The sequence below is a fragment of the Pinus tabuliformis genome, chromosome 3_1 (assembly GCF_031772625.1).
Source record: "Pinus tabuliformis cultivar Carrire ecotype Pingquan chromosome 3_1, CPIR1, whole genome shotgun sequence".
NCBI classification, from domain to species: Eukaryota; Viridiplantae; Streptophyta; class Pinopsida; order Pinales; family Pinaceae; genus Pinus; species Pinus tabuliformis.
The window spans coordinates 377,107,355-377,251,533 of record NC_142301.1 but is presented as its reverse complement, the minus strand read 5'-3'; the positions used below and the strand labels follow the sequence as shown (position 1 = coordinate 377,251,533).

Below are 144,179 nucleotides of genomic sequence, written 5' to 3'. Positions count from 1 at the left end.
TCACTCAATTTGACTCAGTTACCTCACACTCTAAATTTGGACTTCACTTAACTCAACTTATCTCTTCATGCATCACTCGACTTGAATCTTGCTATATCTTCATGTGGGAGTAATTTCTATTTCCAACATGGGTTGTGTACCTTTCGACATAGTGTGGGATGTGTTTGTGAGGAGTGCACTTGATAGATGGAGATGGAAACAAATTTGTGTGATGGTTGCAACAATGAAGATTCCTTAGTGCAAGGTGATGAGCCCCAATTTTTGGTATAATTTGGGCTCATTTGGCCTACTTGCTTTGCTCAAACCATTCACTTTTTACTGCTTATGCATGCATTTCTTAGTTTATTCGTGTTGTTTGTAGGAAGAAGGGTAGACATTTTATCTACGTGACTAATGCATGATGCTTTCAGGTTTTTGGCATTAAAAGGGAGAAAAAGACAACAAAAAAGGAGATAAGGAGACAATGAGGTGGCACTGCTGGTTTTTAGGAGACGATGTCCACGGTCTTGGGGACCTTCCTCGTGGTTCCCACCAAGAAATCCGAGATCCAATCCATCTCCCCACCGAGCTTAGAAGCAGCCAACTGTTCTACAGGAACAGCAGTTATAACTATTCTACAGGAACAGTAGTTATGACTGTCCTACAGGATCAGCAGTTAAACTTCAGTTGGACAGCCGAGCTCCTAAAATCAAGGACACCTGTTGGATGAGCGTTTTTGCATAAATATTGAGGCCGTAGCCTTGGATAGAAGCTTTTTGAACCTTGGCATTACTCTTGTAATTGAAAAGTACGAGCTAGAGCTCAGTCTTTGTTCCTTTTTGTAAGCCAATTTGGCATGACATCAGATTATGAATAAAGAAGGCAGATTTTGATCTAGTTCTGAGTTTTCTCAAGGAGCTATAGCTCTCAGGTTAGGGCCCAACCTGAGAGCAATAGATCTCCTCAGTGTTGTAATGTGTTTGCATTTCGTTCCAGCACTTTGAGTTTGTTTATTTTCACATGCAATTCGAATTCATAGTTTGGTAATTTAGTCGTTTTCATGAGCATAGGTAGGACTAGTTTATGGTGATTTGCTTTCAGTTGCCTAAGTTTGATAGAGGATAGATATAATCTCTTGGAGCTCCAGCAAAAAGGTTGAGGAAGTCTCCACTGCCATCTCTGTTTGGAGATTGGAGTGCAGCCTATACCAGCCACAAAAATACGAAGTTCTTCACTTTATACATGCTGCAACATAGTCTCGTTTATGATAGATCTTTCCATGCACTTCACTCTTGCACCATACACCTTCATCACCGCTTCATGCACATTCCTCTACATGCTTTATATTACTGTTCATTGAGTTCAGGTAGCTTAGGTTAATGAATTTTCATCTTGGTGACAGTCATAGGCCATTTGTTTTATTTACACTGCTTTTCATCGTTCTATTAGCTCCTTCTTCGTCTTGATCACGCATACAACCACACCCTTGACCTCTGCTCCGCTCTGTTATCTTCCAAACTCCTCCACTCCTCACGTAACTTCATTCTTTAGACATTTCGTTGTTATAACCTTCCATCCATCAACCCACTTCATACACTCTTTCTCCATCCTACTTCTCCACTCCTGAGCCATCACCAGCTTTATTCCTACCTTGCACATCTCCCCCTACCATTCCATCACTCCACCATCACTTCAAACACCCACGGTAGGTCATCCTGTAGCAATTTGTAGACTTCCTATAGAAACCCCTGCGTTTCCTGTAGAATCCCCTGCAGACATCCTGTAGGAGGCCACTCACTCGGTTGCTGAGCCTCTGAACATGAGGAACCTCTGTGGATTGATGCTAAGGATCTCTGGGGACCTCTCCTAGCCTCCCCAACCTTTCCCAAGCTTTCCTTCCTTCCGCATCACATCTGCACAACCAAACCCTACTAAGCACAAAATCACAATCACTCCATCCACTTAAAGAAAAAATACAAAAACATGTCTTTTAAGATGCAAGTAGATTAGATTCATGCATTTTCACTTATCAGAAGTAATGGCATCATTGGTAGAAGTTTCCTTCACATTCTTTGCATCATAGAGGTTAGACTAGTTAAATTAGGGTTTCCTAGGGTTTCCATGTTTTGATTTGCTTTCAGTTCATTTTTGCCAAGTAGATTAGTCTTCTTTGAGCTAGCTTTCGTCCATCATTTAACAAGCTTCTTCTGAGAGCCTATAGAAGTTGGCTTGAGCCCTAGCGGACTTGTGCCAGCTGACCAAGTGACAGCTGCGACAAGAGCTAGTACTTGTGCATACAGCACCGTCGCTTCCAAGTTTGTACGAACTACCGGGTTGATAAAATTAAGAGACAGGAAGCCCTAGGAGTTGTAGCATTATTGCTACAATACTGGAGCTCACCACCTTTTTGGCGCCGTTGCTGGGGAAGCGTCAGAGTATTGGTGATTGTCGCTTTTCTTCTATTTTCCACTACAATCTTCTTCTAAGTAGTTTATTTCGTTTCCATTATGCAATTTCGTTTATGCAAAAGTAGATTAGCATTTCCCGCTTTCATAGATTAGCATTTCCCGCTTTCATAGATTAGCATTTCCTGCTTTCCTAGATTAGCCTTTCACTTCCGCAATTTCAATTTTGCAAGCGTAGATTAGTATTTCAATTCTGCAAGCGTAGACTAGCCTTTCCATTCCTGCAATTTCATTTGAGCAAAATAGATTAATCCTTTCTTGCTTTCATTTCAATTCCGCTTTTTCATTTTCGCAAGATAGTTAGTTGTAGTTCCATTTATTTCAGTTTTGCAAGTAGAAGTAGAAAAAAGCAAAAATCAACCAAAAAGATTTCATTTCATGCTTTGTAGGAGTAGAGATAAGTTAGAAAAATGATTGCACAACACCCCCACTGCTTCACATAGCCAACGTTCTTCTTCGATGGCTGTGATGAAAGAACCCCTGGGTGGACATCAAGACATATCTGAAGAACCTCTAGGGGAGAAGAAGAAGAAACATTCCTCTGAAGCAAATGGCTACAAGCAGAAATGTTGGGAGCAGTCCCTTGTCCAAAGATGAATTTGCAAATCAGATCGAAGATTTCAAGAGTGATATGAGGCAGTTTCTTGCCATGCAACTGGATACCTTGCGGATCCAAAAGAAGCAAGAAGAAGCCAAGAGGGCTTTGGTCATTTTTTGTCCTAGGTGCCTTAAAAAGCATCCTAGGAACGAATTTCCAATGCACTCCCTAGAAGTGTGTTTTGTATGTGAAGAATACCATCCTACAAATCAGTGCCCTTCCTTGCCCAGAATCAAAGCTGCATATCAGAGAGCCAAGGGAGCCACTGAATCACTCTATTATATGAACCAAAGGAGGCCACATGGACCTAGATATTACCAGCAGGAACTGCAAGGGATACCCGAGACCTATTATGACCCTTATCAAGCCACTTTCATGCCTTCTTGGGATCCCCCTGCTCATCCTTCCTAGTCTACACCTCCTCCTTGGTCATATTCTCCTTGTTCCTTCACAGATCCATATTATGCCCAACCAGTTGCTCATTCATTTCACTCTTATGCTCAGCCACAGCCGCAGTGCAATGCACCTTATTAGGAGTGGAGGCCCCAGTACAACTCTCATCCCGCTCATTTTCCTCCACCACCTACTCATCCACAACCATCGCCTCCTCCTCCACCAAGGCAACCCCAAATGCCTACCCAACCACAATGCCATCCATCTCCATCTCAATTTCACACCTCCACTCAGCTACCCGTACCTCCATTTCCAAAACAATGCAATGGAGTAGCTCAACCCAATTGCAAAGCTGAGGCACAACATGTGCAAATGACTCCTTTTGAGCTCAATGATGTTCACCAAAGCTCAGGAAGAGTGTTGCAAAAGAGAGAATCTATTGGAAACATTGAAGGACCAAAAGCAAAAGAAGATTCCAAAGAGGAGATCAAAGAACCATGGGCTGCACTTAATGAAGAGGAGAGATCAGAATCAGAGATCGAGAGAGTTCCTTCATGGTTACCATCAAATCTTCCATGTATTCAAGAGAAAGATCAGCAAAAGGAGGAAGATGAGAAAGTCATGATAGAAAGTGACATGAAGAATGATCCAGATCAGAAAAAGGACCAAGGATATCAAAGCTATATTGAGACATGATTCCAGACAGTCACTAAGTTGTAGCAGTACTCTCTTCCTCAGCTATGTTTGATCCCTTCAACGCCAGATCATTTGGTCTCTGAGATCTGGATACTTGTCCAAGCATGCATTTCGAGCCTTCACATCGTTTTTTCTCTAATCTCGATGTGCACATGGCTCCATTGGAAGTATTCTTATACTTGAAAATGATTTTTTTTTTCAAGTAGGGTAGGGTAAAAAAAAAAAAAAAAAAAAAAAAAAGAAAAAGAAAAAAGAAAAAGAAAAAAAAATGAAAAAAGAGGAAAATAGAAATCTAAGGTGAAAACCTCCTTGGAGGCGCCTTAGATTGGCTCATTGATTGAAAAACTCCATGAGGCGGTCAATGGGTTGAAAAAAAAAAAAGAGAAAAGAGAACAAGATCTTTGGGTGAAAACCTCCCTTGGAGGCGCCCAAGGCAGGCAATTAGGGTGAAAACCTCCATGAGGCGCCCTAGTTGTTTTTCGAAAAAAAAGAGAAAAAAAGAAAAAGAAAAATAAAGCTAATCTCCATTGAATAAGTTCATGTTGCAGCAATGACATTGCAGGTTAAAGAAGGACGTTTCATGACAGGAGGAGCACTCAAATCAAGGTCAAAGGACTCTTTCTTGTGCCTTCTACAAGAAGCTCTGTATTTCTACAGGAAACATCCTGTAGAACCTTTGGACGAGCCAAATCCAATTTCAAAAGTGAATCTGATGGTGGGAATCTGTTGATTAGGCCTACAAGCACTTGTGTGTCCATCCCTTGCCTTCATCCATCATTTTTTTTCACCTCCTTGTGCTTCTCATTGTGCTTCTACATGAACTTCCTGTAGAAATTGTGGGAAACTAGGCATGCATTTCAAAAATTGGTTTGGTGAACATGGTAGCTTCCTCAAGGGTTCAGAAGTCCTCATGCAGTCTTCCAACTCCTCCTCCATCATCTCTATACCTGCATCACAACCAAAATTCATTTTGTCATCCCATGCAACCAAAATGCAAAGTGCCTTGAAGCAAAAACACATAGAGCAGAATTTGGTTTTTCCATAACTTGAAAACCATGCATCCATTTGACAAACCGTTTTATGGGGAATTTTACAAGGTTGATGGCAACATGCCTGAGCAGTTTCATGCAATTCCGATGCACGGTTTCCAAGAAATCAGCCCCCATCACCATCAGCCATTTTTGCATTTACTCCATAACCGTGCATCCGTTTCAAAACCTGTTTCATGGGGAGATGCACATGGGTGATAGTAGCCTACCCAAGCAGTTTCAGCCGATTCCGATGCACGGTTTTCAAGAAATCGACCTCTGAAATCTTCAGCCATTTTCCATTTTTATCGAAATCCGTGCATCCATTGATCACGAATTTGCTATGGGAGATGCATAATGATGGTAGTAACATGCTCACCGAGTTTCAGATCAAACCGATCTACCGTTTGGGAGAAATGGCAAAAAGAAGTTCTGGTTTTGTGACCAGGCAGCAGCAGCAGCTTGAACGGGCAGAGTTGAACGTGGAAATGAACTCTTGTTGCATGCATCTGGCCAGAGGACACCTGCACAAGGAAACCAACTATGAATCATCAGCCACGCCCTCATGCTGTCAAGGAACCTCATCAGTACCTCCTCCAAGAGCACCCATGTTTTTCAAGGTATGTGCAATTTTATCATGGTTTGAATCTTCTACAGGAAGCTGCTGTCTTTTTACAGGAAGGCGCAGTCTTTCTACAAGAGGGCGCAGTATTTCTACAGGAAGGCGCAGTCTTTCTACAGGAGGGCGCAATCTTTCTACAGGAAGGCGTGGATTTTCTACAGGAAAGTGCAGACTTTCTACAGGAAGGCCGAACTTTCTACAGGAAGCTCTGTGTCTACAGGAAACTTCCTGTAGGAGTTTTGGACGGCCAGAATTCATCTTAAAAAGAGATTTCGCGACCATGGATTGGTTTGGATGCATGCAAGCCTCTGTTGGCATCCTTACACGTTGCTGTCACCATGCTCCACCACCCGTGTCGACATGCGGCCAAGTCCCTGCACAAACAAAGAAAATCGATGAGTTCTCGCGGGAAAAGCCATTTCCAAAGTTAACAAATGATGGAATCTCATACCACATGCATCAAGAGCTCCGGGATTGTGATCGAGAAGCCAGAACCGCCATCGTGCAGCATGCACCCAAGGAGAAAGGACTGTTACGAGACCCCTCGATGGGATCCTGTAACAGTTCAACCTGCTCGAGTGGATTTTCTACAGAATCGCCATCCGAAATGAAACGCGGGCGCATGCAAGCAAAACCACCCACTCCAGCATTGGCAGCCTGTAACCACGAGCTTCCGGGTCTGTGTAAGTCGCACGCAACAGGTAGATCCGCTCACCATCGTCCGAGAACTGGAAAAATCGTGTGCAGCCGCGCAGGTAAGTGTCTCCACCCTTCCTTCCATCAAATCGCATGAATCTAACTTTGAAATTGTTTGCAAAGCGTAAAATTGAATGGTTGAGCGGCCGTATGGCCAGTCGACTGGCCACGTCGGCTAGTTAAAGTGTAACTGGATGTTTGGGTGGCAGCCACGACAAAGAGAATGAATGGCATGCACGTGGGAACACTCTCGTCAGAAGCATAAGTTTAACAGGAAAGGCGGCGGCAAATCTGTGGGAATGAATGCAGCAGCAAGTGTATACGCAGGCGGAGGATGGATGACGTCGCCCAACGGTCCGGCGGGGACAGCTCATCCCCCGCGCCACGGATTGCGCCGATTCAAAATCCAATCGGCTAAATCATGTGCATGCATTTATCATCCAACACTTCAACTCGGATAGCTATTCTGATCTCCTCTACACTTTGATACGCCGAGTTGTTGGCTACCAGAACGCTGGTCAAGCACACTGCGAGCGCGGCCAACTACAGTCCTCCCAGAGAATTGCGCACGGCTTCTACAGGAACGCAGTTCTACAGGAACGCAGTTCTACAGGAACGCAGTTCTACAGGAGCACAGTTCTACAGGAACGCAGTCTACAGGAATGCATTCATCTACAGGAAAGCGGGTGCCTCGCGAAAAAAGGTGGCCAATTAAGGAGGTAACCCTGAACTCTTAATGTAACTGGTTATTAGAAATGGCAAGACCATCGTCCACGGTCGGGTTATAAAAATATTGGTGGAATTGTTGTTTGCTGTGCCGTTGCTACCATTCTATAGGATGTTGGTATGAGTAGTCTGTGTTGAAATTTTGTATGTGCATGCTCTGTCTTCATAGACCAAATCCCTTTTGCATCTGCCACCTTTTGTTAAAACAACCGTGTTCATCATGCCGGGTGGGTTTATAAGACGAGAGCCCACTAATTCAACTAACTTAAGGAGAAACCCGGCTGTGGTAGAGCTCTTCACCAGAGCACAATGGATGCCTTTTTGTGATAAGCTGCAGGGCTACGATGATGAAGTAGCCGAGGAATTCTTGCAGGCTTTGAAGCCTAAAATCCTAGACACTGGCCACAGTAAACTTCAGAGGTCTAAGCCTCACACTCACCCCAGAACATATCAGTCGGATCACAGAACTTCCTATGGGTCTGCCGTGGGATAAAGAGGAGAGAAAGCTGAGTCAGCAGGCAAAGAAGGAATTCTTTCCACCCGAGGAAGAATTCTCGGAGGATAAAAACGGGGTGAGAAGAACGAGTTTATCACCACCTTGGAATGAAGTCAGTTTGCAAATCATGAAATATATTACTTGTGAAGGCCGGTTCAGCATCGTGTATGCATATCACTTTCGGCTACTCACTGAGTTGAGGCACCGAATTGACCTTGCTGTAGAGCAAAAACTGAGCATCCCTTATTATCTCCTGCAATCCCTAATGGGGTGTGCTACAAAGCTAAGAGAGGGCATACCTGATCAGATAGCCCACCATGGGTTAATAAAGCTACTTGTGGAAGATGCATTGCACTCATATAAGGTCCCCCTCTCATGGGAATCCTTCCGCAATTTGACCAAAGATGGGGATATTAAAATGTTGATCGAAGAAACGAGTTCCTCCAGCAGTGAGGAACACGAAGCAGTGGCCGAAGAACAAAGGAAGAAGCATGAGGAAAAGAAGGACCAAGAAAAAGGTGGCACACCTATCCTGTCAGCAAGGGAAAAGAGGATGAAGAGCAGAATGGACAAAGCAGAGGTGGCCCACGTCAGCCCAAGTACCTCAACAGCACCTGCACCCAAAGCGAAAAGAAAAACTCAAGCAGGCAAGCAAGCGGAAGTGGAGAGACCTGTATCTACAGGAAAGCAAAAACAGGCTTCTACAAGAAGCCCGAAAACCCAAACTCAGGCTTCTACAGGAAGCCCAAAAGTCATTGAAAAATAGGCTTCTACAGGAAGCCCGAAAACAAAGACAAAGACTGCTACAGGAAGCCCGAAGATTAGTGAGAAACAGGTTTCTACAGGAAGCCCAAAAGCAAAGACCAAGGCTTCTACAGGAAGCCCACAAACCATTAAGACACAGGCTTCTACAGGAAGCCCGAAATTGCAAAAACAGGCTTCTACAGGAAGCCCCAAAAAGGTAAAACCCAAAGAGAAGAAGGTGGATATTCTGGCACGGGAAGCAGCAGCGGTATTAGCTGGCCTCAGCACGCCACCTAAGCAAAAAGACAAGAGGAAGAGGGAGACCCCTCTGTACTTTAAAGCTCGGAGAAGCGTTAGGATAAAAACGGGCAAGCCACCACCTCAATCCAGCAGCCCGATTGTCATCGAAGATACACCTGCTTCTCCCAAGGAAAAATCACCCTCCAGGATCATAGTTACCTACGAGAAGGGGAGTCCAAAGAAGAATACATGGCAAGAGAAGTTAGAACAAACTCAGCTACAGGAAGCTGAAAATGTTCTACAGGATACTCTGGCCCGGCTACAGGAAACAGAAAAGAGGGAAGGAGAAGGGCCCTCATCACCAAGGGAGGATGAGGCAGAACCGCCTGAAGAAACAGCAAGAGAACATATACCAGAACCTAGCCCTTCGCCCAATCTGAATTCATATTACACCTTTTTAGAGGTAGGCAAAATCATACCACAGAAATTTACTGTACCTCTATTTTTTGAACTAGAGAAAGAAAGAGTCTGTTCCCACACATGGATGCAAATTGCCAGATCAAAGGGGGTGGCGGACATAGGCCCTCTACAGGATCAACTCAGGGAGATCAGGAGTGAATTCACCATGGCTAAACATGTGGCTAGCTGCCAGCAGGCGCTTCTACAGGAAGAAAATCAGAAGTTATGGTTGCAGCTACAAGAACTAAAGGCAGGGGCAGGAACATCCTCCAAGGACATCACAAATGAACAAGAAGGCAAAAAGGAGTTGACCACCAGTCTTGAAGAGTCAATGACACTTCTACAGGAAGCAGAACAACATACAAGAATTGAAGTGCAAGCCTTAAAGGAACAGCTGCAACAAAAGGAAGCACAATTGGCCTGCATGGCCAGTTGGGCCATGGAAGCAATTCAGTGCAGAACGCTCGCAAAATCCTATGAATTGTTTTTAAAGGATCAATGGCTTCAGTTCTAAATAAACACCTTGGCCCAACGAGGTATTGCACACATCCAAAACCCACAACAATTTTCTGAATTATGCACTGCTAGTTCGGCAGAAGACAAAGCCAAATTGGCAGAGTTTTACCTCCACAACTTGGCTTTGCCTAATGAAGTCTCATGGGATCCCAACATTGCCTTGGGTGATATGCAATTGATGGCCCTCGCCTCATGGTTAAACCATGAAGATCAAAGAGCAGCTGAAGCAAAATCGGTCATGAACCGAGAAGTGAGTGAACCACTGTTCATTAGGCCGGAACTAGAGGACCCGGTGGCACTCATCTCAACCCACCAACAGTTGGCTACGGATCCCATAGCTTCCTTGAGGTTTATGGACCAACAGGCCCAGGCCATAGCTCACTTTGAAGACATGGAAAGGTTGTTGGGAGAAAGTGCTGCCTAGGCTTGTGCACGCAGATGGAATACCATGGCCCACAGCTTGAAAATCCGAGAGTACCATACCCCCATCCGGATGAGAGAAGCTTTGGCAAGGGTTGACCTTTACAAGAAGTCCATGCAAAGCCTCCAGGCCAGCTGGATTGGCCTTAAACTCAGCCCACCGCTATTGCTAGGATTGACTGAAGGAAATACAAAGGAAGATGACAGTCAACAATGGGAAGAGGTAAACAGAAAAGCAGGGTTTCACATCTACAGAGAGGACCCTACCACAGAGCCTTGGGATGCAAGAGAAGCAGTGAAAGCAATGAAAGATGAGGACTTGGACTAAGTTGCTCAAGGATGAGCAAATAGTTTAGCTGGGGGGTGATGATGAGCCCCAATTTTTGGTATAATTTGGGCTCATTTGGCCTACTTGCTTTGCTCAAACCATTCACTTTTTACTGCTTATGCATGCATTTCTTAGTTTATTCGTGTTGTTTGTAGGAAGAAGGGTAGACATTTTATCTACGTGACTAATGCATGATGCTTTCAGGTTTTTGGCATTAAAAGGGAGAAAAAGACAACGAAAAAGGAGACAAGGAGACAATGAGGTGGCACTGCTGGTTTTTAGGAGAGGATGTCCACGGTCTTGGGGACCTTCCTCGTGGTTCCCACCAAGAACTCCGAGCTCCAATCCATCTCCCCACCGAGCTTAGAAGCAGCCAGCTGTTCTACATGAACAGCAGTTATAACTGTTCTACAGGAACAGTAGTTATGACTGTCCTACAGGATCAGCAGTTAAACTTCAGTTGGACAGCCGAGCTCCTAAAATCAAGGACACCTGTTGGATGAGCGTTTTTGCATAAATACTGAGGCCGTAGCCTTGGATAGAAGCTTTTTGAACCTTGGCATTACTCTTGTAATTGAAAAGTACGAGCTAGAGCTCAGTCTTTGTTCCTTTTTGTAAGCCAATTTGGCATGACATCAGATTATGAATAAAGAAGGCAGATTTTGATCTAGTTCTGAGTTTTCTCAAGGAGCTATAGCTCTCAGGTTAGGGCCCAACCTGAGAGCAATAGATCTCCTCAGTGTTGTAATGTGTTTGCATTTCGTTCCAGCACTTTGAGTTTTTTTTATTTTCACATGCAATTCGAATTCACAGTTTGGTAATTTAGTCGTTTTCATGAGCATAGGTAGGACTAGTTTATGGTGATTTGCTTTCAGTTGCCTAAGTTTGATAGAGGATAGATATAATCTCTTGGAGCTCCAGCAAAAAGGTTGAGGAAGTCTCCACTGCCATCTCTGTTTGGAGATTGGAGTGCAGCCTATACCAGCCACAAAAATACGCAGTTCTTCACTTTATACATGCTGCAACATAGTCTTGTTTATGATAGATCTTTCCATGCACTTCACTCTTGCACCATACACCTTCATCACCACTTCATGCACATTCCTCTACACGCTTTATATTGTTGTTCATTGAGTTCAGGTAGCTTAGGTTAATGAATTTTCATCTTGGTGACAGTCATAGGCCATTTGTTTTATTTACACTGCTTTTCATCGTTCTATTACCTCCTTCTTCGTCTTGATCACGCATACAACCACACCCTTGACCTCTGCTCCGCTCTGTTATCTTCCAAACTCCTCCACTCCTCACGTAACTTCATTCTTTAGACATTTCGTTGTTATAACCTTCCATCCATCAACCCACTTCATACACTCTTTCTCCATCCTACTTCTCCACTCCTGAGCCATCACCAGCTTTATTCCTACCTTGCACATCTCCCCCTACCATTCCATCACTCCACCATCACTTCAAACACCCACGGTAGGTCATCCTGTAGCAATTTGTAGACTTCCTGTAGAAACCCCTGCGTTTCCTGTAGAATCCCCTGCAGACATCCTGTAGGAGGCCACTCACTCGGTTGCTGAGCCTCTGAACGTGAGGAACCTCTGTGGACTGATGCTAAGGATCTCTCGGGACCTCTCCTAGCCTCCCCTACCTTTCCCAAGCTTTCCTTCCTTCCGCATCACATCTGCACAACCAAACCCTAATAAGCACAAAATCGCAATCACTCCATCCACTTAAAGAAAAAATACAAAAACATGTCTTTTAAGATGCAAGTAGATTAGATTCATGCATTTTCACTTATTAGAAGTAATGGCATCATTGGTAGAAGTTTCCTTCACATTCTTTGCATCATAGATGTTAGACTAGTTAAATTAGGGTTTCCTAGGGTTTCCATGTTTTGATTTGCTTTCAGTTCATTTTTTCCAAGTAGATTAGTCTTCTTTGAGCTAGCTTTCGTCCATCATTTAACAAGCTTCTTCTGAGAGCCTATAGAAGTTGGCTTGAGCCCTAGCGGACTTGTGCTAGCTGACCAAGTGACAGCTGTGACAAGAGCTAGTACTTGTGCATACAACACCGTCGCTTCCAAGTTTGTACGAACTACCGGGTTGATAAAATTAAGAGATAGGAACCCCCAGGAGTTGTAGCATTATTGCTACAATACTGGAGCTCACCACAAGGCACTTGAGGCATGGATTGAGTATGAAGAGACTTAGCTATGGCAATATGATTTGGGACAAATGCAAGTTGATCACTTTGTGGAGATCTTTTTTGAAGGAGGACTCAAGCATCTATGGAGACCGATTGGTACAGAAACCTAGATTAGTACATAGGTGTGATAATGAGACAAGTGAAGACTTGCCTCCTTCATAGAGATGTAAGTAGCATATTCGAGAGGTGATGGGAAGATTTATTCATGGGCCTAGATATGGAGAAGAAGATTGGACTTCGTTTGGAGGTATTTTACATGACAAAGGGCATGGAGTGCCTTTGTTCGAGGTGTGTACATAGATGTGCAGCACTTGGACATCGTGGATGATTTCTAGATAATAGTATTAATGGATGTGATGATAGTTGTAGAGAAACAACTAATAACAATGTGAGGAGGTGGATTCTCATGAGTTGAATGGGATGGTTGGAATGATCACCTAATCGGTTGATGCATGGGGGATATTAGTGCACAGAGACATGTTAGATTTGAGCTGGAGTATGGCAACAAATTTCACAGCTGTATGGAGATGGAGTGGTTGACATGGTGGTAGTTGCAACCTGATATACATTGCAACTAGTAGATTAAAGGAGTGGCCTTACATGAGGAGATTGGGCATTGTGGATACTTGTGATAATTGTGATTGATGACTCTGGGAGTTTGAGACATTCTACATGGAGACTTATTTTCTGATTATGAGAGAAAGGAGGAGTCATGAAGTCTTGGAGCCTGGGTGAAGAAGTTTGACGAAAAATGTTCTTGAGGACGACAACCATTTTAGAGTGGGGGAAGATGTGAAGCCCTCAAGCTTGAATGTGCCAAGTAGATAATTCATGATATGGCTAAGTGCATGAAGGTTCCCAACCAAGAATTCATGATATGGATGAGTACATCAAGGCACCCAGTTAAGAACTGATATGGCTGAGCACACAAAGGAAATATTTTGAGAATGCATGATCAGGTTGAGCACATGAAGATGCCTAGTCGAAGTGTAATGATGTGGCAGAGTGAATGCACGAAGAGGCACAATCAAGGGTGTGGGCACCCACACAATGCAAAGGTGCCCTCTTTCATTATGGAGTGACGTTATCCACCCAAGGTGATGGTTCTTGCTCAGCCGAGATGAGTGTGCTTGAGTTTTCAATAGGCAAGGGAAAGTCGATGGAACGAAGATGTGCAATGGGGGCTTCCTGTGACAAAAGTGGAAGTTGGATCAATTGTTGTAAGGACAACTACATGAATGGTGGGTTAGTCCGATGTCCATGAAGAGACGTGACAGTTCCACTGAGAAGGGGCGACGGATATACATAAAGTGGAGACAAGATAATTCAGGGACACATCCAACCAATGGAAGACGCAAAACAAATGAACATTAGAAGATGGGCTGAATCCAATAAGAACTCACACCTCGTGGGTTGAGGAAGGAAGAGATGGAGGTATGGTTTTTGATGTCACAAAGAAGGAAAGAAACATGTGATTTTTCTAGGTGAAATACAACCATAGGTCTACGAAATTGTGCGGAATTCATGTAGGTTGAAGGGTCAAGTTTTGGTTTGGTTGTGGGATGCTAGTTGGAGGGCTGCTACTTGGTTGTAGTCCTTTGCACAAAAGAGTTGTGAAGGTCATGGAAATGAGTTATTTTGAACTTGACCCAACTGAACTAGTAAACCAAGTATTGTTGCCTCGAAAACAGTGAGTCATTTGGGGCTTGGTCCAAGGAAAGCATTTGTATTATTGAAGTTGTAATATAAAAGAAGTTTCAAGGAATTATTTTGGAGTTTCCCCTCTCATTTTATGAAGCGTTTTTTGTCTATATTTGTGGTGGATTTTATATTGTTGAAGTTAACTACACATATTGTAATTGAAGTGAAAAATTGTTGAAGAAAGTTGTAATTAAGTTGAAGTTAAGTTAAATATTGAAGGGCTATTGTACTAAGGTTAGATAAACTAATAATTCCATAAGTAAGAAATCGGTCTTTCTACAAGGTACATAGGCTAGAGGTGTAGTCCAAGTATTATTAAACCCAATTCGGTTTTTCCATTGGGAAGAATCCATGTTGGTGCCGCATGTCTTGATGGCTTGATGGGCTTAATCACATGTGTCCATAGTGGAGGGTGACACAAGTGAACACGCAACATGCAAGATGGAATAGGAAGGAAAAGTTGCAAAGGATTAAGGTTCAATTATGTTTGTTGTAGCACATACCATCTATCGAACCACCCAAAGTATACACGATGGTGAAACAAGATGCAGTTAGAGAGGGAACCATCCTGAATGAGCCAATATTTGGTGGAAGGATTTGGTAAAGTAAAAGTTTGTGTTTTGCATGCTTTGAAGGAAGGAACCAACTTGACGTGTTGTGGTTTCTTGTCTTATGACTTTATTTTTATAATATGAATTAAGGCTAGAGAGTCGCTCCATTTTGTTTCTTGTGTACATGTGATTGGATAATTTGTGTGCTATTGTTATATTGCATTTATGATTAAAGTGTTGTGTGGAAGTTAAAGCAATATGCTTCTTTGTTCTATATATTTGAAGTTTTGATAATTCCACTAAATAATTGGTCTATAACAATATATAAGAAGTATCACATTCTGAGGCGTAGCATGTGTGTAATAATATTATGCTACATTAGGTAGTAACATGCTAGTGCCACATACTCAAGTGGCCATGATGCACCAAAAGTGCCTTGTAAACGTGAGGAGCCACTGGGTTTGTAAAAAGTGGTATCAGAGTATTTAAATAACTTAATAATACAACCCTATGGAAATGTGCAAGTAAATAGGTATCTCAACTTGTTGTGGTTCTTGTTCACATGATGATTATTGTATGAGAATTGGTGTCTTGTAGAAGGAACATGACAATCACAGGCACATGTTGTGCTTTGTGAACATAGATTTAGAAGAAGGACAATACTTACATTTTTTTTATATAGGTGCCTCACACAACTTCATGAAGGAAAGTTTTGTAGAGTAGCCTCATTTGCAAGTAGCTGCTAGTAGGACTATGATGAAGGAAATAATATCTGAGGCTAGAATAGTGACATGATTATCAGTAAATATCTTAGTTCATATTAATGGATAGAGGGGATTGTTGGATTTCATGTGATGCCTATAGATGATTTTGAGGTGATATTGGGATAGGATTTCTTGATATGGAATTAGGTGGTTTCAATACCATAGATGGATTAACTTATCATCTTGGGTGATGGTAAGACGTGGGTTGTGCGCACAATTGCATAGAAGCATATTGGAGGTGTGCAGATTATCTCTGCACTAAGTATGAAGAGAGGAGCACATAGGCCAGGTGCTCAATTATAAGCAACAATGATCAAGGAAGTAAGAGACGATGGGATGGAGATCCCTATTCCACTAGAGCCTTTTGGGTTGCTGAGGTAATATGTAGATAGGATGCCTAATGAACTACAGAAAGTAATCCCACGAAAGCGAGCAATTGACCATCTCATTGAACTTGAGCATATTACTCCACCACTAACACAAGATCCTTATAGGTTCTTAGGTCATAAGTTGGATGAGTTTAGGCATCAATTGGCTGAGATGATTGATGCAAGGTTTAATCATCCTTTTCATTCTCTTTATGGCACTCTAGTACTCTTTCAGAAGAAGAAGGATACTAATGAGTTGACGATGTGTCTTTACTACTGAGCATTTCATAAGTAGAGAGTGATGAATAGGTACCCCCTTCCACTAGAAATAGATTGCTTCAACAAGTTGGCTAAGGCCAAAGTGTTCAAAAAGATTGATTTGAGACAAAGTTACTATCAGGTTCAAATAGTAGAAGATGACGAATTGAAGAGGGTTATGGTAGCAAAGTATGGAGGTTATGAATTCCTAGTTATTCCTTTTAGTCTATGTAATGCTCCTACTACATTTTTGACCTTGATGAATGAGGTATTTCATCCATTCTTGGACAAGTTTGTTGTAGTATAATTTAATGATATTATAGTGTTTATGAATGAAACAAACAAGCATAAGAAGCACTTGGCCTAGGTATTTGAGGCATTAAGGCATAATTAATTGTACTTGAAGAAGTTAAAGTGCATGTTCGCTCAGAGGGAGATACCATTTATGGGCCACTGGGTTGGACATGGATATTTACACATGGACCTTGAGAAGATAGAGGTGATAGTATAATGGGAGGAACCTTGCAATGTGTTTGATATGAGGGTCTTTACTAGGATGAAAAATTACTATTGGAAGTTCATGGATGACTATTCGAAGATAGCCTCCAACTTAATAGACTTGTTGAAGAAGGATAGACCATGGAAGTGGAAAAATAAGAGCACACTTGTGTTTGGAGAACCTAAGTGTAAGATTATGTTAGCTCTTATGTTGAAACTACTAGATTATGAGCAATCATTTGAGGTGTAGAAAGATGCATTAGATTTTTCCATTGGAGGAGTTTTGATGCATGATGGTTACCCATAGATTTGAGAGAAGAAATCTACAGGATCGAGAGGGGAGATATCCCATGCATGAGAAGGAAATGACAATAATGGTGCATTGTCTATAGGTATGGAGGCACTACCTATTGGGAAAGTCATTCATGTTGAAGACAGATAACATTGTGATGAGTTACTTTGTGGCACAACCAAAGTTGTAACCAAAGCATGATTGATGCTACGGATTCTTGGATGATTTTGACATGACCATTTAGTACAGGCCATAGAAACGCAATGTGATTGTAGATTCCTTAAGCAAAAAGGTACACTTGGAAACATTTGAGGATGAAGAAGACTTTCATACACCATGAGATAGTCAAACTCAATTCATTGAGGAGTTGTAGAGAAGAATTCATGAAGGGTTGCAAAATGACACTATAGTGAAAAACATAATGAAGCAAGTGAAGGAAGGCAAGAAGAGGAATTTTTTGGTGTAGGGTGATCTCTTGTTCTATGGATTGCACATCTATGTTCCTAAAATAGGCAGAATCGAGAAGGAACTCTTGGAGGAGTGTCATGACTTTCCTTGGGTTAGCCACCCAAGAGAGTGGAGAGCATTGCATTGTTGGAGAGAGGATACTTTTGGGGAAACATGTGGTGAGAAGTGGAGGAGTATGTTTAGACTTGAATTATTTCCAGTAAGATAAGTTTGATACTAGAGGATACGTAGGATTATTGCAACCTTTAAAAATTCTAGATAGACCTTAGGTGAGTGTCTTGATGGCCTTCATCTCACAATTGCTAATGATGCAAGGGTATAATGGGGTTTTGGTTTTTGTGGATCAATTCTCCAAGTATGCCATATTCATGCTAATGAAGATATTATGCAATGTAGAGGAGATTACAAGTAAGTTATTTCAGAATGTGGTGAAGTATTAGGGTCTTCCATTGAGTATTGTATTAGACATGTGACACAAGGTTTACAAGGAAGTTTTGGACCTGATTTTTCAAACTTGTGGGAACATAGTTATTACATAGTTCTATTTTTCATCTACAGATAGATGGAAATATGGAGCATATCAAATATTTGTTGGAGGACTACTTAAGACATTATGCGAAAGTAGATCAGGAGAATTGGATGACTTGTTGGATGCAACACAACTTCATTACAACTTGCAGAAGAGTGATTCTAGGAGATATAGCCATTAGGGATTTTTGAGGTCTAAAATGGGCCTCCTAAGGAAATTATACAATAATAGTGGAAAAAATAAAATAAGATTAGATGACATCATCAAGTTTTAGAGGGAAAAGAGAAAAAACTATTTTTCAACTCGTATTTTCAACTTATCTCCCTATGGGTTTACTCAAATTTCGAGGGGAAACACTCGTTGGATGCATAATTTAATTCCTCATCGAAAGAATATCCATGTTGCATACTTTTGATGGACCATACTACACGAAAATTGAGAAATACATGAAAAATGTGATTGCAATCACGTTTTTTCATGTATTTATCATTTTTCGTGTAGCAGAGTCCATTGAAATTATGCAACATGGGTACTCCTTGGATGTGGAATCTAATTATGCATCTAACGAGTTTTTTCGGTCGAAAATTGAGTAAACTAATAGGGAGATAAGTTGAAAATACAAGTTAAAAAAGTAGTTTTACTATTTTATTATTTTTTAATCTTTTTGCTTTTTTACTCCAAAAATGGTGAATCATGCCTCATGGTTGACATCATCATCTTGAATCCTATTGGTTCTTATAAAGTTTATTTTGGTTGTACATTTTTCTTAGGAGGCTCATTTTAGACCTCAAAAGTCCCCTAATGCAATTTGAGTTAGTTAATGGCAAAATTCCTAGTACCTCACATGTATTGGTCATGAAGGGCTATTATGGGGGGAAACCCACATCTCTAAAATTCATGAATTGGTGGTAGGATATGTTGGAGATGGTTTGAGTGCACTTGGAAATGGTAAGTATAGAGAATGGTCAAAAGACCCAATTATAACAATGAAATAGATAAACTGCACATAATTATAGGCAGACCATAGAAACACTCCACATTACCTTGTTCTCAAATTGAGGATCCAAAAGGGGGTTGAGCAGACGATCCCCAAAATTCACCCTCCTTGCTCCTGATTGCGAGCGAGGCAACAAAATAGCCACAATGCAGGGGCCTTGTATGATATACAACTTACCAGTTTTACCTTTACTACGTGAAAACTCTACAAGAACATTTTCCTCGTTAGTGTTGATTTTTCCACTTCCATATTTCTCCCCATCCCTCGAATTCATTCCACATTCTGATGAGGCCAACCAAACTCTATAATCATAAAATCCATAATCACTTACAAGGACACAGGACCAAAGTCCCTGCACCCAAAGTAGCCATAGACCCACTCTTATTCACCTGCCCTCCCACGAACACTAGAATAACACCTTATCAGGCTTACCCATTGAGAAACATTTAATTCACACACATATGTGCATGGTGGAGGTGTGCCATGCAACCCCCGCCTTAATCACCGTTAGGTGTAGTGGGGTGGAAGGAAACCTCCCTAAAACCCCTTGTTGTCATTCATCCACCCTCCTGGGGGAACAATAATAATAATTTTAAATAAAACTCTAAATTAGTTAATTTTTATGATTTTCTTTTTTTGGGCAATGTAAATCACGGGGTAAGTGTTTTAGTGCTTATCACAGGTTGATTCCTATTGACGTTTACCAACCATTTAATTTATATGATTGTCATAGTTTTAATATTCATTCCATTTCCTTAAGATAAATATATTTTTATTAATCTATATTACTATAATTACCTTTCAACAATTATTTTTCGTTTAATCAATTTGTTTTAATAGTCATTCTCTCTTCATTATATGTTTAATTAGAATACTCATTTTATCATTATTATAATTGTCACCTTTGTTCCCCTTATGGATGGAGAGTTTTTTCAAAACTGTTTTAGTTGCTACAACACCACCTAAAAATTTGTCTATTACCAAATTTTTTGGTCCCCTCATCTACTTGTCCAAGGTCCTATGAATTATGCTTATGTTTCAAATGAATCAAGATTTTGAACCCTACCAATACTCATGCTTTTATGATGCATGTTTTTCATGCTCGGTTTCCTCCTTTTCGATTCTCATCCTATCATATGCATGTGGGTTGTCGAGTTTCCGTCATTATGATATATTTTCAAGTGTCATCTTTATATGAATGCACATTTCAAATGCCATGTAGAAGTTTGTGTCATTAGTCACAAACCACCTTGGTCCACATTTCAAATGACATGTAGAAATTTGTGTCATTAGTCACAAACCACCTTGGTCCTCACATTTTCAAATGTATTAGGGTTCAGGCCACTACCGCTTAGCTCATCCATTCTTAAAACCCTAGCTTATCATGGCTAAGAGAGGACCCAATCTATGTTGCCTTCATTCTCATCTTTTGAATTTTCCTCTTTAACATTTTTGGTTTTAGGAACGTTTCATCGCATGTGAAAGTCATATAGGTTGCATTGTCATATTGAGAGTTAAACTCAACATTAATCCCATCGGGCCAGCTTATACACTACGACATTGAATTGGTTCCAACCCTGTACTTATTGGAAAATGACACAACTCTCAACATCTTATTTTATCTTTTGGATGTCACATTGCAAATGAATTAATGATAAATACAAAATTTGTGGCGATGCTAAGGAAGATAATACATTAAATATTTTCCATTGAAACATATAGTTGCATACGTCCCTATGGATAATAAGCCACAAATTTTATTATCTTAAAGCACATGATAATTTCTTACATTAAAGGTATCTTCGGAAAAATTGAGTTAATAAATGGTCCCATGTGTCTTGTTTGACGGACCACCTGTAATTGTACATGGAAGATCAGTTGTAAGGATTGTTTCGTACCATTTCACAAAAGGCACAATGGCACCTCATAAAGATACAAAACCAAGGGCGAATGATTGAAGGCATAGAGCCATGTGCAATGAGCAAAGGGATCCCAAGAGGGTTGAAGTGTTGGGTGATGATCGACGCACTTGAAGTAGCCACGAGGGTACATTCAAATAGACAATGTACATGTGAGAGTGGTTGCACTAGATACGTGACAATATATATATGTAAACATATCACCCATGCACCCATTGCACACATTTAGGGATAGGAATGGAGCTACAATGTGAGGGATTTGGAGATTATACATGCCGTCCATACCAGATTTTGATGCAGTGTCAAAAAGCATACATGATGCCTTCGAATCTAGTTTGGCTTGTGAAATTGCAAAACACTAGAGAAAAATCCCTGTAGAGATATACAAAATGCAATGGATGGTATTCAAAGGTAGGGTGAAAGCCACAACCCACAAGTCACATTTTCCCCTGGCGATCCCTTAAGTCATAGTTATTTTCTGCAATGCCATACGTCACATTTCCATTGGGAGGTCACAATTCCATCTACTGGTAGTGTGGTTGCATAATCACACCAGAGACATCAATGATGCAAGCAACATACCGTGCTTTGCAACCTAGCGACCTAACGATTTTTCAAACCTCAAGTCATTAGTCACAAAATCGTAGTTTTATGAATCAACGATTTATGCAATCCACTCAAACTTGTGACCTTGCGACCTCCTTTCTTCCTACGACTTGTGACCTACGACTTGTGACCTCATTAGGATGATGACACGTGATGAAAACATCACAAAATTCCTTAATGCGACCTACACTAGAGTTGGAGGACGCGATTAGTGAGAGCTTGAAAATGCGACTTACCTTACAGACCATGCTTGTAAATCACACATTCATCCTTGAGCATTGAAACTAGCAGCTAGGATCTACATCATTTTATCAACTTGCGACCTGCTCCCTAGAATGAAAATTTGACATTTCATGAAATGGATGTGGATGTTGATCTTGGGAAAGGGTTGTATGAAGTCGATATAAAAAATAGATATGTTTTCATTTCTCCAATTTGTGGAACAAGATTCACAACCAATGAGAAGGAAAAATATTCACGCACCAACAACATTGATGGTAAACTCTAGTGGAAGATCAAATTGTCCTATTGTGGGTAACCTCTAAAAACTTGTTTGGTACCTAGATGACAACAACTTTGGAATGCATAGGTATCCCAACCTATGCATTGGGAATTTCTCATGCAGTAACTACAATCATTGGCATATGTGCAACACTTTTGTACCCCATAGTTCATTCTCATCTTCATTCAATTCATACACGACTTTGGTCCATTTGGATTCAGGTATCATGCTTTTATTGAAACCAATGATGAGAATCAAGTTATTCAATCCTCATATTAAGATAAGAATGTGTGAATTGTGGGGATTAGAAAGTATAGATTTAAGTAAAAAATTCTAGAATTAGTGTGCAAAGAAAGGATAAATCTCATAAAAAGGAACACAAGAAAAATAAATCTAAGAAACGAATTTGAAAAGGCTTTAAGTGGTGCACTTTTTTTTGCCATGTGTGGCTTCAATTTGGGTTCAAAATCAACAATTGTCATCTTGGATGTTAATGGGAGGAGTGGCTGCATCACTTGGGATTATGGATGTTTGATCCTGATGTGATGCAAGAAATATAGGATTCTATCACTAAATCAAATCATGTGGTTGTAGGAGGTGTTCAAAACTCTCTTTAATCATGCATGGAGTTATTGGGTTATGTCATGGGAATTATTTTCTCAAAGCCTATGGATTTTGGAGTGTTAAGCCTTTCCTCCTTCCTATCAGTTTCATGTGCAACGCTTCTCTATTCTCTTCATACATATTGTATGAGAAGACATCTTTTTCACTTTTGATCGATTTTGTTTAGTTTGACTTGCAAACTTGAAGATAATGGGAAATTTGGTTGTGGAATGAGAAATCATAGATTTGTGGGTTTCACAAAAGCATTGTCATTTTATATCACTAAATGCAATTACTCGCTGGTACCATGAAAGTAGTCAAAGCTATAAAATTGCCTAAGGATGATGTTAAAAGAATTCTTAATGCACAAACAATGACAATGGCACCACCTATGACCCCTACTGGTGGTATGTATCTTGCAATAGTTAAGAATGAATTCATTTGAGCCAGGCGAAAGATGACGGTGAGTAGCATAAATGAACCTTTGTTCAGTGCCCATTTCATAGTGACTTATGCAAAGTATTCCATGATTCCCTCACGATCTAGTTCATTTTGTAAGTAATTCATTATCATTGAAAGCTACGAGCATGGTTTTCACCTTCAGTAGAAGTGATATAAGGCTATGTATTGTAGGTTTGAAGGAGAGTTTACTCCTAACATTTAAGACTGAAACACATGTAATTTAGAAAATCACGCCGACTCATGGGAAATGATTGCAGCCCAAGATGATCAAGTTGCTAGTGTTACCAACAGCAAGGTGCACTCTTTACAACTCAAAACCATTATTTCTCCACTTGGAAGATGCCTTTGGTAGAAAAGGACAAAAATCATTTAAAGACATGACGAAGAATAAATATCTTGCAACTATATGAAGATCAAGATCTTGCAAACTATCGTGGGGCCATTATAAAAAATTGAACAAAGGGGGATATTATTTCGAGATTTATTGTGAACATTTTGAAGCATAGAAAAACTAAATGAGGCCACTTGCATTAACAACATTGTGGCAAAGAAAGGGAGTCACTATACATGGGTCCAAATTAATGTATTTATTTCAATCAATTGTTTGTGCTTTTAATATCATTCTCTATAAATATGTATGATCTATGTCATTTGTTTGTAGGTAGAAGGAAGGGAACAAAAACATTGACCATATGAAGAAATCTAGGGTTTCTCACAATGATCTAGGTGGGTATTGGTGGCCACCCACCTATTCCACTTGGACCCCAACATTGTTCTGTCAGTTTCCTCAATTATAGCACAATTTACTATTTTTTGCAGTTTTTCAGGTCCTGAACTTCTGGAGCCATTTTGTGGCCCTAAACGACATTTTTTTGGCAATATTCGTTTTTGGTGATTTCATTGTAATCATGTTTTCAGTTGTATTCCTTGGAGATATCTTTCCAACGAGGTATCATGCGCGTCAAATGAAGATAATATGACCAAGTTACGACCCCCGGAAGTTGGCTACCCAACTAACCCCAACGGGGCCCATAAACTCTTGGTGTTACATCTCCTCTGGTTAGGGTTTTGTTTGTTTAGGGTTTTCTCTTATTGTTCAATAATAAAAAGGCAGTTGAGCCTCATTGTAACTCATTTCAGAGGCATGTAGCCGCCACATCTCTTCTCGGAGATAAGCTACCATCTCCCGAGCTAGTCTCATTTCCATTATGTTTGTAAGCATATTTCATTGTTTGATATTAATGAAAGGAAGTCTTATTTCTGTTGCATCTCTGTATTTATAGTTATATCTTTAATTTGTTGTGTTCTTGTTTAAATTTAGATCAGTGGTATAAGAGCGGTATGCTCTTTCTTGGTTTTTCTTTTCATGTCCCCAATGAGCTCAGGATATAAGGAGTTAGGGATCGAACTGGTTGAACCTTTACAAGACTAGCCTCATAAATCACGAGGGCCTCCCATGGGTGAAGAAAAGAAAGATGAGGGAGTAGGAGATCCTATCAAAATATTGCTCGAGGAGACCCTTGAGAAACAAATAAATGTGATGATGGATAACTTTGCCCAGATCCTTCAACGGTTGCCCACCGACGGTGCATCAACATCCAACAGCCACTCTGGAGGATCCACACCTTTTAAGATACAAGTAAACTTTGACATTCCCTTTTTGTTCATGATTTTTCTAGCCAGGAAAAGATTACTTTTTCTCTTCTCAAAGCCACCCCCTGCGAAAAGGACTAGTGGGAAAACTATTGTGAGCAGAAGGATGAAAGTCCGACCTTGCTGTTTTCAACTTCTCCCACTTGGAATTCATTACATGATGCCATCAAGGAGAAGTACTACCTTGTTAGGAGCTATGAGGACAAATATATAAAGTGGACCACACTGCGGTAGGGGAGGGACCAAGATGTGCTAGAGTTTACCAATGTTTTTCATACCCTTCGCATGAAATTGGGTATTAGAGATTCTAAGAAACATTTGGTACTCAAGTACCGTGGCTCCCTACATAAATACATGCCGGACGAGATGGAGTTCCTGGACATCTCCTCGCTCGACATGATGTACTGATACGTTGTCAAGATTGAGCATAAGTTTAAACAGAACAAGCGAGACTTTAGATCTCCAAATTCGAAGCAAGGGAAAGGTGCCCCCAAACCACAGAACAAAGGAAAAAGCCAAGGCGAGATGACCTAGGATGACCCTCCAAGGCCATAAGTAAAGGAAAACATTGTAAAGCCAAAGAAGGACATGGGAAAGTGGTGTGAGTTCCATAAGAGCTCCACCCACAACACAAGTGAGTGTCAGGCCAAGCAGTCACTGGTGGCCGATCTGAGGGCTTCATAATCATATGCATGTTTTACCTCTGAGTCAGAACCCAACAAGGGGAGTGACAAAGGAAAGAAAATTATTAATGTAGAGCCCAATGCCACTGTTGCCACTACAAAGATCCAGAAGGAGGAGCTCGAAGATCCAGAGGAGGAGGAGCGTCTCTTCCACTCCCAGATGTAGGTAAAGGGTTCCCCGCTACAGTTCATTATTGATAACGGGAGACAAAATAACCTCATTTCAACAAAGGTTGTGAACTGGCTGGGCTTACTGAGCACAACACACTCACAACCGTACACCATTGAATGGCTTCACCAAGGGTAGGATTTGGGCATGAGCCAACAATTTTGCCTTCCATACAACATCAAACCCTTCATGGACGAGGTATTTTGTGACGTTGCTCCCCTTGATGTTTGTGATGTATTATTAGGCCAACCATACTTATGCAAGTAACATGTTGTGTATGAGTCAAGGCCTCACACTATTATTATTACATTGGGAAATAAGTTGTACGGGATACCAGAGGTAGAACCACCTACTTCCATTTCTCTAGTTACTGCAAAACAATGCAGTAATCTCATTCCCAAAACGGGGAAATTTGTTTTCCTGATGATACACCCTCAATGAAAGAAGAAGATGGTGGCCACGACCTCCAGACATGGCCCCTCCATGTAGGTTTTAACCCTGTACAGAAATTACCTGCATACGAATTCTAAAACACATAAAATAAACAATGTGAAAGCATAACGCATAAAACACATATACACAGAGATTTTCCCCTGGATCCCAAAACTGGGACTACTAGCCTGATTTTTCATTATGTTCTTTTCAATGTTATAATACATATTTATACATGTCGAAGCATCCAATACCATGGACTAAAAACCATCGCGTCCAAAACCATGTTTGAAAATCATGCACAAAACCATAGGTGGGTCCGCCCAACCTAACATAGGTTCCAAAACCCAAATTTTCTGGGGCACTGCCCCAGACCCCATAAAGTGGGGTTACCTGCACCCCTCAAACCCCTTGTGACTCCCCTCGCAACACAATCGGCGCAACGAAGGGGGGGCTCCGCCCCCGTTCTAACCCCCTAGTTAACTACGTGGGTTAGTCGTGGAAAGAATATAACATAGCCCAACATTCTCCCACTTGTTGTTTTCTTTCCACAGGGGGCCACAAGAGAGCTTAGTAATTTATTCAGCCCTACAATGCCCATTGTTTCTATGCACCAAGAGAACTTCTCAGAGCCCACAGATTTTGTCAATGCATCTGCAATATTCTTCAAAGTGTCCACCTTTACCAGCAACACCTTTTTGTCTTCTATCATATCCCTCACAAAGTGATACTGAACATCAATGTGCTTTGTCTTTGAATGATATGCAGGGTTCTTTGCCAAGAAAATTGCACTTTGGCTATCAAAGTCTATCCTTATAGCTCCCTGTACTAACCCCATACTTGAACACAATCTCTGCAACCAAACTACTTCCTTGCTTGCATGAGTAGCTGCCATGTATTCTGCCTCTGTAGTTGATAGTGCCACTACAGATTGTTTCTTACTCATCCAACTAACTGCACCTCCAAATATATTAAACACATACCCACTTTTAGATCTTCTCTAATCCAGATCTCCAACCCAGTCTGCATCAACAAAGCCACGAATATCCAACACTCTGTCCAATCCTAGTCTTCCTTGGTAGCACAAACCATAATCACTAGTGCCACGCAAATACCTGAAAACCCGCTTCATTGCTGTCTAGTGCTCCTTCCCTGGTTTTGACATAAACCTGCTCAATACTCCCACTGCATGTGCAATGTCTAGTCTAGAATAGATGATTGCATACATCAGGCTACTAACTGCACTTGCATATGGAACATGGGACATGTTCTCTTCCTCTTCTTGTGTCTTGGGACACTGTTCAGCAGATAAATTTACACCTACAGGAATAGGAACCTTCACCGGTTTACTATCCTGCATATTAAATCTCTGCAATATTGTCTCAACATACTTCCTCTGGTTTAACCAGAGCTTCCTCTTTGCTCGATCTCTTTTAATTTCCATGCCCAAAATATAGTTTGCAGCACCAAGATCTTTCATGTCGAATTTGGAGGACAATTGGGTCTTCAAATCTTGGATAATTTCTTTTTCATTTCCAACCAGCAACATATCATCCACATACAAGACCAAATAAATAACATGGTCACCAATTAATTTAAAATACACACAGTGATATGCTTTGCTTTTGGTGAAGCCAAGTCCTCGTATAAAAGTATCAAATTTCTGATACCACATCCTTGGTGACTGTTTTAACCCATATCGAGACTTCTTTAACTTGCATACCAGTTCTTTCTTACCCTTCATCGTAAAGCCTTCAGGTTGCTTCATGTGGATTTCCTCTTCGAGATCCCCGTGAAGAAATGTTGTCTTGACATCTATCTATTCTACCTCAAAATAAAAAGCAGCAACAATAGATAAAAGTAATCTAATAGAAGTTACCTTGTCAACAAGAGAAAAAATATCACCAAAATCAATTCCTGGCACATGGGAATAACCTTTTGCTACCAATCGAGCTTTGTATTTCTCCACCTTTCCTTCTGCATTTGTCTTCTTCTTGAACACCCATTTGCTGCCAATGGGTTTCCTTCTAGCCGGCAACTCCACCAGATCCCAAGCCTCATTTTTGTGCAAAGATGCCATTTCATCAACCATGGCATCTTTCCAGAGTTTTCCATACTCTGAATCTACTACTTCCTTCACAGTTCTGGGATCATCATTAGTAATAGATAAAGCAAATTTGAACAGAAAGTAGATGGACTATACCTTTCTGGCTGCCTTCTTTCTCGAACTGATCTTCTCACACCCGGAGTTTGTGGCTCTTCATCTTCTGATTCCTCCTTTTCTGTAGAGTCTGATTCTTCCTCCTTTAGCTCAAACTCCATCTTCTCAAGTTCCTTTTGTTGACTTCATATTTAATAGCATCTTTCACCTATTTGAACACCACATCTCGGCTATACACAACCTTCCTTGTTACTGGGTTCCAAAGCTTATAACCCTTTAAACCATCCTTATACCCAATAAAGATGCACTTTTCAGATTTACTATCCAACCTGGTTCGTTTCTCCTTTGGAACATGTACATATGCATCACATCCAAATACCCTTAGATGTGAAAGAGAAGGTTTCTTACCAGTCCATACCTCTTGTGGAGTTTTATTCTCCAACGCTGATGAAGGTGATCTGTTGACCAGGTAACATGCTGTCTCCACTGCCTCTGCCCAGAATTCCTATCCTAACCTGGCACCACTGAGCATGCTTTTTTCCCTTTCCATCAACGTCTTGTTCATTATTTCTGCAACTCCATTTTGCTGAGGTGTATATGGAGTAGACTTCTACCGTGCTATGCCACACTTCTTACAAAATTCTTCAAATTCCTTACTGCAAAACTCTCCACCATTATTTGTCCTCAACACCTTTATCTTCTTCTTTGTCTGGTTTTCCACCAGAGCCTTGAATTCTTTAAACTTGTCAAAGACTTCAGATTTCTTCTTAAGGAAATATATCCATGTATTCCTTGAGAAATAATCTATAAATGATACATAGTCCACAGACTTACCTAGTGATGGAACCTTCACAGGTCCAAACATGTCACTATGCACAAGCTCTAATATATGTTTCGCCCTCTTACCACCAGAGGGGAAACTCACCCGATTCTACTTCCCATATACACAATTTTCACAGAAATCAAAATCCAGAGAGCTATTACTCATACCTTCTACCATACCTTTACCATGAAGTATTCGAAGGCATTTCTCTCCAATATGTCTAAGCCTTTGATGCAACAGCATGGTCTTCTCTCCAGAGACCACTAGATTTTCTTCTCCACTTTAAGGAACCACAAAACTGTTGCACCCATCAAAAACTATGCTACCTTACTGCTTGTACAGAGTTCCAATCCGAACTCTTCGTATCAATACCAGTGCTCCTCGAACCATCCTGCAGGTATCCTTCTCGAACACTGATTTTACACCTGCATCATCCAACTTTCTTACAGAAATCAGATTTCTAGCCAATGTAGGAATATGCAGAACACCCGGAAGTATTCTAACCCTTCCACCTTGCAACTTCAACTTTAATTTTCCACGACCAACAATTCTAGCCTTCCTATCATCCCCTAAGAAGACATCACCACCATCGTATTTCTCATACTCGTAGAACCACTCTCTATGGGGAGTGAAGTGAAAGGTTGCACCTGAGTCAATCAACCATGGCTCATGATCTACATGTGTACTTGAAGAAGCCAAGTACACATCCACACCTTCATCTAAAGTGGTTTTTGCCTCTACAGAAGGAGCATCATCAGATCCCTTTCCTTTATCAGGAGCTTTAGATTTACAGTCCCTTTTGTAGTGCCCTTCCTTTCTGCATTTCTAGCACACCACCTTTACAGGTTTTCTTGGAGATTTAGATCTCCCTCTAGATTTAGATCCCCCACTCGATGACTTATTTTTGTTTCTGTTCTAGGACCATCCTCATACAGACAAAGAATCACTATTCTGGCTCTCCATATTTTTCTGTCTCATCTCCTTCGTCAGCAAGGATGAGACTATTTCATCAAACTGCAAGGTAGTTGCATTGCTACCTATTGCAATAACCAGAATATCCCACGAATCTAGTAGAGAACACAACAAATTGATGCACTTATATTCATATGAAATTTTAATATCAACAGATGCTAACTGACTTCCCACAGTATTAAATGCATTCAGATGCTCTGTCACTGAGTCTCCATCTTTCATCCTCAGGTTATACAACTTTTTCTGCAGAAACCGTTTATTCACCAGAGACTTACATTGGTACAAAGTTCCTAACTTGTCCCACAAAGACTTCATTGTAGCTTCCCCTGATACATTCAGCAATACTGAATCTGAGACACATAATCATATTGTGCTCTTTGCCTTCTGATCCAACATCTTCCATTCTTCATCGATCACTCCTATTGGTTTAGTACTAAGATCTACCACGATCCACTGATCTTTATCCACCAACAAATCCTCCATCTTGAGTTTCCACAGCTCAAAACTCTGACCATTAAATTTCTCAATCTCTATCTTTCCACCACTCGCCATCTTCTTTCACCACCAGAATCGATCTCGCAGATCTCCCACTGAACAAGGTCTACCACAGGCCTGAGCGAAATCCCTCAGCAACAAAGGCGTCCCCTTGAAGCCAAATCTGCTCCAATACCAAATGTAATTTTTAACCCTGTACAGAAATTACCCGCGTACAAATTCTAAAACACATAAAATAAACAATGCGAGAGTATAACATATAAAACACATATACATAGAGATTTTCCCCTGGATCCCAAAACTAGGACTACCAGCTTGATTTTTCATTATGTTCCTTTCAATGTTATAATACATATTTATACATGCCAAAGCATCCAATACCATGGACTAAAAACCATCGCATCCAAAACCATGTGCAAAAATCATGTACAAAACCATAGGTGGGTCCGCCTAACCTAACATAGGTTCCAAAACCAAAATTTTCCGCGGTGCTACCCTGGACCCCATAGAGTGGGGTTACCTACACCCCTCAAACCCCCTATGACTCCCCTCGCTACGCAATCGGTGCAACGAAGGGGGGGGATCCACCCCCCTTCTAACCCCCTTGTTAACTACGTGGGCTAGTCGTGGAAAGAATAGAACACAACCCAACACTCTGCATGACAACAACATATGGACAAGGTCATGGAGGAGTACGAGGACATCTTCACCTCCCCCACAGGGGTGCCTCTCCACTGTCAGGTCAATCACTTCATTGATATGACCCTAGGTGCGTCGTTACCTAATGGACCAATCTATCTGCGCTCCATTCTAGAGAATGGTGAAATCAAGAGGCAAATTCAGGAGCTGATACAGAAAGTTTGGCTGAGTTCATCACCTTGTGGGAGCTCGATCGTGTTGGTACAAAGGAAGGATGGGACTTGGAGACTCTATATTGACTATCAAGCGCTGAACAAGATCACTATCCATAATAGGTACCCAATCCCACGGATTTATGACCTTCTGGACCAACTCAAGGGGGAAAAATATTTCAGCAAGATTGACTTGAAGTCCAGATATCACCAGGTACCAATCAAACCCTCCGATATGTGGAAGAATGCCTTCAAAGCCAAGGAGGGCCTCTTCAAATGATTGGTTATGCCTTTCGGGTTGACGAATTCTCTTGCTACCTTCATGAGGCTAATGGATGAGATCTTGCAGCCATTCACCAACTCATTTGTAGTGGTATACTTGGATGACATCTTGATCTTCAGCCAAATTTGGGAAGAGAACCTCCACCACATCCGACAGGTTCTCCAAACACTGCGGCAACACAAGCTGTGTGCCAATTTGGAGAAATTCACTTTTGGCATGACCCAGGTTTAGTATTTGGGATACATTATTGATGAATGGGTGGTGCATGTGGATCTAGCCAAGATCCAAGTCATTCGGGATTGGCTAGCCCCAACCACTCTGACAGAGCTCCGCAACTTTCTGGCTCTTGCCAATTTCTACCGCAGGTTCGTGTTGGGGTTCTCTCATATCACTTGGCCCTTGAGGAAAATCACCAAAGGAGGAGTGAAAAAAAAATCTTTTGGTCTAAATCTCAACAGAATACATTCACATAGTTGAAACATCGCCCCTTCTCTGCACTAGTGCTCACATTACCAGACTTGCAACAACCATTTGAGATCGAGACAGATGCCTCTGACTATGCTATTGGGGCAGTACTTACTCAACAGGGGCATCCAATCACATTTCAGAGTGAGACACTTTCAGAAAAAGTCTAGAAGTATCCCACTTATGAAAAAGAGATGTATTCCATTGTGTAGGCCTGCCGACAATGGAAGCATTACATTTTGGGGAAGGAAAAGATCATCCACATAGACCACCAACCCTTGTAGTTCATATAGAAGCAAGGGAAGTTGTAGAATGATAGCCATGAGGAGTGGTCCGCATAACTACAACAATTCCATTTGAATATCAAGAAAAAGAAGGGCAACACAAATAATGTTGCAGATTGCCTTCTCCGACCACCGATCATGGTGTTAACCACCATGCTCAACTCTTATGGGCACGAGACTTCTGATTGGCCACTTCTCTACAAAAGCAACCCAAAATTCGTCCACACATACCATACGCTCTTGGAGGGTTAGCAAGTTCTAGATTTGCACCTCCAGGATGCCCTGTTATGCCACCTAGGACACCTTTGTGTTCCGGCAAGCGAGCATGTGAATATGATTTGGGAAGCAAACTAGTATCGAGCCGTTGGGCATTTTGGGGTCGAGAAGATGGTGGCAGTATTGCATAAGTATTTCTATCGGCCGAATCTTCGACACGATGTCGGGAAGTACATAGGGGGGAGGAATGATCCAAGTGGATATTGGTGGCAATCCGCCTATTCCACTTGGACCCCCACCGTTGTTCTGTTAGTTTCTTTTTCAGTTTCCTTAATTGTAGCACAATTTACTATTTTTGGTAGTTTTTCGGTTTGTGAACTTCCAGAGCCATTTTGAGGCCCTAAACAATGTTTTTTTTGGCAATATTTGTTTAGGTCATTTCATTGAAATCGTGGTTTCAGTTTTAGTCCTTGGAGATATATTTCCAACGAGGTATCATGCACGTCAAACGGAGATAATATGACCAAGTTACAACCTCAAGAAGTTGGCTTCCGAACTAACCCTAATGGGGCCCATAAAATCTTGGTGTTACATCTCCTCAGGTTATGGTTTTGGTTGTTTAGGGTTTTCTCTTATTTTTCAATAATAAAAAGGCCCTTGAGCCTCATTGTAACTTAGTTTAGAGGCATGTAGCTACCACATCTCTTCTCAGAGATAAGCTACGATTGCCCAAGCTAGTCTCATTTCCATTCTGTTTGTAAGCATATTTCATTATTTGATATTAATGAAGGGAAGTATTATTTCTGCTGCATCTTTGTATTTATGCTTATATATGTAATTTGTTGTGTTCCTTTTTAAATTCAAATCACACAAAGGCTATGCAACTGGGGTTTCGATAAGCCGAAAAGTCAGATCCAAATAGGCTTCTTGAACTAGTTAATAATACCAAGAGCACAAGATAGTGGTTGGTTGGGTGCATGTGAGGTGTAGTAGTAGGAAAATAGGCTTGCCTTGTGACCTAGAAACAACATTGGCAATGAGTACTCTAGGGTTTCCAAGAACCCTCTGTACTCTCCTCATAACTTCCCCTCTGACATAATCTAAATATTTCTCATCATGATGCTAGTAATTATGTCGATATCAATTGGGCATTCATTAGTCATTAGATATAAGAGAGAAGTGAGGAAATTCAAGAGTCATGAGGGTAGGTGAGAAGTCACGGTAGGGGAAGAGCTACCTCACCTTTATAAATATACCCTCATAACTCCTTTAAAAGGGACTTTTAACACTTGAGCTAGGACTAGCATTAGATAGTTGACCTGTCTTTGAAGAGATGGAGGCACTTAGCTCTTGGCGGATTGTAGGGTGAGTTGAGGTGAGACTAAGGTGTTCCTTTCGATGATGGTATGGTTAGTCCATGTTCCACTATTGGGATTGATTGTTTGTAGGACTTGTACTTGTATTTGTAGCAACATTAATAAGAAGTTATTTTCTTTCAGTATGGATTCCCATGCATCTTTATGATGGTTGTACTGGATTTCTTGTATTTCCATCATGTTTGTATGTGTGCTTCGATGTGGGCATATGTTAGTGAACTCATTCTTAGCTTATGGATTTCATGTCTGCTTTGAATTTGTGCTTACTTATTCCACGCCATGCCGGTAACTTATTGTGAAATAATTTGCAATTGACCTCCGACATGTTCCTGCGCATGTATGTCTGAGATGGTTTTAACTCATTGATCCTTCTCATGGCATACTTCTTGTTGTTGTTGTTATTACTTTCCTGTATCTCGTTCTGCAGTTTTTCAATCTTGGGTTGACCTTGTTCCCATTGTTTGAGCATTTCATTCTTTCTCTTGTTTTAATGTCTCCTCATTTGATATCTAGGGGAAAAAAAACAAGATGGTTGTTAGGCATACATATCGGATGAGGCTCCTATCCAAAATGGTGTGAGGTCTAATTTGGACTTTACACTACGGAGACACCCTAGTTGTTGGTGGTACATTCCAGCCCGTCAATAGATTTTTGGCGCTAGAAGGAGGGAAAAATGAAAAGTTGAGCCCATAGATCCTTTATTCTAACTTCATATCTTTAAGTGGCTTAGTCCCAAATATTTATCCCATGTTTTTTTTTCTAAAAGTCTTAATCTTTTTTTCCTCGAGGAAAGAGTTCATCACTTGTCGCAGAAAAATTTCGATGGAAAGGTGGAATATCTGTGTTTGAACATACACGTCAATTTCTTCAGTTTTTTGTTTCTAATGAAGTACATTGTGAAGCTGCATATTGTGGAATTTTCACCCTTATGCTTGAATTTCACGTTAAGGAATGGTGAAAAACATTTCTAGTTGCGTCCATCCATTCTTTTGAGCAGTTTTTTAAGGAACTTTATCATGCTTTTGACAAGCATGATTTTCAGTGTTTTTTTAAACAAATCAATGAGCTTAGATGGAAACCACATGAATCTTTCGAAGATTTTTTGATAGGTTTATCGACCTTTGTTATCAATTTCCTAAGAGAGATGTGGATTGGATGTACTTAAATGAAAAATTGTAGAAATTGGTTTGCGTCTCTCTGCAACGATTTGAATCTGAACCAAATCCTATTTTTAGTGGCAATTCTGGTAATATACAAGTTGTAAATCAGCCCGGTCTTATCCATACTTTTGTCTTGCCAACTTTTGTAAGGTGGGAAAAGTCTCAAGCCTCCGAGGAGACCATTACCACATGTGAAATTCCACATCCTCCTTTAGTTTCATTATCGAATGAATTCTTTTCATTAATGATATAGGTGATGAAGAGTCTTTGCAGGGTAAAGAACCAAGTTTTCTTACTTTGAAGCTCTCATGCATCCTAGTGAAATTAGAAAACCTAAGAATCAAGATGATAAAACACCTCTCCTGACAACTCTACATGATCTTGTTAAGTATCTTCCTGAATCTATTCTTGAGTCCCTTCATATTATGCTCCATCCTTCATTTTTTTTCCATGACCTAGGTCATCTCTCAAATAATATTGAAGCTATAATCAACTCCATGGAGCATAACGTGCAGGTTGATCTCTTGATTTCTCAAATTGATATTAATGTGTAGGATTTGAGTTTTAAACCAGGCTTGGTTGAAATTGATGTCGCTTGACCTGATTCTTTTCATCCATTGTACCCTAATTTATTTCATGAGTCTGCTAAACCAACGATGTCTCCATATTCTCTAGATATTAATCTTGTTGGTTTTGATTGCAATCAAGTTCATAACAATATGGTCTGACCATTAGAAGATGAAAATATTGAATCTCTCATCCATAACCTTTTCAATCTATGATCTTCAATAGGTGAAGAAGAAGATTCTACATATCTAAAGATTCAAGAAAGTCCTTGAATCAATTTTCCCTCACTTTTAATCCTTGAACGGTCTCATGGGTTAGATGTTAAAACTAATCAAATTAGTGGCTTTGATGATTGTCACCCTATCAATAAAATGTTCATTGATGTTGTGGATGATAGTTTCTCTTATTCACTTGCTGATCTTACAAAGCCACTAAAATATGATGATTTACCTTTGGAGTATTAGGTTCTTGTTAGGATGTTGAGGAACTTCATCTTTCATTAATAGTCATGTCAAGTTCTCACGATCTCGATGAGACCCTTGAACCAAGTCATTTTACAGTTTTTGCAAATGACTCCCCTTTCAACACCATCTCACTCAATGAAGCCTCACTTTCGAAAAATCCTGATATGCATCACTACTTGTAGATTTATTTTTTTGATTTAGAGAATACATCGACCATTGTGTTATATTCCTCAACTTCTCTTCTTATTGGTTCAAATTGTGAGAGAGTGCAAGCTGGTGTTGTCTTAAAATACACTATATGCGAGGAAACACATCACCTAACTGCTCTCGTTTGTGAGACTCGTCCATATGATTCATCTTCATCTTGGAAATCATAAGAATTTGATCTTTTGAACTGGTAGTCTGTGATTATTAAAAAACTAATGAAATCAACAGTTTATTCAGTAATGATTTTTCTATCACAATTGATGATGATCGTGTGCATTCATCTATCGATTTTATGAAACCTCCAATATTCAATGATCTAGCATTTGAGGTTTTATAGGTTTGTCAAGATGGTGAGGAACTTTGGCTGTCACTGATGGTTATGCCCCTGACAATATCCATGAACAAGCTCAAATTAGGGTTTCTGAAATTAGGGTTTTTGTGCTAGAGTCCTCTCATATCTTAGTTGCACTTGATGGAGGCCCATATTTGGTAAATTTTTAGGGTCTTCAAGTTGATCATATTGAATTTCATGATAGAATTGTTGAATCGCTAAAAGAGTCTTATTTGAAAAATTCCTCTCCATGCTAGCAACATCTCGTCTCTCTTATGCTTGATTTATGGTTAAACCTAAATGAATGCATATCATGGATGGATACTTAGGGTTTTCAAGTTTTTAACATTTTTTCTACTAGGATAGAGTTGCAGTTTAGCTAGAATAATAATTTCTGGCACGTTTTCTTTCCAATAGGAATTCCCTTCTTTCTCTTGTGCATGTTTTACAGGTAAACACTTTTATTTTTGCACAATACCTCATACTAGTTCTAAATGTTGACACCTTTGTTTTTGGAGGTTGGGAAATTCTATGATAGTTGCATTAGAAGTTTTATTGTGCTTGACCCGATCTCCTCTCTAGTTAAATTTGGGTTTTAGGTTTTGGCTAGTTTACGGTTTTCTTATTAGTATTTTCTTGCTAGGATTTGAAGTTTAGGTTAATTAAGTTTTAGAATTGTTGTTACATTTTCTTTATTGTAGGTAACTTAGACTGTTTCATCAAATGATCCTTTTAACTTGCATTCATATTCATATGCTTCTCTTTGCTACATTGCATTTATGAACTCTCTGCATATGCATTGCATGGCTCTTTTATTGCAATTAGATGATCTTTCCCTACATTACATTGCATTCACACTATATTTTTTTTCCCGTAGTTTTGCTTGATGCATTACATCATGAATTCGTATTGAACTCAACACTCTTTGCTCCTTGTATTACATTTTCTTGCCTAACATTGCATATGTCCTCTATGATGCATGAGCTTCACACTTTCATCCAAGCCTTGTTCTATTCATGCTCTTTAAAAACCTTATAAGTCGTGATGTTCTCATCATATGCTTCTTTGCACCTACCGAAACCCTAGAAGAGATTCTCTGGTCAAATTTCCTCAATGTTGAAACCCTAATTCCAATGGTTACTTCTAACTATGGTGGCTACTCTAAGAGGCAACCCCTCATAGAACCAATAATAAAAAATTTGTCCCAAAAAATATTCCTATGAGTCTCACCCATTAACAGGGAAAATACGAACATGTGCTCGTGGGGAATCGTAATCAATACATATGACCTATACCTGTTATTTGAACCTTGTGTCCAACTTGGTTTTGAATGTCTCAATGGTATATTTCACTGCTCACCTATCATTCAGAGATGAGATGTAGAAATGTGGCACGAGTGCAAACCAAAATCCTAAAATATTTCATTTTCTGTCAAATAAGAAACAACCTCTCTTGCTCGTAAAATAAATCGGGATCCCTCACCCTCCCTAATGTAATAAACACCTAATAAATGATGACAATGTTCATTAAAGAGAACATAAATTAAATAAAGGGTATATGATTGAGAAAGACTTACTGTGCAGAGAGGCGATGCAGGCAACTTCATCAGGGTACTAAATTGGCCTGCTGGCAGCCAAGCAATGCCTGTGAGTTCTTGAGTGACTTTATCGAGGTACTGAACACGCCTACTAGAAATGTAGCAACACCTGAAACTCACTTTAAATTTTTGAATATAATATCCATATGTCATTGTTAAAGCCTTACATGTGTGAGATTTTGTTTTAGCGTGTAATGAATGACAAGATCTATATGGGACATAGGGAAAGGGCATATTTGTGAATGATTAGGTAACTGAAGCAGTACCCATAATGTATGTTCAATGCTTCCTTTCACTATTCTTAATACGCAATCTGATATAGGGACATGAGTATAGATTCTAGATTCTACCAATGGTTCACCATTTTTTCTAGCTGCTACAACACCACCCAAAATTCTCTTATTACCAAATATTTTGGTCCTCCCCTCTACTCATCGAAGGTCCTATGAATTATGCTTATGTTTCGAATGAATCAAGCTTTTGATGCCCAACACTATCAGGCCTTCTTGGGAAGAAATTCGAATGTGTCTCGTTTCAAAATTTCTGGAGCCTTTTTTGACATCCATGTCTCCAAATATTTGAGGAATAAACTTGACCTAACAATAGAGTTGGGAGTTTTTGTGGGTTACACTGAAACTTGAAAGAATTGTTGGGTGTACTTACCTTCCCTTAGAATGATAGTTGTGTGAAGGGATTTAAATTTTGATGAGGAGAAATAAATGAGATGCTCTCTTGAGAGGGAGCTTCAAACCCCACTAGAAGAGAAGCTTTTAGCTCCAAAGGAGGAGACTTAGGAAGTTGTGGAGAAACCACAAATGGAGGAGCAGAGAGGAGGAAGAGTGGAGACATCCACTCAAGTAGAACCATCTAAAGAAGGTAGAAAAAGAACCATAGAAGCTGAAATACTGGTGCAACATGTGAGGGAGAATTTCAGAGCTCCTTCAAATTTCTGCAAGAAAAGGAGGTCACCTAAGAGGTACATTGGCTACATGGATGTAATGATTGAGCTTTTAGAGACTGAGCCATCCTCTTTTAAGGAAGTAGTTGAGAAACCAGTTTGGGTTGATGCAATGGTGGAAGAATACGAGTCCAATATAAAGAACAATGTTTGGGAAGTGGTCCCAAGACCAATAGAAAAACCAAATATGGGTTCAAAACGGATCTTCAAAGTTAAGCATGCATCAAACATAACCATAGAGAGGTATAAGGCCAGATTTGTGGCGAAGGGATTCACTCAAGTTAAGGGAATTTACTATGAGGAAACCTTTTCTTATGTAGCATGGTAATCATCCATTAGATCAATTCTTGCATTGGTTACACAGATGGGATGGAAGATCCACTAGATGGATGTAAAAACAACATTTATCAATGTTGTTATTAAGGAGGGAGTGTACATAGAGAAACTATAATATTTTGAGACATTTCATTGGGAGTCTCATGTGTGCAGACTCAAGAGAGAATCGTACAATCTCAAACAAGCACCCCGAGCTTGGTACACTTAGATTGATAGTTATCTCACTGGATTGGGCTTCACCAAAAGTGAAGCAGATGTGAACCTCTATCATATTTTGGTAGAAGGTAAATTTCTTATCATTGTTTTATATGTTGATGATTTAATATTCATAAGTGATGAGCATCTGAATCAACTCTTGCAAGGAGGACCTTGAAAAGGAATTTGAGATGAAAGACATGGGTCTCATGCATTACTTCCTTAGGCTGGAAGTATGGCAAGGTGATTGGGAATTGTTTGTGTCTCAAGGCTAGTATACCACCAAGATACTATAGATATTTCACATGGAGAGTTGTAAGCCCATGGAGATAGCTCTAGTGACCAAATAGAGGAAGGATAATGCCACTTCAGGTGACGAGGTTGATGCTACCATTTACCAACAACTAGTGGGTTCACTAATGTATCTTGTGAACACAGAACCAGATATGTGCTATGATTTCAACCAGCTCAGCCAAGCTATGGTTAGGCCAATCAAATTGCATTGGAAGGTAGCACAACATGTATTATAGTACCTTAGAGGCACTACCCAGTATGGATTATGGTACAAATGGACAGAGGGGGTGAACTTTCATGGATTCACAGATGCAGATTAGGCAAGGAGTCCATCCAACCGAAAGAGTACATCAGGTGCAATTTCCAGTGTTTGGTCCACAACAATTTCCTGGTACAATAGGAAGCAAAGATCTGTGGTGCTCAGCTCAGCAGAAGTTGAATACATCACTGCAAGTTAAGCAACATGTGAGGTGATCTGGATGAGAAAGGTACTTGTGGGACTGTTTGGTCAAGTGATGGATCCAACTATGATCTATTGTGATAATGAGAGTTACATTAAGGTTTCCAAGAATCCAGTATTTCACGATCGATCCAAGCATATAGATATATGGTATCGTCATTTACAAGACTGTGTGCATAGATGGATAATGTTACTATAATACATTCTGAATGAGGAATAAGATGTTTACATATTGACAAAGGATTTGTCAAGAGGGAAGTTTGAATTCTACAAGTGCAGGATAGGGGTGGTTGATAATCCATTTCTTGCTAAGAGGGAGTCTTGAGAAGTGTAGAAAGAAATACTAAATTTGGCTTAGCATAAGATACATCATCTTGTGCAAAAAGTCCCTATACAAATCTACAAACCTAGGATCTATGCTAATATCTCGAGCCCTCTCAGGACAGACTCCCGCATCAACCAAATTTTTTTCCAATCTGTCGCAGTAGACCATTTAGAATTGCAAACCAACCCTATGGCCCTGGATGCCCATGCCGTTAGGATGTGGCTCACCATCTTGGGCCTCTCCCATCTCCTCATCTTCTCCATCTAGTAGGGGAGGAGGCATGGCCCCATCAAATGTTCCAATGTTTACAAAATATATAGTACACAACAATAATTAGACAATTTCATTAAAAAACTTAATAAAACAAATTAAATAACGTTCTAGAATAAATTTTATTCTAATTAATTAAAACAATAAAATGAAACTCGATTAATTTAAAGAAAACATTAATATTAACTCTATCATCTGGAGGCTTAGCCACTATGAAGAGGATGTTGGGACATTGTCTCCAATCAATCCCCACATACAGAAACACCAACATGAAAAACACATGGACATCCTCACTGGCCAGGAGCACCAATTTCTCGGTAGAAATCCTAGCTAGATACTCCGACAAGCTGCGCTTGGGCATCATATGCCCCAACAAGAGCATTCGGACATCGATGATCAACCTATGAGTGCGGCGGTCAAATGTAGGCCTTGTCTTTGGAAACCTCCCAAAAAATAAACAAAAAATCTTTGAAGCGAAAGGGAAGGTCACCCTCCCATGTCTCAATGCACAATAATACAAAAGAGGGAAACTAATGTGCTGCCCATCACTACTAGAGTGTGCAATGTTGGTGACTAATAATGAGAGGCACCTAACCTCCTCTGTAGGAAAAGAAGAAATATGTAGTTTTCCACCACGCACCTGAAAATATATTGGATGCACTGCATGAGGCCCTACATATCTCTGAGTGTAGGAAAGTTGAGTCTCAGTTGCAACCCCATGGGGGACATCAGGGAACTAGGAAAAATCCTCCCCTCTCCTGGATAGGGCAATGATAAATTATATGTCCTCTTGAGAGGGCTTATATTACGCCCTAGGAATGACATGGAAAGCCTGCTCCTGGTAACTCCATCGACGAATCAGATGTGCCAATAAGACATAGTGCTCCTTCAGGGATGTAGCCTCCTCATAGTTGAGGAGGCCCACATTCCTTAAGAGCACTCAAGTCACTACAGTAATATCATGAGGGTATAAATCCCTCTTGTCCTCTCTAACCTTCCATTGTCGAACCATATTCTATGGGTCTGCCTGCTGCTCCTTCTGCCTTTGGTGACATCTTTACTACATGATAGACATATAAACTACATCATCCTCATACATAAAACACATTTTTTTTATTAATTGAAACATGTATTTATAAATATGGAAACATAACTTTTAATTGAAAACAAAAAAAAATCATTGGTGAGCTCAAAACACAGTCATGCACTGACTCTCATGCACTGTCAAACACAACCACACCAATCTCGATGCACACATAAGTATGATGCACCATTTTTGTTTACAAATTTAATTTTTCATCGCTGTGTGTCACACTTATCTATTGATGTGCATGTATAACCTTTTCTCACTAGTACATAATGTTCAGGTTATCGAACGTACTGATCTATAGCTATATTTTTAAATATTATTTTTGTGGTATGTTTGGTAAATATAAACGCACCGGAAGTAACGCACTGATGTAAAATTTATCGTTTCTTCGGTGCATTTTAAATTACGAAATGCACTATAACAATCGTAGTGTATTATTTTCACGCATTGAAATGCGGTGCACCCTGTAAATTTAAAAGGTGCACTACTATTGGTGCGAGCAGAACATATCAAGCACATTGTGCGGGGAATTTTTTTTAATTAAAAAGAGAAAAAGAAAATTTAAGCCTATTTGCAACTCTAATCCACTAAAAAATTAAATTAGAAAGAAACATAGACATTAAATAGAAATTTGATCATCGAGGAGGCTGTTGGGTCCCTATAATACTAGTGATTACCCCATTACTATTGTAGTTATACCCCTTATTTATATTGTTGTGCCCCTATTACCCCCATATTGTTATTTATGTGCCCCATAGAATCCCTCTATTGTTATTTTTGTGGCTTTATATTATTATTGTTAGGTCGGCTGGATTATATTGTGACTCCTTAGACTCCTATATATAGAAAGGAGGTTTTGTCATTTGTATCATCCAAGAATTGTTCATTTATGTAATGTAAAGGAGGTTTCCCCCTCGAAGAGGCTGAATTCTAAGGCGTTGATCTATCTTTTCTATCTTTTATTGAGCTGGTTTCATAACATTTGGTATCAGAACTTTGGATTCTAGGGTTTCGCTGCTCCAAACAGGTCATCGTGGCATTTTCGCTATAACTTTTTTTCTGTGATGTTTCAAAAGTCGCAAACAAAACCCATTTGAGAAGAAATCTCGCTGAACCTTGGGTCCGAATTTCAGATCTTTTCGCGTGATATTTGCGGAGATATGCTCTGAGGAAGTTGGCCTTTTTGCAAACTCCTAAAACAATTGAGTTCAGCACTATTCCTTCATAGTTGATAGAATAGGTTTCCTTTTGTACTTAGAGAATTAGGAGTTGCAACAAAGATATTTAAAATAAAAAACCCAACAACCTAACATACGTAAAATCACCCTCACATCATCTACAAACTAATTGGATAGAGATCAATTCCTAGGAAACTTAGTCAACATCCTTAAGAATTACAACACTAATACAGTCCACAAACACCAACGCCATCTTGAGTTTAGATCCTAACAAATACATAATGACCTAATGAATAACTTCTAAGCACATATTGTGCCCTTGTACTTCATCAGTCTACGCACCCTGGTTGAGAATTTATGATTGCCAATTCAAGGGCATTGAATTGACCAAAAATTTTGGTGCCGTTGCCGAGGAAGTATAATTAGAAGTAAAAAAAAACAAAACCGTCATTAATTTAAAACAGGACATGCATAGGGATATAGACTCTAGGGTAGAGTTGTAGGATGAGGAAGAAGTTTAATTCCCACAAATCCACTCACTCCACCATGATTTCGATATTCCACACCACCTACTCAAACTCAAATTCCATTTAGGGGTCGACAAAGACTTCCTGAAGTCTCAAGATCATAAATTCAATCCATAAATTCACCTACTTCTTCTAATGAAGTTGTAATTGAAGAAAATCCTACATCCCCAACCACAGGAGTAATCTTTCTATCCCCCACTGGTGAACAAATCGTGGGAGAAGAATTAGAAATTCATAGTGAAGAGGAGGAATTGGAAACTTATTCTGAACAACCATTGATAGAGGAGCCATAAATATTAGAAGAACACTATCTTAGCTCCGAAGAATCTATCATGGCTGAAGAAGAAGGAGAAGTAGACAATGTCCATGGTGAAGAATATAGGATTGGAGGCAGAGGACGAGGAAGAGGTAGAGGTAGAGGAGGGGGTAGAGGTAGACGAAATCAAGATCCTTCGGGATTCCCTATTCTTGATGAAGATACAACCCTCACAATGAAAAATATATCACCCTCAATTCTTCCTAATTTCCATGGTAAAAGAAACAAAGATACGGAGACATTTGTCTTCGAATTTGAAGTATTATGCAAATCATATGACTATCTGCATGATGCTCAAAATTTGATACTGTTCCCTGCCACAATAAATGACTCAACATTAAAGTGGTTCATGAGTTTAGGAGTGCATTCCATAACAACATGGGCATATAGGAAAGAGGCTTTCTTAGGCAAGTATAGAGATTATTGTATGCCTAGTAACCTTAAAGATGAAGTCTTCAAAATCACACAAAAGGAAGATGAGAATATTGAAGACTTGGTAGAAAGGTTTGTTTGTAATGTTAAAAGAGAAAAAATGGATAATTTGGATGAAGAAACCTTAAAATCTCTTTTACTCAGAGCCGTTAAAGATGAATGGATCAACCTCCTTAACCTAACTAGAAAAGGAGATATTTCCCAACTACTGTTTGCAGATATTTGTGATTTATGTGTACATATCTCAAGGGGCAAAGAAAGAGTTGGAAAAGGTCCTAGGGACCCTCTCTTATCAAGGATAAACAAGTCTGCAGCTGGGACAGTTAGTAGGGTGGAAATAGGAAATCTGCTTGACACCTTTAAAAAAGATATTTTAGGGAGCCTAATTGAAAAAATAGACACCCTTAAAATACAAAACAAGCAAAATTTTGAAAATGTTGCATTATCCATCTTCTGTCCCAAATGTCGGAAGAAACATGCTCTAAGAGAGTGTCCCTTAGACTCAAAAGCCATAGAAACCTGTGCCATATGTGTAGATAATAATGATACAAAAGAATTTCCACCCTTACCAGGTCCTAAGGCTGTATTCAATGAGGAAGGAATTTCAGAACCAATAGACCCTCTCTACTTTATAGCCAAAATACCGTGGAGAAAACCCCAACGAAATCAAACACAAGGATTTAGACCACAACAATTGGCCCAATCTTCACAAAGTAATTGGAATTCAGCCTGGCAGCCTTGGGCTCTGCCACAATCACAACCTTGGAATCAAGGATGGAAAAATCCTTATGGATCTTATGCTCAAGATCAACAATACTCGCCATCCTACCTTCAACCACAATTTTTAACCTCGTTAAATAAAATTCCTCAAGCTAATCAATTGCCATAAGTCCCAGTACAGAATCAAAACCCACAACTTTCCTGACCATTTCCATAAAAATCAAATCAATTACCCGCTCAACCACTTCCAAATCCTAATAATAAGATACCATAACAACCAGTATACAACATGGAGGGTCAGAATCCTCAAACTTATGTGATAACCCCTCTAGACCTAAACAATGTCCAATTAAGGTCTGGAAGATTATTATCAAAAAAAGTTCTTGTTGTCATTCAAAAAACAAAATCTGATCCTCAAAAACATAAGAATCAATCAGAAGAAGGGGAGACTTCTCTCCCTCAAAAAGAAACTAAACAAACAGAAGAAATTCCAATAGATACTCCTATCATATAACAACCTTCAATATCAGTTAAACCACCTTTTTGAGAAAGGATGAAAATCAATGAAGGAGTAGAGAAACAAATTATCTTTCCGGATTACAATATGATGGATGAATTGAGAAATGTTTGTATCAAAATTCCTTTATTGCAAGCCATAAAAGAAATACCAATTTTTGCAAAAACAATTAAGGAGTTAAGTACACAACGTTCAGGGAGAAGAATAAAATATATAAAAAGAATTCAATTAGTCGAAAAAATTGCAGACATTATGATTTGGAAGACAATAATTCAAAAATATTTAGACCCAGGAAGCCCCATTGTAAAAATTCACATCAATGGAACTGAAATACCAAACGCACTAATTGACCTAGGAGCAACTATAAACATAATGAGCAAACAAGTTATGGACACACTTAGGCTTCCTAACCTTCAAAACACACCAACCTTGTTGCAATTAGCAGATAGGTTTGTTATTAAACTAGATGGTGTGTTAGAAGATGTTTGTGTATCTTTAGATTCTTGGGAATATCCTGTTGATTTCATGGTCATAACACCCAAGAAAAATCTAGGAGGACATCCATTAATTTTAGGAAGGCCTTGGTTGGCTACAACAGATGCTTTTATCGGCTGTAGGTCAGGTGATATGTTTATCTCAGATGGACATTCTACAAAGAAATTTACATTATACCCCCCTGAAAGAACAACAATAGATACAGAAATTGAAGAATGAAGAGAATATGGAGAAGATATACAACCTATTTTTGTCACTGAACAAGTAAAAGAGGAAGACAAACTTTTGAATTTACTAGAAAATAATGAATCTTCCTCACATTATGAGCGTAGTCGAAATGAATATCTCTCCTCTAAACAAGTATCATTGTTGTCCATGGAAAAATTTTGGAATTCCTCGATAGAAATCTTTCCAGGAAAAACCTTAAATGTCAATGAAAATTTGGAAGACATGCAAAAGAAACAATTGATAGAAATTTTACAGAAACATTCTTCTTCTTTTGCATGGGAATACACTGACATGAGAAGGGTTGATCCTAAAACTTTCACACATCATATCTACATTGAAAAAAATTCAAGACCAGTTAGACAACCTCAGTGAAGAATGAACCCAAATCTAAAAGGAATTGTTAAGGAAGAATTGCAAAAATTATTAAATGTAAATTTCATCTATCCAATATATGACAGCCAATGGGTTTCACCCCTAGTAATTGTCCCTAAAAGGAACGAAAAATGGAGAGTATGCATCGATTACCGGGAGTTGAATAAAGCAACATTAAAAGACCACTTTCTGTTACCTTTCATATACCAGGGTTTAGATACTTTAGCAGGGAAAAAATATTTCTCCTTCTTGGATGGGTTCAGTGGATACAACCAGATTCAAGTGGCCCCTGAAGATCAGGATAAAACCACATTCACTTGTCCATGGGGAACTTATGCTTACTAGGTACTTCCCTTTGGGTTATGTAATGCTCCAGCAACATTCCAAAGGGCAGTCCTTGGCATTTTCTCTGACCTTATCCATGATTGTGTGGAAGTGTATATGGATGATTTCACAGTCTATGGGGATTCTTTCAATGAAGCACTAGAAAACCTAGAGAAATTCTTAGTAAGATGTCAAGAAACAAACCTCTCATTAAGCCATGAAAAACGTTTCATGATCTTTAATGAGGCAATTGTTTTAGGTCACCATATTTTCGGAGATGGAATTAAGGTAGACTCATCTAAGGTGGAAGTCATTTCCAAGCTATCAGTGCCAAGTTGTCAAAAGGATGTTAGAAGTTTTCTCGGCTTTACCAGATACTATAGAATATTTATAGAAAACTTCACAAAAATTGCATCCCCACTCTTTAAATTACTTACCAAAGACTGTGAATTCAGTTGGGATTCTGAATGTTAATTTGCCTTTGAAACATTGAAAAGGAGAATTTTTGAAGCACCCATCTTAAAAGGACCTAACCGGAAATTTTCTTTCCATATCTCAACAAATGCTTCAGATTCAACCTTAGGAGCTATTTAGGACAAAAAGACCTCACTCCTTATGCCATTTATTATACTAGTAAAAATTTAACCCCTGCAAAGTTAAATTATACTATAACTGAAAAGGAGTTCTTAGTTGTAATTCATGCCATTAATAAATTCAGACATTATATAACTGGCTATGAAACCTTTGTCCACATAGACCATTCCTCCATTAGATACCTAATGAATAAACCAGACACTAATAGAAGAATAACTAGATGGCTCCTACTTTTACAAGAATTCAACATAAACATTCTAGATAGACCAGGAAAATAGAACACAATTGTTGATTTTCTATCTAGAATACAAAATGAAAACAATGATTGACCTGTAGAAGATAAATTTCCTGATGAATATCTCTTTGCAGTATCTACTAAATCACCTTGGTATGCAGATATTGCTAACTATTTGCCCACAGGAAAAATGACATTTCATTTATCTCCTATAGAAAAAAGAAGAATAGTCCACAATAGCACAACCTACTCATGGATAAATGAGGAATTATATAAGACAAGACTAGACCTCATCATCAGAAGATGTGTTCGAGAGGACAAAATACCAGAGATACTAAAAGCTTGTCATGATGAGCCATGTGGAGGACATCTTTTTGACAAGAGAACTGCTTACAAAATCATGCTTTTAGGATATTATTGCTCTTCCATTTTCAGAGACACTAAGGAATATGTTAAAATATGTGACACTTGTCAGAGAATGGGCAAACCAACTCTTTCAAATGAGATGCCACTACATCCACAGGTACTTATCGAACCATTTGAAAAATGGGCATTGGATTTTGTTGGATCAATCAGCCCACCTTCAAAGCAAAAGAAGTATATTTTGGTATGTACTGATTATGTCACTAAATGGGTGTTAAGGGAATAATTCCCCTAGGGCTTTGGGTCAGAACCCTATCAGAGCAGGAGTAATCTACAGCAAGAAACACGCATACAACTCAGGAAACATGCTTAAATAAACTAACTATGTGAGGATGAACATACCTAGATGTCCTTCATTTGGGTAGTTCCAACCAGGGTTCAAACCCTTTGCAACTCCTGATGATCTTCGAATCTCCAAATCAACCAATTCGAATACACATAGTAGTATATAGATAAAGCGTTTTAGTGAAATCAACTTTATATCATATAAGTAAATGGTTATTTATACATCGAAATAGTCATTCATATATAAACCATAACAATAACATCAGATGCATAAAAAAAGTCGATATCAGGAACAAGACAACATTTATTTTTATTGTAGAAAACTATAATAAACATGGAAAGAGTTAACCTAAGTCTTCCTCTTCCGGCTCCAAGTGGAACCATCCTCCAAGTTCGTCCAGTCCCAGTCTTCAACAAACTCCTTCCATAACCAATACCATGATATCTCAAGCAAGTAGGAGAATATCAACACTCAAGGAAAAAAGTGTTTCTTGAAATTGGAGAAGTGCTTGAAGCATAGGGATACTTCAGACTTGATCAGGGGATAATCTCAATATATTAATTCTATAATTTCTCTCCTCCTTAAGGCCTTCCCATAGCAGTATTTTTATACTTCACCCAATTATTTTTTTAGTTGGGGAAACATTTGCGAACAATTGGGCCACAAGCACTAGGAGGTAATCAACATGTAAAACCCATGAACTCGGCCCATAGTTAAGGATATTTAACTTTTTAAAGTGTTTTAACACATATACGCGGGTTGGGTATTGACTAACCCACGTGCACACGCTTTTAACACAGGGCAAAGTAGCGTACACGGAGTAAAACACTGTTTTTAAAATATTTGGACCAAGTCTGGAAGGAGCGGTTGCCCTAGGCCATAAACCAAGCATCACAAATACCAAGGGTGATATGTGGAGCTATAAAAATGGGTAGAAGCTAAAGCACTTCCTTTTTCTACTGAAAATACTATAGTTTCATTTCTTTTTGAGGATATTTTTACTTGTTTTGGTGTTCCAAGAGAAATTGTAATAGATCAAGGGACATAGTTCACATCTAGACTAGTGTAGAAGCTTGTGGCCCAATACAAGATAAAACATCGAAAGTCAACTCCATATCATCCACAAGCCAATTGACAAGTCGAGTCCACAAATAAGGTGATTGAGGCTATCCTTACAAAGACTATACATCTACACAGGAAATTCTGGGTGGAAAAGCTTCCAGAAGCCTTATGGGCCTATACGACTACATGGAAGAATACTACAGGACATACACCTTACGAACTTGTTTATGGGAAGCAAGTATTACTTCCAATAGAATTCCAGATCCAAACCTATAAGACAATAGCCCAGTTAGATCTTGACTTGTCAGAAGCCCAGAAGCAAAGGATGACACAATTAAATGAGCTCGATGAAATTAGACAAGAGGCCTTCCAGAGGACCATCTTAGTGCAACAACAGAGGTCAATATGGCATGATAAGTACATTAAAGAAAGGAAGTTTCATCCGAGAGATTGGGCATTTCTATTTGATTCAAAATTCAAAAATTTTCAAGGAAAATTCCAAACCCATTGGCTTGGACCTTATGAGGTTGAGAATATCTTTGACAATGGTGCAGTTAGAATCAGAACTATTGACGAAGAAAGAACTCCTCTATTAGTAAATGGACATCGACTGAAGCTTTATCAGAAACCATTAACAACAGAGGAATTTGTTAAAATATTTCAGGATAATTCAGGACTGTGGATGGTCAAGAAGAATTCCTCTTCTTTTCCACCTTAGAATTTTTCATTCAGTTTGTTCTTCAAATAAAATAATATATATATATATATATATATATATATATATATATACATATACATATATATATATATATATATACACATATATATATATATATATACATATACATATATATATATATATATATACACACATATATATATATATACATATATATATATATATATAGATATATATATATCTATATATATATATATATATACATATATATATATGAAAAAAAAATAAAAAAAAATAATAAATAAATAAACTTGTATAAACATGAAAACCAACTTGTTGGCACTTCAAATTTTCTTTTTAAAAGAAAAAAATAATAAAGTTCATCTACTAAATCTTTCTTTCTCTTAAGTTGCAGAAACAACAACTTTCCATAGCTTGGACAAGTTTCTGCAACTTGGACAAGTTTCCACAACTAAACAAATTTATGCAACCTAAAATTTTTTGAAGTCTACAAGAATACTTGGTGATCTAGATTAAAGGATAGTTGACAACAAGGCACCTGCAGGATATTAAAGGACAACAAATGATGTTAGCAACAGAAAATTAAAAGGTACGTGCTACTTTAATTTAACAATAGGGAAGGTTATATAGCATGTATGAGTAACAAAATATAGTACTAAAGTGCAATCATCATAACCTAAGGGTAATGGCTGCCTAACAAAATATCATATGCAACAACTCTCAAAGTCATATCATGACCTTGTGCCAAATCTGCCAAATTAGATACCAAATCATAAGTTTGAATGCGCCTAACAGTCGAATTCATTTCGATAATCCTTTTTATACTCCATCTGTTCTTCCCTATTCTTACACTCCTCTGTTCTTTCACAGTGATTCCATCTTTCCACCATCTAGCAGACCCTACCAGTCCCATTTTCCTTTCAAGGTAGCCAATCTTCAAGGCAAAGTATCCTTTGGCATGGGGGTAATTGTTTGAACTGAGCTAGTAGGGAAGCAATTCCTAGAGGGGTACCCACAAACTAGGGAGTTGTTGCAAGGAAGACAATGGTTGCAATTCATTGAGAAATTTAATGACTTCCACAAAGAGGTAACCAAGACATTTGCACGCTCATTCGATGGAATGGGGGCTGAAATTGGGGACATAAAACTCACAGTAACAAAATGTATGATCATTGAGGCCATCGAGTTGCTAAGACATGAGGAAAAATGGTTTAAAAATAGAGGGATTGACAGCGAGGACGGGAATGTTTTCCTCAGGAACCCGAACATGGACACCACAGTCTACAAAAAAGGTATTCCAAGCTCTGCTCTTAAAAACAAATGGAGAAACTTATTACTTTTTCTTCAAAAGTTTATCACTTGTGAGGGTAGGTTCGGGCAGATGTATTTTTATCATGTTAGAATGATGATGCACTTTCTCGAGGATCATCAGATGAACCTCCCCTATTTCCTCTTGAACAACCTTAGAAAAATGGTTACAAATGTTTAGAATAAAATTCAATGCATATAAAAACACCATATATCATCATGGTTTGGTAAAAATATTGGTCGAATTTCATCTCCGAAGCATAGGGGATGACTGGGAGAGTTTGCTAATAAGAAACCATTTTGAGGAAAAATCCCCAGAAAAACCAAGTAGCAGCAGGGCCCTCAGAGGGAGAATTAAAACCATAGAGATGATAAAAGCACCTCAAACTTAGACAGAGGTAACAGAAGAAGAGTTGCCTATAGTAAACATTTTGTAGAGAATGAAGAGGGGAAACCCTAGAAGAAAGAAAGCTAGCCCAGGTAAAGAAGAATTCTCACAAACTAAAACCTCTCCTCTAGAAGTAAAATTAGAGAATAAGAGGAGGAAAGTGCATAAAACACAAACCCCAGGGTTGAGAAGGAGCACGAGGTTGAGCATGATTCCAAAACCAACCTCAAAGACTATAGACTACATTAAACTTGAGGAAAATGAGCCAAATGGAAAGGAGCCAACTGAGGAAGAGCCAATAGAGAACACTCCAACATATATTGAGCCAACAAAGAACACTCCAAAAGAGATTGAGCCAATAGAGGACGAGTCAATTGAAAGCCCTGCGAATTCTCCAAAAGGGTCACTAAGATCACCACCACAACCTTACAGCTCAACTCTAGCTAGCCTGACACATAGTCCAAGAATTGACCCCACACAATAGGAAATCTATGACTACATAAAGTCGCTAGAAAGGAAGGTGACAACAACAAAGGAAACAATACAGAGCCCTAGAGAAGGAAGCAACCAGGTGAATGAACAATCGGCCTCAAACATCTTGAAGTAGGAAATCTTTGAACTTGAAACATTGAATCAGTATCTTAAAAATGAAAATCAATCCCTGAAGACACAGAGTGAGATACAGATTGCCAAGAGTGACAATCTGATCCTACACCTAAGCTTGTGGTATAAGAAAAACAAGAAGCTGAAGAAAGAGAACATAATTATGCAGAGAGAGATAATCAGTTTAAAATACAAAATTCTAATAAGGAAGCTTAGAATGCCAATCACTGCCAAAAAGAAGAAAGTTATGAAGCAGGGAGATGACAAACAAGAGGCACAAGCAAAAGAAAAGGAAGAAATGTATGAGGACATACAACATCTCCAGCCCGGGAGAATGTAGAGTCTGAAGATTTTCCTACCATGACATCCTTTTTGCCTAAAGATCCTCTCTTTTTCATATATATATTTACCACTTAAATAAAGCCATATCTACCAAGTTTTGATGAACGTATGCATTAGTATGTTTTCTTGTTCATATTCTACTGTATAACCTATTGTTTTAATTAAAGTTACAATTGGCTACCGAATCAGTCTGTTTTCGTAGCTAGTCGAGGATTCCGTAGCTGTCTTCATTCTTTGCGAGGTTCTAGAGCTCCAGGTTAGCAGTGAATGGTGTGAATGGATAGAAGTTGACTCCCTCATGGATACCTTCCTATCCAGTTGAAACTATTTGCCAAAAGAAGCACAGGAGATTGCGGTCAAACTCCAAGTCAACTGCTGGATTAACACAAAACAAAACCCGAGATCCGCTGAAATCTTATCATTTTGATTTTTGAATAGCAAAACGATGGTTTAACGATACAAGTTTAGATAGGATAAAGAGATATTAGGCTTAAAATCTTGATACAGTTATGCCAAGAAACCTGCTATAAAGCTGATGGTCGCAATGTTATTTGGGTGTGTGCTAAATGATATGTTTATCAATAGTTTGTGAATTTCGTGTGAATGAAATTGATTTTCATGTGCAAGCGTTGTATTGATTTGAAGCTTTGAACTACTATGTGGATGCCCCCTACAAACAGTGGTAGGTTTTAATCAAATGCAATATGATTTCCTTTAATTATTCAATTGCTTTGTTTTGTGTGATAATGTTGTATAATGATCTCGAATTGTTATCTGCATAAGAAATTTAATTTGCTTTATACCTAGCTTAGACTGTTAACTAATTTTATTTATACCTGGTACTGCACATTTATTTCCTTTGCGTATTATCCAACATAATTGAAGTGTGTTCAATTCATAGATGTTGCTTGGATTACTTTGTTTGAGCAAAAATTGAACAAGCGAGAAGACCTCTCCTAAAACAATTGAGTTCAGCAGTATTCCTTCATAGCTGATAAAATAGGTTTCTTTTTGTACTTAGAGAATTGGGAGCTACAACAAAGTGATTTAAAATAAAAAAATCCCAACAATCTAACATACGTAAAATCACCCTCACATCATCAACAAACTAATTGGATAGAGATCAATTCCTAGGAAATTTAATCAACATCCTTAAGACTTACAACACTAATACAGTCCACAAACACCACCCCCATCTTGAGCTTAGAACCTAACAAATACATAACGACCTAATGAATAACTTCTAATAACATATTTTTCACCCGTACTTCATTAGTCTATGCACCCTAGTTGAGAATTTATGATTGCCAATTCAAGGACATTGAATTGACCAAACAACAACTTTGAAAGTTAATAATAAATAAGTATGTTAAAAACAAATTTACAACTTATTGCACTACATATAGCATCCATATGCAACACACTATTGTTGATATTTGGTAGCTTGGGAGGTAATCCCAACCCTAGGCTAGAGGGTTTTGGAGGAATGGGCACACAAAGTGGTATGGTGGGCTAAGAAACCATGCGTGTGGGATTTGCACCCAAGCTTATGGGTGTGAAACCATGGTGATAATTTGTCACATGGAACTTGGAGGTTGGAGGGAATCCTTAAAGGAACAAGGTGCAACTCGAAGCACTGAGAAAGGCCTTGTAGAAATGAAGAAATGAATTTTTATGTGTTCATGTGGGTAAACTGGCTAGAAGTCTCTAGTCAGCCTTAGTCAAAGGACCCTCGTAGAAGGGCTAGCCATCTACCTTAAGGAGCATATAAATAGAAGTTGTTTGTGACTCATTTTTCACCCATCCAAGTGTAATCACATCAATGAGAGATCTGAAATAACCTCATAAGTATTGGTCTCCAACGAATGTGAGAAGAAGCAAGGTGTGGGCATATTTTCTAGACTGATTGGAGAACCGAGTTGTTAGGAAAGAGGGTGAGGCTAGAAGAAGTAGATTTGGGTTGATCTTATGAAACAATTAAGTATATTTATCTGATGTTTTGGTTGTAGGGATTATTTGTTGTTGTATAGGAGAGTTGAACCCTATTTGGAGGGTCGAGAAGCCTAATAAAGGGCTATTCTCTAATCCGCAACCACATAAAGAATTTTACAGGAGAAAAGAGGGTGGTATCTCTTGGAAACAAGTCTAAATTCCTTGTTGTAACTCAGTCTCTAACCACATTTCTGTAGGGTCCCAAGACTAAACATGTGTATTGGAAGGGCTAGAAGAAGCAGCGAGTTAGGGAGGTTGGTCAGAAATGGTAACCATAGTTATTTGAAGCATAATTTGGGTTGTTGTTGTGCCCTAACTAGACTTCAAAAGTTTCACAAGTTCATAGGACAAAAGGAGCAGATAAAATGTAGGTTTGGTATCTTCTTGTTGATGTTGATTTGATAGAGGACGTTTTCCTATATTAGGACAAATATGGAGTAGCCAAAAGTTAAGGAGTTAGGATGGATGCAGTGGCTTACTCCAAGACCTAAGTGAATTCTTAAGAAGGACCTTCGGTCTACTAGAAGAGGTAGAATCATGTGAGCTTAGGGTTGGTTCTTGAAGGACGAAGAAAGGAGGTCAAGGGAGAAGATCACATTAGCCCTAAATTGTTGGATAGAGAAGGACATCTATGGTATAAGTGGGCACATCCCTCCATGCCCTAAGTGTGACTTCATCGGGCAACACAAGAAGGCACTAGTGGGAAGAAGTCCCTAAGAGTTGTGTCATTGAAGGGCTAAGGAGTAGCTAGTGGGAAATAATTCCAAGGAGGTGAGGAGCAACAACAGCCAGTCTAGAGTTTCTAACAAACAAAGTTGTGAACAACTCGCAAGAAGACCCTATGTGTTCATGCATTGATGGACGAATGATCAACTAGAGGGAAGATTGGAGTAGTGTTTAGTGACCTAAAGGAGTAAGTTCATTGATAGAGGTAGGTTAGTGTTGTTGTAGATTGGGAGCCAAAAGGACTGGAAGGTGTGTTCATGATACAACTAAGAGGAGCTGAGAAAGCATGCTACATCAGCCAGATCGTCGGTGTATCTTGTTCGGGAAGTTGTTTTTCATGGTTTTTGACACCAATTCCTAGTTGTAATCTTGTATTGGTGGATGTATGATGGCCATTATTCCTGGTACAAGAACCCTGGACAATTGTATTACAATTTGGTAATATAACGAAGTTCAGCTGTTGAAAATAGTAAAAATTTGTCTATATTTTTACACATGTCAATTTACTGCTATTTAGTTCCATTATGGAAAGTAGTTTGTTGTGGTATTTGGATTGGTAGTGTTAATGATTCTAAGACCCTAACCTAGATTCCAGGATTATGGAAAAACAACATGGTATTAGAGCTACCTTGAAGGGCCAGTGAATAAGAGTGTGCACAAGGAAGCAACTCAAAGCGAGTTGAGATTGTCTAGATCATGGAGTAGAGGGTTCAGCTGAAGACATGGAGATGAGGTCTTGACTAGCTTGGTAGCAAGGTTTAATGGGAGTTCTAGTGGATTGGTATTGAACCCGTTGAAAAATGTTGTCGTAGGGAATATTGTTGATCATGGACTCCCTATGAATTACCATGAATCATTGGGACAACTCATGGATTGCTTTAGCATGGAAGACATTGGTATGATCGATGTTGCTTCATGTGATGGACTACAGATTAGTAGGCTAGTTTCTTCATTGGATCATTATGCTTCATATATGAGATTAGAGGGATGTGCTAAATTTTTATTTGATCAAGGAGGATGAGTGCTTGCAGGACTAGGTTGCGGTGATGATGGCCCGTGTTCAACTGAAACTTAGACTAACCTTGTAGGACATGAGATTAGTAGTATGTTGAGCCAGTGGAGATCATGTAGAATCAGAGGGAGCAACCCTATGAAAATTTTTATGTCCTCAAATTTAAATGAAACAAGGTAGAGGCACTACCATGAAAGCGGGGTTCATTCTACAGAGTATGTTGCAGTGATGGGCACCAGATGAGCTAGTGTTGCCAATATTATTGGTGGATACTTCCTAGTGTTAGAAGTACCTCCCTTCCTAATAGGGAATTTTGAGATTTTCTATCTTGGGAGGTGCTCCAAACCCTAGGCTAGAGCTTTTTGGAGGATTTGACACACAAAGTGGTCTTCTGGTCTAAGAACCCATGTGTGTGGGATTTTCACACAAACTTGTGGGTGTGAAACCATGATGAGAATTGGTCACTTCGAATTTTAAGGTTGGAGGGAATCCTTAAAGGAACAAGGAGCAACTCGAAGCACCGAAAAATGCCTTGTATAAATTGAGAAATGAATTTTTATGTGTTCATGTGGATAAAAGGGATAGAAGACTCAAGTTGGCCTTAGCTAAAGGAGCCTCTTGGAAGGGCTAGCCATCTAACCTAAGGACCATATAAATAGAAATGTTTTTGACTCATTTGTCACCCATCCATGTGTACATCACATCAAGGACATATTTGCAATTGCCGTAGAAGTATTGGTCTCCAATGAAGGTGAGAAGAAGCAAGGTTTAGGCATATTTTCTAGATTGATTGGAGAACCGAGTTGCTAGGAAGGAGGCTGAGGCTAGATGAAGTAGATATGGACTAATCTTGTGCAAAAATGAAGTGTCTTTGTCTTATGTTCTAGCCAAAAAGATTATTTTTTGTTGCAGAGGAGAGTTGACCCCTGTTTGGAGGGCTGAGGGGCCTAGTAAAGGGCTAATCTTTAAGTTGCAGCCATAGAAAACACATTGCAGAAGAGCAATGGGTGGTCTCTCTTGCAAGCAGGTATGAATTTCTTTTTGTACCTCACTCTAAGAATTATTGAACTATAGGGTGTTTTGTGGAGGGTCCAAAGACAAAATAGGTCTGTTGGAAGGGCTAAAAGAAGCCATGAGTAAGGGAGGTTGGTTGGAAAAGGGAACCATAGTTATTTGAAGCAGAATTAGGGTTGTTGTTGTGCCCTAACCAGACTTCAGAATTTGCACAATTTCCTAGGACAAGAGGAGTAGAGAAAAGGTATGTTTGGTCTCTTCTTGTTGATGTTGATTTGCTAGAGGATGTTTTCTTAGATTAGGAAAAAGGTGGAGTAGCTAAAAGAGTAGGAGTTAGGAGGGATGCACTGGCTTCCTACAAGCCCTAAGTGTAGACTTAAGAAGGACCTTGGGTTTGCTAGAAGAGGTAGAATTAGGTGAGCTCAGGACTGATTCTTGAAGGATGAAGAAAGGAGGTCAAGGGAGTAAATCACATCAGTCCTAGATTGTTGGATAGAGAAGGACATCTACAATAGAAGTGGGTAGCCCTCCATGCCCTAAGTATGTCTTCATTGGGAAACACAAGAAATAACTAGTGGCAAGAAGTCCCTAAGAGTTGTGTCCTTTAATGACTAAGGAGTAGCAGTGGGAAAGAAATCCCAAAGGAGATGAGGATCAAAAATGGGTAGTCTAGAGTTGTTCACAAGTGAAGTTGTGAACAACTCACAAGAATACCCTATGTGTTGATGCATTGATAGGCGAATGGTCTGCTAGAGGGTAGATTGTAGACATGTTTATTTACCTAAAGGAGTTGGTTCATTGATAGAGGTAGGTTGTTGTTGTTGTAGATAATAAGCCAAAAGATTGGGTAGGTTTGTTCAGGATATGACCAAGAGGATTTGAGAGAGCATGCTACATCATCTAGACGGTCAATGTATCTTGTTCAGGAACTTGGTTGTCATATGTAGGTTTTAAACGCGTACAGAAATTACCTGCATACGAATTCTAAAACACATAAAATAAACAATGCGAGTGCATAACACATAAAACACATATACACAAAGATTTTCCCTTGGATCCCAAAACCAGGACTACCAGTTTGATTTTTCATTATATTCCTTTCAATGTTATAATACATATTTATACATGTCGAGACTACCAAGTGCCGGGAACAACCTTTTGCTACCAACCGAGCTTTGTATTTCTCCACCTTTCCTTCTGCATTTGTCTTCTTCTTGAACACCCATTTTCTTCCAATGGGTTTCCTTCCAGACAGCAACTCCACCAGATACCAAGCCTCATTTTTGTGCAAAGATGCCATTTCATCAACCGTGGCCTCTTTCTATAGTTTTCCATCCTCTGAATCTACTGCTTCCTTCAAAGTTCTGGGATCATCATCAATAATAGATAAAGTGAAATTTGAACATAAAGCAGATGGACTATACCTTTCTGGTTTCCTTCTTTCTTGAACTGATCTTCTCACACCCAGAGTTTGTGGCTCTTCATCTTCTGATTCCTCCTCTGCTGTAGAGTCTGATTCTTCCTCCTTTAGCTCAAACTCTATCTTCTCAGCTTCCTTTGGTTGGACTTCATGTTTAATAACATCTTTCACCCCTCTGAACACCACATCTCGGCTGTACACAACCTTCCTTGTTACCAGGTTCCAAATCTTATAACCCTTTAAACCATCCTTATACCCAATAAATATGCACTTTTTAGATTTACTATCCAACTTGGTTTGTTTCTCCTTTGGAACATGTACATAGGCATCACATCCAAATACCCTCAGATGTGAAAGAGAGGGTTTCTTACCAGTCCATACCTCTTGTGGAGTTTTATCCTCCAAAGCTGATGAAGGTGATCTATTGACCAGGTAACATGCTGTCTCCACCGCCTCTGCCCAGAATTCCTGTCCTAACCCGACACCACTGAGCATGCTTCTTTCCCTTTCCATCAACGTCTTGTTCATTCTTTCTGCAACTCCATTTTTCTGAGGTGTATATGGAGTAGTCTTCTGTCGTGATATACCACACTTCTTATATAATTCTTCGAATTCCTTACTGCAAAACTCTCCACCGTTCTCTGTCCTCAGCACCTTTATCTTCTTCTCTATCTAGTTTTCCACCAAAGCCTTGAATTATTTAAACCTGTCAAAGACTTTAGATTTCTTCTTAAGGAAATATATCCATGTATTCCTTGAGAAGTCATCTATAAATAATACATAGTACATAGACTTACCCAGTGATGGAACCTTCACAGGTCCAAACACATCACCATGCACAATATCTAATAAATGTTTTGCCCTCTTACCACCAAATGGGAAACTCACCCGATTCTGCTTCCCATATACACAATTTTCACAAAAATCAAAATCCAGAGAGCTATTACTCATACCTTCTCCCATACCTTTACCATGAAGTATTTGAAGGCCCTTCTCTCCAATATGTCCACGCCTTTGATGCCACAACGTGGTCTTCTCTCTAGAGACCACTAGATTTTCTGCTTCAATTTCAAGAACCACAAAACTGTTGCACCCATCAACAACCATGCTACCTTGCAGCTTGTATAGAGTTCCATTCTGAACTCCTCGCATCAATACCAATGCTCCCCGAACCATCTTGCAGGTATCCTTCTCAAACACTATGTTTACACTTGCATCATCCAACTTGCTTACAGAGATCAGATTTTTGGCCAATGCAAGAATATGTAGAACACCCCGAAGTGTTCTAACCCTTCCACCTTGCAACTTCAACTTTACCTTTCCGCAACCAACAATTCTTACCTTCCTATCGTCCCCTAAGAGGACATCACCAACGTCGTATTTCTCATACTCGCAGAACCACTCTCTATGGGGAGTGAAGTGAAAGGATGCACCTGAGTCAATCAACCATGCCTCATGATCTACATGTGTACTTGAAGAAGCCAAGTACACATCCCCACCTTCATCTGAGGTGGTTTTCACCTCTACAAAAGGAGCATCACTAGATCCCTTTCCTTTATAAGGAGCTTTAGATTTACAGTCCCTTTTGTAGTGCCCTTCCTTTCTGCATTTCCAGCACACCACCTTTACAGGTTTTCCTGGAGATTTAGATCTCCCTCTATATTTAGATCTCCCACTCGATGACTTATTTTTGTTTTTGTTCTGGGACCATCCTCGTACAAATAAGGCATCACCATTCTGGCTCTCCATATTTTTCCATCTCATCTCCTCTGTCAGCAAGGATGAGACTATTTCATCAAACTGCATGGTAGTTGCATTGCTACCTATTGCAATAACCAGACTATCCCACGAATCTAGTAGAGAAGACAACAAACTGATGCACTTATCTTCATCTGAAATTTTAATATCAAAAAATGCTAACTGACTTACCATAGTATTAAATGCATTCAGATGCTCTGTCACCAAGTCTCCATCTTTCATCCTCAGGTTATACAGCTTTTTCCGAAGGAACAGTTTATTCACCAGAGACTTAGATTGGTACAATGTCCCTAACTTGTCCCACAAAGCCTTCGCCATAGCTTCCCCTGATACATTCAACAATACTGAATCTGAGACACACAATCATATTGTGCTCTTTGCCTTCCGATCCAACTTCTTCCATTCTTCATCAGACACTCCCGTTGGTTTAGTACCCGGATCTAGAGCGAAACACTGATCTTTATCCACCAAGAGATCCTCCATCATGAGTTTCCACAACTCAAAACTCTGACCATTAAATTTCTCGGTCTCTATCTTTCCACTACTCGTCATCTTCTTTCACCACCAGAATCGATCTCATAGATCTCCCACTAAATAGGGTCTACCATAGGCTCGAGCAAAACCCCTCAGTAACAAAGGCATCCCCTTGAAGCCAAAATAGCTCTGATACCAAATGTAGGTTTTAACCCCATACAAAAATTACCTGCATACGAATTCTAAAACACATAAAATAAACAATGCGAGAGCATAACACATAAAACACATATACACAAAGATTTTCCCCTGGATCCCAAAACCGGGACTACCAACTTGATTTTTCATTATATTCCTTTCAATGTTATAATACATATTTATATGTCGAAGCATCCAATACCATGGACTGAAAAATCATTGCGTCCAAAACCATGGACCAAAAACCATTGCGTCCAAAAACATGTGCGAAAATCATGCACAAAACCATAGGTGGGTCCGCCCAACCTAACATAGGTTCCAAAACCAAAATTTTCTCGGGTGCTGCCCTAGACCCCATAGAGTGGGGTTAATTGCACCCCTCAAACCCCCTGTGAAACCCCCACTATGCAATTGGTGCAACAAAAGGGGGGCTCCGCCCCCCCTCTAACTCCCCTGGTTAACTACATGGGCTAGTCGTGGAAAGAATATAACAAAATCCAACATCATAGTTGTTGACACCAAGTCGCAATTGTAGTCTTGTATTAGTGGATGTATGAGGTACATTATTCCTGGTACAAGAGCCCTGAACAATTGTATTAGAATTTGGTAATACAACGAAGTTGGGTTGTTGAAAATAGAAAAAAGTTGTCTATATTTGTGAACATGTTGATTTACTATTATTTAGTTCCATTGTGAAAAGTAGATTGTTGTGGTATTTGGATTGATAGTGTCAGTGATTTTAATACCCTAACCTTGATTCCACTACTGTAGAAAAAAACAACTATTCCATATACACCAAAACAAATTGGTGTGATTGAGAGAGAGTCACACATTAAAGGCAAAAGAAATATTGTTTGATCCAAATTAAAGAACTAAGTCACTATTTTTAGGCAAAATCCATTAAATGTTCCCATCACATATTAAAATCACACATCAATAAAAGATTTTAAAAGTATAACCCAGAAAAAATATGGAGTAAAATTAAACTAGATGTAAATAACTTTTGTGTGTTTAGTAGCGAATTATGGGCCCACACTTTTTATGAGAAAAGAAATGAATTATAGCCTAAGAGTGATAAATGCATTTATGTTGGATATTGTGAAAATGTAAAAGGTTATAGACTCCTTGAACCTCATTCCAATGAAATTAAGTACTAAGAGAGATGAAATTCAAGGATTGTTCCATCTTTGGATTGCAAGCCATCTTCAATGATTGTTCTATATCTATTCCTAAATTTTATGCTAATGCTCCTCTTATAGATTCTTCTTTATATTATGAAAATGATGATGGAAATACACCTTCACTTGCTCACCTTCCATTATATGGGTTTGTTGAAGATGAACATGCACTAGTGCCATAAATTTCTAGATGGATTCATGCAACATGAGACGAAACTAATGATGTTGTTGATAATCCTTCAAATAAAAATTGTAAATGTTAAACTCTAATGAGATTAATTTCATTTGGATCAAGTTTCAGAAAGATAATCTAGAAACATTTGTAAAACCTTCTATTCATATATATTGGGGCACAACAATAAATGAAGAATACCATTCTTTAATGGAAAATACTTGGAATCTTGTACTTATTTTAGAAGGAAGAAAAATTAAAAAATGTAAATGGGTTTATGAATCTAAGTATACATCAATGGAAGTGTTAAAAAACATAAGCCCTAGTTAGTTTTCAAAGGATTTTCTCAAATAGAGGGAATTTATTATAATGAAACCTTTACTCTTATAGCAAAAATGAATTATATATGCCTTATTCTATCCCTTGTTGCTACATGTAAATCAGAAGTCCATCAAATGGATGTTAAGCTACTTTCTTGCATGGGGATTTGCAAGAAGAAATTTATGTTGAATAACCTTCTGTCTATATTCAAAATGACTCCAATTTTGTTTATTTCCTTAATACATCTCTCTATGGACTCAAGAAAGCTTTTTAGGATTGGCATTCTAAAATGGAAAGCTTTCTTCTTGACACCGACTTTCTTATATGTCATTCTAACTAGAATGTATATACCATGAGTGTAGGTAACCATTGCATAATAATTATACTCATGTTGACAGACTTATACTCATTTATAATGACCTCAAAATGTCAACCCATATAAAATCCAACCTTAAGAAAAAAATTGAAATCATAGCCCTATAACATGTCAATTATTTTCTTGGCCTTTAAATCTATAAAACCAAGGAATGAATTTTTCTTTTCTCAACCTAAGCATGCATGTGACTTCACCACTTTCACATGAAATATTGTAAACCAAACCCACCTCTGTTCTAGTATAGAGTCAAACTTCCTACCACCTACAATACACTCAAAGTAGATGCCACTTTGTACCATTAATTAGTTGGCAGCCTTTTGTATTTGACTAATAGCCATCTTGATATATCATTTTTTATTAATATTTTTGCCTCACATATCCAAACATCACATGAGATCTCTTGGAAAGAAGCAAAGAGGATACTACAATGTTTTCAAGGCAAAATTTATCTTGAGATACATTATAGTTCAAAGGGGACTCCTTTGTTGGTTGGTTTAATTAATTCCAATTGTGTTGGCGACCTTCACAATTAGAAATCTACTATAGTATATGTTCCTAGTGTTAGTTCCAAATATCTCACTTGGGCTTGTAAAAATTAATGTTCCCATTTTGGTTTTTCAATAGAAGTAGAGTATCAAACAAAGGTCAGTGTAAGTCAAGAATCCATTTTTTTATTATAGATCCTTTAGTGTTTGAATACCAACAAAAACATTCAACCACACTCTAGTGTGATAGTTAGAGTGCCCTCAATCTTGTCAAATATATAGTTCAAAATAGAAGAAACACATTGAAATACATATGCACTTCATCAGAAAGTCTCTTCATTATTGTGTTCTTAAAGTGCATCATTTCCCTATAGATGATCAAGTTGCATAATTTTTCACAAAGTCTCTTATGTAAGTGAAGTTATACAAACTTCAATTATGTTAGGAGTTAAACAATATGTTATTAAAGGATGATACACTTGAATTCCTCCTTCCTTCTGCTATTTTTCCACCTTTGTGACTCCTTTAATCCTATCCCAAGTTGTTCTTAAGTGGGGATGTTAGAGTATTTAGATACTTAAGAGTTAGTTAAGATCAACTTAGTCTGACGTTCCTTTAGGTAAAGTGCATATCATTAGTGTGCTTTCTTAGTAAGCATTGTAATTATATAGCATGATGGTCATGATTGTGTTTTATACATAAAGTGACCCAACACTTCATCCTCTCCTTGATGCTAATGACTATATTGATCTTTGTTTTAACACCTGATTGGCCCATGCTCTCTATTTAAAGAGCATGGAGGTCCATGTAATTTTCTAGTTATTGTTTTTGAGAAACCTTATGTGTATATTCCCTCAAGTGGCCATGTTCACTGAGAAAATGGACTATCTCCCTTTTGATGGTTTTAACCACTTAATACATTAGTATATTGATCATTGATTTGTTTATATGATAAATTTATTTGATATGTTTTAATTTTGTGGAAAAGCCCTTTTTATTGAATAGACAATAACTCCATTCACTCCATTTGCAAGCTCAATGTTCTTACTTTAATATTGAAAACAAAATGTATGAGAGTTAGACAAACTTGGTTTCACATCCTCAATTGTGAATGACATAACACACTTGAAATATTGCTCTAATAACCACAAATATTGAAATTGATTTATAAATAATTATGGTAATTTTGAAGCCTTTGGGGATGCTTAACACATTAAAGGATGATACAACACTTTATTACTTGTTGCCATCCCCCTAGATATGTACAACCCTACGAAACTCAAAGAGAACAAGTGAGGTGAAAAATGAATGCTACAATAGAAAATTGATAAAATGAAGAAGTAAAGGCAATGTCTTCCCCTTTAAATATTTCATATTTTATCCATCAAGTAGCCTAATTGTCAAATAAAAGCATTATATTTGTTTCCTAAAGGTTCAATCACTAAATATAGAGGGAAACCCATGTCGAAGGTGATTGGTTTTCCCAAGAGAATTTAATTATTGAGTAAAATGGTTAAGAGGCTCATTTTCTTAGTATGAGAAGCATGATGCACTCTAAGGTGAGATATTTTCCTTTAGGAGGAAATGTTTTTCCTTAAAAAATAAGATCATTGAATTTTTAGCATCAAAGGGTTGTTGGCCTCCTAAGCCAATAATTTTCCTTTTCTTATCCTTTTCATCTAAAAATAGTAATGTTTGGAATTTTTATTTTTCTTGGATTGGAAAATTTTTCCCATCTCAAGTAGCAAGGGGAAATCTCTCATCATTGATGTCTCTAAATTGCTTAATGATTTTCCATCAATAGGAAAATTTTTGGCGTGGGATGTGTAACACACCATCCCCACCCCCTTGGATTATTCTGGGGAAATGGAAGGTGTTATGTCAAGCTAACCCAATCTCCAAAGTCTCATTAAGGAAATGGGGTCTCAAAATTCCTATTTTCCCAAAGTTAGAAAAATTGACATTTGATAGCTTCATTGACTTTAGCTCATCAAGAGCTTTCCGGTGATACAAATTTCATCAAAATCTGATTCCCTAGATAAAAAAAGTATTAGCAAATAAAATTTTATACATTAAAACCTTGCCACATAGGCAAGGTCCTGCCATGTGGCACCCAAGTAGCACTCGTGTTGTTCCCATGTGGCACCCATGTCACATCGGTATAGCTTCCACATGGTGTCTTACATGTCTCCAGACTCCCAGACTAGTTTGGACCCCCTATTTATCTCACCCTCACATTCGAGGCTTCACTGTATTTACAAAAGTAAATGGTTTTGAATTCCTAGACACTAGGTCCGGGTAGACCCCACCATCTGACATATCCTTTATTCATTAAAAAATTATTTTTCTTAATAAAAAAATTTAACCACAAAGGGCCATACACTCATGAAACTTAATTAAAATCATATAAATATAATAACCTTAGGGCTTTCCCCGTTTTGGCCGAAGTTTGGATTATGTAAATGAATAAAGAATTCAAGGGATTCAACTTGATTGGAACAACCTTTGAAATTATGTAAATAAACAAAAAACTATAGGGCTTCATCGCAATCCGACCTGACATGATAATTTTATTAATAGATAAGGAGTTCCATGGATTCAACTCTATCTTAAGTCACATTTTAACAAGCACATGAAATACCTACAATTCCAAGAATTATTTTGAGATTCATTACCAAATTTAAGACATTACATTCTTCTAGAATGAAACAACAAGATTAAGGATACTCTCACAGACTTAAAATGGCTTGGTCCCTTAACCCTTTTTTAGCATCTATTATGAAACAAAGTGCACAATGAAAAAAAAATCCTTCAAAGCATGTATATATATATTCAAAAAACATTTGACCATGACTATAGCTACTCAGTGATTTTAAAACACATTTATTCTCTGCATGTTCATCACTTTTTCATAGTATTGATTGAGACCAATAATCTTTAAATTTAATAAGAAGACAAAGAATCAAAGTAATTGTAATCATAGAGCCCTGCATGTCCAAATGCAACATCTTATATTGCATATAAAAATCAAGACATATTTCTTACAACCTCAAGGTAGAATTCCAATTTAATCCATAGAGCAATCAAGGCATCTGGCCTATTCATTTCATATTGTAATTTCCTATAGCCATGCAAGGTTATAATAGAGATATACATCAATTCAATAAAGAAATAATAATCACATCCATAACTCATAATTAATAGCACTTATCTTAAATATAGCAATGGTCGAAATCGAAGGTGGGACTTCGATTTTTCCACCTAACAATAGACTAGTTGCAGCCTATGATTCTTATAGAAGTCACCCTCGAGCTAGATCCATGATCCAAAGGGATCCTTCAAGCAAACTCGACTGGAAATCATGCTCAAATCTAGGAGTATGGAAATTTTATTTACAAGCGGTTTATTAATTGTGGCAAGCACTGAAGGAATTCTCATTTCTAGGTGGTTTATTAGCTATGGAAAGCACTCTGAGAGTGGTTTATCAACTCAATAGCAAGCACCCAGGGTGGTTTATTAGCTTACTTGACAAGCACTGTGTGGTTTATCATCCCTCTTGGAAAGCACCCAATGGTTTATCATCCCCAGAACAAGCACCTATCACTCAACCCCTCTGAGCTTTCCACTAAATTTCTCCAAGTGCAGGCACATTCACAATCCACAACTTCACAAAATTAACACAGGGAAATCACGTTCTCTCAACCTTATCAGGCTATGCCAACGCTCAATATGCATTATATTTGGAATAATTTTTTACTTTCCAAGATCCTTAATTCTAGCTCCAAATTTGTTTAAGTAGTGGTTCCAACTAACACCAATCAGGTTGTTCTTCCTTTTTAACCTTAGATCATGGATATGTGGTCCCACTCTTCAGGCCATTTAAATATATTTATATTAACTTATAATTAAAGTACAATTACATTACAAAAATTAGGAGGAGTATACCAGGTGCATTACAAACCCCACCCCCTTAAGGGGGGCATCATCCTTGGTGTTCTTAATAGGAAAATACTAAAACAAAATTAATATTTATAAGCGGCTCCTATATCCACTTATTTAATAAACAAAACATGGGTATAGTTCCCCTATTTTTTCAGCTATCTCCCAGGTAGATTCATCGGGTCCAAAGTGCTTCCATTACACCTTGACCTACTCTATTACTTGATTATGGAGTGTGATTTTATTACAATCCAATATGCACAATGGTTTTGGTTGGAACTCACCCTCGAGTTCCACCTGTATCACAAACTAGTCAACAACATTATTAGCATCATGAACATACAAGTCTTAATCAAGGAAACATGAAAAACATTCTCTGCATTCACTATGATTGGTAAGGACAACTTGTAAGCCACTGGCCCCACTATTTCCAAGATCAAATGGTTTGTAATATCTTTGTGACAACGTGGTACATGAGCCCACTTTCAATGAAATTTTCCTTCTCCTAATGCAAATATTGACATGCCCTCATGCTTGGAACTCTTTATGCATTCTTTGCTAGTCTTCCTATTCTTCTGCCTAATCTAAGCTTCCTTTAGCTTTTGTTTGATATTGACCATCTCCTACTCCATTTATTTTAGAATATATGGTCCAAGGACTATTTTATTCACTAGATCATCCTGGTTAATAGGAGTGTTGTGTTTCCTTCCATATAATAACTTAACTAGACTCATTCCTAATGACTCTCGATAACCATTGTTATATGCAAATTCCACTAGTGGTAGGTAGTCTTACCACTTCCTTAGATGATGCATGACATTCATCCTCAACATGTCTTGCAATATTATATTCACTCTCTTTGTTTGACCATGTGTCTGAGGGTGATAAGAAGCGCTAAAAGCTATCTCGGTTCCAAAACTAGCAAACAATGACTTCCAAAAGTTTGAAGTTTCCAAAAGTATATTTAACAGTTATAAAGTGAGCTTCCTTGCTCAACTTATCCACTACCACCATGATAGTATCACATTTCCTAGTTTTCTTGGGCATTCCTATGTTGAATTCTATGGATATGACTCTCCATTTGCACTCTGGGATTGGAATTGGTTTTAACAATCCAGATAAATGTCTACATTATACCTTCACTTGTTGGCATTCCAAACACTTGGCAATGTATTCTACAATATCCTTCTTCATTCCTGGCTAATAATATGCCTTCTTCATGGATTTTATCATTTTGTGGTAACAAGGATGACCTAAGTAAGGTCTCTTATGGAACTCACCCAAAATAAGCTTCCTTAAATCAACTGCATCAAGCACATTATTTTCCTCCTAAACAATAGTATGCTATCATCAATGAGTTGATAATTTGTCTTCATCAATCCTTTCGGTTCTTTCTGCCAACACTTTTTCACACATTGATAATGCTCATCATGAATAAAAACCCCTTTAATTCTTTCTTTGATGTCAATTGAGAATTTTCTCAAAGATACCAGGTGAATCTCATGCAAAGTCCTACTATGTTCATCTTCCACCTTATTCTTTTTTCCTTCGATGTGCTTAATCTCAAAGTCAAACTCTTTGATCAAATCAAACCACCTAGCTTGTCTGAAATTTAGCTTGGGCTAGTTACATTGTTTTTTTAGTCCATCATGATTTGTTATCAACACAAATATTTTCCCAATAATTAATGTCTCCACATTTTTAAGGCATGAACTATAACTACCAACTCCAAGTCTTGGTTGACATAATTCTTCTCATGATTATTCAACTTCCTAGATTCATAGAAAACTACATGTCTTTCTTTCTTCAGGACTCCACCAAGTCTCTCCTTACAAGCATCAGTGAAAACCACAAAATATTTTTCTAGGTCATTATTCTCAAGATAGGTGCACAAGTGAGTAACTTCTTGAGTTGTTAAAAACTAGTTGTACATTCAAGTGTCCATTGAAATTTTACTCCTTTTCTTTGTAAAGAAGTAATGGGATGCCCAATATTTGAGAAGTTACAAATGAACCTTTGATAATAAGTATTCCCATAAAGGGTCTGACCTCTATTACATTCTAGGGAGCAGGCCATTCATTTTTGTCTTGATCTTCTCTGGATCAACAATCACTACTTCCTTTGAAATTACATGGCCTAAGTAGTGAACCTAGCTTTGGAAAAAATCAACTCGCTAAGTTTTGCATACAAATTATGCTCCCTTAATAGTTGTAGAATGCAAGTACCAGGTGGTCCTCATGCTCTTTTTCATCCTTTGAATATACCAAGATATTATCCACAAATACGAGCACAAATTTATCCAATTACGATTTGAGCAGATTATTCATCAGGCACATGAAAGTAGCTAGAACATTTTTCATCCCCAAAGGTACCACTACAAACTCAAAATGGACATGCCATGTTTTGAAGGTGGTTTTTTCAATGTCTTCTTCTTTGATCCTCATCTAATGGTATCCATATCTCAAATATATTTTTGTGAATATGGCGACCCCTTTCAGTTGATCAAATAGATCATAAATTATGGGTAGTGGATTCTTATTTTTCACTATTTCGTTATTTAATTGTCGATAGTCTATGCATAAACACAACATTCCATCTTCATATTTTGTGAACATAATTGAGGCTCCCTGCAGTGAAACACTAGGTTGTATGTACCCTTTTTCCATTGTTTCTTTTAGCTACAATTTTAATTCAAATAGTTTTAGTGTACTCATCCAGTGATGTTCCTTGACTATTGGCACTATTCCCAGGATCAACTCAATAGTGAAGTCGATATCTTTGTTGAGTGATAATTGTAACAATTCATCCAGGAACACATCATTGTATTACTTCAACATTGGGTATGTTGTAAAAGGTTTTGCATTGCCTTCTTTTTCTTCTGATATGTGAATAGTGTAAAGGGTAGAACCCTTTTTACTACAAAATTTTACCTTTACCATTGATATCATTAGGAGTGAAACCAACCTTTTAATTCCTTGTAGTGTTTTCAGTTCACCTTCATCATTGAGACATTCCAATGCTTTATCATAAAATTTTACTTTGCTTCAGTGGGATACCAACCAATCCATTCTAATGAGAATGTCATAATACCCTAATGGCAGAAAATTCAACTTGATTTTATTGGTCATGCCATCAATTTCCACAAGGAAAGATTCAACCACGCCAATTATCTTCCTCCTTATTCCTATAGTTAACTGAACTAGCCATGATTCCTTATGTATTTTCCTTGGCGATTCACAATTCTTTGTAATCTTCAGACTAATGTAGCTGAAATTAGACCTTGGGTCAATTAAAATGTAGACAAGTGAATTTTTAACCATACATTCCATTTAAATAATCGCGGATTGCTTGTCTGCCTACCTATTTTTCAATGCAACATAAATCTTGGGTATGCTTGGGGACACATCATTGATAATGTTTGCTTCTTGTACGATATATATCTTCTTTCCAATATGTTATTCTTGAGGGAAATTTCTCTGCATGTGATTTTCTCCGCAAGTCCAACATTGCACATGCCCTTTTCTAGACCCATCACCTTCTTTATTTACTAACTTAGAGGGTTTTTTTACGCTGATGATTGTGGAATATTTATAATCTTGAAGTCAGATCTCAGATCTCAGATCCGCGGATCAGATCTCAGAAGTCTCAGAAGTCTCGGTTCTCCTCTTATGCGGATCAGATCTCAGAAGTCTTCGGTGGCTCAGATCTCAGAGGTCTCGGTTCTCCTCTCCCTCTTCTATGGATCTCAGAAGTCTCGGTGGCTTAGATCTCAGCATTTGAGACAGGTATATATTCCTGACTCCTCTCCAGCAGCGCTCCTTTTCTCCTCTCTTGAGAAGTCTCGGTTCTCCTGAGCAAGTAAAATATGGCTCCGAGCTTCGCAAAAATAACTGGTGGCTCATCCGCCTCTAAAGGGCAATCTCCTGCCCATATCATGAGTGAAGCCCCAGCTCCCACTATCCAAGTGGTCCAGGACTCACTCGATGAAGCTTTGATCCGAAAGTGCCCTAATTTGCCGGTTCAATGGTTTTTGGCCGCGGCTGATAGCACTCCACAATTGGATCTCGGAGGTATGGAAGCCTATCATTTCTGATGAAATTAATATCTACCCCTGTGCTAGAGGTTTCTTTATAGTAGATTTTGAAAATCCTTAAAGCAGACAATGTATTCTAGACTCCGGCGCTTGGTTTTGGGAAAAATCAGGCCTATTCATGAAGCCATGGAACCCATCATTCGATCCCTCTACAACAGTGATAACCTCAGCACCAGTTTGGGTGAGATTGCCAAGCCTACCCTTGCATCTCTGGAATCTCTCCTCGCTAAAAGCCATCGGAAATGCAATTGGGAAATTTTACTGCAGGTGCCCAGAAACAGAAGAATACGCTAGAACCACCTATGCACGCATCTGTGTGGAAATGGATTTCAGCACCGGATTCCCAGCTGAAATAAACCTAACAAGTAAAGACTATGTGTGGAACCAGAAGCCTGATTATGAAAGTGTCCTCTTCAGATGTCGATCGTGCTTTGAGACGGGGCATCTAGCCAAAAATTGCCCAAAAGCCTCTGAGAAAAATTTTGCTAGAAAAAACCACCACAGATCTACATGGTGGGAAGGAGCACAAAAAGAACACTACACTGTCATCAAAGAAGAAGAATATTCTAGAGAAAATGAGTCACAAGAAATCAAGGAAGAAGGAAGCAACTCTCAAAACAAGCAAGGAGAAAGCCCGCCCCAACAAATCAACAGTTATGAGGATTTGAATACCGCAGAAAATAAATCTTCATCTAACAGCAAAGTAGATCTCCTAAACCAAACTTCTTCTCCGACTATTTTCAAAAGAACGAACACTATAGATCGCGAAGCTAAGACACCAATGTACCAAGAACCAGAAGAGATGAAGGAGATGCAAGACAAAGGAAGTTGGAAGACCGTAGAGAAAAGAAAGAAAGCTACAACACCAATCTTGCCAAGAAAGACGAGGAGCCAGACAAGTAAAAATTAAGAAAATTGTAGGTCCGATAGACCAATTTGGTCTGAGTGGACGTTAAACATCATCATCATCATCATCATCATCATCATCATCATCAATATGCATTCTCAGTAAAGGCATTAAATTTTCCACTCTTCCCCCCTTGCTTATATTCTTAGTTCTTTTTTCCTTTTCATTTGAAATTTCACTTATCTTTCTTCTTCCAATCAATTTGGAACTCACTCTTATGCTTGGATTGTTCATAGTAATTCTTGGTCTTCCGAATGGCATCCTCCATTGTTTTTGGTTCATAAAAATCTATTCCATGCCAGTATGCATATTGTAATCCACTGCAATACCTCTGGATGTTATTCTTCTGATCCTTAATATAAGGTATATACCTTAGTAATTCAAAGAATCTACTTGTATACTCCTCAAGTGTCATTTGTCCCAACTTGTGTTCATATAATTCTTTGGCCTTGATGTCATAATATTTTTTTATATAGGCACTTCTCTCGAAAGTATTTTTGAAACTTTCTCGACCACCATATATCAAAATTTCCTTTTAGGCTGAAGCTATCCACCCTAGCCTTCATGTTCTTGGAATAATCATGCAACTTAAAGTACTTCTTTATCCCCAAGAGTTATGCCTATGCATCTTCTGCTTCCTTCACCTTTTTTTCAAACGTAGGTGGCTTTTCTTTATTGAGTTCTTCTTGTATGGGACTCTTTCTTCTCTTCTTTTCATGATGATGTCTCTTATTTATAGTATTTGATGATCCGTCACAACTACTTGATTCTCTTTCCGGTGTGCTAAATAAGATTGTTCCTACAATGACTCTTTCTTGAATGGCTACCCTCTGCTCTATTAATATCCAATCTATGGTTTTGAATCTATGATGGAATATACTTGGGCTTTTGTATGTAGTGATGGTTGGTACTAATTTCCCGTCATCTGTATCTTTGAAGATCTAATAGACTATGCAATATTACAACATTCACTTTTTCTTTCCTCTCTTGTTCTCTGAAAATCTTTTCAATATATTCCTTACAACTTCTTAATTTAGCTCTTAGGCCTCTTAGAGTGTCCATATGTTCAGGAGTGTCCTCCTCTTTCATCTTCCTAACAATTCTTCAAGACCCTATTAAGATTTGTTTGTACCATATTGATCTAATATGCTACTCATCTTCTCTCTTTCTTGTTGTACCTTAATTTTTGTCTATTTTTTGTTACATACACATAGATGTTAGCCAACTAAATTGAAAAATAAATTTAAATACCACTATCCATTGATTTGAAGTAATTTGTAACAAAAAATCTTGATCAATACAAATATAAAGAAATAAATTAGTAATTATTTTCAAAAACGATTACTTTAGCCACATTAGTACACATCTACTAACAAGAAGGGGACTCTAGTAGTTCAAACATTAATCTTTGTGTGTGCATGTGAACTTTGATACCACTTTGTAACATACCCTTACCTCCCACTTGGATTATTCTCAAGCAGTGGAAGGTTTTATGTCAAGCTAACCCGATCTTGAAGGCCTCATTAAGGATATAAACTTCAACTCACTGAGAGCTTTCCGAAGATACAAACTTCATTAAAATCCAAATCCTTGGATCAATTATATTATCAATGAAATTTGTATACATTAAAACCCTACCACATAGGCAAGGTCCTACCATTTGGCACCCATGTAACACTCGTGTAATGTCCACGTGGCTCCCACATGGCACCCATGTGGTGCCCATACGGTTTCTTACGTGTCTCTAGACCTCGGGCTAGCCCAAACTTCTGGACACCTATACTAGTCTGAACACCCTAGTCTAGCTTGCTCTCCAAGTTGGGCCTCACTGTATTTACAAAAGTAAATGATTCCAAACTCTCAGGCCCCTGGTCCATGAAGACCCCACCATCCGATGTATCCTTTATTCATTCAAACTTTGTTTTGCTCAATAAAAGAATTCATAACCCCGAAGGACACCGCGCCTATAAAACTTAGTTAAAGCCATATAAATATAAGAATCTTGGGGTTTTGCCTCAGTCCGATCAACATGTGAATTATGTAAATGAATAAAGAGTTCTAGGGCTTCACCCCGACTAGCCCAACCCATGAAATTATATAAATAAACAAAGATCTCCAAGGCTTCACCCTGATTCGACCCAACATGAGAATTATATAAATAAATAAGGAGTTTTAGGGCTTTGCCTCGATCTCAAGTCACATTTTAACAAGCACATGAAATACCTACAACTCCAGGAATTATTTTGAGCATAAATTTATACACCAAAATAATATAGAAACAAGGGAATCACTCCCAAATTTAAGACATTGTATTCTTCCATAATGAAAACAACAAGATTGAGGCTCCTCTCACAAGACTTAAAACAACTTGTCACTCAATCCTTTCTCAAAATATATTATGAAGTGGTGTGCAGAATGAACATCAAACCTTTGGATCATAGTAAAAAAGAAGTTTAAGATAATATTTCTTTGTAACTAGTCTCAACAAACATTGGACCATGCCTGTAGGTACTCAGTGATTTTAAAACACATTTATTCTCTGCATATTCATCAAATTTTCACAGTATTAAACGGGACCAATTATCTTCAAATTTAATAAGAAAACCAAACATCAAAGCAAGAGTAATCACAGAGCCATGCATGTCCACATACAACACCTTATCTTGCACATAAAAATCAAGACATATTTCTTACGACCTCAACATAGAATTCCAATTTAATCCACATAACAATCAAGGCATTGGACATATTCACTTCATGTAATAATTTTTCTGCAGCCATGCAAGATTATCACAGAGCTACACATCAATTCAATTAAGAGCTAATCATCACATTCATAGCTCATAATGAATACCAAGTATCTGAAATATAACAATGGTTGAAATTGAAGGTGGGACTTCAATTTTTCCACCCAACCATAGACTATTTGCAACCTATACTTCTTTTAGTAGTCACCCCCAATCCAGATCCATGATCCAAGGGGATCTTTCAAGAAAACCTAGTTGGAAATCATGCTTAGCTCTAGGATTATGGGAACTTTATTTATAGGTGGTTTACCAGCAGTGGCAAACACTGCAAGAATTATCATTTCTGGGTGGTTTATCAGCTGTGGAAATCACTTTGAGAGTGGTTTATCAGCCTAACAACAAGCACCCTAGGTAGTTTATCAGCTTACTTGAAAAACACTGGTTGGTTTATCATTCCTCTTGGAAATCACCGAATGGTTTAGCAGTCCTCTCAACAAGCACCCTCTTGCCTAATGGTTTATTAGCGTGACAACAAGCACCTATCACCCAACCCCTTTGAGTTTTCCACTCAATTTCTCAAAGCTTGAACACACACACAGTCCATAGCTTCACAACATTAACATAGGGAAATATCGTTCCTTCAACCTCATTAGGCTATACCAACACTCATTATGCACTATTTTTAGCCCAACTTCTTACTTGCCAAAGTCAAATTCTACTCTCCATCCAACCCTTATTTTGTTATTTAAACGCCTTTTTATCCTTCCTTTCGTGTGGCTCTTCATGTTGCTCAAGGAGTGTTCTTCACGATCCTTCTTTCCATCTACAATTTTTTTTAAGTAGTGGTGCTAGCTAACACCACTAAGTTTTTCTTCCTTTTCCCCCTCATATCATGCATCTGTCATCCCACTCTTCAAGCCATTCAAATAAATTTATATTCAGTTATAATCAGAGTATAATTACATTACAAAAATCAGGAGGAGTATACATGGGGTGTTCCAAGTGAGCAACTTTGTCTTTCACTTGGTGAAATAACTTTCATTGCTAAGGAGAACTTTGAAACTGGTATGAAAACCACAACATCAATACTTGCTACATATTACATTATCTCTCGAATCAACAGAAAAAATTAGTTCTCATTGTTCCTCAATGTTCTAATAGTGTTTTTGGGATCATTAGAGTTTCAATAAGTTCATCTCTTCCATGTTTTCAAACAATATCTTGAACTTGATTATTGAAGCCTTAAATTCATCACGATTCTCCACAAGTGAGATTGTGATTAAAAGATAGCCTTAGGGAAAACCATGGAAAGCATTAAAAATGATTTAAATTAGGTGTTGATGCGATCCTTCTATTTTCAACATTAATAAACCCACAACTCTTATCTTTGACATCAAATAGTTGAACCACTTATTGCTAAGCACCAAGGACACCAAGATGTTTCCAATAAGTGTGTGGAAGTCTATTTCAACTTCATATTTGTGGCATTCATAAAATTAGGAAGTTTGAATTGTTTCTCTTGTGAAAAAAAATTAATCAACATTTTCATGGTTGAAGATCTTAAAATTAAATATTATTGATTAAGTTGAGTCCACATGGTCCAAAATTGTCCAATATCCTCTTCTAAGATTCATAAATATAATTGGGAAAATCACCTAAAATGTGTGTAAGAGGTTCTCTATGGATAAAGTACATATTTCTTGTAGAACACTGCCTCACCATAACCAAAGTTTCTTTGTGTATATTTCAACTTTGTCACGTAAAATTTACTTTTGTGTATATTTCAACTTTGTCATGTAGATTTGTTTTAAATACTTGACATCATTGAGATATTTACACGTGAAACATATTAACTTAGAGCACAAATTCAATTATAGGGAAGACATGGCAAACCCCATTGCTTCAAATCAAAATTTATCTACAAAACTTCCAATGAATTCGAATGTATATGATATGTTTAGATGAAACATGAAACCAAACTCAAGGGTGTAGATTTAATCATTTACTTCGATTTTGTCACTTAATGCACTATCTATCATGTTCAATATCACATTTTTTTCTACCATGGTGAGACAAGGTCCTGAGCAGTTGCCACTATAACAGTGATATACTAGTAATTTATGAATTAGCAAGAGTCGAGACTAGGAGTTTATGACTTAGTAATAGCAAAAACTCCTTAAGCCTTATCTCAAAGGGTCAATGATGTCCCCATGTGATTTGAAATTGGGCGGAGGAGATAACATCCCATTGTGCCAACTGCTTATTTGTTCTACGTGAAAACATAACAATTACTACTGTTACACTAAACATATATTACATTATTAAAACCAATACCATAAAATATATTATATCATATGATACACTATACAAGCTACACAATTATAATACCATAAAATCTATAATACCATTATAGAAGCTACACAATTATAATATATATTGATTAAATGTAACTTGGCCCATTTGTTCTCATCATCCCATCACATATACACATGTAACTAAACTCTTTTTAATTATATTTATTCTTATAAATTGATATTCCAAACAATCATTTATACTATTAATTGATTTCTTCTATTTATAAAAATTGACATTTCATAAACATTTAACGACCTTGTGATTAATATTGTATATGTTCTATTGTAAATATTGAAACATATAAAATGAATATCTTCATAATAATGTATATTGTATATCTAACATTACTAAATATTGTTTATATCTATTACTAGATGTTTATAGTTAAATTGAAACATATGTAATGGATATCTTCATAGTAATGTATATTGTATATCTAACATTACTAGATATTGTTTATATCTATTACTAAATGTATATAGTTAACTCGTGTGCATTAACTAATTATGATAAAAATACGTTATGTATAATTATTTTTCATAGTTCTTTTGTGTCTAAGGGTATATATATATATATTTAAATATTTATATTAATAAAATATAAAATAAAATTATATTATTTTGAGTTTTTATTTAACTATAATAATTTATAAATATGTTTTAGTTTTTCTCTATTTCGTTTAATGGCAATGGCAATTGGTTAATCGAATTTGCCAGTCGTTTTCACAACACCAATTCCAATGAATTCTGCGATGGCTTTCACTCCCGATTCCGAATACATGTGAGCTAAACCATATGATTTCAAGTGTTGTGGATTTCAGGCCATGTTCAAAATTAAATAAATTTTGACAAGCAAGCATTTTCAAAGTGAAAATAAACAACGTTTTCACTGTGAAATAGTTATTTTTGTGTGCAACAACAGTTAGCTTTGATTCTCATTGTTAATTCAGGCATCTTTCTGGGTCAAACCCAAATTTACGACGACTTAGAGCAGACAATCGGTTTGACTGTGAAGAAATAACTGCTGCTATAGATGGACTCTCAGACAAGACGATATCATACCCATCTGCGAACGAATCCATTCCTTCTGCCATTAGTTGCCAGAATAACCCCCCTCCTCCAGCTCTTCCACTGCATGCAGCAGAGTAAATGTTTTCATAGAATTTTGAAAAGAATCTGTCCCTTTGAGCCGTGCTATATCCTGGGTCTTTGTATGATTTTCCAAATTCAGCAAATAACACTGGTTTCTTCAGGATTCTGCCTGCATCTTTTATATGGGTTTGCATCCACCTTTCCAAGAAGGAAAGTTGTGACTCTTCATCTGACCCAGCGAGCCTGTTGAATCAATATTTGCAGTCTGCATTTAGAGCATTATAATGGACAAAGATATATTGGATACCAAATCTGTGATTAGTAACATTAAAACCACCTAAGTGCCCAATTCCCTAGCCTATATCAATCAAACCCAGATTTTATGATCCGGACCCTACACTAATCAGGATTTAATCAAGTGTCAGATTTAACTTACTAAACTCTCTGTTTGTCAGTAGTCATTCATGGGTTGTAAAAGAAATATACCAGGCATCTGGGTAGGCGTGAACAGCTACAAAATCGATCGCATGAAGCTTATTATTGATGATGAAATCTGTTCCCACCTCGTACCCCCCGGGTTTGTCCGATTAACTTTTTCAGGGGTTGAGTTGCCATAAAATCCTTCCGTCCCGGCTTCAACAAGGTGGTTTCTATCAATTGACTTCACGTACTTGCCCATTTCTTTTATCCATTTCTGTAATTGAAAAGAACATTATGAAAAACCCAATGACAACATTCTGTAGCTTAATAAAAAAATGGAATCAATGCAAGATTTATATGTTTTTTGACCTGCAAGGTCCTCCCAGAAGTATCACTTTGGCAACGGGCCTCGTTGATGAGTTCCCATGCAAAGATTGTAGGGTCGTTCATGTAAGCAATTCCATTCACACTGTTCACTCTGGTCACTACTTTCTGCAAGTAAAAAAAATACACCAATAAATCAAAAGTTAGTGCTACTGTCAAAAGTGAAGCTCTAACCCATCTTCAAGTGAGAAGCAAGGTGCTTTACATTCTGAGCAAAAGATGTCTATTGCTTCATGTATTCTGCACATAAAATTCTTGATGACTTAGGCTAAATTATTGGAGTCATAAAGCCCTAATTTTTGGGAGACACTTCAGCTGTAATAAGAAACTTTAACCATAGTTCTGCTTGGAATTTCGAATAGAGAATTTTGAGTATAGTTGCACCTGACATTACGATCTATTGGATTTGGTTTTCCACCATTAGAAAGTTTTTGGATTTCCATGTCAGCTAAGAAACATTTTTTTTTTCCTCTGAAAAGCAGCTTAATTGGTGATGACTGTGATACTAAGTATTAAGGGTGATAGTTACTCTATGAAATATTATGTAGAGTATAAGATCCAAGGTTTAAATATTTTGATTAACTAATAAATTATGTATTGAGAAGATTTTTAGGTGAAAATCACATCATAATTCATTTGTCGATCAACAAGTGTGGTTCATCGTCAGGACAAGTTGAAGAACTAGATCATGGCAGCCAGTTAAATTATGTGCTAAATGCTTACTTAAGAAGTATAATAATAGTCATCATGAATAAGACTCAGCCCTGTTGACTTTTGCTATTTAACCAAAACCTGCAAGCCATCGTGAATAAGAACTCAGCCCTGTTGACTTTTGCTACTTAACCAAAGCCTGCGGGCCTTTAGTAAACTTCCAAACAGTTATCATTACGTGAGTGATCACAAGGTAGATCCCAAAGTGGCTGTTAGCCAACATGATCCATTCCCAATGAGGTGAGTGTGAAAATTCAACACCCCCCCTCAAATGCAAACCAGGGAATCAAAGCTAGGCCAAGGCTCTGATTTTCTGTTACACCAAAACCAGCAAGCATTAGTAAACCTCAAAACCATTATCATTACCTTTCAGAATGGTCCCACAAAATAGATCCCAAAATGGTAGTTAGTCCACTGTATCAACTCCCAATAAAGTGAATGTGAAAATCCAATAAACCTCCAAGCCATTATCATTACTTTGCAGAATGGTCCCCCAAAATAAATCCCAAAATGATAGTTAGTCCACGGTATCAACTCCCAATAAAGTGAATGTGAAAATCCAATAAGCCTGATTACCAATTCCTAAAACTGTAAAACCAATTATAATAAAAACCATCGTAAATAAGTGCCCAACCCAGTTACCACATCCTAAAAATATAAAACAGTACCCTGAAAAACCATTTCACCAGATTTAGATTTGGGTTTCCAGTCGAGTAATGACTCAAAAGAATCATTTATATCCGATGCCTTCAAAGTGTTACTGAACAGATAAAAGTATAAATGTCCCCAGCGCAGGACCCTGAAAGGGTTAATACATAATTACCTTGGCGTGGTTTCTGTAAAACCCTTTCACAGTGGGATTAGTGTAGAAATCGTCATCAGAGGTGATATTTAACCCTGCTTCGCGTCCCCATTGAACGTATTGTGGCCTTCCTCCATAATCCTTGTAGTTATTCACCAAGCTCAGTATGACTCTGATACCATACTTTCTGGCTTTCCAGACCACGAAGTCCAAGGCCTGCAATATGCCACATATAAAAACAAATGAGGATTACGGTTATTATGCATGTACTGTGTATTGAATGTATTTTATCAGACTGCTGAAGACCTGAAAGACTCGCTCATTGTATACACCAGGAGAAATTTGTAATGCTCTAGATGTATTTCCATCGTTGAAAGCCCATGTACGAACAACAGTCAGACCATGAGCTGCAGCTTGTTGAAAAGCAGAGGTAACTTTTTCCCTTTCTGTTCGGTTTGTTGCTACAAACATCATCCAATATGAATTAAACCCATTTACATACAGATGGCTTCCGTTCACAACAAAGTTAGTGCCTCTTCTCTGCACAAAGCTACTTCCAGCATGAGCGCAACTAGCAGATTCCCATTGTTGAAGGACAATGAAGAAGGGAATAGCGAAAACAACAAACATAAATCTCATCTGTGAAGGACCCTCCATGGGAAACACTGATTGTCAGCTACGAAAACCAGACTGTACTTTTGAAAGCTGTATAAGCAATATCAATCTGCCGTTGCATAGGAAACATAAATAATATACGCCTGAAAGAAACAAACAAAGAAGCGAATAAAGAAGATTGTGACTAGGTAATCTCCTGTCAGAGCTCAGAGATGAATTAGTTAACGAGGAAAGCGACCGCACAAATGAAAGCTATATCGCGTGGCCGTGATGGTGATGGCCTATACAGTCATGGCATAAGTAGCAAATCAGAGGGAAAATGATAGGCATGGATTCAATTACTAGTTGAATGTGCCAGATATAGAAAAGATGCATTTAGTAGACTAACAGGGGATTTGTTAAGCTTTGACATTAAAACTATGTTGCAGGAGTGTGTTTGGAACATGGGAAGGTTGGGGACTTGGGTACAGGTGGTGTTGGAAATGTGGGAATGTTCGGAACTTGGGTATATGTGTTGGGCCAGGTCTCCCCAAAATTTACAAGAAACTTCTAATCCGGGAAGAGTATTGGTGTGGAGAATAGATAGAGGTTTCCCCAAAATTTATAAGGAATGGTTAATAGGAGCCGTAATATTATATAATAAAAAATATAAAAATTAAAAATATATTTCTAATTATATAATTTATTGATAATAATCAAAATTAATATTCAAATATTAAAATCAATTTAAATATATAATCTCTCTTATATATAAATATATTCTTTGGGTGTATTAAAATGTCAAGTTCATTATCAGATCTCTCATACAAAGGAACAATTTTACCTATGTTTCTCTACAATATGCACAATATTCTGCCATATATATACATAAACAACAAAATAAATACTCATCAGCATGACATCCACTTAAATAAATATCACCCTTACATTGAGGTGCCACACACTTCCTTAACTCATCAAGGGATTGCTCTAGTTTCTCATTTAAGGATATTGGTGTTAAGGATGTCTTTGACCTTTTTTCCTGAGAAGGTTTCAACAAAGGCTCATGTTTTGTGTTCAGTTCAGCATATTTGTCTACAGGCTTTGTATTCCCCAACCCCAGGGAACCCCAGAACTCCAAAAAAAGCAGTCTTCAAAGCTCCCGGAACTTTCCCAAGCTCCCATTGCAGCTCCCACTGAAAAGGGAACATTCCCATTCAGTTCCATTGGAACGAGTTTCCCACATCTAAGGAACAGTTCCCATGTAACAGAGCATTAAAATGAAAAACAAGTTTTATATTCTCTATGCTAAAATGTACTTAAAATTGGAGATAGAGATTTTGATAATATTTTGAAAAAAAAAAAAACATTTACATTACAAAATATTCCCAAAATCTACTATTTAAACAAGTTCACCCCTTAAAAATTACATGATATTAAGATAATAAAAAAGATAAATCTTTCCCACCATCACAGTGGTAAACACTTTAAAATGAATCAATGACATGAATTTGAAAGAAATTGAGGTGGACGAATACCAAACCAGGTGAGAGAAATACAAAGCAGGTAAGAATGAATATCTCATGGCCAGGAACGGCCATGCCAAAAACGAAGACGACAATGACAGAAGGTATAAAAATTTCTATCAAATGACAAAGGCATGAACTAAAATGTCAACCAAAGTACAGGAATCAACCTAATCAGTGCAGGTACAGTTGCAGAGGACAGACTGTCGAAATAATGTGATCTCCCTTTTCTCGTTTGCTCTCTAACTTAGCTAAGTACACTGTATCATCTTATGTCATGAGTTTGAAAATAAAACAGGGTAAACTCTCCCCCATCTGCCAGTGGACCACATTGTACATGCCGCTATAGTTATTCAGGTAGGGAGGTTGAATTTTAACTCAATCGTTATCCACTGAATAATGCAATATTAAAGATCAGGTCTATTTGGAACATGAATAACCCAATCCATCATTAAATACAAAATATGTGTGCGATCCTACTTATAATTGCTATATATTGAACACCAATCTATGTCGAGCAGATACAGATAAAGTGCAGAAAACTAGCGTTCGGCTTCATAAATACATGGCAGTGATGATGATAATGATAATGCAGGTTTCCAAGACAGCTGTAGAGGTGCTTTTCTCCTGTTATACCCGTGCTCTGCCCGCTACAAGGAAAGTTTCGATGTAAGAAGGTGAGTTTAAAAGCCACCTTGTAATTCAGGGCGGGATAGTTCAGCCGCTTGAGATTCCAGAGATTCACAAGGTGGGAAAATTGATCATGACCCACTTTTCAATAACAGCAGTGGGGAATACGTGCCTGCAATCAGCGAGTGAGCAATGGGATAGTTATCACACTCGGTGTAATTCTTAAATATAATTTAATTTTTTTTTATTGTTATTTAAAGAAAATTATATTACTTGGAATTATTTATCGTTCTTGTTAAAGAACACTAGTGAAACTACTTGCAAATCAATTCCAAGCATAACTTGCAAATCAATTTCAAACACCACCAGTGAGACTACTTGCAAATTAATTCCAAAAAAATCAATTCCAAACACCAAAACTCCAGAGGCTGGAGTTGATGATGGGATTTGCTTTCACATTACTTGTATCCTCCTACAGTAAGGGTGTATGAGTGACTTCTCCATCTATTTGAACATGGGTGAGACAACTTGCAAATCAATTCTGAACACCTTAATCTATTTGTTGAAGTCCAAGGAAGATAATTGATTGTTGTTTATTTTGAAATATGATTTTTAGAATTTTAATTTAATTATTACTAAATAATAATTAATTAATAATTAATAAGATTTAAATATATTGATATTGAAAAATCTAAATTAATAAAAGAAATAAATTTTTAGAGATTAAGTGTCGATTTTAATTTCTATTATTCCCATCCAAGGTTAGGGTGAAAAAGAGAAAGATCACGAGGGTTAGACAACATTGGTTATTTGTTCTAATGTTAGAAATTAATTTCTAAAGATTAAGTGTAGATTGTAATTTCTTTGAGCAAGAGGCTGATTCTACACTACAATGCACTATGAGGGATTCTGTAAGTTTGAATGTGTAAGTTTGTCTGTCCTTTGCTCCCTCTCTCACACGTGCCCCTTTAGAATTAAAATAAATTATGCTTTAAATAGAAAAGTAATGTCAACTATAATAATAAAAAAATGAATATGTTGTAAAGTAATTATAAGTTGAAAAAAAATGTCTGAGTAAGATGTTTCAACCGTATACTTTTCAAAAATATTTCAACGGGAGATTAAATAAACTATTTAAATATTCAATGCGGGTTATCAATAAAATATTTTAATACGAATTAATCATTTTATTTTGGGCTGGAAAAATATATGTACATGTTATGTAAAATATTTTAATGCCATTTATGTTTATATTATATATAATTTAAAAAAAAATTGCTTAAAAAATTTATTTGATCCTATATATAATCTTTATAGCATTAAAAAATACAATTTAAACAATGAAAAATTACACAATATATTTTGCAATTTAAAAAAAATTGAGTGTGAAGAGATTTGATGTTTCGACTAAGGTTAGATCAATATTTAAGATAAATCTACATTGACATTATTCCAATTCATAATTAAAATGAAAAAAAAAACATCATAAAAATTAGATAATTCCAAACTTTTTTTTAACATGCGAAAATGTTTTTATTCATTTCTAAAAAATTATTTAACCTCACCTTAAAACAAATCACCATTTAAAATTGCAAAATTCTTGTTTAAATGAATTGTGATTTATTTATTTTGTTACATTAAAATTTTAAAATTGTAATTCATTTATTTGATATTAGTGTTAATTTTTCTCATTTAATTTTATTTATGTTACTCCTTTTCAACTTGAAACAAATCCTCACATGAATATCCGAATAGATTTGAGATTTTCCATTAAAATTTTAAAAATATTGTTTATATGACTTGTGATTTATTTATTTATTTTATGTTAGTGTTATTCATTTATTTATTTTATGATAATGTTATTTTCTATTGGTATTATTTATTCATTTTATATTATATTAGTGTGATTTATTTTGTATTACTATTATTTTTCCCATGTATGGGTAGTTTTTCAATGTAGTAAGTTCAAATTTATAAGGATCTTGTATCTATTTTCTCTTTTTGCCATTAGACACATTTTTTCGATCCATTTTCTGCACGGGCCAGCTTTCACATGTTCATCTCCATGTTCATCTCCAATTGGGCTAGTATTGATTGAGGTAAGGCTATAATCCATGATTCTGTTATGGGCATGTCCCAATACCATTGAGCAATTATCCTCCATTGCATTTAAATCTTTGTGAATTTCCCAATACTTCAGATCATACTGGTAGTCCGTTTATTTTGGAGCAAAGATTTTTATGGACAAGGATTTTTATTTATTTATTTTAATTTAAAATTGTGATCAATAGTCTTTTGGTCATCTTCATTATTATTGGTTAAGATAAATAGTTATTAAAATAAAAATTATTTATTTGTTATTGGATTTAGATCCATTGAAATGTAAATATTATTAAGATTAAGGTTATATGGTGTGAAAGTTATATTTTTTTTTTTTGTAAGGCTGGGGCGGGACTCTCCGATTTACATGTCCATTATGTACCCCTCTACGGGGCAGGGTAGCCCAAGATTTGAACCCAAGACTTCCGGTTCGGTGAGACTTCATTTCCACGGCCCTTGCCACTTGAGCTACCCCACGTGGACTGGTGTGAAAGTTATATTAAAAAATTGTCAATGAGTACATATAAATTTGGTATTTTTTATATTATTTTATATAATGGCAGAGTCAAGGTCTACTGAGCTCCTAATTCCACAAAAATTCATATTTGGAAACTTAAAATGTAACAATTATTCCAATCAAAAGGTCTTTCCCAAATTTTAAGTGAGACTCCCCCAATATTTACTAAAGAATTTGAGAGATTTTCCTATAAAAACAAACTAGAAGAAGTCTTGGATTTGATTGGCCTACACATTTCAAATAGTTTGTTATTCCATATTATTGAATGTAAAAGTCGAAAAGCTAGTTGGAACAAGTTGGCTCCCTTATTTGGTAGAGTCAATGGATTTCAAGCCCTGCAATTGGAAGTAGAATTGTCATCACTTGTCCCTGTTAAACATGCATCCAATGAAGACTACTTTGGAAAATTCATATTCCCATTGGCACAACTAAAGGAATGTGGAAAAATAAAAAAGATGGATAATGCATTTTCTTGATTTTGTCCAACTAAAAGGTCTTTTACAAATATTTTCCGCTACATTTTATTCTACTATGGATGCATTGGGAGATGATTTTAAGATGTCATCTTTTTTATCTTTTCTATGAGAATCTTTCTGGAGAAAAAATTAATCTTATGCAACTTGATGCTCTTTTTGGATCTAAGAATTAAGCTCTTATGACTTAATCCTCCTAGGTTAAGTGAAAAGCATAATATAAGAAAATGAAAGGTCTTGCTCAAGCTAATAAGTCTTCCCGCAAGCCTCCACAGAAAATGAAGTCTTTTACTCCATCTTCCAAGTCTAGTGAGTCTTCCTCCAAGACAAGAAGGAATAAGTCACATGTAACTTGTAGTTAGTGTGGCATACCTAGACTTTCTAAATATAAATGTTAGAAGAAACTTGAAGCTTTGAAAGAAGCCATGCAACAACATAATAGTTCAATGCCCAAACCTTCTTCAGCTAGTAAAGGGCATGCTTTACATGTGCGAGCCTTATATGCATCTCTTGAAAGTTGGATTATTGATTCTAGTGCATCTCAGCATATGACTCATTCTCATGAGTTGTTGTCTTCCACTTCTAATTGTAGGATTTCATTCGGTATAGTTGGAGACTCTACACAACTTGACATTTTAGGATCAGACATTATGCGGATATGCTCCTAATAATGTTCTTCTTGTTCCTAACATCTCCTTCATTCTACTTTATATTTATTAAATGTGACATTCTTGTAGAAGTTAATAGAAATTTGCTACTACTAATGAATTTGAACTGAAAACAAGAGATTACAAATTTCCTTTACAATTTTTTAGAATTGAAATCACAATTTAGAAATACATGTAATGACATGCAACCACCAAAACATAAGGAACAAAATGATTTTATAGCGGAACCCAACTGGGAAAAACCCCTCTGTTGTTTTTCATTAATTAGATGAGATTGAGAAACTATTACAATGTCTTGTTTCAACTCTAAAGCACACCCTGCACTGTAAACATGTTCTCCTGTTAATTGTCCTGCTCTTGCCAACACTTAACCAATTCAAGGCTCTAGTTTCCTCCTTTTTCCTTGCGCAATCCTTGAGGAAAATAGCTCCTAAAAGATAGGGAAATTTCCTATTTCCTTGTGCAATTTCTAGAGGAATTGATGACCTACTCAATGCCAAGCATGTATACTCAACTAACATACAATTGATAATTACAATGAGCCTTTTCCTCCACTCCAACTAGGAAATTTGAATTCCATGCATGTCTGGGCTATTTTTAGTTAACTGATTGGTTTAACTGAGAGATCACTGAGTTAACAATAGTCCTACTACACAACTGACCTTCAATTGACTCAACTAATGACTTAAGCTCAGCTAACTGAGTTCAACTGAAAATAACTAAACTAGATTGCTAAATTTTAGCAATCACTACATGCAAAACTCTCCTCCAAGCCTACAAACTCGAATTTACTAATCTAACTAGTAGACAAGGGCATGTCACACAAGTTAACTGCAATCCAAGTCATCCTGATAATGTGGAAAATCAAATTACTAAATTTGACTAAAGCACAAGTAAAAATTAGCCTTTCTTGCTAGAATTTCTAACACTCCCTCTTAGCAAAAAAGGGATTTTGCACTACCCCTATCATGCACCAATGGAATTTGAATTTTCCTCTTGAAAATGCCTTTTTCAAGATATTTGCATCCCGCTCCTCAATTGGAATGCACTATAGCATCATGATTCTCCTCTACACACAATCTTGGAAGTGATGGTACCTGATATCAATGTGCTTGGACTTGTCATGAAATATTGAATTCTTAGAGAGTTTAATACAACTATGATTATCACATAAATCACAATCAGATCCATCTCTTGACTGAAAAGACCCACAAGTATTGTGCTCATCCATATGGCCTCACATGTTGCTTAACTTGCAGCCATGTATTCAGCCTTTGCTAAGCTGAGTGCCACAAATCTCTATTTCCTGCTATACTAGGAAATAGTTGCAGACCCAACACTAAAGATAGCACCTAAAGTACTTTTCCTAATTGATGGACTCCCTTCGCAATCTGCATCAATTAAGCCTTAGAGATTCACTCCCTCTGTCATCTTGTACCATAACCCATACTTGGTTGTGTATCTGAGGTACCTCAACACATTTTTTGCTACCTTCCAATATAGCTTGGTAGGCCTCACCATGACTTGACTTAATTGTTTAACTGCATAGTATATGTCAGGCCTTGTGTTCACCAAATACATCAAGGATCCAACAAGTTGTCTGTATATGGTAGCATCTACTTCCTCTCCTGAAGAAGCACTCTCCTTCCTCCAGTTTGTAGCTATAGGTGTGTCCACAAACTTGTAGTTCTCCATGTGAAATCTCTGAAGTATTTCAAACGAATACATCCTGTGACTCACAAACAACTCACCATCACCCTTCCATGCTTCCAACCCAAGTAATAATGAAACAAGCCCATGTATTTCATCTCAAATTCTCTTGCAATTTCCTCTTTGAAAGAGTGGATCAACTTCTCATCCCTTGTATGTACCAAGTCATCAACATACAATACCAAGGTCAACAACTTGCCATCTTTCATAATGTGATAGATATTTGCATTTGCTTCACTTTTGGTGAAGCCCAATCCATTGAAGTATGTGTCGACTTAGGTGTACCATGCTCAGGGTGCCTGCTTGAGTCCATACAGGGCTCTCTTGAATCTACACGTATGTGTCTCCCTATCATATGTCTCAAATCCCTCTCACTACTCTATGTAAATTTCTTCCTCAACAACACCATTGAGAAAGGTAGTCTTCAAATCCATCTAATGGACCTTCCACCCCATTTGCATAGCTTATGCTAGAATGGTTCTGATCGAGGAATATCTTTCCATTGGGGTAAATGTCTCTTCATAGTCCACTCCCTCTACTTGAGAGAAGCCTTTGGCCACAAATATGGCCTTTTACTTCTTGATGCTCCCATCAGCTGCATGATTCACTTTTTAGATCCATCCGGAACCAACCACTAAATTTTTTTATGGTCTTGACACCACCTCCCATACATTTTTCTTCATGATGGATTCATAAGTCTTCTCCACCATGGCATCAACCAACACTAGTTGAGAAACTACTTCCTCAAATGAAGAAGGCCATGACTCAGTGAAATCTATCATGAGAACCATATACCTAGTGTACCCGTCTAGTGACCTCCTTTTCCTATGATGAGATGTAAGAAATCCAAAATTCTCTTGTGCATCTTGCACAAATCTTTCATCTTCCCTGGTTCTCTTCCCCCCCTCTCAAGAATATTCTAGTTGAGCGGGTGCCTCCACTTGACCTCATGTATGCTCCTCCACTTGTGGCTTCTCCAAAAACTCTTGAAGCTCTATTTGACACTCCTCCTTAGGTGCTAGAAGCTCCTCCTCTAGTGGGATACTCAACTCTCGCTCTAGAGAGCATCTCATAGCCTTCTCCTCACTATTGTCACCCTGAGTGATAGAAAATACACCCGGTAATTCTTTGGTGTCTCTTTGTATCCTACAAAGACTCATATCTTAGTTATAGGCTCAAGTTTTGTCATGTTATTCTTAAAGACATGATAATACACAACAATTCCAAAATTTCTTAAATGAGATACATCCAGCTTCCTCCTAGAGAAAGCTTCTTTGGGTGTGATCATGCCAAGTATTCTATGAGGGCTCCTATTATGCAAGTAAACTATGGTTTCGCATGCTTCTACCCATAAATGTAATGACATCACTTGATAATGCAACATAGCTCTTGATGCTACCACTATGCTTCTGTTCTTCCTTTCAACCACCATTTTTGTTGTGGGTTATGGTGCGTTATCAATTCTCTTCTAATAGTATCCTCTTTGGCACAAAATTCCTTGAAGGTTTTAGATACAAATTCTCCTCCATTGTCACTTCTTAGGGCTTTCAATTTTTCAACCAATGCTTTGAATTCAACAAATTTTGAGAAAAATCCATCCTTCTTCCACATGAAGAAGATCCAACATTTCCTAGAAAAGTCATCAACAAAAATCAAATAATACTTGTGTTTTCTATAGAGGATGTAGAAAAGAAAATGGTCCACTCACATTAGAGTGGATTCACTCCAAGATTGCTCCAACTCTACTATCTCAACCCTTGAAGGTCGACTTGAGATATTTCCCCAATGTGCATCCCTTGTAGACATCATGCTGGTCAAGGGTGCATTTTGGGAGACTAGTGGTAATATGTTGCATGATTTTTAAGGCTCCATGGTTTAAGTGTCCCATGCACCTATGCTAGAGTTCTCCAACATCTCGACTCTTTTGTAACACCCTCCTTCCACATCTACCCAAGCAACCGACCAACTAGAGTAAACATGTCACGATAAGTTACTATGATATGATTTGACTCCCTATGTGTTAGTCAAAGAAGTGGAACGGGAAGAAACACACCATACAGACCTTCCACTTCAATAACATAACTCCCAGGATCCATCCCAACCATTCAGGTAACCATCCCCTAGGTCCCACTGAGTTTTTATACCATTAAACCCCTAGATGATCCCTTTATATGGAAAATAATGCATCTAAGAGGCTCCAGACGCTCCCACAACACAGGTATGCCTGCATCTGCAGAATTTTATTCTCATACATGTTCCTACGATTATGGTATTTGTGCCACTTTTTAAATCCCAGAGCCCAGGTCACTGCCCAAAACTCAATGACAAGTTCATAAATGAATTTATACAATAGAACAATGATACATTTGCAAAAACATTAACAAGGTCTAGACTAGACCCCTACTAGCCATGACAAGCATTTCATCAAACATGTCACAATTATGTAATCTACAAGTTTAAACAATATATATGAGCATATGGGTCTCATACTTATCTGCTAAGAAGCATTGATGCCTCAAAACATTAGCTGCCATTTCATCTATTAGGCCATAGATACATTGTTCATTCATTTACAATTAAAAGCGTGATGAGAGCCATACATAGCCACTATCATAATACATGTGCATAACCATCATAAAAACAACAAAAATACCAAGGAAACAACAACCATATAATACACAATAAACCAATATAATACTCATGAAATAACAAGGAGAATTAACATGATATTAGTGATACAAAGGCCAACCAGGTTCAGGACTTCCACGAACCACCCGACTGTAGACATGGATGAGCCAAATATCTCTTCATCTGGTCACCCTAGTGCCATATTCCAAGCATGAATGTGGGATATCATAAAACACATCAAACAGAACCATCCAAGGCTTCCAGATTCCAAACCACCTCAACCCATCAAACAGTGATTCCACCTCATAGTCGGATATCACAACCCATCACCAAAGTGGTCTCTACCCAAGCCTTCTAGGGCTCTAGAGTGTTTGTTCCAAACGAGGATTCTAGGACTAGTAACTCAACCCACAACTGATATAGGGCTCTTAAGCATTTTTCCAACCAAGGCTTCAAGACTAGTAACTCAACCCATGTTGTTACAGGGCTACAAAGCGTTTGTCTAACAAAGGCTCGAGGAACTAGTAAGCCAACCCAAGCTAAAGGAAACATGAGAAACAACAAGAAAAACCAATAAATGAACCCACAAAACCATGGCTATCCAGGAAATGGAAAGGCTAGGAAAATCCACTATCAATTCAGGCAATCCTCCATGCCAATGATAGATCATGACCAATAAACCACATGCATATTCCATGCATGCCAAAAATAGTGAGGAAACAATACATGCAACTTTGTACCTGCAAGAAAAACCCATTGTAGCTATTGATTTTGATGTCCTATTGCGCTTTCTTGCTCTTCCTTTTCCTTCTTACTCCAACACTCCAAGTATGACACACTCCTCCAAGAGTGTCCAAGAAATCTCTAAGTGTCCAAGAGTATGAGAGAGAGAGAATAGAGAGAGCTCCAAAACTAAACTAAAAAAAATTTGTGAACTGCTCCTCAAAAGCCATTTTATTAATGAGGCCTTCATTTCCTTCATTTTCCATTATTTTCCTTCATTTTCCTCCTCACATGCAACCTGTTAGTTTCTAAATTTTCCTACTTTTTACATGCCTTTTTACCCCTTTCCTTCACCTATTTCATGTCCTTACAAGGTTAATTTGTATCTCAAGCATAAAGGTATATCAATTTGTCATGTCTTTGTGAATGATTAATCAATGAAGCATAGTCCTAGGGGAGCATTGTTTATGCAACTTTCTAACCCATGTTCATTTGAAAATTTGACAGGATGATGATCAACAAACTTCAATTCAGCATATGGTTATCGATGAGCTGGCAACACTATCTTAGCATGTTGGTTGTAACAATGATTCCACCCAAGAGAGTTCGTTGGACCAATACATTTGTTATATTTGTATTTTGTTTAGGTCTAAATGATCATTGTATATTTGTAGGCAAACAACTGTCATAATCTCTTGAAATCGTTCATACTATCTCTGTAACATTGAAATGTATAAGTAAGGTTATGGGGCTGGAAAACCTAGCCACTTCTAAAGAGAGATACAAGAGTTCTAAGCATGTAAAAACATTCTTCTGTAATTTCATTTTGATTAATGCAATCATGATCTTTTGAGTATTTATTAGTATTTGATATTTTACCACATCCTTCATCAAGGAGTTGGGCCCACTTTCCTAACCAGGTGTTGTTGGATTAGTGGTGTGCGTGGATTTATCTTCTATTATGGTTACTTCTTTATCGTTGTAACAATTCATTAAGTTATGTTGCTGTGAATCTTACCTTGTTGTTACTCTGATTGTTGTTATTTTTATTGCCTGTTGTTACACATTGTTATGTTGTTGATTGAATGCTCAATGTTGGATACGGAAACAGTGGCCTGCATAGACCTTGCATGGTAGCCTTGAAATAACCAAATGAGCCATGGGTTGAAAATTAATGTGGGAAAAGGGTGAATTCTATAATTCATATCTGAACACCAACATTTTTGCACCGTTGTCGAGGAGTTCATCGAAGGTGCGAAAGTAGAACTAGTATTGACCATAGAACTGATCTCTCATCTTGGGGAGGGAAGTTTTCACCATGCTCGAGGTCCTGAGCATTAAATTTCTTTGGTTATTTTGATATCTTGGTTTTATAAGACTAATCTCTCATCCTAGGGAGGGAAGTTTTCACCCTGCTCCAGGTCCTGAGCATTAAATTTCCTTAGTTATTTCAATTTCTTGTTTCTTTTAGGAACCGCTCTCTCGTCCTGGGAAGGGAAGTTTTTTTACCCTGTTTCAAGTCCTGAGCTTAGATTTTGTGGTTGGTTTGTCTTTTTTTATTTTGTTTTATTTTTAGGGGCCACTCTCTCATCCTAGGAAGGGAATTTTCCACCCTGTTCCAGGTCTAGAGCTTTAGATTTGTTTGAATGTTCTCCTTTCACTTTCTGATTTTATGAACAAAAACATGAATAAAAGGGGCAAAGGAAGACCCCAAAAAGAGGGAAATATCTAGGCAGAGTTACCTACATCCAAGAAATCATTTCAAGAGCTGAGTTAAGTGAATCATCATGAGCTTTTGTGAGGATTAGATCTCATATGAGATCTGGAGGGAAGTCAGTTCCGCAAACAAAATCTCCCCTAATAGCAGAAGCATAATTCAGGGAAGAAGAAATAGGAAGCAGAGGATCAGAAGAATTGAGCATTGCCAGTTCAGAAGAAGAAGAAGGCTTGAGGGAATTCACTCCACCATTTGATTGAGGAAGTGTTGTTAGACAAACTCAACCTCACATTGTAGAACAACCAACACCTGTTGAGATTCCAAGTGAATATTGGAAAATATTCATGGCTCATCCAACTTCCACGATTGAATTTCCAATTGGAGATATTATAGGTGATGCACCTATGAAGCCTATTCCTTTGACAACATTACCTAATTTCCATGGTCTTTCTTCTGAAGATCCATACTGTTATAGACATATTTTGGCACTGCAACCCCAAACTCATATGTCCATAAACTAAGAGCTCCTTAAGTCCCTAAAAGTGTTTTTTCATGCCCTAAAGGATCATGGTCAACTGATTACATCATTTCCCAGAAGTTCCACTTGAAAAACTACTCAGAATTGGCCAAAACTAGACCATACAAACTGCTCCATGGGCAAGGTGCAATGCATATTGGCTACCAAACTAGCTAGGTGCAATGCATATTGAAATGGCCTTTTGTGAGGTGTGATGAGTGAGAATAGACAAATGGCAGAGACAGTTTGCTAAGTGGATGATCATGGAATCTTCCGGAAACTTCTCCTGTGACACTTGCCTCTTTGAATTCGTCCAAGGATGAGTAAGAGATCAATGAAATCTCCAAGTTGAACCAAGAACTATTAGTGGAATGACACTAATCAAAAACCCAGAGCTGACTCACACCCTTGCAAGACATCTATAAATGGATCCCTCATCTGAGAGATCTAGAGGCTGGAATTTTGTAATTTGTGAGGAAGTGCTGTTGGTTTGTTGGTGAGAAGAGACATTGCATTGTTGGGTGATTTTCTTGTTCACGAGGTGAAAGAGGGCTTCTACATTGGGAGGATGATGTTGGATCAGACAACTGGGTTGTAATCCTCTCTTTCACTACTATTAATAAAGTTCTTTGAGTTTTCCTCCATATGAACATGTGTTTATGAATCTTATTGTTTATGAATGCAATTGGATTGTCAATGTGCTTCTAATTTCGCATTGTTTATGATGTTTTATATGGAGATGCTTTGATGGTTTGTTGTTACTTTGACTCTATAGGTACTTTTTGAAGTAGGACAAGTAGGAGAGGAGTGGAAAATTCCATCAAAGAAAGGAAAATCAAGCTAGGATCAAAGCGGAAGATCCAAGTTGGTCCTCTTTTTTTCTCTCTAATATATCACACTTAAAGGAACTCTTGAAAAGCTTTCATTGTTTGTTTCTAAGATAGCTACCCATATTAGTGGGACTAGCAGTTCGAATCGACACTAGTTTTCCCTGAAACAAAATGGCGACTCCACTGGGAAATGAATAGTTTGTTTTGTTTGTTTATTGTTTGCTTTATAAACTACAGATGGAGCTTGTAGTTAGCCAGCTAGCCTTCGAAACGCCTTTGCTATGCAATTTCGAAGTAGATGAATGCTGCTTCAATCAATATCCAGGTTGGTTTATGAACTGAACATCTGACTTACAAAGCATTCTAAGTTCCCTTGTGGTAGCTCAGAACCTCATAAGATCTTGCCCCCGTGCTTTGTTTTTACTGTCCATTATTACTCAGCTTAAATCACTGAACTTAGCTGCAAATTTTGAGCAAAAACCAAGCTCAATTTCGCTCCCTAGTCCATCGCACTGTCTGTAACTGTGCAACCTAGATGCATCGTACCTCCCATGTGTTGTAGGTGAGATGCATCCCTGTTTCCCTGTGTTGCAGGTGCGATGATTGAGTGATACTGTTTTCTTCTCTGAAATTTGGTTTTTTGCTCCTTATTTTCAACTCTATTCAGTAGTTTTGCTGTTCATGATCAGTATCTTCTTGCTGGAACCTGCTTCCTTCACATATTTCAGCCTGCATCAGTTAGGAATTGTAAATGTTTTTGTCTATTTGTGAATCATTTACAGTCTTCCTTTGTTGAAAGTAGCCTAATCGATCTGTCCTTTTTGATGCAAGTGTCGTAATTGTCATTTTAAATCAAAAGAAGAGTGTCGTAAAGTATTCCTCTTCTAGATAGTTGATTGTACTTTTGTCATTGTACTTGATTTGAGTTATTAGTATTTCAAGTGTTGAAAAACAGTTTTCAACCCGAAATCAAAAAGTGTCATCTTAGTCTTCCTTTCGTTTTGAAAAGAAATTGTTAGAAATGTCACTTTGAAAGAAAATAGTTCAGATCTATACTTAGCTTTCCTTTTTGGCATTCACACATTAAGAAAGTGAAAAACAAATACATGCATGTGCATTTGAATTTTGACTGCATGCGAATTTTGATTTAGGAAAGTTCATTTAGTGTGTGCTCTATGCTCTATGATGAAAAAATCATACTCTTCTTTCCTTAGTAGCTAGGATTTTCATTGCTAGAAGAACATAAATGACTGTTTATCATTTTAGATTGCATATTTAGGAATTTCACATCTACATCATGCGGTGAACCTTGAAAGACAAACTTCTAAGCAAGATCAACTCTAAAATAAATCTCAATGAACATAAAAAAGCCCTGGAACCTAATGCAACACATCTAGAAGTCTAGGCTAGAGACGTGTTCCAGCGTCATAAGACCTACTAACTATTGTTTTCATCAAAGGTTGGGTGATTCCTCCTCTTTGATATGACAAGTGCCAGTATGGACTTGTGCTCCTCGTACCGTCAAGTATATATTGGGAGACCACAATAGGCTGATATCCTTTATCCTTAGGAAGTCGTGTCTACCACCCTATTGATCGCAATGCACTAAACATAGCATTCGAGAAGATTGACTGCCGTACATAAGTCCTTGGTAATTTCTCTATCATTTATCACCAAGGTGTATTTTCCAGTTTTGTGATCGGTTTGGTAATCCCTCTATCTAGATTTCCAGAGTAGCCACTTTCATTTCTTTTCGACTCCTTAAAATAAATGGTCCATCTGAGCACTTGTCACTTCAGGCTCATTAAAAATCGAAGGAGACTAGAGTCACCTTTAGCTTTTTCTCGACTCTTAAAAATTGAAAAAGCAAGTTGTGTCAAAGTGTCTTTAAAATTTATTTAAATTGGAATAACATCCATATTCCTTTGTTGATCTGAGGTTGAGATAATGGAGTCTACCAATCAAGGAATCCCTCCTGGGGGGAATCCTAGTCCTTTCTCCGCTTGGGGAGATATTGGTTCTCCATATATGGCTACATTGTCCCTTCCAGGAATCACAATCGGACTACCAGTATGGCTTTTCTCGACCTCTGTCCTTCAAAATGTATAATTCCTCAACAATCTAATTAGCAACCAGATGATACTAAAGTTACCCCTTTACCTTCTACTTCGTTTGTTTCTTCTTCCCCTTCTTCCTCTTCGCTTGGTGAAACTAGTGACACTAAAAAACAAGTAGTTGAGAGGAAAAAGAAAGGGAAGGAGAAGAAGAAGAAGCCAGCTAAACAAGGGAACAACCATGCATCATCTGGCGAAAATACGCACACTAAAATTTCCAAACCAAAAACTCCATGCGTAATTTGCAAGGAGAGCCATTACCATCGACATTGTCCTTGCATCCCGCAGATCTAGAGAGAATGGTCTCCACGGTTGCACCATTCGGTGTCATCAAACTCTGACAACCAGGTTGAAAACACACCATCAACTAGTGAAAATGAAGTCAATAGACAGAAAGGAAAAGTCAGAGTTCCATGTAGGCTATGTGAAGGTGATCATACTCTTCACCGTTGTCCTTTTCTGGATGAAGCCAAAATCATTTTTGATAGCCATCCTGCTTCACCGCAACAACTTCCACCTAGATACAGGAAACACTTGCCAAGTCCTTCGCTAGTTGAAAACTCGATTGACATAACTCAATTGTCGATCAAATCGCCTATCATTGAAAGTGAACCTTCTCAGTCCATACCAGACCAAAGTCAACTGGTCGAGATGGCAATCGTCCCAGTCTTGCCTTCAGAAGGCCCACCTTTAGATGTGTTATAGACATTTTTGTGCCTTACAGCATGAAGCATGAAATGTCCATAATCTAAGGGATCCAAAGTCCCTAAACATGTTGTTCCTACCCCTAGAGGAACAAGGTCAGCAAACCACAGCACTGAATAAAAGTTCTCCACCTGAAAACACTCAAAAACAAGGCAATTCTGGATCATGTCAACTGCTCCACTGAGCATCTGCGCTGAATGTCAACTGCTCCACTGTCTACCTGCGTTGAATGTCAACTGCAAAGAAGGCTACCTGCACTGGGCGAGTTTGGACATGTGGCACAGTCATTCCTCAAGGTGTCAATGCCCAGGAAGCTTCCAAAATGACACTTGGATCATGGAATTCGACTGGTGATGAGTAAGAGGGTCTAGATCTCCAAGTGGAAGCAAGAACCTCCAAGTGGACTCAAGAACTGAAGAATAACTGAAGTGAGAAAGGACACTAGTCAGCTCTCAAGCTGACTCATCCTTTCTCCAAAATCCTATATATAGATCTCTCTCATGAGGTCTAAGGGAGGCGGGAATCTTGTGAATGTAAGGAAGTGCTGTTGGTTTGAGTTTAGAACTATTGGGTGATTTTCTTTGAAGGAGGTGAAGAGGAGATTTCTTTCTGCTGGGAAGGTGATGCTAGATTGGGCCTCTTATGGTTGTATCACTTCCTGAACTTTACTTCTTCCATTAATAAAGCATTTGAGGTTCTTCTATATGCATGTGTCTCAATGATGTATTGTTATACTTGTGTATTTGATTTATTCTAATCCTTGAATCAATTATGAATGTATGCTTCTTGTAGTTTCCCTCTCTTGCCATTTTGCAGGATCTTGGTGTAGTTGGGCCAGTGAAAGAGCAAGGAGCTGGGAGCAAGCAGCAAGGAGAGAAGATTGGATCAACCATTAGCGAAAGACATCGGTTAGTGGATCTCTTTCTCCCCTATTTTACTTTCATAAGGAAGAAATCTTAGATAGCTTTGCTTCGATTGTTGCTGAGGTACTATCACCCTTAGAGTGGGATAGGGTCATTCCGTATTGGATATTTTTCCCAACAAAAAATTGGCGACTCCGCTAGGGATCGTATCTTGTTGGCTGTTTGTGTTTTTGCTACTCATTTCTTAAACACAGGGAGTACCGAATCGAACTGCATTTGAATCTTTCAAATGCAAAGTAGAGGGCAGCTACTCTAGCTCAGTTTCTGGGCATGTTTATGATTTGAAGAGCTGATCCACAAGGACTCTGAATAGCTCTTAGTGATATCTTTTCATCCTCCTTTTCACCCTTTAGTGTGTACTTGATTGATAGCTTTGATTTGGCCAAAAACTGTGGATTTTTGAGCAATCTGTAACCCGGAAACCCAGAGAAACAAGAGTTTCTCTCTTCATTGCAGGCACTGTGAAGGCAGTCTGCATTTCATCGCAGGTCCCGAAGGGGCTACCTGCACTGAATGTCAAACTGACAGTGTACTACCTGCGCTGAACCAGTTTTGCCTTGTGCAACTAGGGTTCTCTGCTTTCTATTGCCCTGTTTTCATCCTTGTTTTTGCAGCCTGTTATCAGTCAATGTACCTACCTGAAACCACTTTTCTTTGCCACTATTCCGCCTCGGTTGTATAAAGAAACTGTGTTTTTTCTTTGTGTATTTCTTATATCATTTGCAGTTTCCCATAACGAAAGTGAACTGCTCTTGCTGTGGCCTCTTAGATCTAGACCTGTGATAAGTGTCGTTTTGATCTTAAGAGTTAGTTTGTTTGCTGTTCATAGCTGATTGAGCTTTTGCTTTCGTCATATGGTTTGAATTTATGTATTTCTAGTGTTGAAACAAGTAAATCTTAAGGTGTCTTTTGATTGTGGACTAAAGCTTGTTTGCTTTCACTTGAAATTGAATTCAAAGTTATACAACAGCTTTCTTTTTGTAGTACATCAACGTTAAGAAAGAGAAAAGAAATACCTGCATTGTGCATGTGCATTTTGACAGCTTGCATGTTGATTTAGGAAAAAGTGCATTAGTGTGTGCTCTATGACCTGTGTGAAAAGATGATGTCTTTCTTTTCCCTCAGTAGTTAAGATTTTCAAAGTTGAAAGATTGAAAAGCTTGCTTATCATCTTAGGCTGCATTTAGGAAGTTGTATTATACATCTCGTGGTGATCCATAAAGGCAAACTGCTAAACAAGATCAACTTAAAATGAATTGAATTTACATAACAACGCATTGAAACATAACGCAAACACATAGAGGTCTAAGCTAGAGACGTGTTCCGGCGTCGTTAAACGTGATATCTTAGTGTTGAGTGGTTGGGTGATTCCTCCACGGTGAAACGATAAGTATCAATATGGACTTGTGCTCCCACGTACCGTCGGGTATATATTGGGAGACCCCTACAGGAACAAAGCCTTTATCCATAGGAAGCCGTGTCGGCCGCCCTACTGATCGCAATGCAGTGAACACAGCATTCACGAAGATCGACCACCCGTACCGTAAAACGTATTCTGTGGTTTTGCGAAAGGTTTGGCACACCCTCTGCCTAGATCTCCAGAGTAGTTTCTTTTGGCCTTTTTCAAACTCTATAACTGAAAAAGTCCATCCGAGCATTTGTCACTTCGGGCTCGTTAAAACATCGAAGGAGACTAGAGTCATCTTTAGCTTTTTCTCGACTCTTAAAAAGTGAAAAAGAAAGTTGTGTCTAAAGCGTCGTTATAAAATTTATTTTAAACGGAACATAATCACCTCCTATTCCTACGTTGATCTGTAGGTTGAGAACATGGAACGCCCCAACCAAGGAATTCCCCATGATGGAAATCCTAGTCCTTTCTCCTCTTGGGGAGAAGTTGGTGCGCCCCACATGGCCACATTGTCGCTTCCAGGACTGACAATTGGCCTGCCAATTTGGCTATTCTCAACCAATGTAGTTCAGAACACCATGGTTCCTGAACAGTCGAGTCAACAGTTAGATCAGTCTAGAGCTGCCCACCATCCTTCTACTTCCTATAACTCTTCCTCCAATCCTTCATCTTTGCAAGGTAGAGCCGGCAAAAGCCAAGCTCCCATGGAGAAGAAGGAGAAGAAGAAGAGAGAGAAGAAGAAGAAGGAGCCTAAGGTGACTGGGGGCAAGCAAAAGACATCTGACAAAAATCCACACACAGCACAGACTGGGCCTAAATCGCCATGTGTCATATGTAGAGGAGACCACTTCCATAGAGATTGTCCCTGTATTCCCCGGATACTAAGGGACTGGTCCCCTCGTTTGCACAATTCGGGAGCATCAACCTCTGATACCCATGTTGAATGCTTACCGTCAACCAGCGAAAGTGAAGGTTCAAGACAAAGAGGGGGAGCAAGATCCCCCTGCAGACTGTGTGAAGGCGATCACGCCATCCACCGTTGTCCCTTCTTAGACGAAGCGAAGAGAGTTTTGGAAGATCGTCCGGTTTCACCGTTGAGACTTCCTCCTGGATACAAAAAACTCGTGCCAAGTCCTTCGTTGGTTGAGAATACAGCTGGCCCGCTCAAGTGGTCAGTTGAAGCGTCAGTCATTGAAAATGAACCTTCTGAATCCAGACCGGATGAAAGTCCAAAGGTCGAAACGGCAGTTGACCCGGTTCTTCCTTCAGAAGTTTCATCGTCGAATGACACCGTCACTGAAGATTCATCTTCAAATGACACCCTCACCGAAGAGAATAAGGATGACACCATCCAGATTCTTTTCATCAACACAGACTCTGATGAGCATCAGGGCAATGCGCCCATTCCTTTATCGCAGGAAGGAACATCATCAGGGTCATATCCGGCCGTATATTCGGTCCCACCACCAAGCAACCTGGTTGTATCCTTTGATTGGAATCAACTAGGCAGACCCCGGTTGCCAGCCAGTATACCATTCAGAATCATAGTCCAAATATAAAGAATGGTAATGGCTGGCACTATCATTGATGAAGGGGCATCTGTGAGTATCCTTTCCTCTATTGCTTGGAAAGCACTGGGTTCCCCGGCGCTTTTGCCTGAGATAAGAAATCTCTCGGGTTTCGATAAAGGAACCAGTTGACCATTAGGGATCCTCCCCAATGTGCCTGTTACATTGAAAGGGAAGACCGTTCAAATGAACGTGATGGTCGTTCAAGGACCCTTGGATTATAACCTACTCCTTGGACGAGACTATATATATTGCATGGGAGCAATAGTCTCCTCACTCTTTAGAGTAATGTGTTTTCCACACGAAGGAAGAATGGTCAAGCTCGTAGACCAACTTTCATTTCCGGGATCACGCATCGCAAATAGTCACATACCAACCCTGAATGGTCTATTCAATCAAGAAATGTCTCCACCCCCAGTCCTCCTTCCCGATGAGTGCGAGTGATTCGGAAAGATGGGACTGGAACCCAGGGGGCATGCATCCTGGTCTGCTTCGGGCAGAGAAAACTCTGGGTATAAGGTAGAATTTCCGCGGGAGAATATGACTAGTCCGTACCCCGTCCGTGGATGGAAGAGGGGTTGTTCTGGAATAAGATTCTTTTGTCAAGGTTACGTGTTTGACAAAGGTCATTCACCCTTGTCTATTTCGGTAGACATTGCCGAGGAAGTGTTTTGTTGAAAAAATAACAAGACAATCTTTGGGTAACCAGAAAGAGGTAAGCCTCCCTCAATAACACAAATGTTTTGTCTTTGAGTAGTGTTCTTCTCTTGTCGCAGGTAGCTGCTCTCTTGTCGCAAGTAGCTGTTCTCTTGCGATCTTGCAAAAATCTGTTGAAAGTTGAAATAACGAGAAGACAAGTATCGTTAACATTAGACTAGCAAGACGACAAGTAGCTGTGAACACCCAAAGAAAAGCAGAGGTGGGAGAGAGGAGGGGCAACCTTGAAATTGTATTTTATACCTGGGGGCATGCAAACCTTTTGGAGTGCAAGCTAAGAGCGGTTATTTATCTGTTTTTGGGATTAGCCGTTTCCGAACTTGCATAAAGAAAGGATATGGAGTAAAGCTTAGTGAAGATGAAACTCCTTAAAAAATAGAGATCTCACAGGGGACATTTCTTATCTTATGACTGGTATAATCGAGCAGTTTTAGCATAAAGTTCATGCTCGTTAAAAAATAAACGCAAGATCCGAGCAGTTTTAACGCGGTCTTCATGCTCGTTAAAAAATAAATAAAAGCAGTGAGCAATGTTTCCCCCAGAGTTTAAGCTCATTTTTAAATAAAAAATGAACCTATTTCGGTAAATAACCTCTGTGATCGTAAATTTATCAGCCATAAAAAGCCTTGGTCGTGTTTGCACCTGCCACTTCCACCGTCATTTGGCCGATCATTCACCTCCATATGATTGTTTACCCATTTTGAGGAACAGCTGCGAAGAGTGATTTCACCTAGCCATCCTTGTGACACTGTCGTGATTGGAAAATTCCAACATGTACCTGGAATCTGCTGCTATCCCTGTTTATCACTCGTTCCTCAAAAGACGAGTCTTCTTTAAGCTCTTTTCAACTGACTCGTAAAATATGAAAAGTTTGTCGAGTTTTGGCCTTCCAGCTCGTTAAAAGGACCGGAAGAGCTATCCCTCCTCTAGATTTTAATCTTTTTGGACCTGAGGGATTATTGCACAAAAAGGTCGAGCGCTTGTTTTATTTGGCTCGTTAAAGTTATCGAAAACTCATCCCTTCTGTATTGTTTTATACTTTTTCGGACTTAAGGGATTAGATGACGAAAAAGGAATTTTGGAGTTAACTTTCTGTACCTTTTCAGACTCTCTAAAAATGAAAAGGACCGAGTTTTCCTTGTCGTTAGACTCGTTAAAATGATTAAATAGCGACAAACTTGTCTTTAGACGAGAACGAGTTTCCCTATCACTAGGCTCGTTAAAACATAGCGATGGGCTTGCCCGAAGGGCAGGTTATAGAACAAGCATATGTTATCCTCCTCAAGCTTGACAAAAATAAAGAGGTACTGGTTAGAAATGACTGGGGAAAAATTGGGAGAACCTCAAAGCTTTAATGGTAGCAAGTCGCTCTTGAACATGACACTTTTCCTCCGTATCACATCGGGTTGGGTTGTTTCATTCACCGGTCTCATCACCATGGTCTCGCCAAACCATCCACATTTGGGGTAATGCTACCGATCCATCGCATCAGTGTCGTTATATGTTCAAGAGATGTTGGTCAGAAAGAGTCAACCGTGTCCCATCCACTGCCATACATTATCCTTCATCCATTCATGACCGCCACCCTGAATCATATGTCACATATTGTTTTCACTTCCACTAAAATCATTAGCTCCGTTCCGTGTCACTGATGTGGGATTCATTAAGGCCCTCCTTTGACGGATCACTTCTTGTCGACTTCAGCTCATTATCTAAGAAGTTGATCTAGGAACAACCCCCTCAGTACTTTGAAGCTTGCATGCCTCAATGGCAAGTTTCTCACTTCCGGCGACAGGTATACATCAATGACCTTCGACCAGAAGATTTTGCATGGTGTTTGACGCCAAGTTCTTTATTCACACCACGTAAATTGTACTGCAGTACCTTGAGGGTCATTATCATTATCGGTGATTCCTCTCGCGCTTGTTAACGGTTTACATCATTGACCGGTAATCGAGCGATGTCTTTCCATGTTCGACTTCAGCACAATTCTCACATGGATCGACTTGTACTTAGAGTGAAGATCGAACGAGTTTGAAGACCCCGGATCTAGTTTCATCCATCCGGGCTGCGATATATATTCAGGAAATATAAAGACATTTGACATGTACATCATTGCAGCAAATGATCATCCTACTCAAAGGATGGTAATTTCAGCAGAGAATTATCAGTCTATCATCAGACGATCGTCTGTTCTATGTACCAAAATGAATTTATAAAGCTGAGCATGGGAATGCCCGCCTCAGCTAGATCATGAAATCAGAATGAAAAATAATGTATTGTATTGTATTTTATTACAGGTCACCTCTCAGCGATTGAATGAACTTCGGATCCTCCTGATAAAGCATTTCACCCGATAAAAGACCTCATACTTTAGGGGGAAACTATTATAGACATTTTTGTGCCTTACAGCATGAAGCATGAAATGTCCATAATCTAAGGGATCCAAAGTCCCTAAACATGTTGTTCCTACCCCTAGAGGAACAAGGTTAGCAAACCACAGCACTGAATAAAAGTTCTCCACCTGAAAACACTCAAAAACAAGGCAATTCTGGATCATGTCAACTGCTCCACTGAGCATTTGCGCTGAATGTCAACTGCTCCACTGTGTACCTGCGTTGAATGTCAACTGCACAGAAGGCTACCTGCGTTGGGTGAGTTTGGACATGTGGCACAGTCATTCCTCAAGGTGTCAATGCCCAGGAAGCTTCCAAAATGACACTTGGATCATGGAATTCGACTGGTGATGAGTAAGAGGGTCTAGATCTCCTAGTGGAAGCAAGAACCTCCAAGTGGACTCAAGAACTGAAGAATAACTGAAGTGAGAAAGGACACTAGTCAGCTCTCAAGCTGACTCATCCTTTCTCCAAAATCCTATATATAGATCTCTCTCATGAGGTCTAAGGGAGGCGGGAATCTTGTGAATGTAAGGAAGTGTTGTTGGTTTGAGTTTAGAACTATTGGGTGATTTGCTTTGAAGGAGGTGAAGAGGAGATTTCTTTCTGCTGGGAAGGTGATGCTGGATTGGGCCTCTTATGGTTGTATCACTTCCTGAACTTTACTTCTTCCATTAATAAAGCATTTGAGGTTCTTCTATATGCATGTGTCTCAATGATGTATTGTTATACTTGTGTATTTGATTTATTCTAATCCTTGAATCAATTATGAATGTATGCCTCTTGTAGTTTCCCTCTCTTGCCATTTTGCAGGATCTTGGTGTAGCTGGGCCAGTGAAAGAGCAAGGAGCTGGGAGCAAGCAGCAAGGAGAGAAGATTGGATCAACCATTAGCGAAAGACATCGGTTAGTGGATCTCTTTCTCCCCTATTTTACTTTCATAAGGAAGAAATCTTAGATAGCTTTGCTTCGATTGTTGCTGAGGTACTATCACCCTTAGAGTGGGATAGGGTCATTCCGTATTGGATACTTTTCCCAACAACAAGATGATACAGTTCCCAAAGAGAATGAGAATGACACCATTCAAATTATTTTTGTCGATACAGAGTCTAATGAACTTGGGGGCAATCCACCCATTCCTTTACAACAAGAAGAGACCTACCTCCTCCAAGAAGTCTAGTCATTTTCTTTGATTGGAATCAGCTGCACAACCCTACCTTCCATCTAATGTACCATTCCGAATCATAGTACAAGTTTACAAAATGATCATCTCTGGCACTATCATAGATGAAGGGGCTTCAGTGAGGATCCTTTCCTCAACTGCTTGGAAAGCACTTGGTTCACCGTCACTTTTGCTTGAAAAACAAAATTTGTTGGGCTTCAACAAAGGAACTAGTCGACCGTTAGGGATCCTTCCAAAGTTATTGATAACTTTGAGAAAGAAAACCATTCATTTGAACGTGATGGTAGTCCAAGGTCAACTAGATTACAATCTACTCCTTGGATGTGACTATATATATAGCATGGAAGCTATTGTTTCCACATTCTTTTGAGTGATGTGTTTTCCACATGAAGGCAGACTGGTGCAACTTGTTGACCAACTTTCATTCCTTGGTTCAAACATAGTGATGAATCAACCATCATCGCTAAATGGTCTCTTCATGTCAACAATGTCTCTTCAACCTCCATCCCATCCACCTAATTACAACGAGTAGTTCAGTGAGTGTGATGAAGTTTAGGAGGCATGCCACCTAGTCTGCTTCGGCAGGCGAACCCAGAGGAAAAGAGAGATTTTTCTTGAAAGGTTGTAATGCTTGGGCTGAAAAACATTATCGTGTAGGTTATGTGATCAGTCTGATACACTTATTTCCTTTGTACGATTGTGATTGGAAGGTCACACCATTTACCTTCGTACATTATGTGATTGGAAGCTCACACCATTCACCTTTGTCTATTTTGATAGACAAAGCAAAGGAAGAGTTTTTGTCTGCCGACAAAAACAATCCTACCTAACCGTAAGGACTTCCATTTGGTAACCTGGAAACTCTCCTTTTAATGAAACACCTGAGGGCATGCAAACCTTTATATGTAAGTGAAAAACGACCTTTGATTTTCTTAGTTTGTAGGTTCTCAACCCTTTAACCTTGTAGCTCGGTCGTTTCTAGCCTACATAAAAAGGCCATGAGCACATGTCCCAGAGGAAAAGAGAAATTTTTCTTGAAAGGTTGTAATGCTTGGGCTGAAAAACATTCCCGTGTAGGTTATGTGATCAGTCTGATACAATTATTTCCTTTGTATGATTATGATTGGAAGCTCACACCATTTACCTTCGTACGTTATGTGATTGGAAGCTCACACCATTCACCTTTGTCTATTTCGATAGACAAAGCAAAGGAAGAGTTTTTGTCTGCTAACAAAAACAATCCTGCCTAACCGCAAGGACTTCCATTTGGTAACCTGGAAACTCTCCTTTTAATGAAACACCTGAGGACATGCAAACCTTTATATGTAAGCGAAAAACGACCTTTGATTTTCTTAGTTTGTAGGTTCTCAACCCTTTAACCTCGTAGGTCAGTCGTTTCTAGCCTACATAAAAAGGCCATGAGCACATGTTATAGTAGTGTTCAAGCTCATTAAAAAATAAATCTACCAAGAGAAATTATCAAAAGACTGGTAAGAGCAATGTTCCCCCAAGGTTCAAGCTCATTAAAAAGTCAACCTGCACTAAGCATAGTTTCTCCTAATTCAAGCTCATTAAAAAATGAAACCACCTTTGGTAAATAACCTTTGTGATCGCCATGCCATCAGCCCTTTTGAACCTTGGTTGTGTTCCTACCATCACCTCCATTCATTTGGCCGACCATACACTTCCACTTGATTGTTTACCCTTTTGAGGAACATTTACGACGAGTGATTTTGATTTCCACTCTCTTCACACTGCCATGTTTTGAGAAGTTCCAAACTTACCTGGAACCGATTGCTACCCAAAAATACCACTCGTTCCTAAAAAACGAGTCCCTTTTAAACTCTTTTTAGACTCGTTAAATATAAAAAGATTGTCGAGCCATTGGCCTTTCCAGCTTGTTAAAGTAAAGGGAATGCCATCCCTCTCATATATTTTAATCTTTTTGGACCTGAGGGATCATCAAACAAAAAGATCGAGCGCTTGTCTTTGTCGGCTCGTTAAAGCTATTGAAAAGACATCCCTTTCATATTATTTTATACTTTTTCATACTTAAGGGATTATGCCACAAAAAAGGACTATTGGAGTCTCCTTTTCATCCATTTCAAACTCTCTAAACATGAAAAGGACCGAGTTATCTTTGTCATTGAACTCGTTAAAACAATAGCGACAAACTTGTCCACCCAGACAAGAACGAGTCTCACTGATGCTAGGCTCGCTAAACACAAAGAGACAGGTTTGCCTGAAGGGAAAATTATAGACCAAGCATATGTTATCCTCCTCAAGCTTGACAAAACTAAAGAGGTACTGGTCAGCAATGAGTGGGGAAAAATGGGAAGAAAACTTGAAGAACTTTATTGGTAGCAGGTCGCTCTTGAACATGACACTTTCACTCCATCACCGTGATTGAGTTGGGTTGGGTTTTTTCCATTCACCATCACCATTACTCCTCCGTAACATCCATCGGGTTAACTCTACCAAGTCCATATCATTGTCACCAATATGTTCAAGAGAATTCATTCAGAGAATTCGCCATCCAACAAACGTCTCATCCACTGCAATACTTCCACCCTTCATTTTTCATTTTTCGTGACCTCCATTCCTGAACCTTATATCATCAAATCGTTTTCACCTCCACAAAAATCATTTGCTCCGTTTGGCATTGTAGATGTGGGATACATCAAGGCCCTCCTACGACAGGTCAATTCTTGTCGACATCAGCTCATTATCCAAGAAGTTGACTTAGAAACAACCCTTTCAGTACTTTGAAGCTTGCATGCCTCAATGGCAAGTTTCTCACTTCCGGCGACAGGTTTACACCGATGACCTTCGACCGAAAGAGTTTGCGTGGTGTTCGAAATCGACTCTTATATTCACACCACATGAACTGTACTATAGTAACTTGAGGGTCATCATCATTATCGGTGACTCCTCTCACGTCTGTTAACAACTTACATTATTGCCTGGTAATCAGGAGATGTCTTTCCATGTTCGACTTCAGAACATCTTTTCAGATGGATCGACTTGTACATGAGGTGAATATTGAACGAGTTTTGAAGACCCGGAATCTAGTTTCATCCATCCAAGCTGCGATACATTCAGGAAAGTAAATACATCAATTGTACACAAAAGCTACACAGATAGTCATCTAAGCCAAGAAAGATGACTCTTCATGTGAAGAATCACCAGTCTGCAACAGTAGACGATTTTCTGTCCTATGGACATGAAAATGAATTTATAAAGCTGAGCATGGGAATGCTCGCCTCAGCTAGATCATGAAAATAATATGATGATGATGTATTTTATTGTATCTTATACAGGTCACCTTCCAGTACGAATACCTCAGATCCTCATGATAAAGAATTTCACCCAACATCAGAAGATTTACGACCTCATGCTTTAGGGGGCAGCTGTTATAGACATATTTGGGCACTTCAACCCCAAACTCATATGTCCATAAACTAAGGGATCCTTAAGTCCCTAAAAGTGTTGTTTCATGCCCTAAAGGATCATGGTCAATTGATTACATCATTTCCCAGAAGTTACACCTAAAAAACTACTCAGAACTAGCCAAAACTGGACCATACAGACTGCTCCATGGGCAAGGTGCGATGCATACTGGCTTCTAGACTAGCCATGTGTGATGCATACTGAAATGGACTTCTGCAAGGTGTGAAGAGCGAGAATAGAAAAATAGCAGAGACAGTTTGCTAAGTGGATGATCATGGAATCTTCCAGAAACTTCTCCTGTGAAACTTGCCTCTCTGAATTTGCCCAGGGATTGGTAAGAGATCAATGAAATATCCAAGTGGAACCAAGAACTGTCAGTGGAATGACACTAATAAAAAACCCAGAGTTGACTCACACCCTTGCAAGACATCTATAAATGGATCCGTCATCTGAGAGATCTAGAGGTTGGAATTTTTTAATTTGTAAGGAAGTGCTGTTGGTTTGTTGGTGAGAAGAGACATTGCATTGTTGGGTGATTTGCTTGTTCATGAGGTGAAAGAGGGCTTCTACACTAGGAGGATGATGCTGGATTAGACAGTTGGGTTGTAATCCTCTCTTTCACTACTATTAATAAAGTTCTTTGAGTTTTCCTCCATATGATCATGTGTTTATGAATCTTATTGTTTATGAATGCAATTGTATGGTCAATGTGTTTCTGATTCCGCATTGTTTATGATGTTTTATATGGAGATGCTTTGATGGTTTGTTGTTACTTTGACTCTATAGGTACTTTTTGAAGCAGGACAAGTAGGGGAGGAGTGGCAAATTCCATCAAAGAAAGGAAAAATCAAGCTAGGATCAAAGCGGAAGATCTAGGTTGGTCCTCTTTTCTTCTCTCTAATCTATCACACTTAAAGGAACTCTTGAAAAGCTTTCATTGCTTGTTTCTAAGATAGCTGCCCATCTTAGTGGGACTAGCAGTTTGAATCAACACTAGTTTTCCCTGAAGCACATACACATTCCTTTTTGAATTCGACGTTGTTTGTCAGGGATATGATTATATTTCTTATGCTCACAAATTGAATAGATTCCTTGCTACTTTGAAGGGAACAAATCTGAGGTGGTTTATGGGTTTAAGGGGAAAATCTATTACAATATGGGATGGCATGAAAAATATTTTCCTTGAAAAATATCAGTACTACTGCAAATCTCGAAATAATAAGGAGGAAGTCTTTAACATTGTGCATAAAGAGGATGAGAACATGGAGGACTTCATAGAATGCTTCAATAGAGTCTGCAAAGATCAGGCCATAATGATATGGATAAGGATATCTTAAAGATAATATTTCTCCGGGAACTAAGGGAGGAATATTTGGAAATCCTGAACATGGTAGGAAAGGGAGATATCTCAAAGGAAGAATTTGACACCATCTGTGAGTTGTGCATCAAATGTTCACGTGGAGTTGCGAGGCATAAGTAAGGAGTATGAACTCTCAAGACATACAACAGTGACGTTACAAAAGTAGAAATTGCAAACTCACTGGATAATTTAAGAACAAATATTCTAAGAACATTTTCCTCACATCTGGATGTTCTACAGGAAAAACAAAAACAAATGGAAGTCGAGAAGGAAATGGCTATTTTATGCCCTCAATGCAGGAAGAAGCACCCGCTGAAGGAATTTCCACTCAATACTATTGAAACCTATGTGATATGTGAGTAGAGTCATTCTACTAGCACATGACCATCTCTTTCTGGGTTGAAGGCAGTTTTCCAAATAGAAAATGAAGAGGTAGATCAGTTGTAGTTCATGGGATCAAAGAAGCCATGGAAACCACAGCCACAGAACATGAATCAGGGTATGCCTCAAGACCCTTCTCAGTATTCTAATAATTTTAATTTTGGGCCTCATTCTGTACCTTTTTCACCTTCATGGTCGCAGTAATATCAATATCCAATGCCCTAGAAATCGCGATCCCCCAACTTGGTCCAACCCCTTCATGGTCCTACAGTTAGAGTGGGCCTCCTCTTCCTTCACGATAGTTATCCCAGCCTATGTTGCAATAGCAGTTACATCTTCCCTCTAATGCCTCCACCAGTAATCCTCCTCTTCATCCATAACTGCCTATTCAATCCAACCCAAACCCGAACAATAGGGGTGGCTCAATAGGTTGAGACACTCAACCTTCCTACATATAGTATTGCCACCGTAGAATGTAATGAATTGAATCTTTGGTCTGGTCAGGTGGTAAATACTCAGACTTCACTGATAATTGTTGAACATACTAACGATGATTTCTCAGAACTAAAACTTAGGAATTTTGCTAGAACAACTGGGGGTGATTCACCGCAAGTTCCCATGGGACAACAACCCCCTTCTCAAACAATTGTTACTTGAGGATGTTAGACTAGTCCACCTTATCCTAAGAGACTATCCTTGAGCAAACAAATTCCTCATCCTGAATTTGACTTTTTGGGGGAATTACAAAACTTATTTGTCAAAATCTCATTACTTCAGGCTATGAAGGATGTACTGATTTATGCCAAAATGATCAAAGAATTTTGTTCTAAGAAACCTGGAAGAAAATCAAAGGATCCACTCACTATCCATGTCATGGGAAAATTATCGGATATAATTTTGGGAAATCCTCGATTCTATTGATCATATCATAAGACTTTGTTCTCACATGGATCTACAAACTACCATCTACTAAAGGCCACCATGATAAACGATCCTCTCCCAACTCTGATTGGATGGAGAAATTCATCCTTTCATTGAAGCTTAAAAATCATTGCTCCTCTCTCATGAAGTCATTGATCCTCTACACTATGTTCACCTCATTTCATATTGGATCCAAGACCCTTTTCTCTCAACAAGAATTCAATTCTGCAATCATGCTCTCAGCAACAAGACTCTTTGCAAATCATAAATCAAAACACCAACAACAATGTGCTCTCAACACTAGAAAAATAGTGGTTCACATCCATACATCAAAATTGTAACTCTTTATTCATCCAAAAACATAATCTCTACTCCAATCCTAAAAAAAAAACTATGTTGCAACAGCTTGAAATCTTATCTATTCCACAACATGCTTCAGATCTATTCACTACGCAGAAATTTGCACTCATACACTAGATCTTCTATGCTCTCACTCAATTCTGAAGCATTCCTCCACTATACTACCTTCTCTAAATCACTCTCATACCCAACCAACCATCATACAACTCCAAACTCAAGTATATAAGAGATGGACGGTGAAATTAACCTTAGGCATGGGATCAAAGGTGCACAAATTGGACTAAATCAATCCACTAACATAAATAATTGTGCACTAAATGTTTTCACATCGTTGGAGTACCTTTTCAAACTATTCTTGTCATTTACAACTTATTCTAGAAGCTTCTGGGAATTTCCATGCCAATTTTCATTTGATTTGCGTGAGGAACGCAGAGGATTTTTCATGAAAAAACTCAGTCACATGCACAACACTAAATAAACTCAATTAGAGCCTTCAATCACTTGCATAGGAATGTCTCCTAGTGACTAGAGTCTTATAGTCGCATGCATAAACCTATCTCCATGTGACTGGGGAAAAACATAATGAAAAAGCACAAGCCCTCTGCTCAGAACCTCTACCACCTATTATATCCTCTTCTTCAACATCTGAAGTCACCTCCACACCTCTTCTAAGCTCAGTACCACCTCTTCAAGTAGATAAAATAAGTCTCCCAAGTGATACTACCATGTTGACCTAGAAGACAACAAACAAGGCTTGGCAAGAGTGCTAACAAGTCCTCCAATATCCTACAACACCTACACAAGATGCAACACCATTGAACATACCTACAACCCCTTAGCAACATCATCATAAGGTGAAAAACACTGCTGCAACAAGTCAACCATAAGTTCTTGCACTATGTTTACTATACTAGGTCGTGAACGCCACTAGTACATGAACAACCATCAATAAGATGTAAAGATATACATACAAACCATGTCACTTCCATCACTATAGGATCAACATCAATTCCAACAAAAACCAAATGATACATCAACAATATACACCATCATGATGTTTACATAAGTGCATGAACTCATAAGTTTGACATCAATGCCAACACCATCTCAAGGTCAACTCAACTAGCTTCAACCATGCTACAATGAATGGCATCAACACATCAACTAGACTACATAGGGTTGAAATCAATTCCAACATGAACTAGCTACTATTATGAACCAATTCCGTCATCATCTAGCTAGATCCATGCACACCATAATGCCAACAATATTCCCCTTTAGCATTAATGACAAGCGTACAAAAACTCTAGACCAATCTTCTCTATCGCTCCCCCTTTGACATCAATGGCAAAGGGATAACTTGATCTAAATAGGCAACAAGAACTGAAGCACAAACACTGGAGAATTCTATCTTTACATGAATGAAACATAATTCATATCAACCAATGACCATGCTCTTCATATCAATATCAGTAAGCATCAAATAGACCAATGATCATCCAGAGCAAAATACCAACGAACAACCTCTAGCAACAACAACAATATGGCAACATAAGGCAACCACAAGCAAAAACAATGAAAGAAAGATAAGAGTAACCATGAGCAACATCAAGTATGTATAACAATATTCACATGAGCATCAACCAACACTCTCCATAGAAACCACATAGAAACAACAACAATGCTCAACATCTCCACTTTGCTCATAACATGAGGCTAAGAACCCCAACTTCCATAGCATAGCGTGAGGCACAACATGAAAACCTTCAAGCGGACCATGATTTCAACAATGGATGGATGAAATAAACAAGACAACATAGATCCTCCCCCTAAACACATGCCATCTCCAACATTAATCCATGTTGTAGTGAACCACTTCTGCTGCAAACAATGCCTCCTTTTGACAAATAGGAACACCATATGGATCAAGACACCACTTGACCATGAATGAATGACATATAACATTATACATACATGGTTGTAGAAGTGACATAATAACCTCATACATGACCATCATATGACCATAACATGATTGCATGACTCATGACCAGATGACCTAAAAATAGTACAACATAAGTACATGTCTCCATCTTCATTTAACATGAGTATATCAATGGATACATGGATACTACGATAATCTCCTATGGACCAAAGAATTAAAAAACATGATAAATCATGACTATTACATCATCATTATTTGATACGAGTGGCTATAAAATAGACTCATGATACTCCTCCATAACAAGCCTATTACCATGATGAATTAAATCTACAAATGACTAGACCCTCTACCAACATAGAATGATGAATTAATAATGAATTCATGGTTGTAAAAATTATCATATAACAGCTCCTACATGGCTGGTCCATGTCTCATGTCATCTCTATATAGGGTTGAAGCAATGATCACAATCTATGCAAGGCTACACAAATTTTCAACCAACGGTTAGTGGAAACGAAAAACATATATGTGGCGGAAAAATGTGTCCCTGCAGGGGGAAACTAGGAAGGGGATAATACATCAAATGTCCACATGACGAGTTCACATATCGATGTTGCCACATGATCACATGATTATGGTGAATCAAAGTCATCTAAGGCTAAGTCTACTTCTGATGTTTCAGAGCCACTCCATATTGAGAGGCCCTCTGTTGAGTCTATACCTCAGATGCCAAAAGGCTCCGCAAAATGCTTAACCATTAACCCTAATGCTAGGGCAACCCAGAACTACTCGATTGTAGAAGATCTGGCTCAGAGTCCTTGTGCTATGTCGGTGTTAGAGGTACTCCAGTCGTGCCCCACACAAAGGAGTGCATTACTCACTGCAATCAAAGTAGTTGATCCAAAAAATTCTCTTGTGATTACATTTGATATGTCAAACATCAAAAAGAGACTCCCACATCATATGGATTTCCAGATAAAGTCTACATATCGAAAGACCAATATATTTCGAACTGTTATCGATGAGGGAGCTTCCACATGTGTAATGTCCATGTCATGTTGGAAGGCCATTGGATCGCCCCAAGCTGTTCCTTCACCAACTTTGTTGACAACATTTGATGGTCATTCTCATAGGCCACACGGGATTATTCTAGCCTTTCCCATCTGTGTTGGGGGAAAGGTGGTAAATATTAAAGTCAAAATAGTCGATGCCAATCTAGATTACAACCTCCTTTTAGGAAGGAATTGGATTTATGAGATGGATGCCATTGTCATCATTATTTCACATCCTTTGCTTTCCTCATGAAGGGAGAATTGTAAAGGTTGATTAGGTGGATTATTCTCCGAGTGACTCCCATGCATCTTTTGAGTCTACTATTCCATTAGTGGACAATGCCAAACAACCTACAGAGAATTTAGGAGTTGGAATGTACTCTTCCTTAATGGGTACTTTTGATCTTCCTTCTCCTATAGTTATAATTAATGCTATTTCATCCTCCAAGAGACCTTCTCGAAGAGAGTTCTTTAGAACTAATTATATTTTGGACCCTTGCCCTTTACCCTCATCTACCACCACATTAGATGAAGGGTAGGTAGGTAGAATGGCATGTCCTATGTCTGCAGTAGAAATTGGTTATTAGTCTATTGTTAACTGTACAGACTCCAATCCTACTCCTTTTTCACCAAAGGAGCTGGATGGAGATGTGGCTTCGGCCTGGACCCTCCATTCGACTTTTGCTTAGGATTTCTTAGATACTATCTTACCATCTAAACAAGAAATTATAGAAGCAATGATGGGTGTTGATAGACCTTCGGATGATTTGCATCATTGTTCGTATTTCCTCCCTCATTTGTGAGAAGTTGAGTCAAGTTTTTCCAGTCCTTCTACTAGGGATGTTCATGCAGTTTTAAACCCTTTAGCCCCAACATAGTTTTATGGTAAGGGTAACATGTCTATTATATCACAAACTGTACTAGTGAACATCTCTATGAATCCCAACATTATTGAAAATGTTTTCATTGGAGCTCACTGTTCCCCTGAAGAAATTCAAACATATGTTGATCTCTTCAAAGAGTTTCGTGATGTCTTTTCTTGGTCTTATGAGGAAATTCCTGGAATAGATCCATCTATAGTCCAACATGAGATCAAGATGTATGAAAATGATAAACCCATTCATCAAAAACTTTGACCGGTCAATCCTAGAAAAGCAGCGGCTATCAAAGATGAAGTCAAGAAGATGCGTAAGGCGGGTTTCATATACCCCGTTCCTTTAACTAAGTGGGTCTCTAATCTAGTTCCCGTAGACAAAAATCATGGAACGATTCAAGTATGCATTGAATTTAGGGACCTAAATAAGGCTTGTCCTAAGGACAATTACCCCACACCCTTTATTGATCAAACTATTGATGAATGTTCGGGCAATGGTATTTTTTCATTTATGGACAGATTCTCTGGTTATAATCAAATTACTATTCGTCCAAAAGATCAGCACAAGACAACTTTTATGTGTCCCTGGGGTGCGTTTGCGTACAAAAAGATGCCTTTTGGCCTAAAAATGCTGGAGCTACTTTTCAGCGGGCCGTGTCTTATGCCTTTCACGACATCAATTACATTATTGAAGCATATCTGGATGATTTAGCTGCTTGTTCTCAAAAGAGAATTGATCATCCTAAACATCTTCGGTTGATTTTTTAGTAGTGTCGTTTCTATAAAATTCGGTTGAATATGAATAAGTGAGTTTTCGCAGTCACATCCAGTCGGTTGTTAGGATTCATTGTGTCAACAGAGGGGATTTGTGTAGATCCCTTCAAGGTTGAGGAAATACTTTAGTTGCCTCCCCTGTATTCCATACGTCAACTTCAAAGTCTCCAAGCAAAATAAAATTTATTGAGAAGATTTATAGCCAATTATGCTGATATCGCAAAAGGATTTATGCGATTGCTTAAGAAAGGGGTCCCATTTTTATGGGATGATTTCGCCCAGCAATATTTTGATGATTTGAAAAAAACATTAACCTATACTCCATTGTTGAGTCCACCTGATTATAGCAGAGATTTCCTTTGGTATCTCGCTGCAACAGAATCAACCATTGGTATGGTTCTGGTTCAGGAGGATGATTCCTTATGTGAGCATGTAATTTACTATCTAAGAAGAGGCTTGGTAGGTCCTAAACTACGCTATTCTCCAATTGATAAATTAGCTTTGGTAGCTGTCCATGTTGTCCAATGGCTTCGACATTATATTCTTCTTCGAAAAATGTTCATCTTAGTAGTCGTCAATCCATTTCAGTTTGTTCTTAGTAGGCGAGTGATTGGGGGAAAATATAATAGATGGATTATCATTTTGCAAGAATTCAACCTTGAATTCATGTCGGCTAAATCTAAGAAATCTTTAGTATTTGCAGAGTTGATATTAGAGCTACCTTGTGAGGAAGAAATCATTCACGAGGAAAATTTTCCTGATGAACATCTATTTCTTATTTCCTCCAGACTTCGAACTTTCCACCCACTTTTTCCAAGTACGAGTGTAGAAAATTGGGTCACCTCGCTAAGAATTATGTTATTATAGGTGACACCTTATTTCGTCACAAGATTGATTCAATCCTTAGACATTGTTTAACCTTGGAAGAGGCTGAGTCAGTGCTTAATGATAGCCACGGTGGAGCTTGTGTTGTTCGTCTATCTGGGCTTGCTACATCCCAAAAAAAATTGCGGGTAAGCTACTTTTTGCCATCGATATTCAAAGATTGTATTGAGGTGGTCAAGAGATGAGATCCTTGTTAGGTCTATACTCGGAAAATGTGCGCACATCCAACTCCACTTTTCCCTGTTATCACCATCGACCCTTTCACAAAGTGGGGCATTGATTTTACTACTTGTAATTTTCCTTTGACAGGAAATAAAAAGCATATAATTGTGGCCATAGACTATTTTACTAAGTGGGTTGAGGCCATGCCTACTTTCAAGAATGAAAATGAAACAACAACCTTATTTCTCTTCAATCAAGTTATCTCCTGGTTCGGTATTCCTAAAGAGGTTGTCACTAACCATGGCAGTCATTTGCAAAATCAACTAATGTCTGAATTGGCTCTCAAGTTGGGTTTCTGGAAGGAGCATTCGTCTTCATATTATCCTCAGGCCAATGGGCAGGTCGAAGCCGTGAACAAAACACTTAAAATTATCCTGCAAAGGACAGTTAACAAAGTTATATCAAATTGGCACATCATGTTGTATCCAACACTTTTGGCATATCGAACGTCAGTGAAGACTACCACTGGTTTTACTCCCTTTCAATTGGTTTATGGGTTGGAATATATTTTTCCTATTGAATGTGAAATTCCTTCCCTTCAACTGGCTATAGAACTTCTTCCTGAGACTTCTAGTCTCGAAGAGCGCCTTGTTCATTTGGAGCATCTTGATGAGCAACGCCGAGATGCTGCCACAATAAATGAAGCCCATAAAAGGAGGGTAAAAACTCAATATGATAAAGTTGTCCATCCTAGAAATTTTTATGAAGGTGATCTTGTCTTGGTTTACGATTAAGACAAAGATGCCTTGGGGGAATGAATCTTTAAGTCTATGTGGTACGGTCCCTTTATTGTCAAGTGTGTTTTAAAAAAGGGAGCTTATGAATTGATTGATTTTGAAGGAAACAAGTTGGCAGAGCCCAGAAATGGGCTCTACCTTAAGAAGTACTTTTATTAGGCTTCGACCGAGCATTTACTTGTTTGTATATATTGTATGTTTTTACATATCTGTCTATCCATTTTAATGATGTCGATAATTTTTTATCTACTTTGGAAAGTATTAATGGGCGATTTGATATATCTAGGGTTTGTCGATGGTGCCAGTAGACACACCCGAAACCTTTCTTCTGTGGCTTGGGTGATTTATTATCCATCTGGCCAATTAATGGTTTCGAGAGGAGTATGTATTAGTCCTTCTTCGAATAATATTGTTGAATATACTGCTATCATTAATTTACTATCTGAAGCGATATCTCTTGATATTGATTCGTTAGTAGTCTATTTAGATTCACAACTGGTGGCATCTGAACTGAATAACATCTATCACATATGAGATCCCTATTTGTATCACCAATTTCTGAGAGTGTGCTTGTTGCAATGATCATTTGTTTACATCACATTTGTTCAAACTCCACGATCAGAAAATTCCTTAATAGATTCTATTGCTAATCAAGCATTGGATTGACATTTAAATCTTTCATCAAATTAAAAAACATAAAAAATAATCAAAGTATCATCTGTATGTATGATCATCATAAAATCGTCTATATATAGATAGAGTGTTTGTGTCCAAAATAATATACAAAAATTGGGACAAAATGCCCTACAAAATTTGGGCTTATGCCCATCATCATGTCTAATTACCAAAATATCTGATCATCTATCTAACGATCCTGCTCAGGATGAGCAGCTAGAAAGTAAACGACGACATTGGCCACACATCGAAATAGTCGCACCCAGTCTCGTGGTACTCCTACCACGTGCCACTGCATCTCCTCTGGTAAGTCCTCTATTGCCACCATGGGTACTTGGTGACTCAATCTCACCAAGTTCCTCTAGACTGCATGGAGAACTCTCTCAGTCTTAGTTGCAGCTCCTTCGGCATCTCTTCCATGACACCTATGTTGAGGAAATTATTTAGGTCTCACTAGTCCCACATCTGAAACATGATCAATAAATTTTGTAAGTTCCTTGACTCATCAAAAATATTTTTAATTCATTTATATTAAAAATCCAAAAAATCTTAAAATTAAAAAATTAAAAAAATAATTTATACCTATGGCACCCCATGCTACATCTGGCGGAAATACTAGATCTGGATCCCCTCGGAAATCCGTTTCAGCGTAGGTGTAGTCATCGACTGCAATGACCTATTGATATTGTTATCACTCCAAGAAACTCTCGTAGGCTATAGATTGGAGATGCCTGGTAACATAGAATCTTCAATATTGTTCTTTGAACTATTGGAATAAATGATGGTTTGGATCAATTCAGATAACTATTTCAACTCTATTCTCACTCAAGACATGCATGAACACTCTCTCCAATACAAGGCTTTAGACCACTAATGCTCAATAAGTTATAAATTCAATGGATAGATGGAGAATACTGACTATACTCGCAGATTGCATACATAAACATACATCAATGGCTAGCTACAGGTAGCAAAAGAGAATACTGACTGTACTGGCAGATGCATATATGACCACATATGGATGGCTGGCTACAGGCAACGAAGAAGCTTGCAAATTTAATATATCAAAGCAGAGATAAGATGACAATTATCTGGGCTTAGACACAAAGAAAACATGAACAAATTGTTCAAGTGCAAGCATAGAATAGCAAAGAGAATGGACATTGAACATATAATGGCAAAAGAAGCTTATATTGCTAGAATGAAGATGAGAAGCTTGAATGAACAGAGGAGGAATAATCTCCAAAAGTTGAACCTCTATTACATCTTATTTTCAGCTATTTATAGCCTGTTTACAATGATGCTGAGCCTTCTGAGGCTTTAGAGGTCTTGATCTATCCCTCTGTCTTGTTAACTATTTGATTCCCTCAATCGACAAGCATGGCTCAGAGGTTTTCCTCTTCTGACAGAGGAATAACCACATTCAGATATTTTGGGTAGTTGTTGCATTGTCTGGGAGCTCTCTCATGCCAGAGATGCTCCACGATCATTCTGTTTGTTCTGGTTGTGTCATGCTGGGGCTCCACGATTTATTTGGGTTGATTCAGTTGTGTTGTGCTATCTGAGCTCCCTAATCTTTCTGTTTCAGGCTGTAGCGTGTTGTGGCCCTTCCAATGATTTAACAATGCATGCTTCTATTATAGCAGAACAACGCTGCCCTATGGTGGACCTCTATTGAAAACAATGTATATTTCTGTTTTAAACAGAAAACACAGCCATCACTAATAAATCCCGCCTTCTCTATGTATTTTGGACTTCACAAGCCCTAAAATGTGGTTTAATTATCCCTCAGGTCCACCCTCATCGCCATCGCAAGTTGCATTTGGCTTGTCCTGTGTATTTCCTGCATATAATGAAATATGTGAAACATTGAAAAAATGCATGAAAGAATGCTTTGGCGAACTTCAACTATCATATATTCCACTTCTCGGACCCTTTCGGTTCTGGGGCTCATCGCAATTGCACTGGCCAATGCTCCCTTCGTATTTTTGTTATACAACGAAAATATATGAAATACATTAAAAGTGGGCCTTCCACAGATTTGAAAATATATCCATTTTTCTTCCCGAAACCCTTTCAGCGTTGTCCCCCGTTCCCTTTGTATTTCATTATACAACGATAATACATGAAAAACTCTTTAAAATGGCTTTGGCGCGGACTTCAAAAGTTATCAAATATTGCATATAATTACTTTGGGTCTAGCCCATTAGGTCGCACAAATGCTTGTGTCTAGGCCCCGCCCGTGGTATATTGCCGATGTGACATAGCGATGCGATAAATCACAATCGCTAATTGCTCAACGCCCGAGCCTTGATATAACATAACATATGTTCTCCACCGCCGCAATTTCCGATGTGACCCGCCGATCTGATCATCGGCGATCATTGATCGGCGGTGTCATGCACCCACCTTTAGACTGTCACTTCTTTTCGGTCGATTGTGATTAGCCGCCTAGATCTAGGCCGTTGATCGGCCATATCTAATGGCGGCTGTTCATCCCTTTGTTTAAGCTTGCATTTGTGGGTTTTTCACAGTTTTTTAAACTTTTTAGCCTCCCGATAGTGCATTTATGCCCTTCCAAGGGCTTTCCGCTTGTGCTGATTTTGATCATTAGATGATCTGTGAGCAGAAATTGAAGATTTCAAGAGCATAAATTGATCATTGGCATGATTTTAAGCAACTTTGGAGACTCTAAGAGCCTATATGGATCCATTTGTGGGCTTAGTGCTAGCAAGGGTGACAGATCCCACCAAAGGAAAAAATCATCATCAAAATCTGTCCTGTGGACCTCACCACCCACTAGGCGTTTCATCAAGTCAACTCATCTGCCCATCCGTGGATCTCTCGAGATATTGATGGTAGATAATACCTTGGGAGAAAGCCCAGGTACATTCTCAAAAAATAATGAGCATAAGATAGTGTGATATCCGAAATTCTTTATGTGACCCCTCTGAACGGAAGTGAGTTGGTTCTTCATGTTGGTCAGCAGAGGTGTACACCAATCAAAGATAGTAGTGAGGCAATCCACTGCTAGGCTCATGGACACATGTGAAGCCTGATGTAGAGCAGCAAAACCGTTTACCCTGACTATGGTAAATAATAGTATTTTCAATGATAAACTCTCTACATGCTTGATTGGAATCTAACTTCCAACCTTTTCAGGGTGGCCAAGACAGTATATGCGGATGTATTCTTCTACACTGAGACTACATTTTGTCCTGCCAGTTGGCTGCACTCTCTCTCCCCTTCGGGAAAGACCTGTTATGAAATAAATGTCTTATACCTCGATCCTCAGGGGCATCTGATCAATCATGAATGCATCATCTTGTGCACTCCAGTAGTGAATCAACAACTCAAGCATTCTAACATTCACCTTCGTGTTTGAGATTTTGAAGAATTTTAAGAAACCACAACCTCTCAAAGCATCTAAGGCATTTTTATCCTCCATCACTTGGTTATCAATGGCACTATGCTCCCTCTCACGCCAGGTAATTGTCATCCTGCCAAAATAGATGTTTCAAATCATTAAATCAATGTTTGAAATTTTTTATTTGCGCACATGCGAGTCTGCTTTTTACACAGTCGCGTGTAGGGCCCTCGTATACGCGGGTTACTTGTATCCAACCCATGTGTACATAGAGTTGAAATTTTTAACATAATTTCCTACGGTCAAAATTATGAAAAAACATCTAGAAAGCATAAAAAATGATCAAAAGCATGATTAAAGGGTTACCTGGAAGATTTGAAGCAATTTGAATGGTTGAATTTGACAGAGGAAGTTTGTTTGAGTTTTTCTCCACAGCTCCTTGCTCAAAACACAAATGACAAAAATGTGAGTCCAAAAGTCCTTATATAGGTTGAAAAATGAAAATTATTTTTTCTAAAGTTGATTTTTATCTTGTGGACTTTTTGACCTTTTGGCTTGGAGTGTCAGGAATGGGTTGTTTTTACAGGATATTTTGGAGACTTTTTTGAGAAATCGCTTCGGTCCCATGAGTGCAAGCCCATCATGGAAGGTATCACTTTATTACTGGCATATAGTTTAGGGAATATCACTTTCCGCTGCATTTCGCATACTAGCCTCCATACTGCGATATCTTTTCCATAGGGTTGACCCCATCATGTATTGATTCGCAAACCATTTTCACTCACCGAATTTTAAAATCATGACGTGATGGTAGAGCCAAACTTTTACATGGGCATATTAGTTAGATCCTCGCTGACATATGTTACCCATGCTGCTATATTGAGTAGGCTCAAGAGTCCTCTTTAGTCCTACCATGACTTATATGTTGGAGATTCATTCTCATTCTTCTTAGTTATTTTATGGCTTTATACCCTAGAGGGTCCTTTGGGTTGAGTTGTACTGTTGCATTGCATATTGACTATTTTCACCTTTTGGCCTTGAGCCAGCTTCACTTGGAATCGTGTTTAAGCTACTTATTGACCATGTCTTCTACAAAATCAACCTTGCAATCACTTAGCCTCTGCAAATTGACACACCCTTTCACCTGTGGAAAGAACATTCCTTTGAGTGTCATTGACCAGTTTCGCCACCTTGCATTGAGCATAGGAATGTTCCCCTCACGGGAACTAGAGCATCTGATTTTTCAACACTCATTCTTTCCACTATACTATAGCATTATTTTATTCTTTTTCAGGCTTCATGAAAATGAAAAAAACAAAAAAAAATATATATCCCAAAAAAGAGTGAGAATGGGACATTATTTCCGTATGTGATGGCAGCTAGAGTTAGTTGTGTCACCCTTGAACAAAGCACTAAAAAAATAAGTCTTTTCCCCATTGGGATGGCCTTTAATTTAACTTAGGAGAGCCTTAACCTTGTTATTGAGTCAATATTCCTCCAATTGGTTATCACTTCCAATCATATGGAGAGTTTTCTTATGCCTCCTGCATGACAAACTTATACAAAGTTATCATATTCTGCCGTGTAGTCACAGTTGAGTCGTGCTTTTGTTCAAGGGAAGTAAACTTGAGTCAGCCTCTCTGCGGTGTCTCTTGACCTATTCTTTATTCAGCCATCCCTAGTTGTCAGAGTCATGTTCATTATCACATCAGCTATTTTTTCCTTTGTTCGTGCTGATTTGAGAAGGTCTCCACTGACTTCTTGTTGTTGGGTCTTGCTCTTATCGACTATGAAAAATTTCTCTGAGAGAAGATCTGGGGTTGCATCCTAGCCCTACTTTCATTATTGATAGGTCACCTTATGCTCAACATCAATCAATATCATGGGTTTTTGACTGAGATGTTTCCCTTGTGTTTGAAATCAATTGTTATGAAACCAGCTCAAGAAAAGATAGAAAAGATAGATCAAGCCTTAGAATTCAGCCTCTTCGAGGGGGCAACCTCCTTTACATTACATAAATGAACAATTCTTTGATGATACAAATGAAAAAACCTCCTTTCTATATATAGGAGTCTAAGGAGTCACAATATAATCCAGCCGACCTAACAATAATAATATAAAGCCACAAAAATAACAATAGAGGGATTCTATGGGGCACAAAAATAACAATATGGGGGTAATAGGGGCACAACAATATAAATAAGGGGTATAACTACAATAGTAATGGGGTAATCACTAGTATTATAGGGACCCAACATGCCCCTCTCCTTCAAAAAAGTGTTGTCCTCAACGCTTGAGTAGTTCTGGATACTTCTGCATAAAATTCTCATCCTCCCATGTGGAATCTTCAGCGGATAAGTTCTTCCACTTGATAAGATACTCTGAAATTGATCGATTTCGTAGCTGTCGAGTTCTTGTTTCTGTGACTGCTTCCGGTTCCAATATAATTTTTCCTTCCTCGTCAAGTTCTGGCAATATTGTTTGAACTGGGAGCTTGTCGCCTATAACCTTCTTTAAACATGAAACATGGAAAACTGGGTGCAATCGAGAAGCTGCAGGAAGCTCCAATTTGTATGCCATAGTACCAATCTTTTGCAACACCTTGTACGGACCATAATACTTTGGTGATAATTTATTATCCTTCTTAGCTTGCTTTAGGGACATTTGCTTATATGGTTGTAGCCGTAGGAATACCCAATCACCTACATCAAAACTTCTTTCACTGCGATGTTGATCTGCCTGTTGTTTCATTCTATTTTGTGCCAACACGAGGTTATCCTTTAAGAGTTGGAGGACTTGTTGTTGATGTTCGATGTGATGTTCCACTGCCTGAACCTTAGAATTTTCTCTTAAATATGATGTGATGGATGGTGGTTGATACCCATAAAGTGCCATAAATGGGGTCATTTTTGTTGCTGTATGGAAGGAAGTGTTATACCACCATTCAGCCAGAGGCAACCATTTGACCCATTGTGTCTGTTTATCAGATACAAAGCAACGAAGATATCCTTCCAAACATTTGTTTACTATCTCAGTTTGCCCATCAGATTGAGGATGATAAGATGAGCTATGAGCTAACTGAGTACCAAGACAAGAAAATAATTCTGTCCAAAAATTTCCAGTGAAAATGGGATCTCTGTCACTTACAATAATCTTTGGGTTTCCATGTAGCTTTTGAATTGTTTCCATAAATGCAGTAGAAACTGTACTGGCTTTAAATGGATGTGATAATGCACAAAAGTGTGCATACTTGGTAAGTCTGTCAACTACCACCATGATGACACTCTTTCCCTCAGACTTGGGTAAACCTGTGATAAAATCCATTGAAACCTCCTCCCAACGTTGGCTTGGAATGGATAAAGGTTGTAATAGACCCGGTGTCTTAATTGTTTCAACTTTATTTTGTTGGCAAACCAAACATTCCGCCACAAACTTTTGAATATCTGATTTAAGGCCATCCCAAAAAAATTCCTTCTTAACCCTGTGGTAAGTTTTTAAAAATCCTGAGTGCCCTCCTAAGGGAGAAGTGTGCAATTCCATAAGAATCTTTTGTTTTAGCTGGGAATTCTTACAGAGGTATAAGCGATCTTTGTACCATAACGAATCATTTTTCCAGCTAAATGTATCAGACGTACTGGAATCTTGTTGTAGCTTTCGAATAAGTGCCCACACTTCTTCGTCATTCTTCCATTCCTCCCTTGCTTCGTTTATCCAATCTGGTTGGATAATAGAAATGGCACAACAATGCTTCCACATCCTCATCCTTTCTTGAGAGTGCATCTGCCACCACATTTTGCTTCCCTTTTTTGTAGATGATTTCAAAGTCATAACCCAACATCTTTGTGACCCACTTTTGTTGCTCTTCAGAGGATAATCTTTGTTCTAAAAAGTATTTAAGGCTATCATGATCCGTTTTTACCTTGAAGTGTCTTCCCATTAGGTAGGGTCGCCATTTCTTAAGTGCATGGAGTATTGCCAACATTTCCTTCTCATAAATAGCTTTGCTTAAAAACTTTCCCTTGATTGGACGACTTTCAAAAGCAATGGGTCTTTCATCTTGCATTAGAACAACACCAATTCCATTTCCTGAAGCATCACATTCCACAATAAAGGTTTTTGTGAAGTCCGGTGTAGCTAAGACCGGTGCTTGGCACATTGCCTCTTTAAGATGTTCAAAGGCCTTTGTTGCTTCCGGAGTCCATGAAAATGCATCTTTCTTCAATAATGTTGTTAGAGGTGCTGCTATTCTCCCATAATTCTTAACAAACTTGCGATAATACCCTGTCAACCCAAGAAATCCTCGCAGATGCTTTATGGATGTGGGGATTTTCCATTCCTTAATGGCTTTAATTTTGCTAGGGTCTACCTTAACTCCTTCATGAGATACAATATGACCCAAATATTCCACCTCCTGGACTCCAAAGAAACATTTGGATCTTTTTGCATATAATTGTTTCTCCTCCAATAGTTGTAGCACCCTGTCAACATGTTCAACATGATCCTTCCAAGACTTGCTGTAGATTAGTATATCATCAAAAAATACTAACACAAATTTTCTAAGGAATGGTTTGAAAATTGAATTCATCAAACCTTGAAATGTTGAAGGTGCATTGGTAAGGCCAAAAGGCATGACCAAAAATTCATAATGACCCTCATGAGTTCTAAATGCCGTTTTCGGAATGTCTTCAATCTTCATTCTGATTTGATGATATCCCGAACGAAGATCCAACTTGGTGAAGTAAATTGATCCATGCAATTCATCCAGTAATTCATCAATGACAGGAATGGGGAACTTATCTTTAATAGTGAGCTTGTTGAGCTCCCTATAATCCGGACACATGCGCCATGATCCATCCTTCTTGTGCACCAATACTACTGGAGCAGAGAAAGAACTTTGACTCGGTTGAATTATACCAGCCTCTAGCATTTCTGCAACCATACGTTCAATTTCACTTTTTTGGACATAGGGATATCTGTACGGCCTGATGTTTGGAGGAACACTTCCTGGAATCAGATGAATAGCATGATCATGATCACGCATAGGTGGGAGACCTTTGGGAGTCTCAAATACCTTGGAATGATTGTCCAGGACTTTTTGGAGATCTGGAGAAATAGATGATTCCAATGTGGAAACATCTAGCGAACATAATTGTGCAATTACACCTCTTTGCTCCTTTTTTAGAAGCTTTGTCATACCATTAGAGCTGATTATCTTTCCTGGTTTCCCTGCAATACCCCTTAATTCAACTTCCTTTCCTTCCGTAGAAAATTTGATGAAAAGTTCTTGAAAATTAAAAGCTATTGTACCCAAGGATTGTAGCCATTGGACTCCTAGTACAACATCAGCACCTCCCATTGGAATGGAAAGCATTGGGCTAGTCAATACATATTCTCCCATGGATAGCTTGATATTATGGCACTTTCCAGAGCAATTTATTGTTCCTCCATTTGCAATCATCACTTGACACTCTGGTGCTGGATATAGGAAGCAATTCAATTCTTTTGCTACCCTACAATGAATAAAATTGTGGGTGCTTCCTGAATCAATCAACACTATTACCTTTTTCTTCTTGATTTGTCCTTCTATCTTGATGGTTTGAGGAGTGGTAATTCCCACCAATGCATTACAAGATATGGTCGGATTTATTTGTTCTTCATCTAGGCTTTGTTCCTGGAGTATATCTTCTTCTTTTGACCTTTCTTGCTCCTTTTCTTCTTCCTCTTCACAATCTATGTAGAATAATTTCTTCTCAGCACACTTATGACCTTTAGTGTATTTGCTATCACAACTGTAACAAAGCCCTTTTGCTCTTTTTTCTTCCAATTGTTGTGGTGTCAACCTTATAGGTTGTGGAAGACTAGGGGCAACAACACTTCCGTCTTTATAGTTGTGAGTGGTATGCTTCCTGGTTGCCATAATTTTGCTTTCCATTTTTCTTGCTAACCTGAATGCCTTCTCTAATGAATCAGGTTCCCAAAGGCGAACATCATGTTGGATATTATCCTTTAAAGACCCTATGAACACATCAATCCTATGCTCCTCTGGAATATCTTTTACCCTTATGTTCAATTTTTGGAACTCCTCAATGTGCTCCATTATTGAACCCTTTTGTTTGAGACTTATCAATTGGCTAAAAAAAGTGTTGCTTTTTGTATCTTCATAATGTGCTATCAATTCTTCCGTAAAAATTGCCCAAGTGATAATTTTTTACGAGAGAAAAGCCATTGATACCATACAAACTGATTTGGTTCCAAATATACAGTTGCCATACGTACCTTTTGTGTGTTTTGCACATTATTGAGATCGAAGAACTGCTCCATCTGTAATATCCATGTGGTGGGATCCTTGCCATCAAACTTCCTCATATCGATTTTTGGAATATGGTGGGTCTTCGATCCAACATTAGCGTCTATGGAATCATGATTAAAATTACTTTTGTTCACATCATGAGTTTCTTTTACAACCTTTTCACCATTAGTAAGTATTTCTTGTAGAAAATTTGTCAAATCTGTCTTCAAATCTACCATGTTTGTCTTCCAATTTGTCTTCAAATCTGCCATGTCTCTCTTCAAATATGTCTTCGAATCATCCATCTTAGCTTCCATGCCCTTTATCTTAGATCCCACACCATTTATCTTAGATTCCATGCCATTTATCTTAGATTACATGCCACTTATCTTAGCTTCTGTTAGATTTTGTGAGCGTGACATTTGTTGCACTTGTTCTTGTAATTTTGATATATCATGTAGCATTTCTTCCTCTTCTTCATGAGTCATGCTAGAGCTTTCAGGTTCCTTACTAGGTGTTTGCATTTTCTTTCCTCGGGGCATCAGTTACCGATAATAATGCTTTACTATGCCCTTTGAATTCTGTTAAACCAAGCTTACACAAAAATTTAAAAAAAAACTACACACCTTTTTTTCACTTTATAGAAGCCTGATATTGAATCTGATGTATCTCTGTAATTTCGGATCATTCAGTTCTAAAATTGCGACCTGTAGTAGCCTTCTTCGTCCTCTTTCCAATGCCACAAGTCTGACCCAAATTGGATTCTCCAAGGAAGAGTTATGTGAAATCTCCCACAGTGACTTGCTTTTAGACTAGTTCAGTAGAGCGAACTTGTACGACGTGCCACGAGTCACTGTTTCAACCTTTGAATCTGAAACACACATACAAGAAACTAAAGTCCGTCCTCTTTTTGTACCTTCTTACAAAATTTCAATCCGATCCCCAGAGAAAAAGTTATGACGATTTTTCCCAGGTCACCTGTTTTGAATGTAATTCAGGAGTCTGCAAAAAGACCAACTTCCTCAGATCATATCTCCGCAAATATCGTGCGAAAAGCTCTGAAATTCGGACCCAAGGTTCAATGCGATTTCTTCTCAAATGGGTTTTTTTTAGACTTCTGAAACGTCACAGAAAAAAATTTATAGCGAAAATTCCACGATGACCTGTTTGGAGCAGCGAAACCCTAGAATCCAAAGCTCTGATACCAAATGTTATGAAACCAGCTCAAGAAAAGATAGAAAAGATAGATCAAGCCTTAGAATTCAGCCTCTTCGAGGGGGAAACCTCCTTTACATTACATAAATGAACAATTCTTTGATGATACAAATGACAAAACCTCCTTTCTATATATAGGAGTCTAAGGAGTCACAATATAATCCAGCCGACCTAACAATAATAATATAAAGCCACAAAAATAACAATAGAGGGATTCTATGGGGCACAGAAATAACAACATGGGGGTAATAGGGGCACAACAATATAAATAAGGGGTATAACTACAATAGTAATGGGGTAATCACTAGTATTATAGGGACCCAACATTAGCTTTCATTATCACACATTGGGATTTGTGTAGTGCCTTGGTCTCCATTTGACCCTATTGGTGGATTTTTCACCTCTATGACAACTTTCATTATTGGTTGGTTCAAATGGTTTCTATCATGTGCTAGCCACATCTTGTGTACACTGGAAACGTGCTTCGGTTGGGTTACTACATCTTTATTCGTCTGATTCCTTCCACATTATTGGCCTACGGGTTACACTCGCACTAGATTGATGAATGATGCCTTAATGCCTTCCTTCTAGTGTATCTTGTCCCATCGAATTCAGCTCATTGATTTGACAAAGATATCTAGAGTCCATTTCGCAGTACCTTAGGGTTTGCAGTCATCAGTGGCAGATTCCTTCACTATCGACATTGGGAAAACATCATTGTCTCCTGATTGACAGATTCTTCCAAATGTTCGACTACAACTCATATATTCACATTTTCTAGCTTGTACTGGGTACCTTGGCTCTCATCATCATTAGCGGTGAGTATTCTCGCATTTGTTAACGGTATACATCAATGATTGGTAATCAAATGATTTCTCACATGTTCGACTTTAGATCATTTATTCCCATTGTGTAGAAATGTACCACGGCGGTCGGTGAAGACCTCGAGTTTGCATCATCATTTCTTGGTTCACTTGTTAGTTGCTCTTGTTCTTGTTAGTTGACACCATCCACCTTATATGTTGCATTTCCTTACAATGAAATTCTATATGTTGGCGCTCGAGTTTGCTGTGTAGTACCATTTATTCCACCATTTGACTTGGTACTTTTTGGATCAGCTTTATGACTTTAGTGATCAACTTCATAATTCAGCGTCATTGATCAGTTCTTTATATGTGATATTCGGATATGTACCTATTTGGATATGATCGGATGATCCATTATGTATTTTCAGTGACTTTATACTTGTATGCATATTGGATCAGCTTTTGTACTTGACATGCGGACATGGCTTACTATCTCTGAGCATGGGTATGCCTGCCTCAGACAACAGTTTCTTTTTGATCTCTTTCACTAGCTTTGCAGGCTGAATTCTGGTGAACTCCTCCTCAATCTCAACGTGATTCATTCTATACACTTAATATATTTCAGCCATCATGTACCCCTTAACATCAATGCCAACACCATCACAAAGTCAGGTCAACTAGCCACAACCATTCTACAATGAATGGCATCAACACATCAACTAGACTACATAGGGTTGACATCAATGCTGACATGAGCTAGCTTCCATCATGAATCAATTCTAACATCAACTAGCTAGATCCATGCACACCATAATGCCAACACATGAAAATCAAAGCATCATCATAAATAGGTTAAAGCAACCAAGGTAATCCCCAACAAGTGAATTGGCTCTATTTTGTGAAAGTCCATTATCATCACCATGATAGTAAAGAGGCTTCGTCAACTCCATCACCATGGTGGACATCAATATTAACCTAGAGAAATGACATGATGTTTAAGAAAATATTAAATTCCGAGCACCAAATCATCAATATAACAAAAAGCTAATGTGTGGGACTTTTAGCATGGTTAAAATCAACAAACAATTCATTCCAATGTCATAAACATAATTGTTTATTTTATGAGAAACATTTATAGTCCAACTAGTATAAATTTGACAGAACTAAAAATATTTTGAAATATAAGAAAATATTTTCCCATCTTATATCTTATTATCTCCTTAGTGAACATATGTTGGGTATCAAGCATTATTTAATGTAAGAATTCCCCATAATTTGATAAATAAAACTCATTAGGTTTTAGTGAATAAGCTTTGTGTAGTTTTAATAGATGTACATATTCTTGTGAAATTCATAAGAGAGAACTAGATTATGTGTCATACACATTTGATGTGGATTCATAAGATGATTTAGACCAAAGAATATATTTCCCACTGTAACAACCCCGAGTTAAAAGTTCATGTAATAAATTTAATAAAGGAAAAATAAGACCAAGGTCATCGGACACTTATTACAAGTTGAATGTTGGGAAAAATATCCTAGTGTGCATCACTTGTTGTGTTTATGGCTAAGGATAAATTGGCAAAGGCAATGGAAATGGATTTGAAAAGGAAAAGAGGCATTAATTGGCATATTTTTTGTGAAAAGTAAAGGAAATTAGGAAAAAATGGAGGTGAAAGGTCACAGGTTGCATGTAAGGAGGAAACTGAAGGAAAATAGAGAAAAAAAAAAACAAGAAATTATAGGCATCAATAATAAAAGGACATCAGAGCATCAGTTGCTAGCCTTTTGTTAGTTTAGCATTGGAATTAGTCTGAGAGAGGATAAGAGCACCAAGAGGAGAAGGAAAAGCAAGCAAGAAAAGGAAGGACAAGGTAAGCACAGGAAGGAAAAGTAAGCAAGAATCAAGCAAGGAAATGTTGGATTAGGTTGCTTCAACATGAATACTTGCATGTAATAGATTGCATGTATGATTTCATATCTAGTTTTGGTATGCATGGCATATGCATGTGTGTATTTTGTTTTCTCAGTTGTCGGTGGCATCGATTTTGTCAAGTTTTGACAATGGTTTTAGTCTTGCCTTACCATTTCTTGATAACCATGGTGTGATGGAATTATTTCTTCTTTGAGCTTTGGATTTCCTAAAGGTTTTGAATCTGGGTGAGGTGGTCTCAAGAAAATCCTAAGTGTTGGGGGTGGAGATGGTTTTCTTCGGGAATTCCTCAATAGGTGGGTGGAGATAGGAAAATTCCTCAAGGGATGGTGAAGGAATTCTAAGGCATCCAATCTCAATTTGGTTTTGTGATTTTGGGATTGGTTTAGGTGAGATCATGGTATGATGAGGGTGGATTTGGTTTAACATATGGATTATCTTGATTTTTTTATGGATTGGTTTATCCCATGACATGCTACGTTCATTCTTGGAATATGGCATGGGGGTGATTGGATGAAAGAAAGATTTGGTTCATCCCAATCTATGGTTAGGTGGTACGTGGAAGTCCCTGACTTGGTTGGATTTTTCATATGGTTAATAAGAGCTAAGTTCCTCTTGATTTTGATGAGTAAATGCACTTGTTATTATGTGACTTTAATGGTTATTCTATCATTTTTATTTATCTGGTTATATTTTGGTTATAAGCATGGTTAATTGATAGAACAAAGTATGGCTCTTAACGCATTTCCATTAATGAATGTTTGGTTAATAAATGCATGACCTAATTGGTGTTATGACAATTATTGTGAGAAGGAATTGTTCCTTGTTGTTTAAACTCAGATAATTTCTTCAGGTCCCTCTGTTCAAATTTGCATTCATGACATGTAGGTGGCATGTTTACAATATGCTTGATGCAATGTCAGTCCCAGTTGGGAGGAGTCAGGTCAAGTTCCAGTTCAAGTTTTGGTTTATAAGCATTTTTTCTAAGTCATTTGTCATTTCTGGAAGCGTCATTGAGTTTGGGAAGATTCCTGAGCCTTGGCCCTAAAAGAGTGGCTCATAATTCGGGGTCGCTAGCATAGAACTAATTGGAAAAGTACCTAATCGCATGGAGGAAGACTTATAAGTGTCACTGGAGGACTACATTCACTTGAATTGCTTGGCAAGAGAGTGGTTGGGGCTCTAGATCAGTGAAAAAGAGAGTTATATTAGGGGTTGGACACTTGAACGGGTTGGTTTGCTCCTAGAGGTCCTATAGAACCTGAGGGAAGCCAATAAGGTCTTAAGTTATCGACTCCATTTCCTTAAGGTCATATAAGAGGTTGAGTCTTATCATAGTGACCATTTGCTCATGTTTACCCTAGATAAACTTCTAAAAGTGGGTAAATTAGGGAGGAGGTGGTTACAGGGTGGTATGAGAGCGGGTTGCACTCTCTTTGGGTAAAGTCTATTGTTGTCATGGTTATGGATGTCATGCATGGGGTCATGCTGTACAATTGATATGGTCATGCATGCTGTTTTTATATTGATATGATTATGATTATACATTTATCACGCTAATGTGGACTCAAAGATATGTCATAATAAAATTGAGCACCTACCTCAGATCAACTCCCGTATCATAGTTGCTTCAATATTGCAGATGACATAAGTCCCCCTTGAACTTCAATGAGGTATGGATTTTATTTTGGTATTTATTTGGTTTATCTAACATGGTACACTTGCAGGAATAAGAGAACCAAATACAACGAGAACAATTGTATAATATAGATTAGTTGGGCAATAAGGAGGAGAGAATTTTCCTGGTATAGAAGATACCTTGAGGAGTTTGAGGACATAGATCAGAAGTTTCAAAGTGAAGAATGACAAGTTGGTTGAGGCTCAATAAATACTTGCAAGGTCTCAAGAGAAGTAGCTATAGTTCAATGTATCGATTCTTCATAGCTTTTCAAAGTTGTAGAGATAGGGGTAGTTGAGGATCAATAAAGAGTAGGAAGAGAAAACTTATGGAGCTTATGGTAGTAGGTCTCAGTATGAATACAGGTTGGATAAAGGGCACACAGTCAAAGATGGCATATCACTGGGTACACCTGATAGGAGGATTAGTATGTATGGGCATCATTCTAGTTCCTCATCCAAGAGACATCATCATAATCATCACTATCATCATCCTTATTGGAGGGGTGAGTACTTTCCTGAGGATTTCAAGAAAGTCAAGCCACCTACATTTGATGGAGAGATGAAGAATTCAGAAGATGCAGAGGCATGGTTGCTTGGGATGAAGAAATTCTTCAGGTTGCACAACTATTCAGAGAACGTCAAGATAGGCACCTTCAGTCTCAAAGAGAAATAAGATATTTGCTGGGAAGATGTGAATAATGTCAAGGGAATTTAGGGAGAAGATTTGATTTGGCATGATTTTGAGAGACTCTTCAAGAAGAAGTAATTGCCTGATAAGTACTATGATGATAGAGCTAAGGATTTGTATGAGCTGCGAATGGGTTCTATCAGAGATGATGAGTATACTATTAGGTTCCTGGAGCTATTGAGGTATGTGCCTTATCTCAAGGATGATAAGGCTAAGCTCCATAGATTCATCACTGGGGTGCCAGTAGCATATAGAGATCAGATTGAGTTTGATGAGCCTAGATCCTTGGAGGAAGCCATCGGGAAGCTAAATATTTGTTATGAGTAGTCAAAGAACAAAGTTGAGCCTAAGCGTGAATTGAAAGGAAATGATAAAGTTAAAGGGAAGTGGCCACCGAAGTGGGGAAGACCTGAGGATCCAGGTGAGGAAGAAAATGTGGTTTCTTACAGGAAGTTCAATGCAGTTGAGAAGGGATATGGGTTGCAGCCTGGAGAGCAGAAAAATAGAGATGATGGTATGGGACCATTGCAGTGTTGGATATGTGGCAAAGATCATCCCAAGAAGGATTTTCTATTGGTCCAGGGTGATAGGCCTCAGATCTATAGTGCTGAAGAGGTGCAGATAGTTGGGGATGTTGCTCATAACATTCCTTGAATTTATGCAGTTATGGATAACACACATGTAAATCACCAAGAATCCATTATTGAGATTAAAGGAAAGCTCTATGGTCAAGTTGTTTCTATTTTTATTTATCCTAGATATAATTATACTTATGTTAATCCTGACCTAGTGGATAAGTGTGTCTTGAGAAAATAAGTGCATGCAAAGTCTTGGTTGGTGCAGTTGGCTACAGGTACTAAGAAGAGAGTTCATCATTGGGTAAGATCTTGTGCATTTGAGATGAATGGTATGTCTACAACAACACATTTGAATGTATTTCCATTGGGATCATATAGTATGATTTTGGACATGGATTGGTTATATCCTCACAGGACCAAAGTAGATTTCTATGACAAGCCTATCAAGTGCATAGATGATAATGGGGAAAAGAGAATCTTGCAGGGAAAGAAGAAGGCTACATTAGTTAGGATGGTCACAACTATGTAGTCTAAGTGCAGTTGTAGGAAAGGGTGTGTAATGTTTGTAGTCCATATTTCCAGTGACAAGGTTAAGGATGTTGATGATGTAGAAATATTCAAGAGCTACCTTGTATTGCAATAATTTCAGGATGTGTTTCCAGCAGATATTCTAGAGTTTCCTCCTCACTGGGAATTTTACTTTTATATTGATAAGTACAGGGATCTTAGGCATAGGTTATAACAGTAGGGTACAGGTGATTAGGATGTGGACTATCATCTCATAACATATGGCTTGGTGAGATTCAGGGACATGATCTATGTGTCAGATGATAGTGGGATCAAGAAGCTTATTTTGATGGAGTTTCATGTCAATCCATATTCAGGTCACCGAGGATATCATAAGACATTGACAGCAATGAAGACATTCTACTATAGTTCGAATATGAAGAAGGAAGTGGCGGAGTTTGTGGCTAGATGTTTGGTCTATCAGCGGGTGAAAGTAGAGTGTAAGCATTGGATTGATTCATCCTATTGTGATTCCAGAATAGAAATGGGAGGTCATTTCCATGGACTTCATTATAGGTCTTTCGAGGACATCGAGGCATCATGATTCTATCATGGTTGTGGTTGACAAGTTGAGCAAGCTCTCTCACTTCATTCCAGTGAAGACTAATTATTGAGCTAGTGATGTGGCACAGGTCTTCATGAGGGAGATCATAAGATTGCATGGTATTCCAAAGAATATTGTGTCAGACAGGGATCTTAAGTTGATTTCCAAATTTTGGAAGGATTTGTTTAGAGGTTAAGGGAGAGAGTTGGCCTTTAGTACAACTTATCATCTGCAGACAGATGGATAGATAGAGAGGGTCAATAGGATTTTGGAGGGCATGCTCAAGATGTATGTGATGCATCAACAAAGGATATAAGAGGAGTACCTTCCATTGATTGATTTTTCTTACAAAAATGGCTATCAAGAGCCACTGGGGTTGAGTCCGTTTCAGGAACTGTATGGGACAATTTGTAATACTCCCATAAGCTGGAGTGATCCAGTGAATTTGGTGTTGATAGTGTTGGATACCTATACCAATAGGTTTCATATTTCATGATTGGCAAGAGAAAGTCCAAATATGCTCTGCTTTGAGTTCACAAAGATCCCATATTTCCTAGAGAGCAAGAAGGTGTGTAAAGTGTTTCAATGTTGATGACCTTATTTTCAAATTTTGATGGATGATCCAATAGTTTAATCTGGATCATGCCATGTGTTCAATTTTATGCTATAGAATAGAGAAAGAAGTCTGTCCAAACAGCTGAATCTTGGCAGACAACTAGTTTAGGTAGAGAAGAAAAGGCTCCCAACAGCCTAATCTGGGACCTTGGAAGAGATAAGGGTAGAAGTAGATAGAGAAAGCAAAAGAAAAAGCCAAAGAAAAGAAAAGGCAAGTAAGGGTCTGCAAGTCCAAGTGCACCCTCCAAGAAGAAATAAAAATGCTAGGTAAGTAGCTGGGTAGGTAGTTGGGGTTGCAGAAAGGATATCCCCATCATTGCAAGAACGGTGATGGTGGGCATCAAAGCAAAAGATTACAGCAGGAAGCATGACTAATTTCCCTCATTCCCCTCCAATTTCATTTCTAACATTCCCCCATCAGCCTAGATTCATGGAAAAGACTAAGGTTTCATGGTGGTTCTTAACCTTTAAGAAGCCACATTTCTTGTCTAAAGATCTTTTCATTTTGATCTACTCTTAAAACCAAGTTTGTTTCATATAAACTTAATGGTTTCTCCCTCCACTTACCCCCTCCTCCATACTAACACTAACCCTACTATATAAATCCATTATATCACCTTTTTCCCTAATATTACTAACACCAAGGTGTATAAATCCCAAAATCTTATAAATACCCCCCCCTTGGCATTATAGCCAATAAAGTCTCGAGTCAGGAATCAAATGACACCAGGTCATGTTGATGAACCTATGCCAACTACCCCTTCCCCTTCATGAGCTGATTCCTCTATTTTGACCCCTTTTGCACATAAAAAACCCCTAAAGGGCTTAAATTCCACCTTTACCCGCTTCAAAGGGCAAAAAACATGAAAAAACCCACTTTCCGCCGTATAACCAAGGTTAAGCGCATGCAAATCGTTTTTTCGAAATACATTGAAAACCCGTTCAAAACATGTTTATTTGCCTCCGCCCGCTTCCGTATACACTGCCCATGTCACCTCCCCGATGACCGTTGGATCAGGCCCTCCAGATCCGACGGCCCTGATCGCGTCGGAGTCCTTCCGACGTCCGACAGTTATGCGTACTATCCCCCTGTCATATCAGCCATCCGACCACCGTCCGATCAACCTCCGTAGATCTAACGATCACCATGACGTCGGAGCTCATCCGTTGCCCGAAACTTATCTCCCGACGTCCGTATTTTGAGTACGTCACTCCGCTGCCACGCGCCCTCACCACAATGCGTCGGAGGTACAACTGCGAATACCGCCCCCGTACAAGAAACGGTGCGATACGAAACCACTGTCAGTTTCCGGGTTCCCCATCCCGCCTGCTCACGTCATCGCCGTGTCATCAACATGTCATTGCTCCGTCACCCAGGTACGCTGTCCCGTCAGTCTCTTGCCCTGCCATTGGTCCACCTGTCCTGCCATCTCACTGCCCCTGTGGACCAACCAGACCCCGCCATGTCACCCGATGACGTCAGCATGACGTCATCCGACCTTGACCCCACCAATGACGTCATGCTGACGTCAGCACGGATTCGCGCCAAAAGCACCAAAAGGTCTATTTTAGCCAAAAATTCGTGTTTTTTACCATTTTTGTGCATTCGTCGTTGTTGTGTTCTGCATGCAAAACTACGTTTAAACCTGCACCAGCCGCGGAAAAGAGTTTCCTGACCACCGGAACGTCAATTTCCTCAGCGCCAACAAGCTCTGACCGATCCAAATCTACAGGTATTCCTCATTTGAGCTCTGAAACTCCATTTTCACTGCATTTCGCATGTCAATGAGTAACAGACCTTAAGACTCCAATTTCACCGTAAAATACCATCAAGTTGACATTTAAATTGAACCAGAGCCGTCACTAAGCTACTGTCAAGCCAATTGTAGGCAATTCGAAAGAAAACTGTCACTGGTTCGCGCAATCGTGAACCCGTCACCTGCAGGAGACAAATACACCGCAAAAGAGTATCCTCTGAACATTTCCGCCACCCACCTAATCACACAGAGGCAGTATTTCAACTGTTGCAGCCTTACTTCCACCTTTCACTTACAAAACCATCATTCTCTGCAAGAAACCTTGTTGGTGTTACTCTGCATAGTAACACAGTCCTTGAGCAAGCAGAAATCCTAAAGAAGAGCCATGGACCCCCCTGTAGCCCCTATAGCCCTCAATGTGGCTCCCCTGAATGTCCCTAATAGAACATTTGACACCAGAGCATTAGCAGACTTGGACTACAAGATATCAGAGGAGATGTTGAGCAGAAGCAGGTTCCATTTGCAAATCCTAAATGAAATAAAGATCAAACATGAGAGGGGGACAGACATCCTGGGAATTTGGGATTCATTCCTCCCAATATTCAAGCTTCCTCAGGTTAATCAATTCCCTGAGCTTGTACACTTAGTTGCTGACCACTATGATGCATCCCAGAGGGCAGTGCTGGACTCTTCAGGCTCAATTCTGTTCCTCATTACCCCTGAAGCCATCAGGGAGATGTTGCAGTTCGAGACAGATCAAAAGTTGGTTCCTCTATCATTAGCTGATTTAATAGTACAGGGAGCCAGGATAACAGAGGCACAAATCACAAAGCTTAATCAGATTTTCATCAAAGCTGATACTGTGCAAATTCCTCCCATCCATTATGTCTACCTCAACCAGTTGGGCTTAGACCTTGTTGACATGATCAGTCCCATCCTGGGATATGATTCAGTGGAGTATATGGATGAAACTGTTCTACAAATGATGCTTATGTTTTCCCCAGGAAAGAAGCCAATCCACTATGATTATGCCACATACATATCAGATAAGATGCATGATCAATTGATGAATTTATCAAGAGAAAGGGTATTTAGATACACCTCGTACCTATATCATCTGCTCCTATACTTCCAGCATGATAAGTTCTCCTTCCCAAAGAAGAGAGAAGATGCACAGGGCAATCTGAGATCAGTAGTGTATTGGACATCCGTTTTTCACATAGTGAGTTGTTCTCCATAGACCTACTACGAATTTATTGATCTTTTCATCCATCCAGCCTTGACTCTACTGTTGGGTTCACCCCCTCCCAGATTGACAGACGAAATGCAAAGACTCCTGCATTTATCAAAAGCATACAGTATTGGGGATTGGTATTTCTACCAACACCACACCGTTATCAGACTATATGGGTGTGAGTTGCCCCCATTTAAACTACCTAGATTTGTGCCTATGAGGTTACTTGCCTTGGAATACTTCAGGCAGTTTGGTTATGTGGATATGCTCCACTTTTCAGGAAAAGGTAAGAAGGCACAGTTAAAAATCAGAAATCAACTTGGCCATTTACTTCTCAATGAGAGGGATGAAGGGTGGAGAGAGGCAGATAGAATACTTGGGTGCCTTGGTCTCAAATACAGCTTCATATGGAAACCCTATGACCCCAATAACTTCATTACAATGAGGAGGCTCAAATACAAATTATCTGCCTATGGTCATTATAGCCTTCCTCACTTAGAAAAATATGCCAACCAAAGCAAGTGGAGAAGAGGAACTTTAGAAGAAGATGTGACTCAAGAAGAGCTTAATCAAAGAGCTCTAAGAAACCTCAAGAAGATGGCTGACCTTGAGTTTTATTCACAGGTCACCTCACTGCCAAGCACACAAACTGGAGCAGCAGCGTCTTCTTCAACTGCCCAACATCAAGCTACAAGAACTGGTGAAAACATCTCAGAAAAGGGCAAAGGCAAAGAGATGGAGCAGGAACAGCAGGAACAGCAGGAACAACAACTAAAACAACAGCAGCAAGCAGAAGGGCTGCAGCAAGAAGAACCAGAACAGCAAGAGCAACAACATCAAGAAGAACAAAGGCAGGAGCAGTCTGCCCAGCAAAAGGAAACAGTGGAGACTCCTCAGACCACTGAAAAAACGGGGCCTACAAGACAAGACACTACCTTTGATGCCTCGGTCCTCCAAACCCCTCAAAAGGAGGATACATTTGTCTTTAGAAAAAGAGACAGAGAGACTCCCCTGACATCCTCTATAGACCAGGGAGAGAAAAGACAGAGACTCAATGATTTTCCAGAGGAGGATATAGCAATAAGAGAAGCATTGGGCATGGGCCCACCCAGCAGAGAAACTTCAGCAAGTTCCTTCCAGCAGGAACAAGACAGGACCATGGGAGGGGAGGTCAGCTCCTCCAGCCAGCAGAAAGAGGGACAAGTAAGCATCAAGCAGCAGTTTATAGACATCAAGAGGAGGAGTGACCCTGTCAAGGTACAATTGTACAATCACCTACTAAACATGGCTCCTTCCAATCAGCAGAGACTTATGTCTGCTTTTGATGTAAGTGAAGGCAAATTGACAATGAGTCACTTTATGCCTACAGCACTCCGGCCACAATCCACTGCTGACTACCTTAGGACCAACCTAGAGGTACTTGCCAAAGACATACACCCTATGGACAAAATTGAGCTGCATAAGCAAACTGGAGAAATGGTGTATGCTTCATTGGCCGACAAGACTTTGGATAATTACAAACTAACCAGCAGTCTGAATGCCACAGCTTCCCAGCTAGAACTGGAGAGGGCCTCTTCTCAGGCCAAAGACAACAGGATAAGAGCCCTGGAGGAAATCATTGTAGAAATTGGGCACAATCCCAATGACATCAAAGGGATACAAGAGATCCTGAAACTTAGAGATGCAGACATGGCTGCACTAAGAAAGAAGATCAAAATTCCAGCCACTATCCATCCACAGACTGATGAGG

The 144,179-nt window shown here is 38.5% G+C and overlaps 1 pseudogene across 1 annotated transcript; it reads right to left on the bottom strand.

Annotated features, from left to right (window-relative positions):
• Window positions 1-79,250: 79,250 nt before the first annotated feature.
• Window positions 79,251-82,624, bottom strand: LOC149187300 (mannan endo-1,4-beta-mannosidase 1-like; annotated as a pseudogene). Its single transcript, XR_016256193.1, has 5 exons — window positions 82,184-82,624; window positions 81,899-82,093; window positions 80,350-80,472; window positions 80,047-80,254; window positions 79,251-79,803 (listed from the first exon to the last, which is right to left on the bottom strand). The product of XR_016256193.1 is annotated as a mannan endo-1,4-beta-mannosidase 1-like (transcript).
• Between the last annotated feature and the right edge of the window lie 61,555 nt (window positions 82,625-144,179).